Source organism: Aquarana catesbeiana, linkage group LG12 (assembly GCF_042186555.1).
Source record: "Aquarana catesbeiana isolate 2022-GZ linkage group LG12, ASM4218655v1, whole genome shotgun sequence".
NCBI classification, from domain to species: domain Eukaryota; kingdom Metazoa; phylum Chordata; class Amphibia; order Anura; family Ranidae; genus Aquarana; species Aquarana catesbeiana.
This window is the reverse complement of record NC_133335.1, coordinates 26,234,225-26,356,953: the sequence shown is the minus strand read 5'-3', so window position 1 is coordinate 26,356,953 and position 122,729 is coordinate 26,234,225. Positions and strand designations below refer to the sequence as shown.

At 45.0% G+C, this 122,729-nt stretch overlaps 3 protein-coding genes across 11 annotated transcripts in view; 1 reads left to right on the top strand and 2 right to left on the bottom strand.

The window, feature by feature from the left end:
- Positions 1–5,827: 5,827 nt before the first annotated feature.
- LOC141114029 (uncharacterized) lies at positions 5,828–46,000 on the bottom strand. 3 transcript variants are annotated; one of them, XM_073607465.1, is made up of 4 exons: positions 20,702–20,997; positions 10,882–12,040; positions 9,385–10,103; positions 5,828–6,048 (listed from the first exon to the last, which is right to left on the bottom strand). In XM_073607465.1, the coding sequence occupies exons 3-4, from the start codon at positions 10,075–10,077 to the stop codon at positions 5,830–5,832; spliced, it is 912 nt and encodes a 303-aa protein (XP_073463566.1). In that variant the 5' UTR covers positions 10,078–10,103; positions 10,882–12,040; positions 20,702–20,997; the 3' UTR covers positions 5,828–5,829. The 3 variants fall into 3 exon arrangements, with proteins under 3 accessions (XP_073463566.1, XP_073463568.1, XP_073463567.1); XM_073607467.1 differs by lacking the exons at positions 10,882–12,040; positions 20,702–20,997 and adding an exon at positions 45,775–46,000; XM_073607466.1 differs by lacking the exons at positions 10,882–12,040; positions 20,702–20,997 and adding an exon at positions 10,709–10,873.
- Positions 33,723–65,854, top strand: LOC141114028 (baculoviral IAP repeat-containing protein 7-like). 2 transcript variants are annotated; one of them, XM_073607463.1, is made up of 11 exons: positions 33,723–33,884; positions 37,539–37,628; positions 37,859–37,994; positions 45,461–46,013; positions 48,828–48,927; positions 53,915–53,996; positions 54,177–54,219; positions 56,676–56,882; positions 59,244–59,306; positions 59,678–59,890; positions 65,519–65,854. In XM_073607463.1, exons 1-10 carry the CDS (start codon positions 33,817–33,819, stop codon positions 59,875–59,877), a joined length of 1,542 nt encoding a protein of 513 aa, XP_073463564.1. In that variant the 5' UTR covers positions 33,723–33,816; the 3' UTR covers positions 59,878–59,890; positions 65,519–65,854. The 2 variants fall into 2 exon arrangements, with proteins under 2 accessions (XP_073463564.1, XP_073463565.1); XM_073607464.1 differs by lacking the exon at positions 56,676–56,882.
- Positions 65,855–77,824: 11,970 nt separating this feature from the next.
- The window catches only part of NKAIN4 (sodium/potassium transporting ATPase interacting 4), an 80,774-nt gene continuing 35,869 nt past the window's right edge, over positions 77,825–122,729 (bottom strand). The window contains exons 1-8 of one of the 6 annotated variants that reach the window (XM_073607459.1): positions 112,801–112,939; positions 108,743–108,880; positions 103,157–103,237; positions 96,675–96,872; positions 88,389–88,449; positions 83,691–83,775; positions 78,333–78,377; positions 77,825–78,183 (exon numbers count right to left, since the gene is read on the bottom strand). In XM_073607459.1, coding sequence (XP_073463560.1) covers positions 78,335–78,377; positions 83,691–83,775; positions 88,389–88,449; positions 96,675–96,872; positions 103,157–103,237; positions 108,743–108,880 — 606 coding nt within the window. In that variant the 5' untranslated portion in view covers positions 112,801–112,939 and the 3' untranslated portion in view covers positions 77,825–78,183; positions 78,333–78,334. Of the gene's footprint in view, positions 78,184–78,332; positions 78,378–83,690; positions 83,776–88,388; positions 88,450–96,674; positions 96,873–103,156; positions 103,238–108,742; positions 108,881–112,800; positions 112,940–122,729 lie in introns of those variants that run through there. The other 5 variants (XM_073607458.1, XM_073607456.1, XM_073607462.1 and 2 more) reach the window with 5 other exon arrangements.

Here is a 122,729-nt window from a genome sequence, read left to right as displayed (position 1 = left end):
TGTCAGGATGGAGAGCAGTGAGGGGACCAGTATCATGGGCTGCTCAGTCTAAAATGCTGGGCCTATTTTTTTTGTCCCAGTGTGGGCCTGGCAAGGAAGATGAGCAGCAAGCACCGATAGCCTTGGGAGGAGAAGAGCTCTAAAGACCTCCCAGGACATGCTGACTGGGGCCAGAAAATGAGGACGGGTAGAAGGTGCAGGTGGCCAGGGACCACTCTATCTCACACCAAACAGATCCTCTAGAAGAAGCAGAACAGACCCTGCCTGCTGCTGGCCGTCATGGATATCCTACTGGTATGGAAGGTACCGTACCAAGCATCGCACCTACAGACAGGGACTGCGGACTGGGACATGGGGAACAGGAGGGGCTGCAGACAGGGGCAGAGCTAGGGATCTCTCTCTCCCTCACCACCTCTCCCTCGTTCCCACCTCTCTCTCCCCCCTCTCTCTCTCTCCCCCCTCTCCCCCCCCTCTCTCTCTCCCCCCCTCTCTCTCCCCCCTCTCTCTCTCTCCCCCCCTCTCTCCCCCTCTCTCCCCTCCTTTCTCCCCCCTCTCTCCCCCCTCTCTCTCCCCCCTCTCTCTCTCTCTCCCCCCCTCTCTCCCCCCTCTCTCTCCCCCCTCTCTCTCTCTCTCTCTCTCTCTCTCTCTCTCTCTCCCCCCCTCTCTCTCCCCCCTCTCTCTCTCTCCCCCCTCTCTCTCTCTCCCCCCCTCTCTCCCCCCTCTCTCTCTCTCCCCCTCTCTCCCCTCCTTTCTCCCCCCTCTCTCCCCCCTCTCTCTCCCCCCTCTCTCCTCTCTCTCCCCCCCTCTCTCCCCACCTCTCTCTCTCCCCCTCTCTCTCCCCCCTCTCTCTCTCTCCCCCCCTCTCTCTCCCCCTCTCTCCCCTCCTTTCTCCCCCCCCCTCTCTCTCTCTCTCTCTCTCTCTCCCTTCTTCTCTCCCTGCGCTGTGCTGGGATCCCCCCTCTGCTTCCCCCATGGATATAGAATGACTCAGTGACACCCCTCCTCATTCTCCCAAGGCACATGGAAAATTCATAGAGGGGTTGTCACCTTGCTGGGTCCCAGATGTTTTATTGGCTGCACATGTTTGATGGGTGAGGAGGGTGCCCTGAAAGTGATGCCGATGAACTGTGTGCTAGATCCATACATCTTTCTGCAGCCATTCTTATTGCTTGAATTTTTTTCCCATTATGGGCGTGAGTGGGGCCTCATGTCTAAGTTTTGCCTAAAGCCTCACAAAGCCTAGAGCCGCCTCTGGCAATACGTATACTGTATATATGTTGCAGTTTGTAAGTCGTTTACCAAGGTTATGGCTGAAGCAATCAGCAATAGCCCCGGTATTTTTTTTTTTCAGCCGGCAGCTGGCTTTCTCATGAAAGCAGTCTGAGTGGCTCATCTATCTATCTATCATATTTTTTTTTTACTCGTGCTTACCGTGCAGCCGACTGGTCACAGAGGCAAACAAAGACCAGATCGTCTTTGATCGCCTCTATGGCCTTGGAGGACCAGAGTGATGTCAAGATGTTACTTCGGTTTTTTTTTTTGGTTTTTTTTGTAAAGCAAAAGATCAACTTTTTTTTTTTTCAAATCGCATGTCAAATCCGCCCAATGTGAACGTGGGCTTAAAGGTAAAAGAGAGATTTGGTGTCCTTTTTGACCCCAGATCTCTCCATAAAGAGGACCTGTCACCCATTATTTCTATGATATGTTTACATTCCTTGTAATAGGAATAAACGTGATAAAAAGAAATTAAGGGAACGGTGTAAAAATAAAAAAAATTAAAGCATGCCCCCCCTCCCCCATGCTCACGTGCAGAAGTGAACGCATACGTAGATTGCGCGCGCAAATGTAAACCGTGTTCGCACCACATATGTGAGGTATCAACACGAACATTAAAGCGAAAGCAATACTTCTAGCGCTAGATCGCCGCTGTAACTCTAAACAGGTAACCTGTAAAAAAGTTTTCATCGTCGCCTATGGAGATTGTTTAGGACCGTAGTTTGTCTTCATCCCACAAGCATGTGCAATTTTAAAGCATGACATCGGTACCTATTTACTCGCCTTAACATCCCCTTTCATATTTTACAAAAAAATGGATCTATTGTTTTGATTTTTTTTTTTTTCTTATTCATTGGTGTATTTTTTTTTTTTTTTTAAATTGCGTTTAAAAAACCACTGCGCAAATACAGCGTGACCATAAATTGCAACGATTGCCATTTTATTCCCTAGAGCAGTGGTTCTCAGCCTCGGTCCTCAAGTACCCCCAAACGGGCCATGTTTTCAGGTTTTCCGTTACTTTGCACAGCTGCTTTAAATCAATATCTGTTTAACCCCTTCCCAGCCAGTGTCATTAGTACAGTGACAGTTTATATTTTTAGCACTGATCGCTGTATTGTTGTCACTGGTTCCCACAAATTGTCAGCTAGTGTCAAATTGTCTGCCGCAATATCGCAGTCCCGCTATGTCGCTGATCGCCACCATTACTAGTATAAAAATAAATAGAAATTCCAGTATATATCCCATAGTTTGTAGCCGCTATAAATTTCGCACAAACCAATCAATAGACGCTTATTGGGATTTTTTTCTTAACAAAAAATATGGAGCAGAATACATATTGGCCTAAGAGATTTGATTTTTTTACTTTTTTTTTTGGGTGTTTTATAGCAGAAAGTAAAAAATATTAAATGTGTTGTGATACTGCGCGCTGCTAGGGATTATACTATTACTGAAAAGTTATATAAAACATGGAAACTAGCGAAAAGCTCACCTTCCACACCCTCATTAATTGTGTGATCCAACATTTAAAAAATACTGTTTTTTTTTTCAAAATTGTTCTTCTTGGTCTTCTTTTTTTATTTATAGCGCAAAAAATAAAAACCGCAGAGGTATCCAAATATCACCAAAAGAAAGCTCTATTTATGGGGAAAAAAGGACATACGTTTTGTGTACAGTGTTACATGACCGCGCAATTGTCAGTTAAAGTAACGCAGTGCCGTATAGCAAAAAATGGCCTGGTTCTGAAGGGGAGTAAATCTTCCGGAGGTCAAGCTGCTAGCAGGCTTTCAAAAAGCTTCAAAACTTTCTGAAGCCTACTAGCAGCTTGCTTAAAGCGGCAATCAGCACTCCCATTAGTATCTGTGCTAACATTTACAAACTGGAGTTAAAGGGCACTTTATACAAGCTGAAGCTCATGTGAAACAGGTCTGTCAATCATAACATCTCAGTGATGCCAATCAATGCAACACGATCGATTTAATTTGCTGCCCTCGACTCAGTTTATTAAAATCTGATCTAAATTCATTCTATATTATATCAAAAGGGGAGCTATGGCAATTCTACTGTTTGTTGATTCGATCATTTTAACCAAAACTGTACATTGATGAATTGGGAACGTGTATGTCCACCACTAGACACATGGGCATTCAGGACATTCATATACAGTGCATCCGGAAAGTACTCACAGCGCTTCACTTTTTCCACATTTTGTTATGTTACAGCCTTATTCCAAAATGGATTCAATTCATTATTTTCCTCAAAATTCTACAAACAATACCCCATAATGACAACGTGAAAGAAGTTTGTTTGAAATCTTTGCAAATTTATTACTAATAAAAAAATGAAACAAATTCCCATGTACATAAATAAGTATTTACAGCCTTTGCTCAATACTTTGTTGAAGCTCCTTTGGCACCAAATTACAACCTCAAGTCTTTATGAGTATGATGCTATAAGCTTGGCACACCTATTTTTGGGCAGTTTCTCCCATTCTTCTTTGCAGGACCTCTCAAGCTCCATCAGGTTGGATGGGGAGTGTCGGTGCACAGCCATTTTCAGATCTCTCCAGAGATGTTCAATCGGGTTCAAGTCTGGGCTCTGGTTGGGCTACTCTAGGACATTCACAGGGTTGTCCCATAGCCACTCCTTTGTAATGTTGGCTGTGTGATTAGGGTCATTGTCTTGTTGGAAGATGAACCTTCACCCCATTCTAAGGTCCAGACCGCTTTGGAGCAGGTTATCATCAAGGATGTCTCTGTACATTGCTGCATTCATCTTTCCCTCGATCCTGACTAGTCTCCAAGTTTCTGCCGCTGAAAAACATCCCCACAGCATGATGCTGCCACCACCATGCTTCACTGTAGGGATGGTATTGGCCAGGTGATGAGCGGTGCCTGGTTTCCTCCAGACATGACGCTTGTCCTTCAGGCCAAAGAGTTCAATCTTTGTTTCATCAGACCAGAGAATTTTGTTTCTCATGGTCTGAGAGTCCTTCAGGTGCCTTTTGGCAAACTCCAGGTGGGCTGTCATGTGCCTTTTACTGAGTGGGTTCTGTCTGACCACTCTATCACACGCCTGATTGGTGGAGGGCTGCAGAGATGGTTGTTCTTCTGGAAGGTTCTCCTCTCTCCACAGAGAAATGCCGGAGCTCTGTCAGAGTGACCATTGTGTTCTTGGTCACCTCCCTGACTAAGGCCCTTCTCCCCCGATCGCTCAGTTTGGTCAGGCGGCCCGCTCTAGGAAGAGTCCTGGTGGTTCCAAACTTCATCCAATTACAGATGATGGAGGCCACTGTGCTCATTGGGACCTTCAATGCTGCAGAAATGTTTCTGTACCCTTCCCCAGATCTGTGCCTCCATACAATCCTGTCTCAGAGGTCTACAGACAATTCCTTGGACTTCATGGCTTGGTTTGTGCTCTAACTGTGGGACCTTACTTATAGACAGGTGTGCTCCTTTCCAAATCATGTCCAATCAACTGAATTTACCACAGGTGGACTCCAATCAAGTTGTAGAAACATCTCAAGGATGATCAGTGGAAACAGGAGGCACCTGAGCTCAATTTTGAGTGTCATGGCAAAGGCTGTCAATACTTATGTACATGGAATTTTTTTCATTTTTTGTTTTAAACTCTTTGTTATGTATTTTTTTATATAAAAATGTAATAAAATCACAAACGTGTATCATTCCTGAAATATGCATATTCTAAAACAATTATTATAATTTTCATTAAAAATCCTCCAAAATATGCTAAGTCCTCTCACCCCTCTCTATGTCCTCTAAACCCCCCCCCCCCTTCTTCTCCAAAAAAAAAAAAAAAAAAATTTATATATATATATATTTATTTATTTATTTTAATAAATGTACAAAGATTTCAAACAAACTTCTTATTATGGGGTATTGTTTGTAGAATTTTGAGGAAAATTATGAATTTAATCCAATTTTGGAATAAGGCTGCAACATAACAAATTGTGGAAAAAGTGAAGCGCTGATACTTTCCGGATGCACTGTACACAGGACAGCGATCGCTGAACTTGCTACTGATTTTTCAGACTTTTTTCTTTTTACAAATGATGATCCTAAAAAAACCCCCAAAAAAACAAAACAAATCCCCCCCCCCGCTGTCCTATTACCGTTCAAATCATACACTGCCTGCAGAGCAGATCATGTCAAAATTTCCACAGTTGCAGGGAACTGCATGCGATCGTTCAGTTACTGTACAGTTGGAGAGATAGATGTGACACGACCTCCTGGTAGTAAATTCCAATCGCTCAAATGACTTTTTGTAGTTCTAAAGATTCATGCCGCAGTTTTGAGGACCGCAAATCGATATCCGCGGGTGATCTCGGATAACCGACCATCCTGTTCCTGGAAGCAATGCTGGTAAAACGGTCGTTTGACACGGTAAACAATCTAATGTGACAATTTTTATTAAACCTTAAATACCTTAACCTGTATATCGAACAATGACTTTACATACATTGGATTCAGAGAAGGCCTGGGAATCTGAGGGCGGGGTCAGGAAGAAGGGGGAGGGGTCAGGAAGAAGGGGGCGGGGTCAGGAAGAAGGGGGCGGGGTCAGGAAGAAGGGGGCTGGGGCACCGGCCCAGTAACAGTCAGAAATTGCGCAGTCCTTTGTCTCTTCGCTGTGACGCATTGTGTACAGTCCCGGGTTCTTGGCGTCTCCTCTGCCCAATCCTGAGTCTGTGTCACAGCTTGCGGCGGGCGTCCCCCACCCTATCCGCGCTGGATGGCCGCTCCTCTCATTTACGCCGGCCTGTGGGGGGAGACATGAAAGTCAGACGCATAAAAAAATACGATGACGTGGTGTGATTGTGAATCACTTATCAATGTTATTGTTGATTTTATGATCATTATTTCTGTAGCGGACATATTAGTTGTGTATGGAAATTAGAGAAGTTTACCGTCAATTTAGGAAGGGATTCTTTACAGTAAGAGCGGAAGATTCCCTACCATATGAAATAAAAAAAAAAAAAGAATGACTGACGTAAATAAAGAAAATAGATACAACTGAAAAAATGACATTCTTATTAAAAGATAAGTTCACTTTTTTTGTGATTATTGTGGGATGGCACGGAGGGGGGCGGAGACCGATTCCTGCTCTCCAGTTTGTGCACATTTTGCTCATTTACATTCTTGCACTGCGTTAATGCAAGGGTTACCGTGTGTTCTGTTCAAAGCGGTTGTAAGGGCAGAACGGTTTTTTTTTTTTTTACCTTCTACACACCTCCCAACATTTTGAGATGGAAATGAGGGACACCTACTACCAAACGTATGTAGGCATAGGACACGCCCCCCCCTGCCACACCCCCTGAAAAGAGAATTAACCCTAAAAAAAGGTTAATTAAATCCGCAAGTGCTTTTTTTTTACCACTACTATTCCTTTATATTGGCTTTTTATTTATTTTGCCAGATGCAGCAATTTAGAATATAGATGAAAGCTTTAGCACTGGGAACACTTTTTAAAAGATAAAAAGTGCATTTTATATACAGTGGAACCTTGGATTACGAGCATAATCCAAAGCACTCGCATATCAAAGTGAGTTTCCCCATAGAAGTCAATGGAAACGAAGATAATTCGTTCCGCATTGACTTCTATTACATGCAATACCGCATGTGGCCAAAGGTTGGGGGGGCGCCGGAGAGCCCTGGAAATACTTCGGGACAGCTCGGCTGAACTCGGAAAGGCTCAGAAACACTCGGGAACGAAGTGTTTCAGAGTGATTCCGAGTATTTCCGAACGGCTCCAAACCGTTCTGAGTGTCCCCGGTGCCCCCGCACCTCTGGCCAAATGCGGTACTGCACACCACATTAGCTTGAATTCTGCTCGTTTTGCCAGTCAACACTCGCAAACCGAGTCAGTATTTAATAAAAAAAAAAAAAGTTGCGCGTCTTTCAAAACGCTCGTTAACAGCGTTACTCGTAAAAACCAAGGTTCCACTGTATATCTATATAGATCAGACCAAAATGAGGGGCAAATGAAGAGGAAAGAGGGACATTGCTCCAAATCAGGGACAGTCCCTCGAAATCAGGGACAGTTGGGAGCTATGGCAGAGGATCCCTCCCGTTATACTTACCCGAGCTGACCTTGATCCTGTGATGTGCACGAGTTCAGCGTCTGTCTCTGCGCTCTCCCTCCTCACTGGGTAGATTGATCGCAGCGGGAGCCATTGGCTTCCACTCCTGTCAATCAAATCTTAGGTCGAGGGGGCGGGACTGAGCCACGCTGTCAATAGACGCAGACAGGGCCGCTCGGGAGCGAATGCCCCCATATTAAGTGGTTTTCCATAGGGGTACTTGGTGGTGGGGGTTGAGGGGCGTCAGTTCAGTAAGGGACCCATCAAAGCGAGTTATGAGTTTTTTTTATATATTTTTGGGGGATATTTATTATAGTAAAAAATAAGGCTTTTTTTTCAAAATTGTCGCTATTTTTTTGTTTATAGCGCAAAAAATAAAAACCGCAGAGGTGATCAAATGCCACCAAAAGAAAGCTTTATTTGTGGGAAAAAAAAGGACGTCAATTTTGTTTGGGAGCAACGTTGCACGACCGCGCAATTGTCAGTTAATGCAGATTATGGAGGTCAAAGCATGATTTAACCCTTTCGCTGCCACCTATGTAAGACTTACACTGGCAGTAGTACGGCCTACGTACCCCCCCAGCTCCCCCCCTTTAGCCACCTCTTAGCTTTCTGCTGGAAGTTAAATGGGTGGCTGCCATTCTCCCACCTGACCCCACGCCATGTATCCCAAGCTCCGCTGCTCCCCCTGCAGGCTAGGGGTGGTCATGGCGGGTGTTGGGGGGGGGGGGGGAGATCAGTGAACTTCGTCTCTCCGGTGAATGAACCCAAATTTTAGAAAAAGACAACCTTTAGAGCCCCCCCCACGCCCAGGTACAGGCACATTGTAGTGTAATATGTGTCGGGTGAGCCTATGTATGAGGACAATTACACATATTCGGTGTTGTCATGCACGTCATAGTGAGACAATTCTAGGGCCATCATTCACCAATTACACGCAACTGATGACCCATAAGGCCTTTAAAGTGTTGCCTATGGCCAATTGTAAGACTTGACATGTTGGGTATCTATTTACTCATCACATCCTCATCTTTTATATTTTACCAAAAAAACGAGAAATATCTTTTTCTCTTTTTATTATTACAAGTATTTATATGTTGATGACAATATATATTGTACATATTGTAACTAACTTTAGTTTATTTTTATACTAAAAAAAATATGGGTTTGATAAACGGTAATATGGTGTGACGAAAAGAAAAACTTTAACTCTGCCGTTTTATTCTACAGGGTCTGCTTTCATAAAGTCTATAATGTTTGGGGGTTTTAATTAATCCTCAGACCTAAAATGTACATGTGAACAAATGTGCAAAAAAAGAAAGAAAACTGCCCTGGCAGCGAAGGGGTTAAGTCTCAATTGAAGGAAAGTTCGACAAAGATCTGGTTTTTGGAATTGGCAGAAGAAAGAGTAAAGCTATAAATGACACCTTCACATATGGATCTTCTGCTGTATGGTTCAACATGCCCAAAGACATAAATAAGAGCTGTTTTATCTACCAAAGAATTTGTATTTCTATCCAGTCTTACAATTTACACAACCCTGCCACACAGCACAGACCTGCCTAGCAGGGGAGGATACCCAGTGTTGTAGTAGGACTCACATGTCTTGTCCTTCCCTTATCCCCCAGACCAAACAATGAAGAAGAAGCTGATGACTGATGAGCTCATAGCTCTGTCACTCTGCTCTCTCCTCCCATCAGCATGCACCTTACACTGTGGCATAACTGTCTGACTCCATATGCTTCTCCTCCCTTCCCCAGTCTGAGCTATGCTGTACAGGGACTGATGCCAATTCTAATACTTGGACCCCTAAACCCTAACCCTAAGGCTGTATTAATGAATGCAGAGCTGCATTCACTTGTGTCTTTTATATCTGCATGGGGTTTGCATTTAGATATAATCTACGATTTTGTCTCCCAGATCCAGAAATCGGGAATTTTGGTGTTCACTCTTAAAACTTTGCCATGTTCCTGCAGTATCCCCTAAATATTCAATGATATCCCAACAATACTTACCATTGCCTCTATCTTTTTGTTCATCTGTCCCTCCATCTCCTTCTTATCATGGTCCCATTTGTCTTCTCTCTTTTTCATTTTGTCTTCCATCTCCTTTCTTTCCTCTTTCAGCTTGTCTTCCATTTTATTTAATTTACTCACGACCTCTTTTAAGACCTTCTTTCTTTGGTCCTCCTCCTCCCGTTCTTGCTTCAGATGGCCTTCGATCTCATTCAGTTTGCCTTCCACCTTTTTACATTGGTCCTCTGTCTCCTTTAGGGCCTTCTTTTGTTGGACCTCCATCTCCTTGAGATTATTTTCCACTTGGCCCTCAATCTCTTTCAATTTGTCGTCTATCGCCTTTCTTTCATGGTTCCATTTTTTTTCCATCTCCATCCTTTCATTATTGTATTTTTTATCCATCTTGTCTTCCATCTCCTTCTGTTCATTTTTCAGATGGATCTTCATCATTATGAATTTGTCTTCCATCTCCTTCCTTTGGTCTTCCATCTCCTTCCTTTGGTCTTCCATCTCCTTCTTGCCATTTTGCAATTGGTTCATAATCTTCTTCAAGGTTTCCTCCATTTTCCAAATATGCTCGTCCATAAGCCTGCGGTTGTTGTGCACGTGAAGACTGATTTCTATCAATTTGCTCTCCATCTGCTTCTTGTCCTCATTCCATTTTGCTTCCAACTTCTCCATAATGTCTTCCATCGTCTTCAATTTGTAAGTTTTTTTCTCTGAAAAAAGAAAAGTGTGTGAGTGTGGCGCTGTCCCAAAGTTGCAGAAGAAATGTCTGCATATATACAGTTTTATCAAAAGTGTCACGTGTGTATTCCTTTAAGTGAAATATGTATGGCAGTTATTACCACTCCTGTGGGTTAAAGTGACTGGTGATTTAAACATGAGAAGCATAATGAGTGCAATAAATCGCATCCAAGGTGTCTAGTGCTATATTCCCTCAAAAGGAAAAAACAGTATTAGCCACTGCTAAGAGCATGAAGCAGTCTGTGTCTAAACACTAGAAAACACAAAGTTGCAATAAATACATCACACGTGACATGCAAAAAATTCTAAAGTGTCTAGTGCTAAATAAATAAATATTAAAATGTTGTTCTACAAACGTTGCAAATAACAAAGTGACAAGTGCCCTATGAAGAGGTCACTCTGAAAAGTGCTAAACACACGTGCCATGCAAATGGTTCTATGATAGTAAACAGTTCATATGGGTAAGTCCCCGGTGCACTATAAGTGAAAAAAGGCGTCCTTTGTGGGATTCCTCAAAGCATACAACAGGTGTTAATCCAGTGCTGGTGTCTGGCGTTGTGATTGTGCAGAGACTCACCAGCTGTATATCCCCTGCAGTGGTAACGAGTAGTCACAGTATGTGCCACTGTGCAGCAGTACTTGGCAAGACCAGGACCAGGATGATATCATAAGGACATAAGAAGAAAGGATTCCATAGTGTGAAACCGTTTAAAACCACTATTTATTAGGTCAGATAAAAAGGGTACTCACATTGTAATGGGAAAAATGAGCGGTGTACAATGCTTACAAAGATGTTCCTAAGCGTCAGCTTTGCAGGGAGATGTCAGCAAGGCGTTCAGTCAAAGGCCACGCCCTACGTACGTTTCGTCACACGGACTTCTACAGGAGCGTGGTCCCTGCATCGTCTCCCCTATCTTTATATGCTGTGCGGTCCTTAGTGCACCTGTGTTCCAGCGGCCATATTTGGTATGTTTTTGTGTTCCAGCGGCCATGTTTTTGTGTGTCGGTGGCCATTTTCCCTGGGACAATGCAGACCGAAGCCCGCAGCCCCAATGAAGTGATTAAATCCCCGTGGAACAGCCTGATACAGCGCTGGTTTCCTGGTGACACCTTACTAATATATGGGTCCATTGCATGTGTGTCACAGTAGTAACTATTACGTTATTTATGCACAATTCTCCCGCACAGAATATAGGTGTGTAGTAAATGGTTTGCCCTTACTTAGGAAACCTAGACAATAGTAATATAGACAACAGTAATATACTAAACCATATTAAAAATAATAAAATTGTGGTTCTACAAAATTAATGACATCACATATATCCTAGCAATACGATATACAAACAGGCAAATAGTTATATTTAAAATGCTAAAAAATGCTAAAAATGTAAAAAAAATTTTTTATTAATATTTAAAATATTAAAATATTTTTATTAATTTCCTCTGTTACAAGTCTTTTCTCTGTTGGCTTTCGATATTCAGTTTATCTTCCAACTCCTTCTTATCTTTGTTCCATTTCTCTTCTAGCTCCTTCCTCTCATTCTTCCAGGTTTCTTCTTTCTTTTCCATTTTGGATTCAATCGCCTTCAGTTTATTGCTTTGGCGGCGTTCCATCGCCTCCAGTTTCTCTTCCAACCTTTTCGTTGGTTCCCCCATGTCCATCCTAGCAATTCTTAGTTGCTCCATACAATCTATCAATTTGCCCTCCATCTTTTTCATTTTTTTATCCATATAATGCCATTCATTCTTCCTTTTTTTCGTCATATTTCCGCCAATTCTCCCTAATGCCAAATTGCAGATATTCCAGTTCATCCTCTCTCATCTTTCGTTCATTCTTCCTTTCCTCCTTCATTTCCGCCTCCACCCTCAGCCTCTCCTTCTTCCATTGCTCTTCTCTTGCGGATATTTTCTGTAAATACAACAAATAGGAAACAAAAGTTAAGATCCTTCCTTTATAGAACACCGACATGAGTTACAACTTTCATAAAACTATTCTGGATGTTCTGCTGAATGAAAGACTTCAATCCTTCCTGAGTACCGACCCCCAACCATGGGCGAGCGCCAAGTTTAGTAGAATTTAAGTTTGCCGTGAAATTAGCGGTTTTATATTTTGACCAAATATTGACGAAATATAGACAAAATAATCCACGAGGGGAAATATATCAGTCCGACAGCAGCTGACTGACACATCTAATCCTGCGGGAGTAGTCACCATGAAGTCAGACAATTCCTGGAAGTAGCGCTCACGGTTCTTTATAAAGGTGGTACTCTCACACATTGGAGTACCTACCTTACATTATAAAACACAGTGTGAGCGACTATCATCCAATAAGGAGACTTGCATGGAAAGAAGTTAGTGAAAGGGAAGCTAAACCCATGCAGCCAGACTGACAGTCTACAACCAGGAACCCCTGCCATATTGCCAGCTATGATATAGCTGCTAGTGCTTAGGCCTTCTTCCTACTGCTGAGCGTTTATCTACGTCTGAGGCCGATGACATAAGTCGCTCACACCATTTCTGCTGGCTGGACTGTGGGTGTAGAGTGTGACCCCCATCATCATCTAACCCTCATTTCCTGTATAGAGAATGCTCTGACCTGCGGGGACACACTGCTCTGCTGACAGGCAGGGGCGCCATTTACTATTCATATTACTGTTACAATGTCTCCACTATTGTGGCCAAATCACTTCTTTCCATGCAAGTCTACTTATTGGATGATAGTCGCTCACACTGCCTTTATTGCTATAAGGTAGGTACTCCAATGTGTGAGAGTACCTTTATAAAGAAGTATGAGCGTGACTTCCGGGAATTATCTGACTTGTTAAAAATCTGAGAAATCACTTTACATTGAAAGGTGTAAATAAAAGCTGCAGATAGAGAGCAGAGCACACAGAGGTGTCAGTGACAGGTACACTTCATTCAATAAAAAGATGCACATCCACTTACATCAAGGACCGGGAATACCGGCACCAATGGAGCAAAGTCAGCAAATCTCAAGATGCCGCATCATGAAGGTGAAGAGCAGAAAGATACAGAAGCCGCTCCCGACACAGCCTCAGCCAGGCTCCGGTGTTTGTATACAGCCGGCAATAGCAGTATGAACAGGGATCAGAAACAGAGCTGGGAAGCTGCGGGTGAGAGGCATAGCAGGCGGATTGCACAGCTCTGCTTTGCTAACCCTAAGGCTCGGTTCACACTGGGGCGACTTGGGATCCGACTTGTACGCCCTCAAGTCGCCCCAAGTCGCCCCAAGTCGCTTTGTATTTAGATTAACATGGTAGGCAATGGGAGCGTCTTAATTGACACTACTGAAGTCGCTCCGACTTCAGAAAAGGTTCCTGTACTACTTCTATCCAACTTGTAGGCGACTTGTACCCATTCAACTCAATGTAAGTCGCCTGCAAGTCGGATCTCTCTGTAAAGTCAAGCGACTTTGCAGAGAAAACCCCTCCCTCCCCCCCTCCCTCCCAGAGAGGTGATTGGCCACAGGCAAAGTCGCCTGTCATGGAGGCGACTTCAAGTCGCCTCGTAATTTGCCGAAGTCGCGCTGAAGTCGCGCTAAAGTCGCGCTGAAGCCGCGTTGAAGTCGCGGTACAAAGTCGCGCTAAAGTCGTGTTGCCCATGTGTGAACCGACCCTAAGGCACAATTTAGCAGAGCTGTGTAATCCGCTCGTTATGCCTCTCACCCGCAGCTTCCCAGCTCTGTTCCCAATCGCTGTTCATTTTGCTATTGTAAACCGCCCGCTATGCCTCTCACCCGCAGCTTCCCAGCTCTGTTCCCGATCCCTGTTCATACTGCTATTGTCGGCTGTATACAAACACCGGAGCCTGGCTGAGGCTGTGTCGGGAGCGGCTTCTGGATCTTTCTGCTCTTCGTCTTCATGATGCGGCATCTTGAGATTTGCTGACTTTGCTCCATTGGTGCCAGTATTAAGGGGAGGGCTGGCAGCCTTAAGCCTGGGGGGCAAGTCCATTTGAGTGGCCCATTGTACCACCGAATCAGCTCACCATCCATGGCCACCTGGTTTTATAACGGCTATTGATGTTATGAAGCAAGACAAATATGACACAGCATGACCCCGATCTTGGTAAAGAGCCGATGACACGGCTCTTTACCCATGTGATCTGCTGTGTCCAATAACAGCCAATCACATGTAAATGACAGCGTGTGAGGTGAGGAGAGAAGAGCCGATCAGCGGCATCTCCTCGCAGGGGAGATTGTACAGATAATTAGGGCACTGATTACAGTGCAGCCCTAGCAGTGCCCAGCAAGTGATGCCAGTCTGTGCCCATCAGTGACACCAATCAGTGCTGCCTTTCAGTGCCCATCAGTGCTGCCCATCATTGCCCCCAATCAGTGCCACCCATCAATGCCCATCATTAGTGCCCAACTGTACCGCCCATATGTACCACCCATCAGTGCCGCCCCCTATCAGTGCCACCTATTAGTGCCCATCAGTGCTGTCCATCAGTGCCACCTATCAGTGCTGCCAATCAGTGCTCATCAGTGTCGCCAATCAGTGCCCCTATCAGTGCTGCCCATCAGTGCCACCTACCAGTGCCCATCAGTGCCGCCAATCAGTGCCCCTATCAGTGCTGCCCATCAGTGCCACCAATCAGTGCCACCTATTAGTGCCGCCTATCAGTGCTCATCAGTGCCACCTATTAGTGCTGCCTATTAGTGCCCATCAGTGCCACCTATCAGTGCCCTTCAGCGAAGGAGAAAAATGACTTATTTACAAATGAAACTTTTTTTTTCAAAATGTTTTGTCTTTTTTCATTTTTTAGCAAAAAATAAAAACCCAGTGGTGATTAAATACCACCAAAAAGGAAAACTCCATTTGTGTGAAAAAAAAAAGACAAAAATGTATTATGGGTACAGTGTTGCATGACCGCGTAATTGTCATTCAGAGCCCAGGTTCACACTGACAGGGGGAATAAAATTGTGCGAGTTCATCTGAACGATTTCATTCCTGCATGTCAGTCCCAACTTCGGGGGCGATTTCAGAGACACCTGTGCGGGTTCCTGCACAGATGTCTATGGAAATCGCACCTCAAAGTCGCCAAAAAAGTATTACAGAAACTACTTTTAGGAAACGGTGCGGCGCCGCAAGTGCGACGTCACACCAATTCGGACGGTGCCATTGCCGCCGATTTGGCATGCGATCAAATTGCATGCCAAATCGCTCCAATGTGAACCTTGGGCGAAGTCTGAGAGCACTATGAGCTGAAAATGATCGTGGGCAGGAAGGGGGTGAATGTGCCTGACAGGCAAGTGCATAGTTGCAAACATTGGAAAAAAAATTTTAGGGACACTTTTTTTGGCTGTAGGCGGAGTCTTTAATAATTAGGGGGCGGGGCACAGGTGAAAAGTAAAAATGCAGCGCGTGCCGAAAAATGGGCGTGGTTTACGCGAAATAGTGGGAGTGTCTTAAGTGGGTGTGGCTCAAAGGGAGTGCGGTTAGAGTCTGAGATGAATGAGGGATGGAGAGGGAAAGGGGGGAGAGGGATGGAGGGACAGCAGACCCAGATCCTACACAACAATAGAAATATGTGTATTCTAGAAAGTTTAACAACCAGCAGATAAAGATACTCCAGACACCTGGTGTTAGCGCTTCAATCATCCCGGCACCATGGTTGTTATGGTGTCAGGATGATTGAAGCGCATTATTCCGTCCTTGCATCATGTGTCCCAGCAGAGTCCGTCCTTGCATCAGATGTCCCCAGCGGAGTCCCCCTTACATTAGATGTCCCCAGCGGAGCCCCCCTTACATCAGGTGTCCCCAGCGGAGCCCCCCCTTACATCAGATGTCCCCAGCGGAGCCCCCCTTACATCAGATGTCCCCAGCGGAGCCCCCTTACATCAGATGTCCCCAGCGGAGCACCCCCTTACATCAGGTGTCACCAGCAGAGCACCCCCTTACATCAGATGTCCCCAGCAGAGCACCCCCTTACATCAGGTGTCACCAGCAGAGCCCCCCTTACATCAGATGTCCCCAGCGGAGCCCCCCCTTACATCAGGTGTCACCAGCGGAGCCCCCTCTTACATCAGATGTCCCCAGCGGTGCCCCCCTTACATCAGGTGTCACCAGCGGAGCCCCCCCTTACATCAGGTGTCACCAGCGGAGCCCCCCCTTACATCAGGTGTCCTGAGCGGAGCCCCCCTTACATCAGATGTTCCCAGCGGAGCCCCCCCTTACATCAGATGTTCCCAGCGGAGCCCCCCTTTACATCAGATGTCCCCAGTGGAGCCCACCCTTACATCAGATGTCCCCAGTGGAGCCCCCCCTTACATCAGATGTCCCCAGCGGAGCCCCCCCTTACATCAGGTGTCCCCAGCGGTGCCCCCCAACATCAGGTGTCCCCAGCGGTGCCCCCCAACATCAGGTGTCCCCAGCGGTGCCCCCCCTAACATCAGGTGTCTCCAGCGGTGCCCCCTTACATCACATGTTCCCAGCGGAGCCCCCCTTACATCAGATGTCCCCAGCGGAGCCCCCCCTTACATCAGATGTCCCCAGCAGAGCCCCCTCTTACATCAGATGTCCCCAGCGGTGCCCCCCTAACATCAGGTGTCCCCAGCGGTGCCCCCCTAACATCAGGTGTCCCCAGCGGTGCCCCCCCTTACCTTTCCATAGCAGACCGGCAGCGGGGCGAGGCGGAGCGGGGCGCAGGGTGGGCAGCGACGCAGGAGCTTCATCTAGCCGCCCAGTCGTTCCTGGTCTCCTTAAAAATGGCGGCCGGTGGAGACAATGTCTCCGCCGGCCGCGGACCTCTAGCGGCGGCGGCGAATATTCATTAAAAAAACGGATTTCTCGGGACATTTCCCGGGAAACAATAAACTCGGGAAAAGAGTCCAAATTCCGGGAATGTCCCGGGAAATCCGGGACAGTTGGTAAGTATGCAAGTGGTTAAATGATAAGGATGAGGGAGAGGAATTTGAGAAAGAGTAGAATGGAAGAGAGGGAGGAGGGGAGAGTCTGGTCACCGCCAGTAGGAGGTTCACTGGCTCAGTCAGCGTCTTCATGTTGTGACATTGTGATTTGTGACTGAACCACTTCTGGACCGCCCAGCGTCGTTATACGTCGGCACTTTAAGGATGGATATCGTTGTTATGGCAGCAGCTAGCCACCATAACCCCGGTATCCTCCTTTTCAGCGGGCGGTAAGATAAAAGTGGTCTCTGCGGCCGATTCGCCGCGAGATCACTTTTAGCGGTGGCAGGAGAGGGCCCCCACCCCCTCCGACCGCGATCCGGTGCCCTCCGTCACTTACCGGAGCCGTCGGCAGCAGTCGCATCCTTCTCGTGGTTTGACATGGAGACGAGTGAGGAGAAGAAGGCCCCCACTCGTCTCCATGACATTGCAGGGCGGAAGCGACGTCATAACGTCCCTTCCGCCCATAGGTCTTAAAGGGCCATTTTTTTTTTTTCATTTTTTTAAATGACAATTTTTTTTTTTTTAATTGCATTTTAATGTAAATATGAGATCTGAGGTCTTTTTGACCCCAGATCTCATATTTAAGAGGTCCTGTCATGCTTTTTTTCTAATACAAGGGATGTTTACAAAAAAAATAAATTTTAAACGCGCCCCGTCCCGACGAGCTCGCGTGCAGAAGCGAACGCATACCTGAACAGCGCCCACATATGAAAACGGTGTTCAAACCACACATGTGACGTTTCGCCAGGATCAGTAGAGCGAGAGCAATAACTCTAGACCTCCTCTTTAACTCAAAACATGCAACCTGTAGAATTTTTTAAACGCCGCCTATGGAGATTTTTAAGGGTAAAAGTTTGTCGCCATTCCACGAGCGGGCGCAATTTTGAAGCGTGACATGTTGGGTATCAATTTACTCGGCGTAACATTATATTTCACAATATAAAAAAAAAAATTGGGCTAACTTTACTGTTGTCTTATTTTTTAATTCAAAAAAGTTTATTTTTTCCCCCAAGACCGCTTGTAAGACCGCTGCGCAAATATGGCGTGACAGAAATTATTGCAATGACCGCCATTTTATTCTCTAGGGTGTTAGAAAAAAAATGTATAATGTTTGGGGGTTCTAAGTAATTTTCTAGCAAAAAAAAAAAAAAAAAAATTTTAACTTGTAAACAACAAATCTCAGAAAGAGGCTCAGTCCTTAACCACTTCGCGTCAGGAGGGCATCCAGGGACGTCCTTGACTTTGCGGGGCTATATCTGAATGATGGGTGCAGCTACAGACATCATTCAGATATTGGCTTTTTCAGCCTGCGATTCCCTACACCATAAGAACAATCATAGGGGCTGTTCTGCCGCTTGATCATTCTTACGGGTGATGGGAGGGGACGTCCCCCCCCCTCCCGCCGCCCTCCGGTGCTTCTACTGACTCAACGCTTCCATCGGTGAGTTGGATCCGCCAGCCCCGGATGGTGATCATAGAGATTTCCGGTGGATCAGATGGTCGCCGGAGTCTCTATGATCGTTCAGAGGCCGGGCGCGATGTTATGACATCACGCCCGGCCTCTGCATTCAAAAAAAGGCGCCGCCTCGGCTGGGAAGCCGTGGTGGGTTTTTTTTTTTTAGGCTGTCCAGCCTAGAGGTGAGATGTGGGGTCTTATTGACCCCACATCTCACTGTAAAGAGGACCTGTCATGCCATATTCCTATTACAGGGGATGTTTACATTCCTTGTAATAGGAATAAAAGTGATCAAAAAAAATTTTTTTTTAAAGTGTCAAACTAAAAAAATAACAGTCAAATTAACAATAAAAAACAAAAAAAACCCCAAAAAAACCCTTAAAGCGCCCCTGTCCCCGTGAGCTCGCACGCAGAAGCGAACGCATACGTAAGTCCCGCCCACATATGAAAACGGTGTTCAAACCACACATGTGAGGTATCGCCGCGAACGTTAGAGCGAGAGCAATAATTATAGCCCTAGACCTCCTCTATAACTCAAAACATGTAACCAGTAAAAAATTTTTAAAGCGTCGCCTATGGGGATTTTTAAGTACCAAAATTTGGCGCCATTCCACGAGCATGTGCAATTTCGAAGTGTGACATGTTAGGCATCTATTCACTCGGTGTAACTTCATCTTTCACATGATGCAAAAAAATTGGGCTAACTTTAATGTTTTGTTTTTTGTGTTTTTAAAGCATGTTCTAAAAATTGCTGCGCAAATACCGTGCGAGATAAAAAGATGCAACCACGGCGCCATTGTATTCTCTAGGGTCTTTGCTAAAAAAAAATATATAAAATGTTTGGTGGTTCCATGTAATTTTCTAGCAAAAAAAAAAATGAATGAATTTTACATGTAGGAGAGAAATGTCAGAATTGGCCTGGGTGGGAAGCGGTTAAGTGGTTAAAGTTTCCCGCCCTGCACATCCCCTTCACAGCACGCGGGCACGGGCTCTTACTGTTGAGGAGTGTAGGGTGTAGCAAGATGGCGTCGACTCTCCGCCTAGGGTTGCCACCTCATCCCTTTAAACCCGAACACATATTAATTACACAGGTGCTGTGGTTGATTAAGGTGGTAAGTAAACTCACTTGGTGCCTTATCTGCATTTAATTAGCCCCAGAACCTGTGTAATTCAAACATGTTCAGGTTTAAAGGGATGAGGTGGCAACTCTATCTCCGCCGGGTAGCCAAATGTGATGGGTCGCCATATGTGACGCAACAGGGGCTGTGTTTCGTCACATATGGCGACCCATCACATTTGGCTACTCGCTGGAGTGCGCATGCGCGTGACGCCACCATATGACTTTTGCATTTTACACTTATTTATAACAGTAACGTGAGTTTATAGACTGAAATGCGCTACTTAGAACTCCGTGGGAATGTTTAGATGTTTAACTTTAAAAGCAGCGAAAAAATTCAATATCTAAACAGTCACAAAGGAGTTCTAACTACTGTATTTCACTATATAAACTCCCTGTACTGTTAAAAATAAGTGTAAAACGCAAAAAAACTCCGGTGGGTGTAACAACATGTCCGCTTTCCCCCTTCTCACTCTATCCTTACCGTCGAGGAGTGTGGGGTGTAGCAAGATGGCGTTGACCGTCGCGCATGCGCACTCCACCGGGTAGCCAAACGCCATGGGTCGCCATATGTGACGAAAAACAGCTGCACCGAGTGTGGGTGGGCACAAGGTGTAGGCAGAGCAGATCCGTTGCACCCATTGGTTTAGAGGACGGGGGAGGGCGGTGCTCTGTAAGACGTTCCGCACACTCTCAGCCCTGTGACAGGAAAGGTTCCCCCCATCGGATAGTGTCCGCCCTCTAGTGTTAATTGCGCATGCGCCGTCTACAGCTGACGAACAAGCTGTTTATGTTCGGAGACTTTCGGCGTCTCCTTTGTCCTCCGTACTGCGCAAGCGCTGCGCCTGCGTAGTACAGGCCGGGCGGACACTATTCGATGGGGGACAGTGCTCGAGAGTACACTCGCCCCTGCGCAGTATTCCCGGCCTGGATTGTGCATCTTTTTTATTGAATAAAGTGTACCTGTCACTGACACCTCTGACACAGAATAACAGCTAGAATAACACTTCTACGTAATAACATTTATATGCTAACATAAATAAAATAAAATAATATTCTTACCCCCATCAGCTGTTTGTTTTGGGTCTTCATTTGGGAGAACAGCCACTCCTCCAAGGCCTTCATTTTCACCGTCATGGCGCCCTCCTCAATATTCTGTCTTGAGGTCATTGTTGTCATTTCTGAATAATAATCAGAATTAGTAATCCTCGCCTTACTAATTTCTCTTTTCTCGCTAGATATAACGCTCTATGTGTCTCTCAATCCTCAAAAATCCTCGGTGATATCAGATGAGCTCCTCTCACAACACAAACTGCCCATGTGCTCCCCTGTAATAAGGTGCCCTCACTATAACATCCGTTGCCAAGGATATCAACTAGCAGGATTCACATCTCCAAGCTTGTATGCAGTGCAATTAAAGTGCAATGTCAACTCAAATCACAGGGCTGTATCTGGGAGGCGGGTGCCTAATACACCTAATATATATATATATCGTTTGGAAGGGCAGCCCGAGACCTTCGAAATAAGCCCACATCGGCCTCTTTAGTTATAGGCATTTTGGAGAAATGACAGGTTATATGTAATGGGGGGGTGGTTGTTTATGAAAAATGGTAGTTGGCACCGTGCAAGAATTATTATTATTATTATTCACGATTTATATAGCGCCAACAGTTTACGCATCGCTTTACAATGTATAAGGGGGACAACACAATTATGCCCCGTACACACGGTCGGACATTGATCGGACATTCCGACAACAAAATCCTAGGATTTTTTCCGACGGATGTTGGCTCAAACTTGTCTTGCATACACACGGTCACACAAAGTTGTTGGAAAATCCGATCGTTCTGAACGCGGTGACGTAAAACACGTACGTCGGGACTATAAACGGGGCAGTAGCCAATAGCTTTCATCTCTTTATTTATTCTGAGCATGCGTGGCACTTTGTGCGTTGGATTTGTGTACACATGATCGGAAATTCCGACAACGGATTTTGTCGTCAGAAAATTTTATATCCTGCTCTCAAACTTTGTGTGTCGGAAAATCCGATGGAAAATGTGTGATGGAGCCCACACACGGTCGGAATTTCCGACAACAAGGTCCTATCACACATTTTCCATCGGAAAATCCGACCGTGTGTACGGGGCATATCAGTACAGTTCAATACAAAAGGGACAGGAGGGCCCGGCTCGTAGAGCTTACATTCTAAAGGGAGGGGGTGGTGGTACCGTTTATTTATTTATTTTCTCGTCAAAAATATTTTATTAACCACTTAAGGACCAGCCTCGTTTTGGATTTTAGGTGTTTACATGTTTAAAACAGGTTTTTTTTGCTAGGAAATGACTTAGAACCCCCAAACATTATATATGGGTTTTTTTCTAACACCCTAGAGAATAAAATGGCGGTCGTTGCAATACTTTTTTTTGCACCGTATTTGCACACCGCTTTTTTTGGAAAAAAATTCACTTTTTTGAATAAAAAAATAAGGCAACAGTAAAGTTAGCCCAATTTTTTTTTTATATTGTGAAAGATAATGTTACGCCAAGTAAATAGATACCCAACATGTCACGCTTCAAAATTGCGCCCGCTCGTGGAATGGCGACAGACTTTTACCCTCAAAAATCTCCATAGGCTACGTTTGAAAAATTCTACAGGTTGCATGTTTTGCGTTACAGAGGAGGTCTAGGGTTAGAATTATTGCTCTCGCTCACCTGTGTGGTTTCACCACCGTTTTCATTTGCGGGCGCTACTCGTGTATGCTTCGTTCGGGGGGTTTTTTACATTTTTTTTTTTTTTTTTTTTTTTTTTTTTTTTTAGTTTTATTATTTATTTTACATTATTTTATTTTTTTTTACACTGTTTAAAAAAAAAAAAAAAGTGTCACTTTTATTCCTATTACAAGGAATGCAAACATCCCTTGTAATAGTAAAAAAGCATGGCAGGATCTCTTAAATATGAGATTTGGGGTCAAAAAGACCTCAGATCTCATATTTACACTAAAATGCAATAAAAAAAAAAAAGTAATTTAAAAAAAAAAAAAAAAAATGCCTTTAAGAGGCGTGGGCGGAAGTGACGTTTTGACGTCGCTTCCGCCCAGCAGTGTCATGGAGACAAGTGGGCTCCATCTTAGCCTCACTCGTCTCCAGACACAGGACGGATGCGATCTCCTCCGCCGCTACCAACGGCTCCGTTAAGCGGCAGAGGGCACCGGATCACGGCGGGAGGGGCGTCACCAATAAAAGTGATCTTGCAGCGAATCCACCGCAGGGACCACTTTTATCAGAAAGCAAACCGCCGCACGAAAACGAGGATACCGGGGTTATGGCAGCTAGCTGCTGCCATAACAATGGTATCCCCCTTCAAAGTTTGGACGTACATCGTCGTGCGGCGGTCCGGAAGTGGTTAAATAACAAAAAAAAAAATTTAAGTGCAATAAAATGAATACTGTAAATTGTACAATTTGGAGTATTTATATAATAATTATATGTGGTTACAATTGTAGACTTAATCATGAGGTAACGCCTTATGAAAAATCAAAGTAATTAAATAACAATTATGATCAAAACCAATTGTGATGTAGACACTCAAATATTGTGTAATAAACCCCTTCCCGCCGACCGTACGCAGATGTGCGTACTCGGCTTTCCGGGGTTATACCGGGATGATGCCCGCAGCTGCAGGCATCATCCCGGTATCGTTGTTTATAGCCGGCGATCGGCTATCCAGATATAACAAACGATGCAGCTAAAAGCCGCTCGGCTGTTATACCGGAGCAGCGGGAGGGGACGTCCCCCCCTCCCGCCACCTCCCGCCGCTCTTACCGGGCCTCCCGGACGATCCGGAGGCTCGGTGACCAATCCGATGCCTCCGGCGGCTGGGGGCGGGCTGGAACGAAGCTGTGGGTGGCTTTGTTCTAGCCTTCAAATTGTAAACACCGAAGCGACGTCATGACGTCACTTCCCGTTTACTCGGCTGCCAATGGCGCCGGTTTTAAAAAAGTACACAGTATTCAGAATTAGAGGTCGACCGATATATCGGCCGGCCGATATATCGGCCGATATTTGGCGTTTTTTACTTAATCGGCATCGGCCGATTGTGCTGATAAAAAAGGCCGATTATAACTTCAGCCGTGACTTGCAAATGACTTCTGTAATAGAAGTTAATGCAAGTTTCCCTAAGTTATCTGTGGAGAGGATTCTCCCCTCCTCTGGGCAGCCTGCCAAGTCTGATAAGAAGATACATTTGTATCTCTTTCAGGTTCTTTTTATCAATAGACTGAACTAAGTGTGTAGAAGTTTTCAGTTTAACCATTTAAAGACTAAATCTTTTCTGACACTTGTTGCTTACAAGTAAAAATCCTGTATTTTCTGCTAGAAAATCACTTAGAACCCCCAAACATTATATATATATTTTTTAGCAGAGACCCTAGGGAATAAAATGGTGATTGTTGCAATATTTTATGTCACACGGTATTTGCGCAGCGGTCTTTCAAACGCAATTTAAAAAAAAAAAAATACAGTAATGAATTAAAAAAAAAAAAATAAGCAGTAAAGTTAGCCCATTTTTTTTCGTCCAAAAGTTTTGATTACCTGTTTTTGTGTATTTATTATTTAAGATAGTTTTTTTTTTTTTTTTTTTTTTAGTTTTTTTTTCTAAATTGTACATACAAGTGAACTGATTGGAGGTTTGTTTTGTTTAATGTTTAAATGAAAAAAAATTTCTGTATTACTTAAGGCTGCTTTCACACTGGAGCGGGCAGGCGTTGATGGTAAAACGCTGCTAGTTTTAGCGGCACTTTACCGTCATTTTAGAGGCGCTATTCGGCTGCTAGCGGGGCGCTTATAACCCAGCTAGCGGCCGAGGAAGGGGTTAAATGCGCCCCTGAAGCGCCGCTGCCAAAACGCTTTGCAGGCGCTTCGGCAGCGGTGCGCATTCATTTCAATGGGCAGGAGTGGTAGAGGAGCGGTATACGCCGCTCCAAAGATGCCGTTTGCAGGACTTTTTTTTACATCCTGCCAGCGCATCGCCTCAGTGTGAAAGCACTCGGGATATCACACTGAGACTGCAGGGGAGCCATTTTACAGGCACTTTACAGGTGCTATTTTTAGCCTAAAAGCGCCTGAAAAACGCCCCAGTGTGAAAGGGGTCTAACTGTTAGATTTTATGAGATGAAGGGAAAAAAGAAAGGAAAAAAAAAAAATCGGCCAAATATATCGGCCCAAAAAAATCGGCATCACATATCGGCCATCGGCCACCGCGATTTCTAAATATCGGCATCGGCATCGGCCAGAGAAAAACCCATATCGGTCGACCTCTATTCAGAATCGCCGTTTTCGGCGATCTGAATGCTTTGAAGTGTAAAGGAGGGATGGGGGGGGGGTCTTTTAGACCCCCGATCTCCCCATAAAGAGTACCTGTCACCACCTATTACTGTCACAAGGGATGTTTACATTCCTTGTGACAGCAATAAAAGTCATCAAAACATTTTTTTTTTTAAACACAATTTATGAATTTAAAAATAAGTAAGAAAATTTTTTTTTTTTAAAGCGCCCCCGTCCCCGCGAGCTCGCGCAGCAAAGAAAACGCATACGGAAGTCGCGCACGCATATGTAAACGGTGTTCAAATCACACATGTGAGGTATCGTCGCGATTGTCAGAGCGAGAGCAATAATTCTAGCACTAGACCTCCTCTGTAACTCTAACCTGGTAACCGTAAAAAAAAATTAAAGCGTCGCATATGGAAATTCTTAGGTACCGTAGTTTGTCGCCACTCCACGAGTGCGTGCGATTATAAAGCGTGACATGTTTGGTATCCATTTACTCGGCGTAACATCATTTTTCACATTATACAAAAAAATTGGGGTAACTTTACTGTTTGGATTTTTTAAAATTCATGAAAGTGTCCCTTTTCCAAAAATTTGCGTTTAAAACACCGCTGCACAAATACCGCGTGATATAAAATATTGCAACAATCGCCATTTTATTCTCTAGATTCTCTGCTAAAAAAATATATATAATGTTTGGGGGTTCTAAGTAATTTTCTAGCAAAAAATACGGATTTTAACTTGTAAACACCAAATTTCAAAAATAGGCTTAGTCATGAAAGGGTTATGAAAAACGAAGGAAATCTTTATTTATTTATTTTCAATCTGCAGCTGATTTCTGTGCTCAAAATAGCCCCCAATACAAGTAGATGGGGGGGGGCATTATTAAAGTGATACTAAAACCTTTCTATGCTATTCATGTGTGTGAAGTATATACCGTGCCCCCCCCCCCCCCAAAAAAAAAAATAAGACCGGGTCTAATATTAATTTTGGCTACAAAAAAAAAAACACACTAGGGCTTTATTTCAGGGGATGTCTTATTTATGGTATGTACAATAATCTTCATTTATTCACATACAGTCATGTCATCATCTTCTGGAAAAAAAAAAAAAAAAAAATCAAAAATAAATCCTGATCCTTTAGGCCCCTTTCACACGGGGGCGGGGTCGGCGGTGCGCCGCTTTACCGTCGTTTTAGCTGCGATATTTGGCCGCTAGCGGGAGCAGTTTTAACCCCCGCTAGCGGCCGAGAAAGGGTTAAAAACCACCGCAAAGCACTGCTATAGCAGTATAGCCGCGCTGCCCCATTGATTTCAATGGGCAGGAGCGATTTAGGAGCGGTGTATACATCGCTCCTTCATGCCTCCAAAGATGCGGCTTGCAGGAGTTTTTTTCCTGTCCCGCCAGCGCACCGCTCCGGTGTGAGAGCCCTCGGGGCTTTCACATTGGAGACACAGCAGCAGGTCTTTCAGGGCGCTTTGCAGGCGCTATTTTTAGCACTGTAGCGCCTGCAAAGCGCCCCAGTGTGAAAGGGGTCTAAACCCTTTCGCTGCCAGAGCCGTTATTGCGTGTTTTTTTTTTTTTTTTTTTTTTTGCACACGTGTTTAAAAAAAATCATTTTAGGCCTGAAGATTACACAAAACCCACAAATATTATATATTTTCTGGAAGCAGACACCCTAGAGCACAGTTGTAAAACACAAGGCCCGCGGGCCGAATCCGGCCCTCCAGGCCATTTCATGTGGCCCTCACACCTCTCCTGCAGCTGCAGGAGAGCTCCAGTCCTCCTCTGGTCCTCCTCCAGACCCCTACTTTCTGCTTTCAAGCAATGCATCCAGCTTCTTCCCAGCAGCAGCATAAAGAAAGGAGGGTGCACTGTGATGTTAGGGAGAGTGGGGGACTCAACTTCTGATGGTGGGGTGGCTCTTGACATCTAATGTAAGGGGAGGGGATGCGCTGGACATCTAATCTTACAGATACAACCGGCCCTTTTGAGGACAATCATAATGCTGATGCGGCCCACGATGAAATTGAGTTTGACACCCCTGCCCTAGAGAATAAAATAGTGGCAGTTCCAATTTTCTATGTCATGCGATATTGCCACAAAGGTCTAGAAAACGCAAAATTTCAGTAAAAAAAACCCACACTAACGTGAGTTTTAGGGCTAACTAGCGCAATAAATTACCTAAGTTTTTGGTAAAATATAAAAGACGAGTAAATAGATAACCAACATGCCAAACCTTAAGATTTTGCGTCAAACTTCAGTACCCTATATTTTCTATCGGCGACGCCTCAAAAGCCCCCAATAGGTATCAGTTTAGTGTTATGGAGGAGGTCTTGTGTTAGAATGATTGCTCTCACTTTGGTGTGCGCAGTGATATATAACATTTGTATCGTAATCGATGTTTTCACACGTAGGCGCCCCAATGCATGCGTTTTGGTTCGTGCGTGTGTGTATATGTGGGGTGTAGGGGGGGGCTCAACATTTTTTAGAGGTCGAATTTTATGTGCTTGGATGTAACTTTATTTTTTTGCAAAAAAAAAAAAAAAATTTTAAAGGGGTTGTAAAGGTTCGTGTTTTTTCACCTTAATGCATCCTATGCACTAATGCCGCGTACACACGGTCGGACTTTCCGGCATACTTGGTCCGGCGGACCAGAGTGTGCCGGACAATCCGCCCGTGTGTGGGCGGCGGCGGACTTTTCCGGCGGACTTCTTCCCAAAAGCCCGCCGGACCTAGATTTGAAACAAGTTTTAAATCTTTCCGTAGGACTCAGTTTCGGGCGGAAAGTCCGCTCGTGTGTGTGCTGGTCCGACGGAAAGCCCGCTCGTGTGTGTGCTGGTCCGACGGAAAGCCCGCTCGTGTGTAGGCTGGTCCGACGGACCAGATGCGACGCGAGGGCAGGGTATTGCATCTCGCGCTCTCTTCAATAGGAAAAACAAATTTTCCTATTGCGGTGAGCGCGGTGCATGCCAGGCCCTTAGGTCTGGTATGGATTATAAAGGGAACCCCCTACGCCGAAAAAACGGCGTGGGGTCCCCCCTAAAATCCATACCAGACCCCGATCCGAGCACGCAGCCTGGCCGGACAAGGGCCTCTTCCCGACAACCCTGGCCGTTGGTTGTCGGGGTCTGCGGGCGGGGGCTTATCGGAATCTGGGAGCCCCCTTTAATAAGGGGGCCCCCAGATCCCGGCCCCCCACCCTATGTGAATGAGTATGGGGTACATGGTACCCCTACCCATTCACCTAGGGAAAAAGTGTAAGTAATAAAACACACTACACAGGTTTTTAAAATATTTTATTAAACAGCTCCGGGGGGGGGGATCTTCCTCCGGCTTCGGGGGTCTTCTTCCGGCTTCGGGGGTCTTCTTCCGGCTTCGGGGGTCCCTCCGCTTCATCTTCTCCCGGCGTCCGGTTGGTTCTTCTCCGCTCTCTTCTCCCGGTGTTCCTGTTCTTCGGCCGGCTCCTCTGCTGTCTTCAAGTAGCTCTCTTGCCAGCAGAGGTCCGGACTTCTGGGCTTCTGGGCTTCTGGGCTTCTGGGCTTCTCTTCCCCAGATGTTGACACGACGCTCTCTCCTGCTGGACTGCTCTCCGAGGGCTGCGTTGTGACTTATATAGGCGGAGACCCCGCCCCTTTTGATGTCACAGTCCCTGGGCATGCTGGGACTGTGACGTTTTAGGGGGCGTGGTCAACATCACCCAGTGACCACGCCCCCTAAAACATCACAGTCCCAGCATGCCCAGGGACTGTGACATCAAAAGGGGGCGGGGTCTCCACCTATATAAGTCACAACGCAGCCCTCGGAGAGCAGTCCAGCAGGAGAGAGCGTCGTGTCAACATCTGGGGAAGAGAAGCCCAGAAGCCCAGAAGCCCAGAAGCCCAGAAGTCCGGACCTCTGCTGGCAAGAGAGCTACTTGAAGACAGCAGAGGAGCCGGCCGAAGAACAGGAACACCGGGAGAAGAGAGCGGAGAAGAACCAACCGGACGCCGGGAGAAGATGAAGCGGAGGGACCCCCGAAGCCGGAAGAAGACCCCCGAAGCCGGAGGAAGATCCCCCCCCCCGGAGCTGTTTAATAAAATATTTTAAAAACCTGTGTAGTGTGTTTTATTACTTACACTTTTTCCCTAGGTGAATGGGTAGGGGTACCATGTACCCCATACTCATTCACATAGGGTGGGGGGCCGGGATCTGGGGGCCCCCTTATTAAAGGGGGCTCCCAGATTCCGATAAGCCCCCGCCCGCAGACCCCGACAACCAACGGCCAGGGTTGTCGGGAAGAGGCCCTTGTCCTCATCAACATGGGGACAAGGTGCTTTGGGGTGGGGGGGCCCCGCAGGGCGCCCCCCTCCCCCAAAGCACCCACCCCCCATGTTGAGGGCATGCGGCCTGGTACGGTTCAGGAGGGGGGGGGGGCGCTCGCTCGTCCCCACCCCCTTTCCTGACCGGCCAGGCTGCGTGCTCGGATCGGGGTCTGGTATGGATTTTAGGGGGGACCCCACGCCGTTTTTTCGGCGTAGGGGGTTCCCTTTATAATCCATACCAGACCTAAGGGCCCGGCATGCCCCGCGACGGGGCTCGCAAGGTGTCAATCTCGCCGATAAAAGCGGCAAGATTGACATCCTTTTCTAGTCCCGTCGCACCTGAGTCACGTTCAAAATGAACGGACTTGTCCGTGTGTGGGCAAGTCCGTTCATTCTGAAAGTCCGCCGGAACTCCGGCGAAAGTCCGTCGGAAAGACGGGCGGACTTAGCCCGCCGGAAAGTCCGGGTGTGTGTGGGCAAGTCCGTCCGTTTTAAAGTCCGGCGCACCTGGCGGACAAAGTCCGTCGGAAAGTGTGCCGGACCAAGTAGGATAGAAAGTCCGACCGTGTGTACGCGGCATAAGGTGAAAAAACACCTGGCAATGACGGGCTCCTCCCGTTTTACTTACCTAAGCCCGTTTACCTGCTCGGCTCGTCCCCGGCGTCCTCTTCTCCACGGAGTCTCGGCATTGATTGGATAGATCGATAGCAGCGCAGTCATTGGTTCCCGCTGCTATCAATCAAATCCAATGACGTGGGGGGCGGGACGAGACATACATCTTGTGTCTATGGGCGCAGAGTGTATGAGATGGGAGCGCGCCCGCAAAGTAACCTCCTCGGGAGAGAGCTTCCCGAGGGGGTTAGCTATTTCGGGAAAGAGCCGAGAGAGCCGCCGTGGGACCCCAGAACAGGAGGATCGGGGCCACTCTGTGCAAAACGGAGGTAAGTATGACATGTTTGTTATTTTTAAAAAATAAAAAATGAACCTTTACAACCCCTTTAATGACCAGCCCATTTTTTGCGACACGGCACTGCGTCACTTTAACTAACAATTGCACGGTCGTGCGACGCTGTACCCAGATAAAATTGATGTCCTTTTTTGTGGTATTTGATCACCTCTGCGTTTTTTATTTTTTGCGCTAGAAACAAAAAAAAAAACACGACAATTTTGAAAAAAAACAAACAATATTTTTTATTTTCTGCTATAAAACATCCAATAAAAATTTTAAAAAATTTTTAAAAATCCAATTTCTTAATCAATTTAGGCCAATATGTATTCTACTACATATTTTTGGTAAAAAAAAATCCCAAAAAGTGTTTATTGATTGGTTTGCGCAAAAGTCATAGCTACAAATTATGGGATAAATTTATGGCATTTTTTTTTTTTTTTTACTAGTAATGGCGGTGATCAGCGATTTTTAGCAGGACTGCGATATTGCGGCGGACAGATCGGACACCTAACTGACATTTTTTTACACATTTTTGGGAACCAGTGACATTGTTACAGTGATCAGTGCTAAAAATATGCACTGTCACTGTACTAATGACACTGGCAGTGAAGAGGTTAACATTAGGGGCGATCACTGTGGGGGGGGGGGGGGATGGGCTGCCTGGAACAACACACAGAGCAGTCTTCCTGCATAGCAGAAGGACAGCATCTCTGTGATCTCCCCTGTCAGAACGGAGATTTGCCTTGTTTACTATGGCAGATCCCTGTTCTGTCACTACGGGAAGTGATCGCGGGCGGCCGGCGGACATAGGACATGGGCCCCGCATCACCACTGTTCTCCCTCACTGGCCTGTGCTGCCACCACCGCAGGTGACAATCCAAATCTGGTGCCGGGTGACAACAAACCACATCTGGTGACAGGTGACAATCCAAATCTGGTGGCAGGTGACCAACCAAATCTGATGTCTGGTGACAAACCGCATCTGGTGGCAGGTGACAATCCGAATCTGATGTCTGGTGACAAACCACATCTGGTGGCAGGTGACAAACCAAATCTGATGTTTGGTGACAAACTGCATCTGGTGGCAGGTGACAATCCAAATCTGATGTCTGGTGACAAACCAACTCTGGTGGCAGGTGACAATCCAAATCTGATGTCTGGTGACAAACCTTATCTGGCGGCAGGTGACAATCCAAATCTGATGTCTGGTGACAAACCTTATCTGGCGGCAGGTGACAATCCAAATCTGATGTCTGGTGATAAACCACATCTGGCGGCAGGTGACAATCCAATTCTGTTGTCTGGTGATAAACCACATCTGGTGTCAGGTGACAATCCAAATCTGATGTCTGGTGATAAACCACATCTGGCGGCAGGTGACAATCCAATTCTGTTGTCTGGTGACAAACCTTATCTGGTGGGAGGTGACAATCCAAATCTGTTGTCTGGTGACAAACCTGATCTGGTGGGTGGTGACAATCCAAATCTGTTGTCTGGTGACAAACCTGATCTGGTGGGAGGTGACAATCCAAATCTGATGTCTGGTGACAAACCGCATCTGGTGGCAGGTGACAATCCGAATCTGATGTCTGGTGACAAACCACATCTAGTGGCAGGTGACAATCCAAATCTGATGTCTGGTGACAAACCAACTCTGGTGGCAGGTGACAATCCAAATCTGATGTTTGGTGACAAACCACATCTGGCGGCAGGTGACAATCCAAATCTGATGTCTGGTGATAAACCACATCTGGTGGCAGGTGACAATCCAATTCTGTTGTCTGGTGACAAACCTTATCTGGTGGGAGGTGACAATCCAAATCTGTTGTCTGGTGACAAACCTGATCTGGTGGGAGGTGACAATCCAAATCTGATGTTTGGTGACAAACTGCATCTGGTGGCAGGTGACAATCCAAATCTGATGTCTGGTGACAAACCGCATCTGGTGGCAGGTGACAATCCGAATCTGATGTCTGGTGACAAACCACATCTAGTGGCAGGTGACAATCCAAATCTGATGTCTGGTGACAAACCTTATCTGGCGGCAGGTGACAATCCCAATCTGATGTCTGGTGACAAACCACATCTGGTGTCAGGTGACAATCCAAATCTGATGTCTGGTGATAAACCTTATCTGGTGGGAGGTGACAATCCAAATCTGTTGTCTGGTGACAAACCTGATCTGGTGGGAGGTGACAATCCAAATCTGTTGTCTGGTGACAAACCTGATCTGGTGGGAGGTGACAATCCAAATCTGATGTTTGGTGACAAACCTGATCTGATGGGAGGTGACAATCCAATTCTGTTGTCTGGTGACAAACCTTATCTGGTGGGAGGTGACAATCCAAATCTGTTGTCTGGTGACAAACCTGATCTGGTGGGAGGTGACAATCCAAATCTGATGTTTGGTGACAAACCACATCTGGTGGCAGGTGACCAACCAAATCTGATGTCTGGTGACAAACCAACTCTGGTGGCAGGTGACAATCCAAATCTGATGTCTGGTGACAAACCTTATCTGCTGGGAGGTGACAATCCAAATCTGATGTCTGGTGACAAACCACATCTGGTGGCAGGTGAACAACCAAATCTGATGTCTGGTGGCAAACTTGATCTGGTGGTAGGTGACAATCCAAATCTGATGTCTGGTGGCAAACTTGATCTGGTGGTAGGTGACAATCCAAATCTGATGACTGGTGACAAACCACATGTAGTGGCAGGCGTCGTCAGTAATCGCGCCCACTGGCCACACACATCGTGTCTCCCACCGTTCAGCGGGCGCGCGCCTGCTATGGCTCTTAAAGGAGCCGCTGTACATATACAGCGATTCGTGCAGGAGAGCCAACCTACCGCCGTATATGTATGGGATCCGGTCGGGAAGTGGTTAAATACCACCAAAATAATATTCTATTTGTGGGGAAAAAACTTATAAATATTTCATATGGGCACACTGTTGTATGTTGTATGCGCAATTGTCATTCAAAGAGTGACAACGCTGAAAGCTGAAAATTGGCCTGGGCAGGAATGGGGTAAAAGTGCCCAGTAGGCAAGTGGGTAATGCCCTAAAAAACACCCCCAGCCTTCCTCCTTTATATTGCAGTATATGGCTCGTGGTGCATTGACCACTTCTGTATTAGAACAGTGGTGTGCCATTCAAAAGAAATGGCATTGCGCGGCACCGCGGTAACACATTTTGGTTGTATATAAAATGCATTTTTTATCTATCAAAAAGTGTTTCCCAGTGCTAAACCTTTCATCTGATTTCTAAATTGCTGCATTTGTAAGTTTTAAAAGCCAATATAAAGGAATAGTAGTGGTAAAAAAGCACTTCTGGCTTTAACTAATCTTTTTTTTTTTTGAATAATTGTCCTTTAAGGGGGCGTGGCAGGGGGGTGTCCTATTCCTACATAGGTGTCCTTCGTTTCCATCTAAAAAAGTTGGGAGGTATGCAACACTGATCTCGGTAAAGAGCTTCTGACGGAGGCTCTTCACCACATGATCAGCCATGTCCAATCACGACTGATCACAGTGTAAACAGGAAAGTCCGTGTATCAGCAACTGATCGGCTGCTCTCCTGTCAGGGGGGTGTCTGTGCTGATTGATGCCCACCTCAGACCACCAGGGATGCCACCAGGACCACCAGGGATTGCCACCACTGATAACCACCAGGTATGCCAATCTGTGCCCACAAATGGTGCCAGTCAGTGCCCATCACTAATGCCTGCCAGTGCCATCTATAAGTGTCCATCAGTGCCACCCAACAGTATTCATCAGTGCCATCTATCAGTGCCACCCATAAGTAACCATTAGTGCAGCCTTTCAGTGCCATCAGTGCCGCCTATCAGTGCCCATCAATGCCACCTATCAATGCCCATCAGTGCTGCATACCAGTGCCACCTATCGGTGCTGCATATTAGTGCCCATCATCAGTGCCATCTCATCAGTTCCACCTCATTGGTGCCACCTCATCAGTGCCCATCAATGCCACCTATCAACGCCCATCAGTGCTGCATACCAGTGCCACCTATTGGTGCTGCATATTAGTGCCCATCATCAGTGCCACCTCATCAGTTCTACCTCATTTGTGCCACCCCATCAGTGCAGCCTCATCAGTGCCCATCAGTGAAGGAGAAAACATACTTATTTATAACATTTTATAACAGAAACAAAGAAAAAACTTTTTTTTTTTTAAAAAATGTTGGTATTTTTTTATTTGTTGCGCAAAAAATAAAAACCCCAGCAGTGATCAAATACCACCAAAAGAAAGCTCTATTTGTGGGAACAAAATGATAAGAAATGTAGTTTGGGTACAGTGTAGCATGACCGTGCAATTGTCATTCAAAATGCAACAGCGCCAAAAGCTGAAAACTGGCCTGGGCAAGAAGGGGGTAAAAGTGTCTGGTATTGAAGTGGTTAAAGAAAAAGTGGCAACCCTACATGGGGCACGGATTCATGCATCCCATGTGAATGAGGCCTAAGTGGCCTTGGCTAGATGCACTGCTGCCCATGTAAATGTAGACAATGTGCAGGCATGGAATGATCTCGGCCTTCAGTCTGAAGGAGACAGATTTCTTTCACCATCTTGGTTTTTCGGAGGGATGTTGCTCAGCAGTTTGATGGTTAATGTGATCAGCCGTTCTCCTCCAGCTGGAAGGCTTCTCTATAAAGCCATGTGACCTGCTGGACTTTCTTTTCATGGTGGTGGCCTCAGAGGTAGGTGGTTTTGGAAGACTGTGAGCTTTGCTGAGCGTTGCAATCATCTTGGGGTGTGTGTTAAAGCCTCCCGTTTCTCTCTTTTCTGGGAGAGCAGACTGACTTCTACTGATCAATAAGTTGAGCAGGTTTTTATTTATTTGGACCTTTTTAAGACCCCTTTCACACTGGAGCGCTTTGCAGGCGCTATAGCGTTAAAAATAGCGCCTGCAAACCGCCCTAAAACAGCTGATCCATTCACTCCAGTGCGAAGGCCCAAAGGCTTCCACACTGCGCCGCTTTACCGCTGACGCCGGTGGCCAGCTGAAAAAAGTTTTTTTTAAAAGTCAGCAGCTACAAACACTGTAGCTGCTGACTTTTAATAAGCACACTTACCTGTCCCTGGTGCCCGCGATGTCGGCCACCCAAGGCCGACCCGTCCTTCGGCTCCCAGCGCTGCCATTCGAACTAAGGGAAACAGGCAGTGGAGGCTTGCGGCTTCACTGCCCGTTTCCTACTGTGCATGCGCGAGTTGCGCAGTGCTTTGTGAATGGGGCATGCTGTGTTTTTCTCAGAACACACCGCGCCCCATTCTCCAGAAGACTGAAGATCACCGCGGTGTAGGAAGTGGCAGATTAGGCCGATCTGCCTACCAACAGCCATTTCTGGTAAGTTAACATTTTTTTTTTTTTTTTTTCATTTCTCCAGATTTTTAGGAACATTTTGATGTAATTTTTTTTTTGTTTTTTTTTTTTTGGGGCGGCCCTCCACTTTAAGGTGCTTTGGAAAGGGCTGCCCATTCATTTCAATGGGCAGGGGTGTTGTTGGAGCGCTTTTTACAGTGCCCCAAAGATGCTGCTGGCAGGGCTTTTCGCCATCAGGTATCTGTGGCTCAGATGTGTAAGGCTGCTACCTGGTCTTCAGTACATACGTTCACAAATTTTTATTACTGGATGTTCGAGCCGGTGAGGATTTGGCTTTCAGCCGCAGTGTACTGGGTCTGCCGTATAAGGTCTGATGGGTATTGTTTGGCAGGGTGTCTCCCTCCCCTCAAGGCTATTGCTCTGGGACGTCCCAGCAGGTAATGAATATTAGCCTAACTCTGTGTCCCGTGATGTATGATAAAGAAAATAGGATTTTTACATCATACTTACCTGTAAAATCCTTTTCTTTTTAGTACATCATGGGACACAGAGATCCCTCCCCTCTATTTTTATTAATTTTTTTTTTTAATTTTAAAAAAAAAAATTTTAATTTTATTTTGAGGATTTAGTGCTTGCTACAAAACTAAAGTGCTTCCTGTATGGGAGGGGTTATATAGGGGATCACTTCCTGTTCTGAAGACCTTTTGGTCTACCAGTGTCCATTCACCTAATGAAGTATAATTGAATATTAGCCTGACTCTGTGTCCCATGATGTACTCAAAGAAAAGGATTTTACAGGTAAGTATGATGAAAAAATCCTATTTTTTTTTTTCCTTGTATAGCCTCACCCAGAGTGCGCCACCCTTTGCCTGATGCTCCGTAGTCTTCTGTTGGCTTATGGAAAAAATGTTTGCCTAGCTGCTGTTCTTATCCCTTCTCTTTAATCTAATCGTAGCTTCTAATGGCACTTGCTATGGGAAGTCATTGGCTCATGTGGACCAGGATCAGCATGATGGCCAAGTAATTGGCTTTTTCAGATTAGCAGTGATTGTATTTTGTCTTGACTATTTTTCAAATATTTTAGAGGACTCCTGTTTCTCTGTGAGGCCGGGTCCATGTGGGTCATCACTATGTATGAAGTAGATGGAGACTACATCTGATTGTGGATGGCGATGCAAAGTGCTCCTTGGTGGGCGTGGACCCCCTCCTTGGTGGGCGTGGACCCCCTCCTTGGTGGGCGTGGACCCCCTCCTTGGTGGGCGTGGACCCCCTCCTTGGTGGGCGTGGACCCCCTCCTTGGTGGGCGTGGACCCCCTCCTTGGTGGGCGTGGACCCCCTCCTTGGTGGGCGTGGACCCCCTCCTTGGTGGGCGTGGACCCCCTCCTTGGTGGGCGTGGACCCCCTCCTTGGTGGGCGTGGACCCCCTCCTTGGTGGAAATTCCTCCTATATTTTCCAAATGACAGGTCGTCAGGAGCAATCTTCTCATTGGGCCTACAGAACAGCAAAACCTGAATGTGGCTTCACCACCACCCAAAACTAGATTTGGCAAGAGATGTACTTTAGAGATGGCAGGAGCAATTAAATATTGCAGCCTCGGGCCACTCCACTCTGTTGCTCTGACATGCAGTAGGCCATCCATGTAAAGCCCAATATTCCTATATATGATCAACAAGCCATGTGGACCTCACTTGAAAATAAGGGTGAGCCCCCCTGCAATCCCATCATGGCAGGAGGCTGAAGCAGTTGAGAATTTTGTAAATGTAACAGATAAAATACACAAGGTGGTCTCCCCATCTGAGATTTACACAGCTCTGCCACACAGTACATCTGTGATGGGGAGAAACGTTTTCTGAGCTGCAGTAAAGTAACATGTATAGGTCTTGTCCCTCCCCCAGCCCGTGACTGGACAGTGAATGAAGAAGCCGCACAGTGACTTAATCTCCTCTGTCATTAGATCTCCTAATATAAGCTTTTCTCCCTCTACAGTCTGAGCCCTGCTGTACAGAACACTACAAGAGGTAGATACGCGATATTCAAGTTCTTACCACCTGGTACTCCGTCCCTGTCACTCTGCAGGTGAGTGCTCAGTTTTAGTGGATGGGTGGTACCTGTATGATGTAGCGTATTTGGGTGAGTGATGTATCATATGTAGGTGGGTGATTCTGCCTCCCTGAAAAATGTACCCCCAGGTGGATTATGACCCTCCCCTTTAAAGTGGTACTCAGGTGGGTGATGCCCCTTCCCTATGTAATGTGGTCAGGTGCACCATGCCCCATGTGATGACTAGGCTCCCATGTCTCTTCCAGTTGGTGGTCTTCTCCCTCAGCTATGATCCGCTGGAGTATCAGCATGAACACAACCATGGTCGGGGAAGGGGCCTTCAGCATGGACACCCTGGAAACCAGAGGACATGATTGCATGCAGTGGGAGATCAGCTGGCCGGTGAGTCTGCAGGGCATGTATAGTGGTATGGACAGGTGACTCCTCCCCTTCAGTGGTTCATTTAGGTGACTCCATCTTATAGTGGTGCAGACAGATGTGACTCATGACCCCTCACCTTCCGTAATATGGACAGGTGTGACCCCCTCCTGACGTAGTGGTATAGACAGGTCTGACCCCCCCCCCTGACGTAGTGGTATGGACAGGTGTGACCCCCCCGACGTAATGGTATGGACGGGTATAGTCCGCATTCACATTTGGCGTTCCCTGGATGTGACCAGTTGCACAGGTAATGGACGTTCTGCAGTGATTTGGAAGGCACTGCAAATGCGCATAGCGATTGTGGTGCCATTAACCACTTCTGGACCGCCCATTGTATAGCTACATTATTACCCTTGTTGTATATTGTGGTTACGGCAGCAGCTAGCTTTTTTTTTTTTTTTTTTTTTTTTTTTTTTTTTTTTTTTTTTTTTTAAAATATAGCAGGCGATCCTCTTTCAGATAAAAGTGGTCCTGGCAGCAGGCTTGCCACGGTATCGCTTTTATGGGCAGCGGGAGAGGTGCACCAAAAGATCCCTTGTTAGTACACCCCCTACACTTAACAGGTACAGTGGAACCTTTTATTACGAGCATATTCTGTTCCAGGAGAATGCTTGTAATCCAAAGCACTTGCATATCAAAGCGAGTTTCCCCATAGAAGTCAATGGAAACAAAGATAATTCGTTCCACATTGACTTCTATTGCATGCGGCCAGAGGGGGGTGCTGGAGAGACTTGAAAATACTCGAAGACCGCTCGGCTGCACTCGGAAACCCTCAAAGGCTCGGGAACGGAGTGTTTCTGAGTGTCACCGGCGCCCCGCCCCCCACCTCTGGCCAAATGCGGTACTGCACACCGCAGAGGCTTGAATCCTGCTCGTTTTGCGAGACAACACTCGCAAACAGTTTTTTTTTTTTTTTTAAATGCTCGTTTTGCAAAACACTTTAACGGCGTTACTTGCAATCCGAGGTTCCGTTGTATTACATTTGTGAAATTCCTTACCATTGAAGAGGAAAGACTAATTGAATTTTCAGGAAGTCAGCTCTGTAATTCAAAAAATGCTGCATGTATTCTGCCAAGGAGGAGCTGTTGGAACAGTGATTGCATCATATCCTCTTCTTTCTCTACTCCAGGGATATGCAATTAGTGGACCTCCAGCTGTTGCAAAACTACAAGTCCCATCATGCCTCTAAGTGTCATGCTCGTGGCTGTCAGTCTTGCTATGCCTCATGGGACTTGTAGTTCTGCAACAGCCGAAGGTCCGCTAATTGTATATCCCTGCTCTACACTATAATCAAACTACACTTCCCATCATGCTTTGATAACTGCACTGAATGTGGGAGGTACACTAGGCCCGTAGATGTTAAATGTGAACAAGCCCACTTCAACATAAATCGCGCCCCTCATTCTGCAAGCAGCACACCACACTACTCAGTTGCACACCGCAGGATAGGTAGGTTACAGCCTTATAAATGCAAAGCATGTTTGTGCTTTCCCCCTCCAGCCACAGCAGGAGATCAGTAATTACATAAAGTGAGGGAAATACTTAACTGTAGACACATCCCATAATTTTATTTTCTACACACCAGTGGCGGCTGGTGCTCAAAATTTTTTTTTTTTGGGCAGGGGTGCGCAGACAAACTGAAATTCTGAAACCTCATCAATTGCAGCCTCACTGTGCTCCATCAAACACTGCAGCTGTGCCCCCCCCTCTGCTGTCTGCCCGGCCCCGGTGGTGGGGTAGGCATGCGGGTGACGAGCAGTGGGACCTTGCAGCGGGTCAGACAGCTCCTGTGTCCTCCGTGCGTCTCCTCCTGATAGGCGTCAAATTGTAGCGCCTGTCCTTTCGGCCAATCAGGGGACGAGTAACAGGACCCGCGCACCTGATTGGCTGAGAGGCGGTTCAGTGTTCGGAAAGCGAATATTCATTCGCTTTTCTAACACACCTGGGTGGGCTCGTTGCGCAAAGCTTTGCGCCATGAGTCTACTTTTTTTAAGTCTGACTCTAATCAGGTGCTTCAAAAATACGTAACATCCCACCTCTTAGAGTGGCATTGTGATTGACAGCACACGGGTCCAATGCCAGTCCGGGTGGCGGGACGTTTCGGCAATCAGTGTTTCAAATACAAGATCTGTCACAGGCCGAGATCTCCGCTCTGTCACCCGGCTGACTAGTAATGATCCCTGCTCTGCAGTGAGAGATGCCGGGCGGATTGGGGACGGTGACTGACGTGCTGGCAGGGAGCGGAGGAGGAGGACACCACCTCCATGGGTGGTACAGACTGGGGACTGAGACCCCCCTCCGCCCAGTACAGCAAGTGGGGACAGAAATGGAAGTCCCTGCTTGCTTTTTGAGAACTTCAAGTGGGAAGTGACAAGACCACTGGCTGGGAGTACAGGAGGAATGGCAGTCAGTGGTCTTACAAACAGGATATCACTGGGCAGTAACTTGTTTTTTTTTTTTTTTTTTTTCTTCAAAATCATCGGGCTATTGCAGAGGAACTACAGAGCTCAGAATAACATGGATGGCCTAGTCAGTGAAGGGAGATCAGCAAGGACATGGTAAAGTTTTTTTTGTTTTTTTTTGTTTTTTTTTTTCTTCCCCCTGAGTTCTGTTTTAAACAGTTTGTAAACCCTTGTGGTATTTCACCTTGATGCATTATGGTGAAAAACTTGTAGTGCAGCCGCCTCCCCAGAGCCCCCCTTTTACTTACCTGAACCTGATCATTCCATCGACTGGGAGCACAGCAGCTCCAGCCGGTGTCTCGGGTTCTCATTGGATAAATTGACAGCAGCGCAGCCATTGGCTCCCACTCGTGTCAATCCAATCCAGTGACACGGGAGACGGGGGGGAGCTTTCTGTCTGTCAATGGACACAGCAGCAGAACTGGGGAGCGTGCCTGCATGGGTGTCCCCTCAGAATGCTGGTCTCTGTGGGGGCACTCTATGTGGGGAGAAGCCAGGAGCGCCGCTGGGGGACCCCGGTAGAGGATTGGGGCCCCTCTGTGCAAAACCCTTGCACAAGGGAGATAAGTATGACAGACATTCCAACCAGCAAAAAACTAATTTCAGGGAGGTCACGCTCTGTGCCAACAACCCCCCCCTCCCATTCATAGTAAAATACTATAATAAAATAATACTTTAAAGATAATTAATATAATGCCATAATAAAATTAATACTTTAAAAGATAAGGTTGTGTCACACTGTGCCCATCTGCAGCCTCACTGCCCATACCACCAATCTCATTGCACACAATGTATTGTAGCAGTGTTGCACTACCCACATCTACCACTATACCTCTCTACTACCCACATCTACCACTATACCTCTCTACTACCCACATCTACCACTATACCTCCGTATACTACCCCCATTTACAACTATACCTCCGTATACTACCCCCATTTACAACTATACCTCCGTATACTACCCCCGTTTACAACTATACCTCCGCATACTACCCCCGTTTACAACTATACCTCCGCATACTACCCCCGTTTACAACTATACCTCCGCATACTACCCCCGTTTACAACTATACCTCCGCATACTACCCCCGTTTACAACTATACCTCCGCATACTACCCCCGTTTACAACTATACCTCCGCATACTACCCCCGTTTACAACTATACCTCCGCATACTACCCCCGTTTACAACTATACCTCCGCATACTACCCCCGTTTACAACTATACCTCCGCATACTACCCCCGTTTACAACTATACCTCCGCATACTACCCCCGTTTACAACTATACCTCCGCATACTACCCCCGTTTACCACTATACCTCCGCATACTACCCCCGTTTACCACTATACCACCTATACTACCCACAACCTCCCGACTATACATTACTACACCCTATACTGTACCCTCCTGCCCCCTGTACTGTGTACAGTCATACATATATACAGGCCACTGATAGGCTGGGAGAGGCATTTTTGATGGGGGGGCAGGGTGTACAGTGGGGGGAAAGTTTCAAAAAGGAGTGGGAGCAGTGTGTACAGGGAAAGATTCAGTGTACACAGAGGGCAAGTGTATATGGGGTGGGGGGACAACTGTGTGTGTGTGTGGTACATTTTATTTGGGATAATTCCCTGGTTGTGTGTGTTTTTTGTTTCTAATGCAACTCAAAAGCCACGCACAATATGTAGCATCATTTATCCACACCCACTCCGTGCCACCATGCGCATAGCGTGCCACAGGTCACTATCTCCCTGGTAGGGGCCCCAGTGGATTATTTTTCCCAGGGGCCCATGATGTTAAGATGACCCTGATGCACACCACTACTCACCTCCCATCCCCCACACTGCTGACCTCTGTACACTGTGTACATTCACACCACCAGGACGATTGAAGAAATTCATCCAATGGCTGGGCACACTCTCACTAATCTAATAATAAAACCGTAGTGAGTCATATATATTATATATTATCAATCCATGTATACACCCAGAGCCCACACAGGTGGGTACAAATATTCATTCAGACACGGCTCCTGTGAATTAGGGAGACGGGTAGCAGTGGAACTACAAGCACCAGAGCACACACGTCGCACACGAGCCAGGAGTATAAATACATGACGTCACATGTCCCGCCCCCCTGTACCTTTCTCCTCCACACCACCAACCCGAGAGCGGCTCAGCGACTTCCGGGTACAGGGGCAAAGCCAATGCCTCCCGCTCACTTGCCCTCCAACCAGCGATCAGGCTGCGCCTCTGGTCTGACTTTGGGCCAATGCAGCGCTTTCTACTGCTTGGTTACCGTCGCTAGGTTTCTGGCGGATGGAGGCCTGTTTAAGTCAATATTAGTTTTTCTATCATAGCTGTGACATGGTGTCCTGTATGATGGGCAGCTGTTATAGTCCATATCCTGTGGTGCCCGGCCCTGCTCCAGACTGAGTGACAGTGCGGGCTCAGCCGGGAGATCGTGCCACACTTGCGGGTGTCTGTAAGCCCCCGCCGTCAAATGCGGGAGTATTCCGCGAGTCGTAGGGGGACTTGAGATGTCCGATAACATGTTTGATATTTAAAGACAAACCTTTACAACCCCCTTTTTTAAGGGCCTTTTTACATTTATACACACGCAAAAAAATTACCTTTTTTCCTACAAGTCTAAATGTGAGATCTGACCAAAGATTTCTCCATAAAGAGGACCTGTCATGCTTATTTCTATGACGAGGGATGTTTACGTTCCTTGTAACAGGAATAAAAGTGACCCAAAATGTTTAAAGGGACAGTGTAAAAGTTCACAACGAGTCTTAAAGTATTTTACTGAAAGGGCAGTTGATTTTAGTAAACTACCAACAGAGGTAGTAAGACAGTCAACAGTAAATGGCTTCCAACATGCCTGGGATAAACAGATCATTCTTCGTATTCTTCGTATTCTTCGTATTCTTCGTATTCTTCGTATTCTTCGTATTCTTCGTATTCTTCGTATTCTTCGTATTCTTCGTATTCTTCGTATTCTTCGTATTCTTCGTATTCTTCGTATTCTTCGTATTCTTCGTATTCTTCGTATTCTTCGTATTCTTCGTATTCTTCGTATTCTTCGTATTCTTCGTATTCTCAGTGCTTTACAATATCTGACAACCAGGTTAATGGGGGGTGGGGGAGCGAATAATGGACTGTGGTTTTTTTGTTTTTTTTTTTTGTTTTTTTTTTAGTACTGTAGTTTGTTGCCATGCCATGAGCATGCACAATATTGAAGCATGACATGTTGGGTATCTATTTACTCGGCATAACATCTTTCACATACAAAAAAAATTGGGCTAACTTTACTTTAGTTTTTAACTGCTTTCTGACCAGCCGCCATCATGGCAGGTCGGCACGATCCATCATAGCTATACGTTGGTTAGTGGGATAGCAGGCGTGCGTGGTGCTGATGCTCGTGGCCGCCGGTCGCGATGACCGCCGGCCACAAGCGATCGCGAGCAGGAGGGACAGAACACACAAGTGTGTGTGTGTGAAATCCATGTTTTGTTCTGTGAGGTGTGACAGATTGTGTGTTCCTATTAGCTAGGAACCATGATCCGTCCCTTCCTCTCGTCCGTCCCCTCCCCCTTCAGTTAGAATCACCTCCCAGGAAACAGGTAACCCCTTGATCGCCCCCTAGTTGTTAACCCCTTTTCTGCCAGTGACATTTTTACAGTAATCAATGCATTTTTATAGCACTGATCGCTGTATAAATGCCAATGGTCCCAAAAATGTGTCAAATTGTCCCGTGTCTGCCATAATGTCGCAGTCATGATAAAAATCGCAGATCGCTGCCATTACTAGTAATAAAATAATAAAAATGCTATAAATCTATCTTTTAGATGCTATAACTTTTGCGCAAACCAAACAATATACACTTATTGTGATTTTTTTTTTTTTTTTTTTTTTTTTTTTTTTATGGGATATTACAGCAAGAAGTACAAAATATTGTGTTTGGTTTTTTTTTTTTTTTTTTTTTCCCCAAAATTGTCACGTTTTTGTTTATAGTGCAAAAAATAAAAACTGCAGAGGCGATCAAATGCCACCAAAAATCTCTTTGTGGGGGGGGGAAGAAACTTAAATTTTGTTTGGGTGCAACATCGCACGACAGCGCAATTGTCAGTTAAAGCGACGCAGTGCGGAATCACAAAAATGGCCCGGTCATTCTGCAGCCAAATCTTCCGGGACTGAAGTGGTTAATTTATGAAAGTGTGTTTTTCCAAACGTTGCGTTTTTAAAACACCGCTGCGCAAATAGTGCAACGTATTGCAATGACCGTCATTTTATTCTTTAGGGTCTCTGCTAAAAAATATATTTGGGGGTTCTAAGTAATTTTCTAGCAGAAAATGCTATTTTAAACAAATGTTACAAATAGGCATGGTCTTCAAGTGGTTAATGGCACCCCAAATGCAATTAGCAGACTTGTGTTTTGTCATGTGACAAGGCTGCATGTTTTAAAAGGTTCTGAGCCTCTGATTGTCACACATGGCAGCCCATTCAAGTGAACACAGAGCATTGAGCATGACCTGGAGGGAGGGGGAGGGGAGGCTGGAGGGAGATGGAGGGGGAGTTTCAGGACTGGGTACAGTCACTCTACAGCTCTCCCCCTCTGCTCCAAATCGGGATGCTTTGCAGGAATATAGAACTGATCCCCCGGCAGAGCTGCTGGAGAGAGAAACCCGGCAGAGCTTCAGGGGATCCATAGGTGTCACTAGGCGGTACAGCTGGCTATCCTCTCCTGCAGGTGACAGAGCTTGGGCCCAGGACAGGAGGGCTGGCTGTACTGCCCTATCAGAGGCTCTGCTTGTATGGACAGGTGTGACTGCCCCCCCCCCCCTCCCCCTGTGTACTTGTACAGACAGGTGTCACGCTGTCTGTCCCCCCCCCTCCCCCGGTATGATGCTGCCTGTCCCCCCTCCCCCTCCCCGGTATAACGCTGCCTGTTCTCTTCCAGAACATCCTCCGCCCCTCTGCTCCGGTGACTCTGGGCAGCCTGAGTGGTCAGCGCTCCGCCATGGACTCGGCACGGGAGGTGTTGGGCTCCTGGGGGCCCCCCGGTGCGGTCAAGTCTGGGATGGAGAGGGAGGCGAGCCGGCTGCGGACATTCCGGGACTGGCCGGGCTCTGTGTCCCCCAGTCTCCTGGCCCGGGCCGGCTTCTTCTACCTGGGCACCGGGGACCGGGTGCAGTGCTTCTCCTGCGGTGGGATCCTCCGGAGCTGGGAGCCCGGGGACCAGGCTGATACCGAGCACCACAAATACTTCCCTACCTGTCCCTTCCTCCGGGGGACCGAGCCCAGCAACGTCCCCATCACCCAGCAACCGGATCTACCGGACGGACACATCCTCAGCCAGATCCACCGACTGCCTGGGGAACAGGAGAACGATGACCCCGCTGTCTACCCCGAGCTGCTGGACATGACCAACCGCATGGGGACCTTCCGCAACTGGCCGCAACACACTGGGCTCAGCCCCGAACAACTGGCTGCTGCTGGATTCTTCTATACTGGTATGTACTGGGATCATACCCCAGTCCACACTATAAGGGGGTTCTTCTATATTGGTGTGTACTGGGATCACTCATACCCCACTATGGGGGGATTCTTCTATATTGGTATGTACTGGGGGGGACTGAGTTCACTCCAACCCCACTATAGGGGGATTCTTCTATACTGGGAATCACTTAACCCCACTAACAGGGGATTCATCTGTACTGGGAGGAACTGGGATCATACCCCACCATAGGGGGCTTTATCTATACTGGGATCATTCATACTCCACTATGGGGGGGGGGAATTCATCTATACTGGTGTGTACTGGGAGCACTTATACCCCACTATAGGGGGATTCTTCTATATTGATATGTACTGGGGGACTGGGATCACTCCAGCCCCACTATAGGGGGATTCTTCTATACTGGTATGTACTGGGAGGAACTGGGATCATAGTTCACCATAGGGTGCTTCATCTATACTGGTAAATACTGGGCTCACTCTTGCTGTACTATAAAGGGATTCATCTATCCTGGGAGGAACTGGGATCGCTCATACCCCACCATAGGAAATTCTTCTATACTGGAATGTACTAGGAGGATTGGGAGCAGTCCTACCCCACCATAGGGAAATCTTGTGTACTGGTAAGTAATATGGGAGGGGGGTCTGGGATCACTCCTACCTCACCGTAGGGGATTCTTCTACACTGGTATGTACTGTGGGGTGGGGGAAATCAATCATACTTCATGTAGATTGTAGGAGAGGGACTTTCTGCAACATAGCAGTCTGCCCCAAGCAACTGGCTGCAGCTGGGTTCTTCTATACTGGGATTATTCGCTCCTCCAAAGATGGCTGAACCAATGCCACTTGTTACCCCCAGGATAGTAATGTATCTCACTGAGTTGAAGTCTTCTATACTGGGATGTACTAGGGGTTACTCACATGTAGTGATAACCATGTCATGCATGACCCCCAGGATGGGGGTCATGTCACCAGAGAAGTCTCTGATGACCCATGATGGGGACGTTTCGGAATGTGATTTTATGTTTCATCCTCTAAGATTGTTTTGGGTTATGGCTCACTTTAATGATGATGTATCCAGTTAGTCACTGATGGTTCATAGACTCCTATGTGTAGCTGAGGTCCCTGTCCCTGATGGCCCTTATAATTGCCTGATTGCAACCTTAAGTCATTGATGGTTCAGAAACTCTTAACGGAAATCTTACAATTCAGAAAGGTCACTAATGGGAGCAATATTGTAGCCAAATAAGTCCTTGATGGCTGAGACTAGTGTTATTCTAATGGTATGCCAATGATGGCAATATATTAGCCATGCCCTTGATGGCTCACACCTATAATAGCTATGTTGTAGCCCCTGACTTACTGGTGATGGCAGGTTCCTTGTTATGTTGTAACCCCTGAGTTCCTGATGGTATGTCCTCTGTCCTTTAAATTTGTACTCCACAAAATTGCCATCTACAAATCAGTCCCTGTGGTTGCAGGACCACATAATAATGTATATAAACCATCCATTCAGTATAATGTACAATGCGTAGAGAAGAGCTATATTGAGTGTACAGCAGCAGAGGTCACGGGGGGAGGGGGTAGATGCATTAAGCATAACATTGTGACTGGTGCACCCATTCAATATTAGAATCTAATCCTATTACTGTGAAGAGTCATGCTGGCCTTTGTGGTTCAGGTGACCTCTGGCATGCAGTTGGTGAATGGTTCTCTATGGGGCATGTGATGTCAGGTGAGGATGGAACAGTCCTATGCTCTGTAGGTCGGAGGTCAGCTGACTCCTCTGTCCTCATGTCCCTGTTGGGAAGACCCCAGAACAGGAAGTTATTATAGGACCTAACCTGATCACAATGGTCTGACACAATGGCTCTTCTGTTGTGACAACAATGACAGGCGTTTCCTGGAGCTGTAAGCTTCTACGGGCAACCTTTTCTTTGGTTTTAATGCATGTTACCTTTTCTAGATATGTAATTGCATTGATGTCCTTACAATGCTATCTTATGGCCATATGAATTTTTCATTGATTTAAAGCACTGATGCATTGTTTCGAAATTACATATAATTCAGAAGAATACAGATCCTATAGAGCAGTGGTCATCAACCCTGTCCTCAGGGCCCACTAACAGGCCAGGTTTTATGTATTACCTTGGGGAGATGCAGACTAGAATACTGCAATCACTGAGCAGCAAATGATATCACCTGTGATGTATTTCAGTTATCTTGCAAACCTGACCTGTTAGTGGGCCCTGAGGACAGGGTTGATGACCACAGCTATAGAGAAATCTGGCAGTTTAAATCTTTGTAAAAACCACAAGATATGTGAGTCTTCTGTCTTGTGTACCTTTTTTAGGCTTTGATGTTCTAGGACAGAGGCATAATTTATGGTGCGTAGGCTTTGGGTCCTAGGACAAGGATAATTTCCATTGCTTTGGGTCTGACCTAGGACAGAGGGATAAAGCACCATGCTTTGACCTTTTGGGATTTATGACAGAAGGTAATACCCTAAGCTTTGACCTTTTTTGGGTTCTTTGAGAGAGGGCTGATGCTTTACGCTTTGACCCTTTTGGTTTCAGTGAGGCATAATGCCTCAAGCTTTGACCTTTTGGGTTCTGAGAGAGGAATAATTCTCCATGCTGTTTGGGGGGGGGGGGGGTGTAGTGATGCCTCAAGCTTTGACCATTTTTGGGTTCTATGAGAGATGCCCCAAGTTTTGATATTTTTAGGTTCTTAGGTTCTGTGAGGAGGCTAATGCCCCAGCTTTAACCTTTCAGTTTTATCAGAGGATAATGTCTTGTGCTTTGTTCTAGGGCAGAGGGATAATGTCCGGTGCTTCCACTGTGATGGGGAACTGAGGAACTGGGAAAGGGGAGATGATCCCTGGAGGGAACATGCCAAATGGTTTCCAAGGTGAGTTTGATCACATCGCAACATAGTAAACCTGATCAACTATGAACATTCCAAAGTTTCAGGAAAAGTAGCCTACAACTTAACCAGACCTTTCTGAAAACTCAGCTACCCCAAATCTGTAGAGAACTAGTGTGCATTCAGTTCTAGTAAAGAACCCTTTCCTTGGGTCGTAAAGTCCAGTTAAACTGTGTTTTGGTCAGTAGGGGGAAGGGTGGTCGGCATGCTTGCTGGGATTATGGTAAGATCTTTTGACTTGGTTAATTTCCCTCACTTTGTAGGTGACAATGGTTTCAGGGTGTGAGGGAACATCTGCAATGGCAACACCAGTCTACATTTTGGTAGAATAGGTGAAGGTCAGCTTTTTATTGGTGTTTGGTTAAAATTGCCCCCCGCCCCCATTTTTGTGATCCCATTTTCAGTAGGACAGGCTTTGAAGGAGAATCTACTGGGAGTTTCAGTCAGCAGTCAACCTGAAAGATGTTTGCACCCCAATCAATTCAAAGCAATGTTTTGGCAGGGCATACTTTATAATTGATCTTCAGGAAAATTTAACAGACCTTTTGTAGGTTAAATGCTCATTTGTCGTTGATACCATTAAATGGCAGTTTTTACCTGTACTCCCCCAGCAGCCATGTCCTCTTCCCTCAAACACTTTGGTTTGTGGGTATGTAGATGGGATGCAGCGTAGTGAAGCAAGAATTCAGTCAGGTGCTGTGAAGAACACTCTGTGGAAGCGCTGCCCAACAGGGTGCGCTCACTGCTTCCAGGAATGTGAAGAGCAGGTATCAGCCGCCAGACTGACAGCGTCTGAGCACAAGACAGCCAGGCTACATTCTGCTCTCAATGGGATGAAGTCCAAGGAGGTGCATCCCTATGCTTGCCTGCCTAGTCAGGAACCTTTCCCTTATCACTAGTATGGTTCTTAACAGGCAGGGTACCTGTCCCTACTCTACCAACTTGCAAAAAAGAGCGCCAAGCCTGGGAGCCAGGGCCTATGCCACACCCAATATGGCTGACAGGGTCACATGGGGTGACAGCATCCCATCGGATAGGTTCGCCAGTGACCTAGGAAACGGTAGAGGAACAGTGTTCCTCTTGACCTCCCCAACAGTGCCACTGCAGAAGAGCGCCACCTGCATTATACAGTAGACTGCACCTGCCTACTGGTAGACCCATGCCATCCTCACAATGCAGGACTACAACTTGTGCATTGTATGAGAGTGCAACCATTCCCCTGAAGTTGGAATAAAAAACTGCGCTTGGAAAAAATTAAATACAATGATGAGAATGAAACTGAAAAATAGAAATAAAAATAAAGAGCTGTGGTTATAAGTGAGGCACACCAGTACAAATATAAAAACAGAAAAAAACGAGCTAGAAAGTGTTAAAAACAATAGTGAGAGTGTATAGTCCAATATAAAAAAAAGTCCAATAATCATAAGTGAGTGACGTGGAAATTCCTCAGTGTTGTACTGTTGAAAGATAATTCAAATGTGACACATCTATGTGGTGTAATGCTTACCAGAAAGTAAGCCAAAATCAGACGAGTTGCTTAAACCCAGCCCGGGCCTTTAGAGAGCGATCCCAATGAGACAGGATAGGTCACACTCGTGCCGCATATTCAGGTCCACATAGGGTTACCCAAAAAATATATGGCAAAAACATAGCGTAATACTGATACCATAACAAAACTCAAAAAGAAAGAGGTGCAACACTCAACAAACCCAAATCATATATAATCATATAAACATCCAGTGTCTACAATACACACAGGAGTGTTAAGTGAGTGACATGCAAACATGCAATAAAGTATGTGCACTTTAGATATAAAAAATGTATGTGAACCTCCAAAAGAATCTGCTTACCAGATGTCAAGGGCAAGTGAGCATACAACTATCACCCAGATAGAGGGGCATGGAAAAATCCCACCAGGTGCAACAAGCCACATATAAACTGCTTACCAGATGACAAACTAATGTGCACAAACTCCACACGGTTGAGAACTTGACACCATGAGATGTGACAAAAGATCTATCTTAATAGCGAACCTTTTAAAATACCTGCTTACCAGATGACCGATTAGTATAAACACAAGCCGAAATCCTGACAGAAAACAGCGTGAATACGTCCTGGCAATCTTGTCACGGGCTCAGCAGTGCATATAGTATGAAAAAAGCAGCCAATAGTGTGATACCATATAAAACTAAAAATGTATTTAAATGAAATTGCACTTACAATAAAACAAAAGGATAAAGCGATGCCGGCACTCAAACAAACTCCCGTCCACAACAGGGCGACGTGGTGACGTCAGTACGTCCCTGCCAGATGCGTTTCGTCATAGGTTGACGTTTTCAATGGGGGAACGGGCAGCGTGCTGAGCCACCACATTATATGCGCACACCAAGCCTCGTTCTGGGTCCAGTCAGGTGAAACACAGAATGCCATCTTTGATGTGGGCATTAGCGATATATCTTGAGGAATGGAGCCAGATTAGCGACCAAAATGCCACCAGACTCCTAAACCTCTACAAATAAAAACCAGGCACACATGGACTTCGAGTGACTGGCATTTCAAGCTTATAATTTGAAATCCTCTCTTTAAAAACTCAAACCTGGTAATAAAATAAATCTCTAAATGACAATGTACAGGTAGTCAGATACTATACTGATTCTAAGCATGGACATTGCTCATATAGAAATAGAGGTAACATGAATTCACAGGTTAAGGAACAGATGTAAGACCTATCCAAATTACCCCAACATTATGTCTCCACATAGATAGTAGTAACATCAAAATAAGAATAAAAATAAAAATGAATCATAAATATTAGAAATCAATTAGAAATCAATACTAATAAAAAAAAATAAAAATAAATTTAAGCATAGATACTCTTTAAATGTAAGAGAAAATATATCCCACATTGGTTGTGGGTCACGTCACTGCTCACATAACATAACCAGACCAACATTCACTAGTACAGAAAGGTGACCCCAGGTACAAAAAATGTGAAAACCAATATAGGGCTAATCAGTCCCCCATCAAAGGCTTGGCAGGAAAGATAATTTCATATTTCTCAAAAGTTTTATCTATGAGGGATGTAATCTAAAAATAAGAGTTTATGGTTAATCACATACTAAGGCCTAACTAAAAAGATATAGCCTCATCAAAGACCATGTATATGAGGGAAAAATTCTGAAAATTAACTATATAATTAGATATTCCGAATTCTGATATTTATTATTCAACCCTTCAGGGTACCCCAATCAGCACCAATATTCAGGAATTGTCGATGAAAGCATTGACCTCCACATCTATGTTCAATCCATGGGGCGTGTAACTTTTGACCCTATGGATCCAAGACATTTCCAATTTGGAAATCTCTCGCACCATGGAACTCCCCCGCCAGTGGGGTTTGTAGCGGTCAATCCCTAAAAATAGGGTATTGGAGGGATCTCTGTGTACCAGACGATAATGTTTGGAGACCGAATGGTTCTTAAAGCCTGTTAGAATATTGGTGATATGCTCATTGAGCCTCACTTGGAGGGGGCGTTTGGTCCGCCCACATATTGCAAGCCACAAGGGCATTGCAACATGTAGACCACTCCAAAAGTGGAACAGGTAATAAATGGGGTGATGTGAGGAGTTCGACCAGTCCTTGTAGAAACGAAAGACTGGGTCCTCCTAATCGAACGAGTTGAAACAACAAACCCGACACTTATTACATTTGTAGAATCCAGTTAGTTGGTCAAAAAAGGTGGTCCTATTTAAAGGCGGATCCAATACCCCAGGGGCCAACCTGTTCTTAAAAGGAGCCCCTTTAAAAACAATTTTAGGTTTAGGTGGTAAGGCTTCCTTCAGAACTCGATCATTGATAACAATATGCCAATGTTTGGAAACTAGTTTTATCTCCTTGTGTTGAAGGGAATAAGTGGTAATAAAGGGTACTCCTAAATTATGGTCAAAACTTCTTGTCTGAGGTTTGTCTCTCAGCAAGAGTTCCCTATCCATCTCTTGTACATCCTTTAGAACAGGTAACAAATTCTCCCTGGTATATCCTTTTTCAAGGAACCTCTCAGTGAGAATGTTACTCTGTGATAGGAATTTCTCAGGGTTCGAACAATTCCTGCGTACTCTCGTATACTGACTTTTAGGTATTGCATTAAGCCAGGGTCTATAGTGGCAGCTTTCTAATGAGATGTAGGAATTCCTATCACTCTCCTTAAAAAAGGTAGATGTAGACAAGATTCCCCCCTCTATAGTCAAAGTGAGATCTAAAAAGTGGATCTGGGTCTGACTCCTCTCAAAGTTCAGATGGATTCCACGATTGTTTATGTTGAGAGAGGACATAAACTGTTGAAGCTCTGGGCCATCTCCATCCCATAGGAGGAGGATGTCATCTATGTACCTAGCCCACAGGACTAGGTGAAGTTGCTTCTCTGCAGGTGTCTGGTTACGACAGCCTCATATTACTGAAGAGAAGCTTTGGGGGACTAGCAGCATGGAGAGAAGGAAGCTTGCAGGTGTTGCAATACAAAAGTGCTTTTCAATGCTTTTCAATGGCACCTTAGACTATGGCTGCTTAACATTTGCCCCCCCCAGCTGTTGCAGAACTAAAAGTCCCATCATGCCTCTGTCTTTGGGAGCTGTGTTTGTAATTGTCAGCCTTGCAATGCCTCATGGGACTTGTAGTTTTGAAACAGCTGGAGGGCCACAGGTTGAGCACCCATGCCTTAGACCAAAATTGACTTATAATTTTTGCGCTGCAGGGGAACACCATGGGGGTTTTCTCCAAGGGTTCTGCTTTAAACCTCTTCTAGAAGCATGAGGGCCCTTGTAATCCTAAAGTGTGTGTGTGTGTGTGTGTGTGTGTGTGTAAACTTTCCAATGTTTACTCAAAAGTGATAACTTTGAACTAAATTAGTGTATGGACACTTAATATGCTTACATGGTGGCCAGATTTTAGGTAACTTGACAACTTTTATTGTAGGTGTGAATTTCTTGTGCAGTCCATGGGACCTGCGTATGTTCGTAGCGTGCAAGAGGCTATAGGTGGTAGTCCAGAGAGTTCGGTGAGTAACCTATGTACTCATGCGTTGTAACCTGGCTTAATAAACCGCTAAACAGTCCTGATTTGCAAACTACATAGTATTTGCTGGGGCATGTAAGTTGGGACTGTTCAGTCACCTGATTGGTTATTATGGTTTGGCTTCCGTGCATTTCCAGTTCTCATTATCCCAACTTTTTTACAGCCTGAATTCCTGAGGACGTCTGAGAGCCCCAGCGCACCCAGTGGTAAGTGCCAGCTTGCTTTGTGCTTTCAAAGGTCAACTGTTTCAAGGCCAGAGCTACGTGCTATGAGAACCTACTTTTTTGGGGTTTTTTTTTTTTTTTCTGTTTTGTGTTGACTCTTGAAACTAGTGCAACTTCAACTTCAATCACAAATCTTTGATTTAGTTGAGGACTCATGTACTGTGATGGGCCTAGTATGAGAACTGTCAATTTGGGCAGCTAATCAAACATTAACTTATCACTTAAGCTACAGAAATGGCTGTTAAGGGTATGACTTGACCTTTTTCAAGTGATAACTTTCCTGGAAACAAGGAAAATTAGGCTTTATATTGTGGCTCTCAAAACTTGGCACAGGGAACTGGCTTTCAGATCGCTAAGTTGTAGATATTAATGTATATTTTGGTATGGTCACCACATAGTGGCACTGAGGACAGCACAATTTTTCTACTCTTTACTACAGGTTGTAGATATGTTCTGCTACCTTGTCCAGTGGGTTGGCTTTCTTGGTCAGTGCACACAAAGCTTGTCTTACAGCTGGACCTAGATTCCTGACTCTGCCATTCAGCAGCAGCCATGGAGAGGTCTCCTGAGCATTCATGGTAATTTTCTGGATATAAGATAGAAGGCACATAAGATGTCTCTGGTGTGGACGTGTCCTGGTAGGCACCAAAACATTGGACAAGGTTTTTGAACTTTTGATCAGTTAGTGGTATCTTCTCCAAAACTGGCCAGATCGGACAACCAGGGGTTTTAACTGGGTTTTCAAGCCTCTAGGTCGGGGTCTCAATTTTCTAAAGGCCAGTTTACTGTCCTTGACTCTGAGGGGGCCAGACTGGCCAGTGAGTAGAAAATACACCCCAGCATCAGTGGGAGCAGTAGTTCCCCATAGTTGGTGTCGGAGGGAGCAGTAGTACCCCATCGGCTGGATAAAGGCAAGTAAAGAGCCACATCTGGCCCTGGGCTGCAGTTTGGAGACCACTGCTCTAGGGGCTCTGCAGCAGATGGTTGAGTAGATGGATCCTGCACTCCCAAGGTTCTGATGTTTTATGAAAGTGGTGTGATGAACCCTACATTCTTTACCCAATTACACTATTGGTTTTCCATTTAAGTAATTGTGAACCCCAGCTGGGATGACCTTTGTCTTCAAATGCACTGTGTATCAGACTATTGCTGAGGATTTTGTGAAAAATTGCTTTTTCAGATTTTTTCTTTTACATCTTAATGCCATTTATCTTCTGCAGCCACTGTTTGTGTACACAAGCAAAGGCTGCATGGCGTTACTCAGGATGGGTAGAATGGCTGCTTGTCTTTAACTGGAAGTGTTCATAACAGCAATGGCATGGATGCATACCTCTTAAATTTTTGGGAATGAGGGACACCGATTGGCAAAAGTATGTAGGTATAGGACACGCCCCATGTCACGCCCCTTTTTAAAAGCATTTTACAAAAAGATTGGTTAAACACAGAAGTGCTTCTTTGCCTCTACTATGTTGGCTCTTGGAATTGACAAATGCAGCAATTTTAGAAATTTGGATAAAAGGTTTTGCACAGTAAAACACTTTTTGATAAGTAGTGCATTTAATATGCACCTAAATAGATCGGACCAAATTGAGGGACAAATGAGAAGGAAAGAGGGACTTTCTTCCAAATGAGGGACAGTCCCTTGTAATCAGGGACAGTTAAGAGCTATGCGGATGCACAACTGGGAGATGGGGACAGGGCTTGCTGGAAGGGTCTAAAGCAAGGTCCTTCATAGCAGGATTACAAAGACAGGAAATGACTGCTTTATCACATTGCATTAATACGCGGAGTAAGATTTGTGACTGGGAGGCTGTGGGAGATTGATGCTCTAAGGGGTCATTGGTGATTAAAGCCCAACTCCAGGCAAACTGCTAGAAATGTGCATATGGGAGCAATTTTAGTTGCCCAAGGGGTTTGTATTTCAGACCATCCAGTCCTGAAGATTACCCTTCCAGATAGGGCTGTGCTGTGTGGCAGTTTTTTTTTTTTCTGCAGATCTTGTCCCCCCCCCCCCCCCCCCTCCCATGATAGCACATTGATGAGCTCACCTGTCACTCTGCTCTTTCCTCCTTTCGGCATGCTCCAGCAGACTGGCTTGTGCTGCTCCCTCCCCTTTCTGAGCTTTGCTGTACTGGGGCAAGAAGCTGTACACAAGGTTAAATTCTGGTATTTGCACAGCTCACAAATTTAGATAACTTTATACTATTTGAGATCTGCTGTGAGTTCAGCTTTAATAGTTGGGCCTCACCAAGGTTACAGCATCACTTGACCATAGCTCTTCCTAGAAGCTTAAACCTTCCTTGCCGGAACAGTGAGGTGGGTTCTACCCTCTCCTAAATGTATTAGTTATCATTAAACTACAAGCCTGCCTTAATTTGACTGCTGCTGAAGGAATTTGACGTGACCATATTAACCCCTGGCCTGCTGGTCCCTTGCAGATTCTCCGGGACACTGGCAGGACTTCCTCCAGTTGTCCATAGTACAGGACGCCCTGCGGATGGGCTTTGATGAGAGCCTGGTGGCCAGTGTGGTGCAGAGCCGATTCCTAATGGTTGGGGCCCCTCACAGCTGCTTGTCTGAGTTGGTCTCTGAACTGGTCGATGAAACAGTGCTGGCAGAAGAGGAGAGTGTGCCACAGACCTCAGGTACATACATAGCCTGAGCGTAAACCTACATTGTACAATGTGACTGTAAAATCTTGGATTTTTTAAAACTATGTAATGAGGACCTACCTAAACTATTGTATGTAATCAGGCAGGCCCTTCTACTACATACGTTTTTAGATGAAATTAGATTGTACAGCCAGATTTTCAACATTTGTGGTGAGCTTTGGGTATTTAAACTTCACTCCAGGCAAATGCCTTTAATTGAGCTGTATTACCTATCAAGATTGGCATTTCTATACATAATGTGTGCAGCTCTGCCACAAAGTGCAGCCTGGTCAGTCAGGGCAGTAGAGCTGATTGGTTTCTGCTTTGGCAGCTCTGGTCCACCCCAAAGCCTTTGCAAGGAGATGCACCGCAGTGGTGAGCTCATCTGTCATTCGGCTCTCCCCTCCAATCACCATGTCCTTTGCATATGAGCACTGTAGCACAACTGACTGGCTTTGTGCTGCTTCTTCCTCTAGTGATGAGCTTTGCTGTACAGGGAACAAGAGGCCTACACAGGTTAGATTCTGCTACTTGCACTGCTTGCATTAAAAGTATTAATACAGCATTGATAAATCTATTGAGCTTCATCAGGGTTTTTTTTTTTTTTTTAAATACTTGCCTGGAGTTCATCTTGGAGAATCTGTCATGAGAAAGTTAATGTCCTTCTGAAGATGCTGGGACCCTGGCTGCCATGGTGATTCTCTGGTTTCCCCACTGAATGACCAGGCATGCAGCCTCTAGTCAAGCGTTCAAATCTAGGTACGTGTTCCATGGCTTTCCTCCAAGACCGATCAGCAGGAAAGCCAGGCATCCAATATCTTATAATAAACATGGTGTAGCGCTAAAAGAAATAACAATGAACTGCGATATCTTTGTCTCAAGTTATATACATTGGATAAGTGAACTAATGAAAAGTCCAATATTCCTTGAGGTGGGATTAAATAATGAAAATTCTGAAAATATGTCCATCTCCTGCTAAATGGTGAATCCTCAATTGAACAAGGACAGCACAAACAGTGTGCAAATAACTATGTAGAAAAATACTGTCAAAAGGAATAAAGATGGGTACTCTTACCGGATATGGTGGACCCACTTACCGTGCAGTAGTGGGTCAATCGAGCTTGTGTGGGCCAAGTGCCACAAGGTATGGATTGGCAGGGAAGCAATCACTCCAAGCAGGGCGGTTCCACTCCTCATCTGTGGTCCAGCCAGAGATCCCAAATCTTTGTGACTCTCGAACGCGATATAGAACTTCCACTCAATGGGTGAGTCTTAACAATGGAGACCAAAAAACTTTTTTTGGTCATGCTCTAGGCCACATGTTGATTGCAGTTGATCATGAAGGGCAAGGATTTGGAGTCACACATGAGTTTCAAGCAATGAAGGATAAAATGAAAGAAAACCAAAGTGAATAAAACTCTCCCGTTTGGTCTCCGTTGTTATTGAGATGGCTCACCCATTGGGTGGAAGTTCTATATTGTGTTGGAGAGTCACAAAGATTCGGGATCTCTGGCTGGATCATCACGGATGAGGAGTGGAACCACCCTGCTTGGAGTGATTGCTTCCCTGCCAATCCTAACCTTGTGGCACTTGGCCCACACAAGCTCGCTTGACCTACTACTGTACAGTAAGTGGGTCCACCATATCTGGTAAGAGTACCCATCTTTATTCCTTTTGACAGAGGATTTTTCTACATCCACAACTGCAGTTATTTGCACACTGTGCTGTCCTTGTTCAATTGAGGATTCGCCATTAAGCATGAGGACATATTTTCTGAATTTTAATTAATTTAGTCCCACCTTAAGGAATATTGGACTTTTCATTAGTTCACTTATCTTTGTCTCAAGTTGTATACATTGGATATCGCAGTTCATTGTGTTTTTTCCTTTTAGTGCTACACTATGTTTATAAATCCTTTGGACTTTGAGCTGCTTTATGTTCTGACATTATTTAGGTTTAGTGCAGTAATTTCACTAAATTCTCTTATCCAATATCTTTAGAATGTTAATGGGTAAATGCCAACTTCATTTAAATCAACTAGATTTTTAGACAATCTAAGGTGGTTTTTTTTTTTTTTTTTTTTTTTTTTTAAATGGCAATAGTTCTGAAAACCTTCATAATTAGACTTGGCTTCCCATCTCTGGCTTCAAAACTATGGAAGTTAACTAGGTCTGTAATTGCTGCTTTGTCTAGTATGGAAGGCCAAGGTTCTCCACAGGCTAGTAGGTTGCTTTAATTTCTACTACTGCAATGTTGGAAGTTCCTTCATTAATCTAAATGTCTTCCTCAGGTTTGGTGCAGCGTTCAAATGTGTTTTTGTTCAGATCTGTATGATGAATGCTCTTCTCTTTCCAGAACCTACCCACACTTCAGAAAGTCCTGCACAAAGATCTGCAATCCAGCCCCCCAAACAACCAGGTAATCTTGAAATATTAATCAAAATGTTGTGGCATGATCTAACTCGTGTTTCTCATCTCCAGTCCTCAAGGTACCCCAACAGGTCATGTTGTCAGGCTTTCCATTTTGCACAGGTGATTTGATAAGTTTCACTGCCTTAGTAATTACCACAGCTGTTTCATCTGAGGGGAAATCCTGAAAACATGACCTGTTGGGGCGCCTTGAGGACTGGAGTTGAGAAATGCTGATCTAACTCATGGGTCAGGGACTTTGAAGTAAAAGCAAGACATGCCAAAGCCTGGAATTGCGTGTTTTGTTTGGGCACAAGTATTGGAGGTTGGATGAGGTGAATCCTTAAATGGATTGGTTTTGATACAATTTGCTCCCTTCAGAAACGACACTCACTACAGAGGAACAGCTGCGACGGCTCAAGGAGGAAAGGATGTGTAAAGTCTGTATGGACAAAGACTCGTCAATGGTCTTCGTACCTTGTGGACACCTGGTGGTGTGTATGGACTGCGCCCCTAATCTCAGACATTGTCCTATTTGTCGGGCAACCATCAGAGGCAGTATGCGGGCCTTCATGTCTTGAGCTGGCAGGGCAGGTGAGTAAGCTTGTCTTTGCTGACTCTAAGCTCCACTATCCCGTTAAACCAAAAACCTGACCAGATGCCTTCCATCACTTAAATATTCCTGACTGGGTGCTTGGCTTGAGTAGACCAACATTACTTGTTTGTAGCTGGTTCTCTTTAGAACAAAAGTAGGTGCTGTGTACTCGGTGTAGCAGGGTTCATTTTGGTGTCCCACTCCCCAGGATGGATCTGATAAGCCAGCTGTACAAAAAGCTGCAGTTGGCAGTTATTCTAATGCTGGTTCCAGGGCTTGAGTGAAAGCGTTAAGCTCAGTGGATGATATGCCCCTATAGGAATTGGCCAGCTACAAACTAGCTTTGAAGTGGCCTTACTGTAAGAGGTAGGTCAGATGTAGCAAACGGCATCTATGGTGAACCCTGCTTTAAAATCCTGATGTACATGGCACACCAGGGCCTGCCAACTATGTAGCTGGGGGACCTGCCTGTTTGTGCGCACAAATTTATGAACACAAGAAAACTTGGTCTGAAAGGTCAGACGTGTCTGCAATTCTCTGCCTGTAGGTTAGCTTTGAAAACAACGTGTCCACAAATGGTGAAATGCAGAGATAAGACCCTAGAGCAGTTATCCTGCCACAGAATTTGCATTACCCTACCACATGCATGCAGCACACATGGTTGGACCCCAGTCTTTATCTCTCCAAGAGGGCTTGTAAGAGGCTGATAAGTCAAATTTTAGGTACTTTTACTAGTTGCGTTTGCAAAATGATCTAGTAATGGAGTTGCATGCTACAGCTGAGTTTTGGCTAACGCCCTACAAGCTTTAGTCACATTTACTTACCAGTAATGAAGTGTCCATATTATGCAGGCGGCTGGATCCTTGAAATATTTACTGCAGTGATGCCTGCTCTTCCTGGCTCTGAACTTTCAGAGGTACAATAGTAGTTTTGAGTCTTTGGGCAGAACGGCTTTATAAAAGGTCTGACAGGGACCCACCCCCTTCTCCACGATTACGTTTTTTCATTTACCCACTGAATGTAACACAATCTCTGGGGGAAATGAATGATCCACTCCCCCACTTACATTGTTACATGCAGTGTAAACTATATACAGGTTCTGTGGCTAAAGTAAAACTATAGGCAAAACTTCATTTTGGATAGAGTAAGACGGGGGGAGGGGGTTTATAGTTTGTCAGTTTGCCATCTGTGTCCCATTGGGAAGATTGCCCTTTACTTCCTGTCCACTAACCAAACAGGTGGTGAGAGTAAATGCCTACAAATGAAGGGAATCACTTGGGGTAACCAGAACTAGTGTCCACATTGGCAGATTAAAGTGGTTCTAAAGCAGAAGGTTTTTTTTTTTATCTTAATACATTCTATGCGACAGCCCCCTCCAATACTTACCTGAGCCCATCTCCATCCAGCGGTCTTGCACAAGAGAATTGGCAATCTGGGACTCTCCCTGATTGGCTGAGACACAGCTGGGCGTCGTTGGCTCCTGCTGCTGTCAAAATCAGTAAGCCAAGAGGGAGGAGTCAAGCTGTGGCTCTGTCTGAATGATCACAGCAGCGGCTCGGGTGCCCCCATGGCAAGCTTCTTGCTGTGGGGTCACTTGGCAGTAGGGAAGGGGCCAGGAGTGCCAGCGGGGGACCCGAGAAGTGGAGGATCCGAGCTGCTTTGTGCAAAACCATTAGGCAAGTATAACACTTATGGTGTTTTCTTTGCTAAAAACAAAAAACCTCACAGTAACCCTGTTTTCTGGGGACATCCCGAAATTTGTGATCTACTTTCACTTGCCATGACCGTAAACAAAACAGAGGGTGGATTTCCCAAACTGGGGACACGGACCATAAAAACCTGATGGGTGTTATAATTACTCTCCACTCTAGCCAAAATTTAAAGCTGTTGCCGGTCTACTGTGAAAGTCAGCAGCTACAAAAAACTAACTGCTGACTTAAAAAAAAAAAAAAAAAAAAAAAAGCCACTAGTCTGTCCCACAATCCAGCAGTGTGCTCTCCCCAGCTGGTTTTACCTGCTGTCTTCCCTCGGCACTGGCATCTTGGCTGTGGGCACCCGGCTGTAACAGGTTGCAGCTCTACAGCTGAGTGCCCTCTGTGCCTGCTAGAGTAGTGCTGCGCATTTGTGAATGGTCCCGCAGTCTTCTGTCACATTTCCCAGAGGACTGTGGAGGGGGGGGGGGGGGGGGGGGGGAGAACTACTGCTTCAGATTGCCTAGGCGATTGGAGTGGGTGACTGTCAATCGGATACCTGTTCTGCTCCCCCACCTCCTCAAAGTGACAATTCTTTGTGGGACGAGTCCTTTAAAGTGCAACTCCCCCCTTTTGGGTGGAGAGCCGCTTAAAAGCAAATTTTTTTTTTTTTTTATGTATTGTTTGAACGCATCCAGTGCTGCAGTGATAGAGGACCAGGCACCCCACACATTTCTGCAGGATCCAACTACCTGCTCAACATGGGACATCACTAGTACAGCATGTGTATTACTAAAGCTGTAGGAAACAGTTTTTTCGCTAAGATTTAGCTTTATATGCACCTGGAGCTTTACTTCAATGTAGAACACAGCTGGAATGCCATTTAACAATGGAAGCAGAGGCTACTATCATGGACAGCCTGAAAAAATGCTAGTTGTCTGGCTGTCTTTGGTGTTCAAATTTTATGTCCAACTCAAATATTTGCAGATTGGGAAAGTCTAACTCGGGCAAGTTTAAAAATAAATATGGACCCTCAGCCGATAATAAGCAGATAAGGCCACTCAAAAGGTCTCTAAGACACTGTGGGGTAGGTGTGTGATGTACATTCAGAGGGGGTGTTGCATGGCACACTTCAAAGTATAGCATTTCATACCAGTGTGCAGATGTTGCCACATCTGGCCTGAGAGGTCAGCAGGGCTTGAGCATCTAGAACAGGGATATGCAATTAGTAGACCTCCAGCTGTTGCAAAACTACAAAGCCCATCATGCCTCTGGGTGTCATGCTTGTGACTGGTCAGTCTTGCTGTGCCTCATGGGACTTGTAGTTCTGCAATGGCTGGAGGTCCACTAATTGCATATCCCTGATCTAGAACTTCCCACCAGGAGATCAGAAGATCCTGCACATCACATGAAACCGAGTCTGAGCACTTAGTAAAAAGCGTGTGTTGGTCTATGATCTGCATAATTCCAACTCGGGGACTTGGCACTGAAGATATTAGACTAAAATAGACATGGAAGTGGTCGTCCATACCATCCTCATAACTTAAATCTTGTGGCCCTGTAGCAATGCCCCTAGTACTTTTAGAGGGAGAGTCCACCAAAAGGCTTTCAGTACACACGATTAAACCACTGCCTGCGGAGATCTCCGCTGAGCTGGCAATCAAGATCTGCACAAGTTTTGGCTTAATTGAGTTACCAGTTTGGGTAGCAAATGATAATTTATAGAACTGGCTCCCTGTTGAGTAAACTATACATGAAGCATGTAGTAGCAATCGGTCTCGGAGTGCAATGATCTGTCCACCTCTCCAGGCAGGACTAGAATTACAGCTGGCATTGGGAGGGCCTATAAACTAAGCCGGGGATCTCCCAACTTGGCCAGATAAACCTACAAAAGTGCAGAGCTCTGAACAATGGAGTGTCCTGAAAGTCAGCATGGAGTCCACAACAGGGTGCTCTGGCTGCAATGTCCTCCCGACAAAACACAAACGGCAGAATACAATAAAAGAACAAGCACACCAAATCCTTATGAAAACAGTTTATTGGTACAGGTTAACCACGTCAGCCCCGGAAGGATTTACCCCCTTCCTGACCTGAGCACTTTTTGCGATACGGCACTGCGACGCTTTAACTGACAATTGCGCGGTTGTGTGACGCTGCACAAAAACAAAATTGATGTCCTCTTTTTTCCCACAAATGGAGCTTTCTTTTGGTGGTATTTGATCGCCTCTGCGGCTTTTATTTTTTGTGCTATAAACAGAAAAAACGACAAATTTGAAGAAAATATTTAACTTTTGCTATAGTAAATATCCCAAAAAAGCGTAAAACAAATTTCTTCTTCAGTTTAGGCCGATATGTACTTTACATTATTTTTGGTAAAAAAAAAATCGCAATAAGCATATATTGATTGGTTTGCACAAAAGTTATAGTGTCTACTAAATAGGGGATAGATTTATGGCATTTTTATTTTTTAGTAATGGGGCGATCTGTGAATTTTTTTTTTTTTTTTTTTTTTTTATTGTGATTGTGGCGGACACATCGGACACTTTTGACACTATTTTGGGACCATTGGCATTTTTATAGCGATCAGTGCTATAAAAAATCACTGATTACTGTGTAAATGATACTGGCAGGTAAGGGGTTAACTGTGTTCCCTCTGTGTTCTAACTGTAGGGGGGATGGGCTCACTAGAACATGAGATCACTGCTCCTGATCACTGGGAGCAGTAGATCCCGGTCATGTTGCTAGGAAGAACAGGGAAATGCCTTGTTTACATAGGCATCTCCCCGTTCTGCCTCTCCGTGTCACGATTGTGGGCCACCGGCGGACATTGTCACATGCCCAATAGCCTGCGATTTAAAGGGGCCGTATAGGTACGCTCATTTGCACAGCCGTGCCATTGTGCCAACTTACATAGTCATGCGCTGTTCAGAAAGCGGTTCAAGAGTACAAGGGATAATGCATTTCGGCAAACAGCCTTGGTCACAGCTCAAACCTTAAAATGAGAATCGCTCTCTCTATCGCTCTCTCTATCGCTCTCTCTATCGCTCTCTCTATCGCTCTCTCTATCGCTCTCTCTATCGCTCTCTCTATCGCTCTCTCTATCGCTCTCTCTATCGCTCTCTCTATCGCTCTCTCTATCGCTCTCTCTATCGCTCTCTCTATCGCTCTCTCTATCGCTCTCTCTATCGCTCTCTCTATCGCTCTCTCTATCGCTCTCTCTATCGCTCTCTCTATCGCTCTCTCTATCGCTCTCTCTATCGCTCTCTCTATCGCTCTCTCTATCGCTCTCTCTATCGCTCTCTCTATCGCTCTCTCTATCGCTCTCTCTATCGCTCTCTCATCTCCCAACCAAGGGGACTCTACCCACCACACAGGCAATCAACCAATAGTACCTATCAATAGTTTTATGTATGTTTGCTATGCTGTTTTTCTCTAGTGGTGTTTCTCTAACCAGGCGGTCTAACAGAATATTTTCTATCAGCATGATGGGTACTATTGGTTGCCTGTGTGGTGGATGGAGTCACCTTTGTGTGTGTGTGTGTGTGTGTGTGTGTATATAGTTTGATTCTCATTTTAATGTTTGAGCTGTGACCAAGGTGGTTTGCCGAAACATGTTAGTCCTTGTACTCTTTTAACCTGTACCAATAAATCATTATCGTAAGGATTTGGAATGCCGGCTTTTTTGCTGGTCAGATGCAGCCCTTTGTTGCCTTTTTTATCTGGCCCTTGGGGTACTAGTCCTCCCACTGCCACCCAACAATGGGGCACTATTCCTCTTGCTCCTGCAGCCATGTTTATTCTCACTGATGCTGGGCATGGGACATTTTCTACTCCCACTGGCCACAATCTGCCTGCACCCCTAAAGCCTGAAGGACCATAAACTGGCCCTTTGCTCTAAGCTGTAAGACTAACTTTCCTTATGTGTTTATCACTCAGGTTCGGCCTTGTTTTCACCATCCCTGGATAAATCAAGCATGGTCACCCCACCTGAATCCAATCATTGAACAATGAGCTGTTCTCTTGAAGCACCCAGTTCCTGTAGATGGGCATCTCTGTACAGGACTACAAAAGACCAAGGCAATCTTTTCTGTCCATATTGGAATGGGAGTGTGATCTTTTTATACTTATATATAATTTTTTTTTTTCCTAGTGCGGTCTTTTGCAGTCCTGTGCCTTCATTTTATTTAATGACAATGGCCTCCTGTGGCCAACTTATATTTATGATGTGACATTCAGCTAATTTATGATGTGTTATTCAATAAAGTATTTTTGGTTACAAAATGTTATCTGTAATGTGCTGTTGGCCTCAAAACTAAAATGGCTTTAACATGTAGCAGAGGGCTATGCTGTACGAATTGTAAAGATGTTCCTAGTGATCAGTCCTTCATTTCATAAAAATGTAACTTCAGCCTAATTCCTCTAGTATATGGATGGCGCTGGTTCCACTGATTTCCTCTTCTGTATGGCAGAGTGATGTGATATTGTCAGAACAGGTCATGGGAACTCGGGTTTAGCATGCCTCCTGTTGGGGATATGTCCTTTTAAGTAGAGCTCCACTCAAAAGGGGAAACTCCGCTTATCCTCCTCCCTCCTCCTTTTGACAGGTACCCACTCCCAAGTTTGGCCCCCTCCTCCTTCCCCCGCAGTTAGCCCATTCAGAGCGCAGCGTGATGCGCGCATTCGTAGTGGGAATCGGCTGTGAAGCTGCGGGGCTTCACTGCCATTTTTCCCTTAACGGCGATTGTGGCGGTAGCACCCACCAGCCGTTTGAAAATTCTGCTCGGGTGAAGACACTGCTGGATTCCTGTCCTTTTTTTTTTTTTTTTTTTTTTTTTTTTTTTTTTTTTTGCTGGAGCTCTTCTTTAAACTTCAGTCTCTGGAACAGGATGGTAGAGGAGACAGGTGACAATAAAAAAACATTAGCAGGGGTTCCAACTTTTGTTTTACTGGAGTAGTTCCCCACTCTTGGCTAGAGTTCACTGCAATAGCATGCTTATACTTGTACCCATATATGACCACTAGATGGCAGTATTGTCAAGCAGTCCTAGTTTAGGCTTCAACCAGGGACAACACCTGCTGCAGTCTGGAATGTCCTCATTCACTCATCTGCTTTTGCTTTTCCACCTTTCCCTCACATTAAAGCAAAACTTTTTTTTTTTTTTTTTTTAAGCTGTTTTATAAGATGCATTTCTCATATAGAGCTTGGAACATCCACATTTCCAAGAGATACACATTGTTAATAAAAATAGATTTGACTTGCTTGAATGGCTCGGCCTCTCCTATTGCTATGTTAGTGTTTTCCAGACCCTCTGTTCTTTGTAACAGGTACATGGACTGTTAAAAGCATTGTTGGTTTGTGTTTTTTTTGTTTTCCCCAAGCTTAGACTAAAAAGTATCCAACTTTTTTTCTCTATGCGCAACTTTAATTCATAGGTGGACCCTGCTTTTGTCTTGGGTACTACCAACAGCAAAATTCTCTGCTTTAATTCTGGACTTGTCCCCCTGGGTGCTCCCATCCACCTTATGTCCCAGATCTGTCGGTAAACCTCTCCATAGTGTAGAACAGGTTATCTGAACCTTTATTACCTTGGAAGAATCCTTGCTGAAAAGTCTGAGATCTCTGGGAACCTCTGAAATGTCCGTCTACAGCTCATGAAACATTGGTGTGAGCTGTTGGAATAATAATTTTTAGAAGTGTCAAATGGAATTGATAAAAAAACAACAAAACAAAAAAAAACACGCTTAATGTGAAACGTGTGCTTGCTTTTTCTGCACAGATGGTCAATTCTGAGTCCAATCTGGGTTAAAGGGGTTGATTTACTGAAACTGGAGAGTGTAAAATCTAGTGCAGCTGTGCATGGTAGCCAATCAATTTTCTAACTTCAGCTTGTTCAATTAAAGGGGGTTGTAAGCCCTCGGGTTTTTCACTTTAATGCATTCTGTGCATTAAGGTGAAAAACCTCCAGTGGTGTAGGTGCCCCCCTTTTACTTACCTGAACCCGGTCTTTCCAGCGACGAGGACGAGCACAGCAGCTCCAGCCGGTGTCTCGGGTCCTCATTGGACAGATTGGTAGCAGCGCAGCCATTGGCTCCCGCTGTCAATCAAATCCAATGTTGTGGGAGCTGGGGGGGTGGGGCCGAGTCCTGCCTGTGTCAATTAAGGCAGCAGGACACGGGAGGGTGCCCCGAGGGAGATCGGCTCTCAAACAGGGTACTCGAGAAGAGGAGGAGCCAGGAGCACTTCTGAGGGACCCCAGAAGAAGAGGATCGGGGCCACTCTGTGCTAAACCAACTGCACAAAGGTAAGTATGACATGTCTGGTTTGTTTGTTTTTTTACGAACCTTTAGATATCCTTTAAGCTTTGATATAAAAAAAAACAAAAAAATGGAAGCTGGTTTCTATGCACAGCTGCACCAGATTTTGCACTCCCCAGTTGTATTAAATTAACCCCAAAGTGTACAGGGGGGCAGCAGGGCATGTAGCATGGGGCTACACCAGACCCTCCTCCCCTCTGTCCATCCCAGGTAATGTCACATACAAGCACATGGGATGGAAAGTGTACTATAGCTACCCTGTTTCCCAGAAAATAAGACCTAGCGTGATTGTCGGTGATGGCTGCAATATAAGCCCTACCCCCCAAATAAGCCCTACCCTGAAAATAAGACCTACAAGGACTTTAACTAGGGCTTATTTGGGGGGTAGGGCTTATATTGCAGCCATCACCAACAATCACGCTAGGTCTTATCTTCAGGGAAACTGGGTAGTACTCACAGCTGCTTCCCTGCCTTGCTCTGCATGTGTTGGCAGAGTGGATGTGATCTACCCCTCAGCTACCTGTGACTGACAGGATGGTGACAGAAACCTCTGTATAGAATGTAAAATGCAGTAAGGATGGTGCGAGTCCCTCATAATGGGCACAGCAGATGTCTAGTCTTAAGTTGGAGCTGAGGCATTGCCTGTAGATTCCCAATGAGATGAGACTAGTGGAGTGAGTCTTCAAAATGCAATAAGCACTCGATTGGTTTTGGGTGGTGTGAGGCTTTTTCAATAGCCTACAGTACACAATGGCTTTGCTTTCATGCACTGGTATATGTTTGGTATTCCTGACATGAATATGCAAAATGGAAAATTTGGAGAAGTGATTTTAAATGACAAATGATTCTCCAGAACACAGCTGACTTATCTAAACCTATTGTGATGCCACCAAACCCAATAGCGTTGCTCAATTTGCCACCAGTTTTTTTTTTTTTGCAAACTTTGAACCCAAGTTTGGACACAATTGCAGTCAATGGTGTTTAGGTGGCCTGTACATGTACTCTTGTAACTAAAGCAGATTCTGTCTGTGGTCATCAGAATTTACTGCTAGATGTCAACCATTTGGCAACTGGTATTCCTAGTGACTAGGTTACTGTGGCCAGGAATGTCTTTCAGTGACGGGAGTGAGGCTTGGATGGGTCATCATAGATTAGATCAGTGGGTGATTGGACTCGGTTATATTTATAATTGCCCTGCCCAACTTTTATTTTTTTTTTTGGGGGGGGGGGTACATGGAGGGTAGAGGAAGTGGCCTTTGTCTCCACATTGAGGTGAGTGTGCTTTGAAGGGGAAGATATCGCTGCCCTACTCTTCAAGGTACCACAGAGTTAAAAGGCCTATTACCCGGTATGGTACTGGAAGTAGTGACCCCCCCCACAATCTGTCATTCACTAGTACTTGGCACAAGTTCTGGTGACAACCAGCGTTTCCTCACTTTGATGGGACTTCCTGTTTTGGCTATGGCACAGGAAGTGAAGGAAAACTTCTCCAATGGGAGATTGCAAAGTAAACCTGATGGTGGTATCGGTAAAACCTTAGTTATGACACCCTTTTTTAAGACTGAGTACAAGTATTGATACTGAAGTACATACTGAAGAGAGACTATGCCTTCAGAAGTTGCCTAATTAAAGTCCACTTGTGTGTAATTTTAGTCTCGGTATAAATACAGCTGTGCTGTGAAGCCCTCAGAGGTTTGTTAGAGAATCTTGGCAAACAAATGGCATCATGAAGGCCAAGGAACACACCAGACAGGTCAGGGATAATGTTGTGGAGAAGTGTAAAGCAGGATTAGGTTATATAAAAAAAAAAAAAAAAAAAAAAAAAAAACCCCAAGCTTTGAACATCTCACAGAGCACTGTTCAATCCATCATCTGAAAATGGGAAGAGTATGGCACAACTGCAAACCTACCAAGACATGGCCGTCCACCTAAACTGACAGGCCGGGCAAGGAGAGTATTCATTAGAGAAGCAGCCAGGAGGTCCATGGTAACTCTGGAGGAGCTGCAGAGATCCACAGCTCAGGTGGGAGAATCTGTCCAAAGGACAACTATTAGTCGTACACTCCACAAATCTGCCCTTTATGGAAGAGTGGCAAGAAGAAAGACATTGTTGAAAGAAAGCCATTGGAAGTCCTGTTTGCAGTTTGTGAGAAGCCATGTGGGGGACACAGCAAACATGTGGAAGAAGGTGTTCTGGTCAGATGAGACTTAAATTCAACTTTTTGGCCTAAAAGCAAAACACTATGTGTGGTGGAAAACTAAGCCTCGATTCACACAGGGGCAACACGACTTCAGCGTGACTTTGCAAGGTGGCTTCAATGTGACGTCAAGTCGCCTCCAGGACAGGCGACTTTGGCTGTCGCCAATCACAGAATAATCAGGGAGGGAGGAGTTTGCCTGGGTAAACTAATTTCTTTTCCTGTAAAGTCGCTTCAATATTGATGGAGATCTGACTTGGAGGCGACTTCCATTGAATTCTATGGGTACAGGTCGCCTAGAAGTCGGATTGAAGTAGTACAGGAACCTTTTCTGAAGTCGGAGCAACTTCAGTAGTGTAAATTAAGACGCTCCCATTGACTATAATGCAAATCTCTAAGTAAAGCGACTTGAGGGCTTACAAGTCGGATCCCAAGTCATTGTAGTGTGAACCGACCCTCAGGCACCTTCAAGGCAACTTTGAGGCATCTTCAGGAAATCCCTGGGTAATCTTCCTGTGATGTCAGATCCAAATCACATCAATTAAGATAAGGATCTGATTTGGAGGCAACTTCCATTGAAATCTATGGGTACAAGTCAGCTAGAAGTCGCCTTGAAGTAGTACAGGAACTTTTTCTGAAGTAGTGTGCATTAAGACAGCTCTCATTCACTTCAATAGAATTTCTTATGTCCAGCGACTTGGGGCGACTTGAGGTCTGACAAGTCAGATCCCAAGTCGCTGTAGTGTGAACCGGCACTAACACTGCACATCACCCTGAACACACCATCCCCACAGTGAAACATGGTGGTGGCAGCATCATGCTGTGGGGATGCTTTTCTTCAAAAGAGACAGGGAAGCTGGTCGATGAAGTTGATGGGAAGGATGGAGCCAAATACAGGGCAATTTAAGAAGAAAACCTGTTAGTCTGTAAAAGACTTGAGACTGGGGTGGAGGTTCAGCAGGACAACTACCCTAAACATACAGCCAGAGCTACAATGGAATGGTTTAGAGCAGGGATATGCAATTAGTGGACCTCCAGCTGTTGCAAAACTACAGACCCCATCATGCCTCTGCCTCTGGGTGTCATGCTTGTGGCTATCAGAGTCTTGCTATGCCTCATGCCTGGGACTTGTAGTTCTGCAACAGCTGGAGGTCCGCTAATTGCATATCCCTGGTTTAGACGATCAAAGCATATTCATGTGTTAGGATGATAAGTGATAGGGGGCGCTAGAGAACTAGAATCCTCAAGTTGATTAAATATCAATTCAAAATAATGGTGATACATTTGTTAATCAATTTTTCAAAGTCCATTAGTTATCTGTTGTGCTGTGGATCTTATCCGTAACATAGTCACCAAGGCAAATCTTGTGAATAACACCCGATGGAGATGTGAGTGAATTGCCTACTCGCCAAATGGACATGACCGCTTTAATTAAAAAAAGGTCGCAACAGGCTGTTTTGTATATATCTGTGAGTTTTTTTCGATCTGTCACTGGAAACCTTCACGATTCTCCTTCCCACCTTGGGTATACCATTATGAAATAAACATGAAACGGGACCATAGCGTAATAACGTTTACTAAAAGCAATAATATAAAAACAATGGCACACTGGCTGCTCACATTGTATGGTGCCTTGTCCCGGCACTAGGGATAATGGCAGAAAACCATCAGGTGGTGAACCCCGCAACTGCCCAGCCTCTGCTTGCATGTGTGTGTGTGTATATACATATATACATATATATATATATATATATATAAATATCAGTAAAATATATATAAAATTTTTGTTACATTTCTTTGATATCAACTCAAGGATTCTAGTCCTCTAGCGCCCCCCCATCACCCTAACATTCAAAAGTCAGCAACTGCACTTTTCAGGGGAGCAGCTCCAACACAAAATGACCCAATTTAGCACTTTTAAATTCTTAGCGCGAGGTTCCTTACACAGTTCATGTGTTAGAGTGGCCCAGTCACAGTCCAGACCTAAATCCAATTGAGAATCTGTGGCAAGACTTGGAAATTGCTGTTCACAGACGCTCTCCATCCAATCTGACAGAGCTTGTGATATTTTGCCAAGAACAACTCTACCAGCTTTGCACATCTAGAGAGACATCCCCCCCAAAAAAATGACAGCTGTAATTTGGGGGACATCAGCTTTTAGGGGTCCAAGTGCCTTCCGAAAAGAGATTCACCACGCACCCAGCCTTATGTAAACGAGCCTGAAAGGTGGCCGTACATGTATTGATTTGTGATCGATTTAGGTATGGGCGCTTGTGAAGCACATTATTGATCAGAAGACCAAACAAAGCAACACCTGCAATATTGATTAAAAATCCCCATCAGAAAGTATTTATTAAAAACGGTCATTTAATCGATCTGTATTACAGTTTTTGACACACGGATATTTATTTGGTTGAAGACAGAATCAATCAATAAAATTCCGCCAATCGACTTGCCAACGTTGAAGGCTTACTAAATCGAGCAAGCGGATGGTCTGTGGTTTATGGTTATTTTAGTTGCACTGAATAAATATATTGATACATATTTGAAAAACTCCTAATGCATCAATTCATATAATAAAGGGAAGTCCAATCGATAAGACAATATACGAATATGATATGGGGATTGACTGGCTGTGTCCTTCCTTTGAGACAATGTATAGGAAGTCTATCATTCGATTTTTTTTTTTTAATTTTTTTTTTCATCCTGTATGAAAACCGCCTTTATATTTTACAAGTCTATGAGATTGCAATGTGTGTGGTGAGCTTTTTGGTGGCCATATACTAATGATCGTTTTCTTTGTCCAATAGATCAACCCCATTTAAAATGATCTGATCTATAGTTGACAACCTATTCGATCGATAGGACACACATGGAGAAGTGGATTTAAGATAATAGGTGAAAGATATGATTGCAAGTAATTGATATTCACACCTGCATGTTCACCATGCAATCTCGTATTCGTATCGATTAAAAACGCAATAACCTGTTTCACACGGGGTTCAGCTTGTATAAGAGCAGTGTGAACAGCATTTGCAGAGCTTTCGGCAAGCTTTGAAGCTTTTTAGGGTACCATTCAGCTCCAGTTTCTAAATGCTGATTGCCTCTTTAAGCAAGCTGCTAGCAGGCTTTCAAAAAGCTAAAACGAAATCTGAAGCCTACTAGCAGCTTGCCACTTGCCAACCGCAATACGTATACTGTATATATGTTGCAGTTTGTAAGTCGTTTACCAAGGTTATGGCTGAAGCAATCCGCAATAGCCCCGGTATTTTTTTTTTTTCAGCCAGCAGCTGGCTTTCTCATGAAAGCAGTCTGAATGGCTCATCAGCCGCTGGATCGCTTTCAGAAGCGGCAGAAGGACGTCACCCTCCCGATTTTTTTATTTATTTATTTTTTTAAAATTTTTTTATTTTCTTTCGTGCTTACCGTGCAGCCGACTGGTCACAGATGCGAACAAAGACCAGATCGTCTTTGATCGCCTCTATGGCCTTGAAAGACCGGAGTGACGTCAAGACGTCACTTCCCATCCAGGGTGGAAGTAAACAATTTTTTTTTTTGTAAAGCAAAAGATCAACTTTTTTTTTTCAAATCACATGTAAAATCCACCCAATGTGAACGTGGGCTTAAAGGTAAAAGAGAGATTTGGTGTCCTTTTTGACCCCAGATCTCTCCATAAAGAGGACCTGTCACCCATTATTTCTATGATATGTTTACATTCCTTGTAATAGGAATAAAAGTGATAAAAAAAATAAAAAAATGAAGGTAACAGTGTAAAAAAAATTAAAGCATGCCCCCCCTCCCCCATGCTCACGTGCAGAAGTGAACGCATACATAGATTGCGCGCGCAAATGTAAACCGTGTTCGCACCACACATGTGAGGTATCAACACGAACATTAAAGCGAAAGCAATAATTCTAGCGCTAGATCGCCGCTGTAACTCTAAACGGGTAACCCGTAAAAAAGTTTAAATCATCGCCTATGGAGATTGTTTAGGACCGTAGTTTGTCTTCATCCCACAAGCATGTGCAATTTTAAAGCATGACATCGGTATCTATTTACTCGCCGTAACATCCCCTTTCGTACTTTACAAAAAAATGGATCTATTGTTTTGATTTTTTTTAATTGCGTTTGAAAAACCACTGCACAAATACAGTGTGACATAAAAAATTGCAACGATTGCCATATTCCCTAGAGCAGTGGTTCTCAACCTTGGTCCTCAAGTACCCCCAAACGGGCCATGTTTTCAGGTTTTCCGTTACTTTGCACAGCTGCTTTAAATCGATATCTATGTTTAACCCCTTCCCAGCCAGTATCATTAGTACAGTGACAGTCTATATTTTTAGCACTGATCGCTGTATTGCTGTCACTGGTTCCCACAAAGCGTCTGCTAGCGTCAAATTGTCTGCCGCAATATCGCAGTCCCGCTATGTCGCTGATCGCCACCATTACTAGTATAAAAAAAATACATAAATAAATAGAAATTCCAGTATATATCCCATAGTTTGTAGCCGCTATAAATTTCGCACAAACCAATCAATAGACGCTTATTGGGATTTTTTTCTTACCAAAAAATATGGAGCAGAATACATATCGGCCTAAATTTATGAAGAGATTTGATTTTTTTACATTTTTTTTTTTTTTTGGGGTGTTTTATAGCAGAAAGTAAAAAATATTAAATGTGTTGTGATACTGCGCGCTGCTAGGGATTATACTATTACTGAAAAATTATATAAAAAAATGGAAACTAGCGAATAGCTCACACCTTCCACACCCTCATTAATTGTGTGATCCAACATTTAAAAAATATTTTTTTTTTTTTTCAACATTGTCGGTCTTTTGTTTATTGATAGCGCAAAAAATAAAAACCGCAGAGGTATCCAAATACCACCAAAAGAAAGCTCTATTTATGGGGAAAAAAGGACATACGTTTTATTTGTGTACAGTGTTACATGACCGCGTAATTGCCAGTTAAAATAACACAGCGCTGTATAGTAAAAAATGGCCTGGTCGTGAAGGGGGGTAAATCTTCCAGAGGTCAAGCTGCTAGCAGGCTTTCAAAATGCTTCAAAACTTTCTGAAGCCTGCTAGCAGCTTGCTTAAAGCGGCAATCAGCACTCCCATTAGTATCTGTGCTCAGCATTTACAAACTGGAGTTAAAGGGCACTTTATACAAGCTGAAGCTCATGTGAAACAGGTCTGTCAATCATAACATCTCAGTGATGCCAATCAATGCAACACGATCGATTTAATTTGCTGCCCTCGACTCAGTTTATTAAAATCTGATCTAAATTAATTCTATATTAAATCAAAAGGGGAGCTATGTCAATTCTACTGTTTGTTGATTCGATCATTTTAACCAAAACTGTACATTGGGAGCGTGTATGTCCACCACTAGACACATGGGCATTCAGGACATTCATATACAGTGCATCTGGAAAGTACTCACAGCGCTTCACTTTTTCCACATTTTGTTATGTTACAGCCTTATTCCAAAATGGATTAAATTCATTATTTTCCGCAAAATTCTAAAAGCAATACCCCATAATGACAACGTGAAAGAAGTTTGTTTGAAATCTTTGCAAATTTATTACTAATAAAAAAATGAAACAAATTCCCATGTACATAAATAAGTATTTACAGCCTTTGCTCAATACTTTGGTGAAGCTCCTTTGGCACCAATTACAGCCTCAAGTCTTTTTGAGTATGATGCTACAAGCTTGACACACCTATTTTTGGGCAGTTTCTCTCATTCTTCTTTGCAGGACCTCTCAAGCTCCATCAGGTTGGATGGGGAGTGTCGGTGCACAGCCATTTTCAGATCTCTCCAGAGATGTTCAATCGGGTTCAAGTCTGGGCTCTGGTTGGGCCACTCAAGGTCATTCAGAGAGTTGTCCCATAGCCACTCCTTTGTTATCTTGGCTGTGTGATTAGGGTCGTTGTCCTGTTGGAAGATGAACCTTCGCCCCAGTCTGAGGTCTACAGCGCTCTGGAGCAGGTTTTCATCAAGGATGTCTCTGTACATTGCTGCATTCATCTTTCCCTCAATCCTGACTAGTCTCCAAGTTTCTGCCACTGAAAAACATCCCCACAGCATGATGCTACCACCACCATGCTTCACTGTAGGGATGGTACTGGCCAGGTGATGAGCGGTGCCTGGTTTCCTCCAGACATGACGCTTGACGTTCAGGCCAAAGAGTTCAATCTTTGTTTCATCAGACCAGAGAATTTTGTTTCTCATGGTCTGAAAGTCCTTCAGGTTCCTTTTGACAAACTCCAGGCGGGCTGTCATGTGCCTTTTACTGAGGAGTGGCTTCCGTCTGACCACTCTACCATACACGCCTGATTGGTGGAGTGCTGCAGAGATGGTTGTTCTTCTGGAAGGTTCTCCTCTCTCCACAGAGAAATGCCGGAGCTCTGTCAGAGTGACCATCGGGTTCTAGGTCCTTCTCCCCCAATCCCTCAGTTTGGTCGGGCGGCCCTCTCTAGTAAGGGGTCTGGTGGTTCCAAACTTCATCCAATTACAGATGATGTGCTCATTGGGACCTTCAATGCTGCAGAATTTTTCCTGTACCCTTCCCCAGATCTGGGCTTCCATACAATCCTGTCTCAGAGGTCTACAGACAATTCCTTGGACTTCATGGCTTCATTTGTGCTCTGACATGCACCGTTAACTGTGCAACCTTATATAGATGGGTGTGTGCCTTTCCAAATCATGTTCAATCAACTGAAGTTACCACAGGTGGACTCCAATCAAGTTGTAGAAACATCTCAAGGATGATCAGTGGAAACAGGAGGCACCTGAGCTCAATTTTGAGTGTCATGGCAAAGGCTGTGATACTTATGTACATGGGAATTTTTTTTCATTTTTTGTTTAACTCTTTTTTATTACATTTTTATATAAAAAATATATAACATAATCACAAACATGTGTATCATTCCTAGAATTTGCATATTATAAAACATTTTAAAAATCCTCCAAAAGATGTTCAAATTTCTTCGATTCTCACCCCTCTTTACGTCCTCCAACAACCACCCCCCTTCTTCTCCAAAAAAAAAAAAAATATATATTTTTAATTAATTTGCAAAGATTTCAAACAAACTTCTTTCACGTTGTCATTATGGGGTAATGTTTGTAGAATTTTGAGGAAAATTATGAATTTAATCCAATTTTGGAATAAGGCCGTAACATAACAAACTGTGGAAAAAGTGAAGCGCTGTGAATACTTTCCGGATGCACTGTACACAGGACAGCGATCACTGAACTTGCCACTGATTTTTCAGACTTTTTTCTTTTTACAAATGATGATCCTAAAAAAACAAAAAAACAAAAAACAAAAAACAAACAAAAAAAAAAACAAAAACAAAACCCCCACTGTCCTATTACCGTTCGAATCATACACTGCCTGCAGATCATGTCAAAATTTCCACAGTTGCAGGGAACTGCATGCGATCGTTCAGTTACTGTACAGTTGGAGAGATAGATGTGACACGACCTCCTGGTAGTAAATTCCAATCGCTCAAATGACTTTTTCTAGTTCTAAAGATTCATGCCGCAGTTTTGAGGACCGCAAATCGATATCCGCGGGTGATCTCGGATAACCGACCATCCTGTTCCCGGAAGCAATGCTGGTAAAACGGTCGTTTGACACGGTAAACAATCTAATGTGACAATTTTTATTAAACCTTTAAAAAAAGAAAGGTAAAAAAAAAAAAAAAAACCTTGTATGAACGGGCTGCGCCACCCCCAGGACGATGGGCGCACACTACCTCTGGGGGGGGGGTGCTGTATATCGAACAATGACTTTACATACATTGGATTCAGAGAAGGCCTGGGAATCTGAGGGCGGGGCCATGAAGAAGGGGGCGGGGTCAGGAAGAAGGGGGTGGGATCAGCTAGAAGGGGGCGGGGGCACCGGCCCAGTAACAGTCAGAAATTGCGCAGTCCTTTGTCTCTTCGCTGTGACGCATTGTGTACAGTCCCGGGTTCTTGGCGTCTCCTCTGCCCAATCCTGAGTCTGTGTCACAGCTTGCGGCGGGCGTCCCCCACCCTATCCGCGCTGGATGGCAGCTCCTCTCATTTACGCCGGCCTGTGGGGGGAGACATGAAAGTCAGACGCATAAAAAAAATACGATGACGTGGTGTGATTGTGAATCACTTATCAATGTTATTGTTGATTTTATGATCATTATTTCTGTAGCGGACATATTAGTTGTGTATGGAAATTAGAGAAGTTTACCGTCAATTTAGGAAGGGATTCTTTACAGTAAGAGCGGAAGATTCCCTACCAAATGAAATAAAAAAAAAAAAAAAAAGAATGACTGACGTAAATAAAGAAAATAGATACAACTGAAAAAATGACATTCTTATTAAAAGATAAGTTCACTTTTTTTGTGATTATTGTGGGATGGCACGGAGGGGGCGGAGACTGATTCCCACTCTCCAGCTTGTGCACATTTTGCTCATTTACATTCTTGCACTGCGTTAATGCAAGGGTTACCGTGTGTTCTGTTCAAAGCGGTTGTAAGGGCAGAACATTTTTTTTTTTTTATACCTTCTACACACCTCCCAACATTTTGAGATGGAAATGAGGGACACCTACTACCAAACGTATGTAGGCATAGGACACGCCCCCCCTGCCACACCCCCTTAAAGGAGAATTAACCCTAAAAAAAGGTTAATTAAATCCGCAAGGGCTTTTTTTTTTCACCACTACTATTCCTTTATATTGGCTTTTAAAATTTCCAGATGCAGCAATTTAGAATTTAGACGAAAGGTTTAGCACTGGGAAACACTTTTTGAAAGATCAAAAAAGCATTTTATATACAGTGGAGCCTTGGATTACGAGCATAATCCGTTCCAGGAGAATGCTTGTAATCCAAAGCACTCGCATATCAAAGCGAAAGTTCCCCCATAGAAGTCAATGGAAACCTAAGATAATTCCTCCCGCGTTGACTTCTATTACATGCAATACCACACGTGGCCAGAGGTGGGGGGGGCGCCAGAGAGCCTCAGAAATACTCTGGGACAGCTCGGCTGAACTCGGAAAGGCTCGGAAACACTCGGGAACTATTTCCAAGTGATTCCGAGTATTTCCGAACGGCTCCAAACCGTTCTGAGTGTCCCCGGTGCCCCCTTGCACCTCTGGCCAAATGTGGTACTGCACACCCCATTGGCTTGAATTCTGCTTGTTTTGCCAGACAACACTCGCAAACCGAGTCAGAATTAGAAAAAAAAAAAGTTGCTCGTCTTTCAAAACGCTCGTTAACAGCATTACTCGCAAACCAAGGTTCCACTGTATATCTATATAGATCAGACCAAAATGAAGGGCAAATGAGGAGGAAAGAGGGACATTGCTCCAAATCAGGGACAGTTGGGAGCTATGGCAGAGGATCCCCCCCCCCGTTATACTTACCCGAGCCAATCTCGATCCTGTGATGTGCACGAGTTCAGCGTCTGTCTCTGCGCTCTCCCTCCTCACTGGGTAGATTGATGGCAGCGGGAGCCATTGGCTTCCACTCCTGTCAATCAAATCCTAGGTCGAGGGGGCGGAGCTGAGCCACACTGTCAATAGACGCAGACAAGGCCGTTTGGGAGCGAGCCTGTGTGAGATCCCCCATATAAAGCGGTTTTCTATGGGGGTACTTGGTGGGGGGGGAGGGGCTGGGAGCGATACACAGGTGTCCTAGTCCGCCAGTGGTAGCAAATCAGGGCCACTGGAGGTGCTCACAGGGCTAGAGGAGAAGTTCCGGGACCCCTGAGGATATAGGGCGGAAGTGATTTTAGCCGGGGGGGGGGGGGGACCGCTTCTACATCTCCTCCCAGCCCTGTGAGCACCTCTATGTACTGTGAGTTCTAACATTTACTAAACTGCCCACTAGATGGCGCTTTAATCCCTTTATCTAAGGGGAAATCGCATGCAATTCTTTGGAGTGCGCTTTGCGCCCATTCATTTTGTATTGGAGCAAATCTCACCTCAAAGTATTGGTTTCGGGAACATTTGGGCGAGTACTGATACCAAATGCTTGGTATGCTCCTAGGCCTGTGATGGTGAACCTTGGCACCCCAGGTGTTTTGGAACTACATTTCCCATGATGCTCATGCACTCTGCAGTGTAGATGAGCATCATGGGAAATGTAGTTCCAAAACATCTGGGGTGCCGAGGTTCACCATCACTGGCCTAGTAGGTAGGGCTTGTTCTCAGTAACAGTTGTGGGGATGTAAAACCCTGAGGTTAAGCTGCACTTTTACCGCCCCCATCCCCCCCAATCGCTCTCTCTTGAGCTGAAGATGCAGCGGCTGGGGGTGTACACAAGCCTGCACTGCATGCCGCTTCCGGAGCGTGACCCATTTACGTGAATGGGGCCTCTCTGCATGAGCCCCACAATGCACTCAGTTGGCAATCGCTATTGCCGGGTCGAAGGGGATAAAGCAGGTGGCAAGCAGCCAATACAAAACCTCCTTACCAAGTGTCAAAAGCTCTTTGAAAAGCAATCCAAATGCGTGTTCTATGCAACCCTAAGGTTCCTCCAGAGGTGGTGGGGGAGGGGGGTCCCTTGAGCTGTGGCAATCTAAGCTCTCATCTGGTGGTGCCTGCATAGTTCCAGAGTCAACGGCGTGATTGTAAAAGTGACGTTCTGACCCCCAGTGTAAGGGGGGGAATTGTTCTCACTGTTCACCACCAATGTAGGGAGCATTGTCCCATGAACCCCCCAATGGACTTACCTTACCGGGGGTTCCCCGAGATCTGAAAAATGAGTTCAAGGCTTCCTCTGTGTTTAGGTTAAGAAAGGCGGCCTTAGTGCATTGGAGTGCCATTTAAAATGAATGGCAACGCATGTAATGTGCGCCGCCGCAAGCTGTTATCGCTTGTATTCCTGCAACGTGTTCGATGCAAACGGGGCCGGTTCACACCACATACAGTCCAGTGCATCAGAAACGCATGGAAAGTAAGTTATATGGTTTTCAATGGCATAGTTCATATCAGTGCATTCCAGAAAAAAAAAAGTATGCTGCATTTTTCCTGCACAGAACTGTAGTGAAACACTGTAAAAATGCACCGGCCCCCAGTACAGTGGAAAAAAAATGAAAGAAAATAACTAAATAAATCATCTGAAATGCATCAAAAACTGCATGCAGAAACGCATCGGGAACAGATCTGGAATGCATTTTTTGTAATGTGAACAGCTTTACACGTTCCAGTGCGTTTAGGTGCATTTTACTGCGTTCCAATATAGTACAGAAAAAATGCGGCACGTTCTACTTTTGTTTCTGGAACTGACTGCATTGGTGTGAACTATATGCCATTGGAAAGTCGGACCAAAGTCGTGCAGGGAGTACTTTTGAAGTTGATGAAGTCGCACAGATATGAACGGTACTCATTGGAAATCATGGGGTACAACTTGACATGTGACTTTGCAGTCCCGAGTCACAGGACAAGTCGCAGAGGTGTGAAGGGGGCCTTCCTTTCTTTTTGTTCAGATTCGTTAATCTAGTTATTTCGTTTTGTCAAATTCGGGTTGATTCCCTCAGTTCGTATTCGGATGTCTTCTTTCAAATCTTTGATTTTTTTTCAATTCAAAATGTTTGAATCAATAAATTTCTAATCGGCCGACTCGAAAATTTTATATATTTTTTTTTTTCGATTCGAATGCGGCAAAGTGAACAAACAAAAGAAAAAATCTTCATTCAATGATTACAATGACTCTTTAACCACTTGCCTCCCGGGAACTTTCACCCCCTTCCTGCCCAGGCCAATTTTCAGCTCTGTCACACTTTGAAGGACAATTGCGCGGTCATGTAACACTGTACTCACATGAAATATTTATATTTATATTTTTTTTTTTACACAAATAGAGCTTTCTTTTTGTAGGATTTAATCACTGCTGGGTTTCTATTTTTTGCTAAAAAAAAAAAAAAAAAAAAAAAAAAAAAAAAAAAAGACCAAAAAGTTTGAAAAACAAAACAAAAAGCAGTTTCATAGTTTGTTTGTTATTTTTTTTCTTCATTGATGTGCGCTGATGAGGCAGCACTGATAGGTGGCACTGATAGGCATTGAGAGGTGGCACTGGTGGGTAGCACTGAAGGGCACTGGTAGTCGGCACTGGTAGGCGACACTGATAGGTGGCACTGATGGGCACTGGTAGGCGACACTGATAGGTGGCACTGATGGGCACTGGTAGGCGACACTGATAGGTGGCACTGATGGGCACTGGTAGGCGACACTGATAGGTGGCACTGATGGGCACTGGTAGGCGACACTGATAGGTGGCACTGATGGGCACTGGTAGGCGACACTGATAGGTGGCATGTACCTAGAGGAAGGATGTATTGGAAACAGAGCGAGTACAAAGAAGGGCAACAAAGCTAATAAAGGGTCTGGAGGATATTAGTTATGAGGAAGGGTCACAAGCACTGAACTTATTCTCTCTGGAGAAGAGACTCTTGAGAGGGGATATGATTTCAATATACAAATATCATACTGGTGACCCCACAATAGGGAGAAAACTTTTTCGCGAAAGGGAGTTTAACAAGACTCGTGGCCACTCATTACAATTAGAAGAAAAGAGGTTTAACGTTAAACTGCGTAGAGGGTTCTTTACTGTAAGAGCGGTAAGGATGTGGAATTCCCTTCCACAGGCGGTGGTCTCAGCGGGGAGCATCGATAATTTCAAGAAACTATTAGATAATCACCTGAACGACCACAACATACAGGGATATATAATGTAATACTGACACATAATCACACACATAGGTTGGACTTGATGGACTTGTGTCTTATTTCAACCTCACCTACTATGTAACTATGAGGCACTGATGGGCACTGGTTGGCAGCACAGATGGGCACTGATAGGCGACATTTTTTGTCTTATTTTTCCTTTAAATATTAAAACATAAACCCCAAGTGTTGATTAAATATCACCTAAAGAAAGCTCTACCTGATAAAAAAAATAATATAAAACTTGTTTAGATACAGCGTTGCATGATGGAGTCATTGTCAGTCAAACTATCACAGCACTGTAAAGCAGCCTGGTAATGAAGGGGGAGGACAGGCTGCTACTCCAGTGGTTACAGCAGATTATGGATCAAGTCAAAGTGTGCTGGAGCTTCACCCAGAAATGTTACATTGGGGTAGATTTACTAAAGGCAAATAGACTGTGTACTCTGCAAAGTGCGGTTGCTCCAGAGCTTAGTAAGTGAGGGAAATCTCTGATGACTTCCATCATCCAATCATGTGCAAGCAAAAATATATATATTTTTTTCCCTTGCATGTGATTGGGTACTCTTTGCAAAGTGAAGCTTCCCCTCATTTACTAAGCTTTGGAGCAACTGCAAAGTGCACAGTCTATTTGCCTTTAGTAAACCAACCCCAATGTATGTATCTCTTCTTACACATACGCTGAACATTGGCTCAGAGCTGACCCAGCTCTACAGGTGACAGGTGCACCACAGCAGCCAATGGCATGCCTGCATCCCTCAGAATCTAACAACAAAAAGGTATGATTGGTTATAGTAAACTCCAGTTGGGCATGGATCTGATTGGCTGGTGTCTCGGCAGAGACAGGACAGGCCGCAGAGTGCCGTCTTTTATACTTACAAATAACTCTGCTTGAACAGCGGGTGATTGGACTTTTCATTGACATGGTAGAGGGGGAATGGATCAAATCCACCAATGAAATCAACTGAAAGAAACAAAATCCCAAAATAAAAGCAACAAAAACAATGAGAAGGCATGCAGGGTGAGGGAGGGGGAGGAGCAGAGACACGGGAGGAATGGATGACAGACAATACAGATCACACCGGGGGGGGGGGGGGGGATGAAGGTTCAATGACCCCAAATGAAAAAAATGGTTCTTAGATTCACCCTTCTGGGAAGCAGCCACCCCTGTACAGAACACCAGCTGTGATATCGGCCATTATAGGCTATGGGAGGGGGGAGCGCCGGGCCATGACCTTGTGTCTGTAGGACCCCCCCAGTCTGCAGGACCCCCTCCCATCAATGCTCAGTGGTGGTTAGCACTTCTACCTCGTAGAACCCGAGTGTTGGGTTCACAACCAAAGCCAAGACACTGCAGTTCGCATGTGTTTCCTCCAACACTCCAAAGACATGCTGGTAGGTTAAATTGCCCTCATATGTGTGATAGGGACCTTCGATTGTAAGCTCTTGAGGGCAGGGCCTGATGTACACTATATTACCAAAAGTATTGGGACGCCTGCCTTTACACGCACGTGAACTTTAATGTCCTCCCAGTCCGTAGGGTTCAATATTGAGTTGGCCCACCCTCTGCAGCTATAACAGATTCAACTCTTCTGGGAAGACTGTCCACAAGGTTTAGGACTGTGTCTATGGGAATGTTTGACCATTCTTCCAGAAAAGCATTTGTGAGGTCAGGCACTGATGTTGGACGACAAGGCCTGGCTTGCAGTCTCCACTCTAATTCATCCCAAAGGTGTTCTATCAGGTTGAGGTCAGGACTCTGTGCAGGCCAGTCAAGTTCTTCCACCCCAAACTCGCTCATCCATGTCTTTATGGACCTTGCTTTGTGCACTGGTGCTCAGTCATGTTGGAACAGGAAGGGGTCATCACCAAACTGTTCCCGCAAAGTTGGGACCATGAAATTGTCCAAAATGTCTTGGTATGCTGACGCCTTAAAAGTTCCCTTCACTGGAACTAAGGGACCAAGTCCAACCCCTGAAAAACAACCCCACACCATAATCCCCCCTCCACCAAATGATTTGGACCAGTGCACAAAGCAAGGTCCATACAGACATGGATGAGCGAGTTTGGGGTGGAGGAACTTGACTGACCTGCACAGAGTCCTGACCTCAACCCAATAGAACACCTTTGGGATGAATTAGAGCGGAGACTGCAAGCCAGGCCTTCTCGTCCAACATCAGTGCCTGACCTCACAAATGCGCTTCTGGAAGAATGGTCAAACATTCCCATAGACACAGGCCTAAACCTTGTGGACAACCTTCCCAGGAGAGTTGAATCTGTTATAGCTGCAGAGGGTGGGCCAACCCAATATTGAACCCTACAGACTGGGATGTCATTAAAGTTCATGTGTGTGTAAAGGCAGGCGTCCCAATACTTTTGGTAATATAGTGTGTATGTAGAGCGCGGTGTACATTGTTGGTGTTATATAAATACCTGTGATGGATATGAGATCACAGTGTCGGGTTTACACCAAAAATCTTTTGTTCCTGAGTTTTTTTCCAATTAATTCTCCCCCCCCCCCTTTGTCTTATATTGATTGTGTCCCTTTAATTGCTTCCCCTGTAATCCGCTCCTCTGTGAATTCCTATGCGGCTCCCTCCAGTGCTGCCTCTCCGCCCCTTTCCCCACACTGACTGATTGTCCCCACAATCTGGGATAATCAAGGGACACGTGATGGCAACTAATAAAGAGCCCCGGAGCCAGGAAATAACGAGGACAAATCCGGGACCTCCGAATCATCACCTCCATCCATAGAGATTCTCCTTCCTAGAAATATCAGGGGGGGCTCTACTAATGAGTCCCCCTCCCCCACATCCCCCGCTCTTCATCATTCATATCTGACAGTGACAGAGAGCTGATGTGTACATTGTACGATCGGCCACACACCTAACAATCTCATATCTCCTATAGACCACCAATCATTGGACCGTACTACAGGAAGGATGGATACTTAGTTGCTGGTGAATGGAAAGGTCCCCCATATATGGATTGATTTTCATCAATTTATACAGGCAAAAGATATATTGATTTATGGTGGCCATATATGTATCGATTTCTGATCAATTTATGGTGGCCATACACTTATTGATTTGTGATCGATTTAAATATAGTAGCCATACATGTATTGATTTCTGATCAGTTTACAGTGGCCATACACATATTGATTTTTGGTGGTCATAGATGTACCAATTTCCGATCAATTTATAGCGACCATTCACATATTGGTTTATGGTGGCCATACAAGTATTGATTTCTGATCAATTTATACTGACGAAAGACATATTGATTTATGGTGGTCATACATGTACCAATTTCCGATCAATTTCTGATCAATTAATAGCGGTCATTCACATATTGATTTACGGTGGCCATATATGTATCGATTTCTGATCAATTTATGGTGGCCATACACGTATTGATTTGTGATCGATTTACATATGGTAGCCATACATGTATTGATTTCTGATCAGTTTATAGGGCCATACACATATTGGTTTTTGGTGGTCATACATGTACCAATTTCTGATCAATTAATAGTGGTCATTCACATATTTGTTTATGGTGGCCATACATGTATTAATTTCCGATCAATTTATAGCGGCCATTCACATATTGGTTTATGGGGGCCATACATGTATCGATTTCTGATCAATTTATACTGACGAAAGACATATTGATTTATGGGGGCCATATATGTATCGATTTCTGATCAATTTATGGTGGCCATACACGTATTGATTTGTGATCGATTTACATATGGTAGCCATACATGTATTGATTTCTGATCAGTTTATAGGGCCATTCACATATTTTGTTTATGGTGGCCATACATGTATTAATTTCCAATCAATTTATAGCGGCCATTCACATATTGGTTTATGGTGGCCATAGAAGTATTGATTTGTGATCAATTTTTAGTGGCGACACACATATTGATATATGGTGGCAATACATGTATGGCCACCATAAATTGATCAGAAAACGATCAGAAAACGATCATAATTTAATCATCAATTTAAAGTGACCATACTCATATTTATTTGTGATCGATTTACATATACTGGCCATACATGTATTGATTTGCGATCGATCTAGCTTCAAGTGATCACAAGCAAGCGATTCGTCCTCTATTAAAATTTCAGACAATGCCACACATACAGCACTGACCGAAAATATGATCTATCAGAAAAGATCATTTCTTCGATCTGAATTATGATCGGTAGTCTGACACACACAGATATTTATCTAATGGATCAGAAACGATCAATAAAATTCAGCCAATGAATGTGCTATACACGTATCGATTTATGGTGGCCCTGCATGTATTGATATTTGATCAATTTATAGTGGCGACACGCATATCGATATATGGTGGCCATACATGTATGGCCACCATAAATTGATCAGAAATCGATACATGAATGGCCACCATAAATCATAATTTAATCATCAATTTAAAGTGACCATACTCATATTTATTTGTGATCAATTTACATATAGTGGCCATAAATGTATTGATTTGCGATCAATCTAGCTTCAAGTGATCACAAGCAAGCGATTGGTCCTCAGTTAAAATTTCAGACAATGCCACACATACAGTGCTGACTGAAAATATGATCTAACAGAAAAGATCATTTCTTCGATCTGAATTATGATCGGTAGTCTGACACACACAGATATTTATCTAATGGATCAGAAACGATCAATAAAATTCAGCCAATGAATGTGCTAGTGTCAGGACGGATGGACGGCTCAGTAGACGCATCGAACGGTCTGTGGGTTTATGATTCTTGCTCAGCTGGATCTTTTTAGTCGCACCGAATAATCAATTAAAGGATTGTGTTGATCGTATGATCAGAAACAATCTACATCATTCTGGCAGCTAATTGACTTTCCAGCAAATAATATCGACATCTTCCTAAATCCATCCAATGGAGGGTGAAGGGGGAGGGGTTTATTTTGGGGCCATCGGGTCCGATGGAGGATCTGCAGTTTATGATTCCTGTTCAATGTGATCGTTTTCAGTCACTATGGGGCTGTTTTCCTAAAACGAGAGAAAGAAACTAACCCCTCCCCATCAGACAGCTGTCAAATGTTTGATGTCCCCCCCCCCCCCACTTTATATCACCCTTACACCCCCCCCCCCCCCCCCCCCCCCCGTCCATCCCCCAAGTAGAGACACTCCCGGCCTCCTTTAGCCTAAAATGACCACAACAAGCCGCAGATAAAAATCTGACATTCGGGGTCTGTACAGGTCCGGGGGCTTCTACATTAATAAACATCAATGGCATTTCTATCTCTTCCAGTATCCTTTATATTCTGTCTACCACTCCAAAGAGGAAATGGCTCGATGTATAATGGTGGCCACACACACTACAACCTGATTGTACAATCTCCTTCACACTTACCAAAACTGTGTCCTATCGGGACAACCCTGACCAATCCATTCAACTGCTATCCAATCAGACCGACCCTCACATTACAGAGTTGTTGGCAGGTCTAAAGGAGATGGTACAGTCAGATTGTATAGTGTATGGCGAGTGTTTGTGGCCAGGACTATAGAGCGGTTATACTCACAGCTGTCCTCCTCTTCTGTGAACACGCTGGTCACATAACAGGCGTACACAAAGCCAAAGAGCTGGAAAAGAATCAGTGCAGGGGATCAGACAATGATCATCTACATCCTGAATAACAATAATAATAATATCCTGTACAATAATATAAAATAATATGTATAATATCCTGTATAAAAATGAATAAATAATCATATTCATATAAAAATATATAATGATAATAGTAATAATAACATGTATAATATCCTATAGATAAAGATATAATAATAAAGGGGCAGCACAGTGGTGTAGTGGTAGCACTCTCGCCTAGCAGTAAGAAGGGTCACTGGTTCGAATCCCAACCACGACACTACCTGCCTGGAGTTTGCATGTTCTCCCTGTGCCTGCGTGGGTTTCCTCCGGGTGCTCCGGTTTCCTCCCACACTCCAAAGACATGCTGGTAGGTTAATCAGATCCTGTCTAAATTGTCCCTAGTATGTATGAATGTGTGTTGGGGACCTTAGATTGTAAGCTCCTTGAGGGTAGGGACTGATGTGAATGTACAATGTATATGTAAAGCACTGCGTAAATTGACGGCGCTATATAAGTACCTGAAATAAATAAATAAATAATAATAATTAATCACAATAATATGTATAAAAATATATAAATACTAATATTATGCATAATATACTGAATAAAAATATATAATGATAATATCCATAAAATCCTGGATTATAATAATATGTATAATATCCTGTATAAAAATATATAATTATAATAATAATATTATGTATAATGTCCTGTATAAAAACAATAATAATAACATGTATGATATCCTATATAAAAAATATGTAGTAATTAATAATAATAGTAATAATAACATGTATAATATCCTGTAGATAAAGATATAATAATAATATTTAATAACAATAACATGTATAAAAATATATAAATACTAATATTATGTATAATATCCTGAATAAAAATATATAATCATAATATTATCCATAAAATCCTGGATTATAATAATAATAGTAATACTTATAATATCCTCTATAAAAATATATAATCATAATAATAATAATAACATGTATGATATCTTATATAAAAGTATATAATAATAACAACACATATTATATCCTATATAAAAATATGTAATAATTAAGAATAATAATAGTAATAATAACATGTATAATATCCTGTATAAAGATATAATAATAATCTTATTAGTATAATATTTAATAACAATAACATATAAAAATAAATAATAACCATAATTAAAAAAAATAATATTATGTATACTATCCTGTATTGAATATATAATAATAATAATAACACGTATAATATCCTGAATAAAGATGTAATAATAATAATATTTAATAATAACATGTATAAAAATATAGAATAATAATAATAATCTTATTATTATAATATTTAAGAAAAATTACATATATAATATCCTATGAAAAAATATGTAATAATAACTTGTTTACTATCCTGAATAATAATAATAATAATTATTATTATTATTATTATATCCTGCATAAAAATATATATATTATATATTATCCTGTATAATAATATTATGATCAGCCCCTCTTACCTTGTGACTTGCTACAAACTTACAATGTACAGTAAATACAGTGGGGGAGGGGGGGGAGACTAAAGAAATGCTTCTTCTTGCCTGCAGCAGACTCATGACATCATTACTAGCTGTAGGTTGGGTTCACACTTGTGCATGCGATTCGCATTGCTGTGCAGACCACATGCGATGTCTGTGTGATACGAATTCAGCCTTACAAACTGCATGGCTGAAATCGCATTCGCACCAAAATGGTGCAGGACCCTTTATTTTTTTTTGGTCCTCCCTGGAATCGGATCATACGAGTGTTCACACCCAATGCGATCCGATTCCAGCACCATTTGACAGTTCTCACTGTGAACCGATCTGGGGGGTGTCACTAACTTAACAGTGACACCCGCAGCGGTTCACAGATCTCAGTGTGAACCATCCATGATTCGGGTGCGATGCGGGGACCGGCAGCAGTGTGACCCAGGACTGATTGATAAAAGGTGAAGCTTTTTTGGAGACATTACATTGCTGCTGTATAATGTGACATGTCGTTGTGGAGCTGTAAAAATGACGGCGGGGAACACTTTAAGCCTTAGGCCATCAAAGGAATCATATATACAAATCTACTTGTGAATTAAGTTCTAGGACAAAGGGCCAAAAAGCGCCCCCCTCCTCATGATCTATGAACTACCTCATCTGTATAGATTGCGGGTCCTACCCTTTTTTTGCACCCCCTCCTACTGAAGCGCCCAAGGCATCTGCCTCTCCTGCCCCCCCCCCCCCTTGTATGAATTACAATAATATGGAGGACAGCAGGCGTCCCCGGCACTCAGCTGCTTGTCATGGATGATGTGTGAAGTATGCACAGCTGGATGGGAGGGTGGCCGGGGATTGGCTGAGGAATGTTCGGTATCGGGGGGGACCCCCCTGCGCGGTCTCAGCAGGGACATAAAAAGGTCACACGCTGCAGGAATGGTGCGCATGGCGGAACGCAGAGAGGGGTTCGTACCGAAGCGTGAACGGAACATTCCCCCAACATTCTACATCTTAACTTCTAAAAATAATCATCGTCATCCTTCAGGGCAAAACATTCCCAGCTGCTCCTCCAAATACCGACAAGTGCAAGAAATCTCCAAGTGTGCGCAATATGTAACTGACATCACGGCTATGAGACCTCATGAGGCTCTTAAAGGGACAGTCCACCTAAAAAATTATATTTTAGCTATAAGAGGCGTCTAGTAGGCAGAGTCAGCTCCTGGATATTACTAAGAACCCCCAAACATTATGTATATTTTTTTATTTTATATTCTTTTAAACAGAGACTCTAGAGTAGCAGTCTCCAAACTGCGGCCCGGGGGCCAGATGTGGCCCCTTGCTTGCCTTTATCTGGCCCTTGGGGCACCAGCCCCCCTACTGACACCATTAATGGTGCACTGTTCTTATTATTGATATCACCAATGGGGCGCTATTCCTCCTATTAACATTAATGATGGGGCACTGATGCCGGGGCATTTTGTACTCCCACTGACCACAATATGGCCCCCTAAAGACTAAAGGACAGTAAACTGGCCCTTTGCTTAGAAAGTTTGGGGACCCCCTGTTATAGAGAATAAAATGGTGGTCGTTCTTTTAATTGTCTCTGATCACCTCTATCATCTAGGGCAGTGATGGTGAACCTTGGCACCCCAGATGTTTTAGAACTACATTTCCCATGATGCTCATCCACTCTGCAGTGTAGTTGGGCATCATGGGAAAGGTTCACCATCACTCATCTAGGAGGACCAGAGTGACATCAAGACGTCATTTGTAGGGTGGAAGTAAACCATTTTTTTTTAAAGCATCAGATAAATGTATTTTTTTTTTTTTTTTTTTTTTTTTATCTTTTGTTTTCTAAGAGATAACAGGTCTTCTTTATGGAGAGATCTGTGGTCTATAGGATCCCAAATCTCTCCTCTACCTTTTGAAAGCAAAAAAAAAAAAAAAACGATCTGATGCTTAAAAAAAAAAAATAGTTTACTTCCACCCTAGAAGTGACGTGATGATGTCACTCCGGTCCTCCTAGATCATAGAGGTGATCAGAGACAATCTGGTCTCTCTTCACCTCTATGGCCAGCCGCGTGAACTGTCAGACCGTTTTCCCAGGCGAGAGAACGGTAAGCCCGAGAACAGGGCCCGGGACAAGGGGTGGGCAGGAGGGTGCGGCTGCCCTGGGAACTGTGGTATCATATGAGAATCGGGGGGCATCGCAAGGAGATTAGGGGGGGGGGGGATTTGTGTTGAGAGGGGGGAATTTGAGGGGAGGGGGGGCAGCAAAAGGTAAGAGTTGTTCTAGGAGGGAAAACTTGGGGAGGCGTGCTAGTAGTGGTGATTTTGGGGGAGAGGAGAGGTGGGGAAGAGGATTTGTGCAAGAAAAGGTAATATGGTGGCAGGGGGGATTTGTGCTAGGAGGGGGAAACATTTTTGGGAGGGGGATTTGTGCTAGTAGGGATGATTGGGGGGCATTTGTGCTAGGAGGACACATTGTACTTGGATGGGGGATTGGGAAGGGGAATTTGTGCTTGGAGGGGGAATTTGGAGGGGGGGGGGGGGGGATTTGTGCTCAGAAGAGAAATTTGAGGGGTAGAGGATTTGTGCTAAAAAAAGAGGAGCATATGTGAAATGAGAGGATATGAGCTGAAAATGTAGATTAGCACTCAATTTTTTGGGGGGCAGGGGATCTTTGCTGACACATAATGCTAAAACATCTTGGTGGGGGGGGGGGGGCTCAATTTTGGATGTTCTCCCTGGGCACTAGGTGACCTTGTCCTGGCACTGCCCGAGAAACACTGGCGAGCTGCGGGAGGGTGGAACCCCCTCCCACTGCTTCTAAAAGCAATCCAGCAGCTAATCCGTCGCTCGGATTGCTTTTACGAAAAAGAGAATCGCTGGCTGAACAAAAAAAATATATATACCAGGGTTATGGCTGATAGCTTTGGCCACAACCCCGGTGAACCACTTCAAAGCCGCAATGTATATATACGTATTGCGGTCTTGAAGTGGATATAAAATAAATATAAACTCATCAGGAATGGGAGCCCCTCATAATGGGCACAGCGGGTTTACAGGCCCAGGACTCAGGGGGTCTCACCAATGGAGTCCCTGAGAAATGGAAGAGACTGTCAGGGAGTTATGTATAAGAAGCGCACTTGCCCTTTAAGATTTTTGCATTTGATTGGCTAAGCCTAACATATTTACATACATAACTAGATAATCAATAAAGGGAATCCACAATGATTTTCTTTTTTTGTTCCCTTTATGTTTACAGTCTACGTTTTAAATGGGTGTTTTAGTCCCATTTATCACACAATGTTTGCCTTAATAGGAACATTTCATGCGTGACAAAGGAATCTCAGAGTGTCATGGGTAATCCAAAAGCATAGGTTGCTTTTTGGAGTCTCTGTACATCAGAGCTCAACCTGAGAGAGGAAGATGCAGCACAAAGAGCCAATCATTTGTGCTGCAGTGCTCATATGCTGACAAGGAGCATGCTGATTGGAGGAGAGAGCAAAGTGACAGAGAGATGAGCTTATCAGTCTGCTGCTTCTCTTTTCACTGTCCAGTCACAGGCTGGGGGGACAAGACCTGTAAGTGTTACTGAACTGCAGCAAAACTTAGGTCGCTTGCCCTGCCAGACAGAGCTGTGCTGTGTGGCAGAGCTGTGTAAATCTCAGGACAGGATGGACATAACTACAAATCCTTTGGCAGGTAAACCATACATGTTTTACGTATCCTTAAAGTGAACACAATGGGGTCGATAAATGAATACATTGTATTCTGCAACATTACACATTTACTTGACTTAAAATAAAGAAAATGTGTTTTAAATGTTATTTTTTAAAATTTTAGTCCTTAAAAAAAAAGGAAATATCTCGAAAACTTCATTCCCTCTAAGCCTTCACTTGCACAGCATGTCTTATCCTGATAATGTGTCTGTGTATTCCGTGCCAACCTCCTTCTACAAAGCAGCGGATGAAGATTTATCTGGAATGGGCCCATTAGAGAGCGGCCTTCACACACTCTTTTGTTCTTTGTCTGTCAATCATTCCGCTGAATTATTTAGAGACTAATGACCCAGAATTATGTCTGCCAGGTTCTGGCCCCTCCCTGGGGCTCCCGCGCCTTTGTGTGGCTCCCAAATTCCTCCCACAGCCTCATCTGGTGGTGGAGGGGGGGGGGGGGGACCAGGCAGAGAGCAGAGCAAGGCGCTGTAAGCTGCCGACCAATCAGAAATCATCACACACCGGAAAAGGGAGAGGGGGTTACTGCACATTGCTGTGGCTGGGCCACCTAAAACTGATATTCCATTGTTTGGTGGAGGCTGGAGAGTTAAACCATCGGACAGTCTCTTCTATCTCATAGGGACTCTATTGATGAGATCCCTGTGCTGAGTTCCTGGGTCTGTACACCTGCTGTGCCCATTATGAGGGGTTCCCACCATCCCTGTGCTGAGTTCCCAGGTCTGTACACCTGCTGTGCCCATTATGAGGGGTTCCCACCATCCCTGTGCTGAGTTCCTGGGTCTGTACACCCGCTGTGCCCATTATGAGGGGTTCCCACCATCCCTGTGCTGAGTTCCCGGGTCTGTACACCTGATGTGTCCATTATGAGGGGTTCCCACCATCCCTGTGCTGAGTTCCCAGGTCTGTACACCTGCTGTGCCTATTATAAGGGGTTCCACCATCCCTGTGCTGAGTTCCCGGGTCTGTACACCTGCTGTGTCCATTATGAGGGGTTCCCACCATCCCTGTGCTGAGTTCCCAGGTCTGTACACCTGCTGTGCCCATTATTATGGTTCCCACCATCCCTGTGCTGAGTTCCCAGGTCTGTACACCTGCTGTGCCCATTATGAGGGGTTCCCACCATCCCTGTGCTGAGTTCCCGGGTCTGTACACCTGCTGTGCCCATTATGAGGGGTTAATTTTGTTTATTGAAAAAATCTTACAAACAACAACTTATATACAATAAAACCATAATAAATAAATAAAACATATTTACAAAATAATTGAATATGATAATACAAAACAAGCACATTATAAATGGTACAAACCAAATTGCGCACAACACAATCCCTACGGGAGAGCCAGACTAAGGAACATCACCGTCACCATGCATGTAGCCTTTTATCAAAAATATATATCATCTTGAAAATCTAGGGGAGTGAATCAAGAATACAAAGAAAAAGCCGCACACCCCGAGATCAACAGGCAGCAGCTACAGAGTCCTGATATTCCTCCACGCCCTTATCCAGGCCTCCTGCTGCCACCTGCCTTTCTCAAGACCCCGAATCTTCCCAACCTCACCCAGAATGTCCTGCATCACCACTTCCACAGGGAGGATTTTACCCCGTAAGGATACCTGACACCGTGCACTCCACGTGAAATAACGGACTACTAGACTAACTAAAAAAGAGTGTTTCCAAATCATAATCCCGACGAGTCTGGAATGCCCCATACACCCACTCTGCATAACTCATCTGGGGGAGGAAGGGTATGCTCAGAGCCCTCCCCACCCTCTTGTACACCTCTATATTAAAAGGTAATTGAAGTAGAAAGTGATCCATGGACTCCACCACTCCTCCACACTCCACTCTCGGGCAGCCCCGATCACTCATGGAAAGAAACTTCAAGTTGCCCTTCACATATAGTTTTCCATGAAAGGCAAGCCAAGCCTGATCCCTAAACTTCATTGGGATCCTCTCCACATTAATCAATCGCAAACCCACCCCCAAAACCAGACTTGGGCAATCCCTCAGGTCCAGTGGCTCGCAAAAAGCAGAGCTCATGATCCGCTTCTCAAGAAGTTTCCTTGGAAGAGATCTGACTTCTGCTGTTACTTGCCACTGCTGAAGCATTTTCAAACACGGGGCAACATAAGCCGGGAGCTGTTCATGCTTGACCCTCAGGCTTTTCACTGGCCCACCATCCTCCCAGTCTCGCAGAAAGGGCCTAAACCAGGACTGGAGAATACCAACCCACCCAGGCGGTCTCTCTGCCAACATGTTACCAAGATTATACTTCACAAACATCAGAGAGAAAAAGACTACAGGGTTGACCATCCCTAGACCACCCTCCCGCCTAGGAAGGTAAGTCACATTCCTTTTGACAAGGTTTATTCTGTTCCCCCATAACAGCTGGAAGAAACAACTATAGATCCTGGTATAGAGAGAAACTGGCAAAATGCAAAATGAGGGGTTCCCACCATCCCTGTGCTGAGTTCCCAGGTCTGTACACCTGCTGTGCTCATTATGAGGGGTTCCCACCATCCCTGTGCTGAGTTCCCAGGTCTGTACACCTGGTGTGCCCATTATGAGGAGCTCCTACCATTGTTGTGCTGAGTTCCCAGGTCTGTACACCTGCTGTGCTCATTATGAGGGGTTCCCACCATCCCTGTGCTGAGTTCCCGGGTCTGTACACCTACTGTGCCCATTATGAGGAGCTCCTACCATTGTTGTGCTGAGTTCCCGGGTTTGTTCACCTGATGTGCCCATTATGAGGGGTTTCCACCATCCCTGTGCTGAGTTCCCAGGTCTGTACGCCTGATGTGCCCATTATAAGGGATGAGGGAGGACTCAGGAACTGGATTTTTAGGGATATTGTTCATATGGGGGTCGGGGTACAGCTAGCTTTCAGCAAAGACTTCTGGTAGCCCCACATGCTTCATGTGCACGGCTCTAGAGAACATTAAGCTTGGACTTACCGCCAGCAGGATCTGGGTGGCGCTGTGTAACACTTCGATGTACTGGTACTCTATGGAACATCCCACCACCGATACGTAAGAGTGGCTCTCCAGGCCAGCCATGCCAGCTACAGGGGCCTCCTTCCTGACACAGCCAGGTCCATGTTCACTCCACCACGACTGGTGCTGAGACACGCGGAAGGTCAGAAAGTCGCTGTCCTGTGTGTGGGGAAACACAACCACCATGTATCAACGCAAAGATTAACAACCTTATAAACTCTTAGCTGAAGGCCACTGTTCTCATTGATGGTGGGGGAGGAGCCAGGGTTGGATGGAATTACATTGTGAGCGATGGCTAATCGTGTCTGGGAGCTGAGCAGTTATAGGAAATAGGCAATTTCCTGTGGCAAACCCAAACATGAAAGTGTATGTAAACCCTGAATGACATCTAGTTTGTCTTATAAACAATTGCCTTTTTTATTCTCCCTTACATTTAATTGCAGCTGATCTCCTGCAGCCTATTTGCAGTCACTTCCTGACTCCGGTGATGGCATTTCTCAGGGTGGGTTTCCTGATGGGGTCACCAGTGGACCATGCCTGTTCAATGTGTGTTGGCACAGCTGCTTGTAGCCAGTATTAAAGCTGAACTTCAGGCTGGAAAAAAAATTGCTTACAGTGGGCCCCCCCATACTGCCTCATTGGGTCTACAGGGTGTGGGAATAAGAGGACAAACTTACCTTATCCTGGATCCAGCAGGATTCCTCCATCCATGGTCCAGTGCTGCTGATTCTGTAAGGCGCTCTCAGCTATGGACGCATTCTTGCCTCCACCACATTCAATGCAGGAATAATAGACCTGCACTGTACATGATGAGGCAGAGGGGCCACCCACAGCCTGGAGCACCAGGGAGAATATTACAAGACTTGCAATGTGAAAACATTGGGGATCTTGGCTGGAATGGGGAATCAGGGTAAGTAATATATCCTTTTCCTCTACCCCCTAAAAATGCCAGCTATAGGGGCTTCCTTCTTGGCACAGCTCACCACCCTGGAATTAGGGTAAGTCAGTTTTTAAGGCAGGGCAAAAGGGGCAGCTGCCCTGGGCCCTGTCATTGTTGTGGGGCCCAAAGCAGCTGCCTCATACTTGCCAACTATCCTGGTTTAAATTTCCTCGTCCCTTGAGGTTTTAGTCCCATGCTGTGTCCCAATATCTCAGTGTGAAGTGCTACTACTAATGCTGCCCAGCTCTGCCCTTTTGTTGTGTACAGATGACTCACCTGCAGACCCTGTGTTTACATGTAAATTACTGGCATTCATATGTAAATAGCGGCAGCATTCATATGTAAATAGCGGTGGCCGGCGGCATTGATATGTATATCATGCCCCCCTGAGTTCATATCCACAGTAATCTCTAGCAGCCAATCAACAAGCAGAAATCATGTGCTGTAACCTCTAGCAACTAATTAGTGAGCCGTAATGTGTGCTGTAACCTCTAGTAACCAGTCATGAGTGGTAATGATACACTGTAACCTCTGGCAACCAATCGCAATAGCTGCCTGATCTGATTCAGTAAACTGATTTTGAGTCTAGCTGCTATTTATTGTATGTCTCAGAGCAGGTGGAGAGTGAAACTGCATGGGGGGGGGGGGGGCAAGAAAAGTTTTGCCCAGGGTCCAATCAATATTAAAGACGGCCTTGGGGTAAGTAATATATCCTTTTCCTCTACCATTCAAAATGCCAGCTATAGGGGCTTCCTTCTTGGAAGAACTCACCACCCTGGAATCAGAGTAGGTAATATATTATTTTCCTCTATACTTCAAAATGCCAGCAATAGGGGCTTCCTTCTTGGCACAGCTCACCACCCTGGAATCAGGGTAAGTAATATAGCCTTTTCCTCTACCCCCTAAAAATGCCAGCTATACTGGCCTCCTTCTTGGCTCAACTCACCACCCAGGAATCAGGGTAAGTAATATATCCTTTTCCTCTACCCCTAGAAATGCCAGCTATAGGGGCCTCCTTCTTGGCACAGCTCACCACCCTGGAATCAGGGTAAGTAATATAGCCTTTCCCTCTACCCCTAGAAATAACAAGCAGCACAGAAGGGACCCCACTGCAAGGGAATTCTTTTTTACAGTCTCAGATTTCCACCTTTCAGGCTCGATTCACATCTATGCATGTTGCTTTTGAGCGTTTCTGCAGTGCTTTTTACGGTGCTTGCCGCGTTTTTGCCACGTTTTTGTCGCGTTTTGCGTTTTTAAAAATTTTTTTTTATACTGTATACTGAAAGGAAAAAAAAAACGCAAAACGCGGCACAAACGCGGTACTTGCGTTTTTGGATGCGGGTCCATTGAATTCTATTACATGCAAAACGCTGCATTTCGCATGAAAAAAAGTCCCCGACCCTTTCCAAAAACGCAGAGGCACAAAAATGCATTGATGTGAACATGTTCCATAGGAACCCATGTTAAAAAAATTCCCATGCATTTCTGCAAAATGCATCAAAAAACGCATTAGTGTGAATAGAGCCTAAGATAGATTCTGATGACAACACAGGAGACAATTGGGAGACTGAGGCAGAGCGTTGCCACCCTATAACAGGAAGTGCCTGTGTAAGAACCATCATGGCAGGATCACCAAGGATTATGTTAATGAAAGCTGCAGATTAAAAAAAATAAATAAAAAATATAGAAAACAACATTAAACTGTTAAAGCAGTAGTAAAGTCTCTATGACAATATAAAATAATGTGCCCCCCCTGTAGGCACTAGTATGCACTGATACTAGTACATCTAGTACATTATGACAAATTTACCTACAAACAGAGCCCTCCAGCTATGCGCTGTCAGAGCTCTCCCCGATCCCCGGCGCTTCCATCTTCATCCGTCCTACGTTCCGGGTTTTGCATCTCCGGGCACTTGACTGGCCGGGCGGATGTGACGTCACTCCTGCGCATTCACGCGCGAGCCACATCGTAAATGTGATCTGAGCCGCGCATGTGTGGCTCAGATCACATTAACCGCTGACAGGCGGTGGGGGGGACGTTTATGACAGAAGACATCTCTAGGGTCTCTTCGGTTATAAAGAGCCTGTCTGCAGATTTGAAAGACTCCGAGTGTACTACCACTTCACAGCTTCTATGAGATTATGATTTACAGCTTTGTTATAGAATAGAATGTCATTTCAAGTGACAAAACAGATAGACAAGGGGGGTTATTTACGAAAGGGAAATCCACTTTGCACTACAAGTGCACTTGGAAGTGCAGTCGCTGTAGATCTGAGGGGGACATGCAAGGAAGATAAAAAACAGCATTTTAGCTGGCACATGATTGGATGATAAAATCAGCAGAGCTTCCCCTCATTTCAGATCTACCCCTCAGGTTTACAGCGACTGCACTTCCAAGTGCACTTTCAGTGCAAAGTGGATTTGCCTTTCCCCCAATGAGTGAGGAATGCTGGCAGATGCCCCCCGCCCCCTCCCCCCCCTGCTGGAGGAGGCGGGATACAGCTTTGTATGTCATATACATGTACATAGAACAGGTGATGACATGTATGTGTTGGGTCTGATATGAACTCTGCAATAGGGGACTATCCATCTAATTATCGCTCAGCACGGCATGCTCATTAATCCTCCATTCATTCATAATTGATAGAGGAAAATCACACAATTGTGTCATGCCTTACATAATTCTGCTTCCATTTATAGTCCACAAAGATCTCTAGATAAACAATAGGAAGGGTAGGAACCTGAATGACACTTATGTGGTCTATTTATAAGAACATTTGCATAGCTTTTGTCCAACAAAACTGATTGACATTTGTTCTGTGCAAGTTGACCGGTTACTGTGAGATTGGGGGAAAATCCAATGTGGGTATTTTCTCGTCTGGTCAAATGCTCTTAGGCTTTTTTTTAGGTTACCGTAGTAGATTAGATTCTCTTCTGGTTGAACGTTTTTAGACCATTGTTTAGGCTATTCTCTATTCTGGTTGAATGCTTTTAGGCTTTTTTTTTTAGGTTAGTTTCTCTTCTGGTTGAACGTTTTTAGACCATTGTTTAGGCTATTCTCTATTCTGGTTGAATGCTCTTAGGCTTTTTTTTTTTTTAGGTTAGTTGGTTAGTTTCTCTTCTGTTTGAACGTTTTTAGACCATTGTTTAGGCTATTCTCTATTCTGGTTGAATGCTCTTAGACCTGGTTCACCCAGGGGCGACCTGTCAGGCGACTTAGCCGCCTGACAAGTAGCGATCCATTCTGTACAATGGAACCGTTCGAATAGGAGCAACTCAAGTCGCTCCGACTTAGAAAAAGGTTCCTGTACTACTTTGGGGCGACTTCAGAGCGGCTTGCATTGACTTCTATACAGAAGACGTTTTACAAGCCGCCCTGAAGTCACGCTGTACGGGGTGGCTTCAGAATCGGGCGACTTTGAAGCCACCCCTGTGTGAACCGGCACTAAAGCTTTTGTTTTAGAATATTTTCTCTTCACAGCTATAGACGTTGCAAACATTCTTTCCATCAACCACGGGTTGAAGGGAGCCGCTAGCAATAATTGCATCTAATATCCAGTAGGCTGGTTGACATTCAGCCTGCCCATTCATGGTTCAAAGCACGAACCGGCCCAGATTCAAACCGTCTATGGCCAGCATTAGGCCATTGTTTGACTATTTTCATTTCCGTTTGAATGTTCTTAGGCTATTGTTTCGGCTCATTACTTTTCTGGTCGAAGGTTTTTTAGGCTATTTTTTTCTTTCTGGTTGAAGGCTCTTAGGCTACCATTTTAGACAATTTTCTCTTCTGGTTGAATGTTCTTAGGCTATTGTTTTAGGTTAGTTTCTCTTCTTGTCCAAAGTTTTTAAGCTATTGTTTTATACCATTTTCTTTTCTGGTTTAATGTTCTTAGGCTTCTGTTTAGGGTAGTTTCTCTTCTGGTTGAATGCTAGAGCCTAGTACACATGTTTAGAAAATCATACAAAAAATACCGCTTTCAAAGCGATCGTATGATAATCTGAACTCTTCATTTTCGGTATGAGACTAGCATGCAAATAAAAATGGATGATCAATCGTCTGATAATCTCATTGTGTGTACTAGGCTTTAGGCTATTGTTTTTGACTATTTTCTTTTCTGATTGAATGTTCTTAGGCTATTGCTTTAGGTTAGTTTCTCTTCTGATCGAATGCTCTTAGGCTATTGCTTTAGGTTAGTTTCTCTTCTGCTTGAATGTTCTTAGGCTATTGTTTTAGACTATTTTCTTTTCTGGTTAAATGTTCTTAGGCTATTGTTTTATTCTATTTTCTTTTCTGGTTGAATGTTCCTAGGCTATTGCTTTAGGTTAGTTTCTCTTCTGGTTAAATGCTCTTAGGCTATTGTTTTAGGCTATTTTCTTTTCTGGTTGAATGTTCTTAGGCTATTGCTTTAGATTCATTTCTCTTCTGGTTGAATGTTCTTAGGCTATTGTTTAGGTTAGTTTCTATTCTGGCCAAAATGTTCTTTGGCTATTGTTTTAGATTATTTTCTCTGCCATGTCAAATGTTCTTAAGCAGCCTATTGATAATGCAGTTTTATTTCCTTCCACCACTGGTGGAAGAAGAAAGGATAATTTCTCGATTCCCCCATCAACACTGACTGACTCCCCCCCACTTGCGCTATTGTGTTCTGTTGGCAGAACACAATGGTGACTGCTGGCAGCTATAGCCGCCAGCAGTGATCAAATGAAAGAAATCTGACAGGCTGGTTGTACTAAAGTCAATCAATGGTCCCTGCTGAACCGGCCAAGATTCAATCCATCTATGACTGGCTTTAAGCTATTGATGAGGCTATTTTCTTTTCTGCTTGAATGTTCTTAGAATATTGGTATAGGCTAGTTGCTCTTCTTGTTCAATATTCTTAGGCTAAGAACATTCGTCCAGATTAGAAAGTAACCTAAAACAAAAGGCTAACAACATTCGTCCACATTAGAAAGTATCCTAAAAGTATTCAACCAGAATAGAAAGTATTCTAAAACAATAGAACAACAAGAGTATTCGACTAGGTGAGGAAATACCCTAAAAACAGCAGTTTAATTCACACAGAATAAACGCACATGTAATTTCGTTTGACAAACAGGTATAAAACTTTTTTTATAAATAGACCCCTTAAAGTTGAACTCCAACGAAAATTTTTTTTCTGATTTTTGGTAGACTGTTGAAGAGTTGGAACCCCTGTCAGGTTTTATCAGGGGAAATCTACACATAGGCCATGACTTCTGCTCTGGGTCAAAGCCGCCTCACGCCCCCCCCCCAACATCCAACAATCCAGTGCCAGTGTCACTACTGAAAAATGGGGCTCTCGTACTGGATTATTATTATTAATTGTTGGGGGTCACAGCTCCAGGGGGAGCAGAAGACATGGCTCGTGTCATGTGCTCCTGGTAAAATGATTTGCAGGGTGATAATGGCTCCTGCAGTATTTAGTATTAGATTGATCTTCACTGTAGTGTCTAATACATAACCCCCCCCCCCGGGGGTCTTACCTTGGACAGATCGCCCACTTCCAGGTAGAAGCAGATAAGGAATACATTCCAGGTCACCCACACAGCAGCCCAGATGGCGTACTAGAAGGAACAGAGAGGAGAGAAGAGATTAGCCAGCGTCAGATAGTAACTGACACCCTACCTAATATTTTTAGGCAAAGAGACCCTGTAATCAGTTTTACAAATTTTGGGCAGAGACAGTTACCTAGCACAGCCCCCTCCCTCCTCGCACGTCATAGCTCGAGGGTGTCTAATTACTTCTGTGCTGGCCCAGCTCCTCTGCCCCTCCCCGCTCTACATAACCTTTTATGTAGCAGCTTGGAGGGGGGGAGCAAAAGAGGAATACTATAAAGTGACACCTCTGAGTCTGCTGGGGCTGCTGACATCACTTCAAGTCTGAACACGCCTGAGCTCAGCCTAACTGGCAGGGAGGCAGGCCATCTGCAGGAAAAAAAAGAGGCCCGACAACGCTCCTGCCCCCGAGGTGCATACCACTTCTTTACAAGACATTAGGTATCTGCAGAGGAGTCGAGTGCCTCTTCCCCAAACCAAGCTGGAGCTCAGCCTAATAGCCCAGTAATAGCAGAAAAGGAGGCGGGCCATCTCCAGGAAAGAAGAGGCCTGACACCCCTCCCACCCCCAAGGTGCACATCACTTCATTATGAGGGATTAGGTATCCCCAGAGGAGCCGAGTGCCCCTTCCCCAATCCACACCAGAGCTCAGCCTAACTGACCAATAATAGCAGAAAGGGAGGCGGGCCATCTCCAGGAAAGGAGAGGCCTGATACCCCTCCTCCCTCCCCCAAGGTGCACACCACTTCATTACAAGGCATTAGGTATCTGGAGAGTAGCAGAGCGCCTCTTTCCCAAACCACACTGGAGCTCAGCCTGACTGGCCAGTAATAGCAGACATGGAGGTGGGCCATCTCAAGGAAAGAAGAGGCCTGAAAACCCTCCCCTACCGCCCCTGAGGTGCACACCACTTCATTACGAAGGATTAGGTATCCCCAGAGGAGCCAAGTGCCTCTTCCCCAATCCACATCAGAGCCCAGCCTAATTTTCCAGTAATAGCAGACAGGGAGGTGGGCCATCTCCAGGAGAGAAGAGGCCTAATAACCCTCCCCTCCAGCCCCGAGGTGCACGCCACTTCATTACCAGGGATTAGGAATCCCCAGAGGAGCCGAGTGACTTTTCCGCAATCCACTCTTGAGCTCAGCTTGATTGCCCAGTAATAGCAGACAGGGAGGCGGGCCATCTCCAGGAAAGAAGAGGCTTGACACCCCTTCTCCCACCCCCGAGGTGCACGCCAGTTCATTATGAGGCAATAGGTATCTGGAGAGTAGCAGAGCGCCTCTTTCCCAATCCACACTGGAGCTCAGCCTGACTCACCAGTAATAGCAGACAGGGAGGTGGGCCATCTCTAGGAAACAAAAGAGGCCTGAAAACCCTCCCCTCCCGCCCCCGAGGTGCATGCCACTTCATTACAAGGGATTAGGTATCCTCAGAGGAGCTAAGTGCCTCTTCCCCACTCTACACCAGAGCTCAGCCTAACTGACCAATAATAGCAGAAAGGGAGGCGGGCCATCTCCAGGAAAGAAGAGGCCTGACACCCCTCCCACCCCCGAAGTGCACATAACTTCACTACGAGGGATTAGGTATCCCCAGAGAAGCCGAGTGCCTCTTCCCCAATCCACGCCAGAGCCCAGCCTAATTTTCCAGTAATACCAGACAGGGAGGTGGGCCATCTCCAGGAGAGAAGAGGCCTGAAAACCCTCCCCTCCCGCCCCCAAGGTACACGCCACTTCATTACAAGGGATTAGGTATCCCCAGAGGAGCCGAGTGACTCTTCCCCAATCCACGCTTGAGCTCAGCCTAATTGCCCAGTAATAGCAGACAGGGAGGCGGGCCATCTCCAGGAAAGAAGAGGCTTGACACCCCTCCTCCCACCCCCGAGGTGCACACCACTTCATTATGAGGCATTAGGTATCTGGAGAGTAGCAGTGCGCCTCTTTCCCAATCCATACTGGAGCTCAGCCTGACTCGCCAGTAATAGCAGACAGGGAGGTGGGCCATCTCTAGGAAACAAAAGAGGCCTGAAAACCCTCCCCTTCCGCCCCCGAGGTGCATGCCACTTCATTACGAGGGATTAGGTATCCTCAGAGGAGCTAAGTGCCTCTTCCCCAATCAACACCAGAGCTCAGCCTAACTGACCAATAATAGCAGAAAGGGAGGCGGGCCATCTCCAGGAAAGAAGAGGCCTGACACCCCTCCCACCCCCGAGGTGCACATAACTTCATTACGAGGGATTAGGTATCTCCAGAGGAGCCGAGTGCCTCTTCCCCAATCCACACCAGAGCCCAGCCTAATTTTCCAGTAACAGCAGACAGGGAGATGGGCCATCTCCAGGAAAGAAGAGGCCTGACACCCCTCCCCTCCGGCCCCCCCAGGTACACTCCAATTCATTAAGAGGAAGGTATTTGTTAGGTATCCGCAGAGTAGCCGAGCGCCTCTTTCCCAATCCGTATTCTAAAAATAAAACAAAAGTGCCAGGCTGATTCCTTTTTAATCCTCTTTTATTAGCGGCAGCATGGAAAAATACATAATTGCTCTGTTCCTGACAAAAGCTGCTTTAGCGGCTCAGAGGAATACTTAATGGAATAAAATGAACAGATTTGACTAGATCTCGGTGTCAGGCCCCCCCTGCTCGCGTGCCGAAATTTGCAAATAAACAATGTATTATGTATTAGAGGACTTGTTTTTCTTGGAATGGTGATTGTATTAGGAGGTGACTCATACATAATTCAATTTATTCACTGCATAAAAGGCCACCCAAAAGGAACTCAGGTTCAGATGAGTTTCATATAACTCCTGTGTGGGGACCACAGGGATATAGTATAACATGTTTCTTTATTTTGAAATGAAAATGTTGCCCTTAGAATCACTTTAAAGCGGAGTTCCACCAATTTAAAAGTCAGCAGCTACAAAAAGTGTAGCTGCTGACTTTTAATAATCAGACACTCACCTGTCCCAGCGATGCGGGTGCACGAAGCCGCGCTCCTCTCTGCGGTGCCGGAATTCTAACTGTGGGCGCCCGGCTGTGGCTTCACAGCCGGGCGCACACTGTGCAAGCATGAGCCACTGTGATTGGCCGGGCAATCTTCTGGGACCTGTGACGTGATTTTGCACGGAGGGAGGGGGGGGAGAGGTGAACTTCCTTCGGGGGCCGCTGCGCCAGGGGAGGAAGTGGGAGCTGGGTGCCTGTAAAAACAGGGTACCCCCCCCCCCCCCAAAAAAAATGACATGCCAAATGTGGCATGCCAGGGGATCACCAATACTTAAAGCCGAAGTTCCATATTTGGGTGGAACTCCGCTTTAAATTTTTCCTGAAACATTTCCTGTTTTCAGGAAACTATGTACAGCACCCTACCGGTCCCATACCTCCCAACTGTCCCTGATTTGGAGGGACTGTCCCTGATTTGGAGCAATGTCCCTCATTCCTTCTCATTTGTCCCTCATTTTGGTCTGATCTATATAGCTGTATATAAAATGCACTTTTTATCTATCAAAAAGTGATTCCCAGTGCTAAACCTTTCATCCAATTTCTAAACTGCTGCATTTGTACATTTCAGAAGCCAATATAAAGGAATCGTAGTGGTAATTAAAAGCACTTGTGGGTTTAACCAATCATTTTTTTTCTACAATTCTCCTTTAAGGGGGCGTGACAGGGAGGGGGTGTCCTATGCCTACATACTTTTGCTATTGGGGCGTCCCCCATGCCAATTTTAGAAAGTTGGGAGGTGTGCGGTCCCTCCCACCAGCCATGATCATTGCCTGCATTGCATGGAGAAGCAAAGCGACCCAGTGATGTCATCAAAGGATCTCTACGCTTCCCTATGCAATTCAGGCAGATCATGGCTGGTGGGAGGGCCTGGCAGAATGCTGTAAATAGATTCCTGAAAACAGGTTTGTAATGAAAAACGAAAAGTTTTCTATGTAAAAATGTTCTTAGCATGTTGAGGAAGTGGTAAAAAAAAGAAGGAAAAATAAAAGCAGATTCAATTTCATCTCACTGAACTGAAAACTGCTATTTCGGTTGTAGATGTAGGCTGGCTGTTTGAATCGCTGCAAGATTTAAAGTGAACTCAATTTAAAACTTTTGAAACTAAATGTCCTGGCTAGGAACAAACACCAGGACATGCTGATATACGTCCTAACTTTGAAGAGGGATATCTTTGTTATGGCAGCAGCTAGCTGCCATAACCCCGGTATCCTCTTCTTCGGCCGGCGGTCCAGTTTCCGATAATACTGGTCTCTGCGGCGGATTCACCGCAATATCACATTTATCGGCAGCAGGAGAGGCCTCCCCCCCTCCCGTCGTGCTCAGGTGCCCTCCACCGGTTACCAGAGCCGTCGGCAGCGGAGGCGATCGGATGCTTGTCCTTCCTGGGTATGCAGGACGGAAGCGACGCTTTTTTTTTTTAATTTTTTTTTTTTTATTGCATTTAAGTGTAAATATGAGATATGAGGTCTATTTGACCAAAGATCTCATATTTAAGAGGTCCTGTCGTGCTTTTTTTCTATTACAAGGGATGTTTACATCCCTTGTAATAGGAATAAAAGTGACACAATTTTTTTAAATAAAAAGAACAGTGTAAAAATAAAAAATAAAAGGTAAAATAAATAAGAAAAAAAAAAAATGTTTTTAAACGTGCCCCATCCCGCCAAGCTCGCGTGCAGAAGCAAACGCATACGTGAGTAGCGCCCGCATATGAAAACGGTGTTCAAATCACACATGTGAGGTATCGCCGCGATCGGTAGAGCGAGAGCAATAATTCTAGCCCTAGACCTCTTCTGTAAACTCAAAACATGCAACCTGTAGAATTTTTTAAATGTCGTCTATGGAGATTTTTAAGGGTAAAGTCGCCATTCCACAAGCGGGCGCAATTTTTGTAGCATGACATGTTGGGTATCAATTTACTCGGCGTAAATCACGGAGGCTCAGCATCACATGTAGATGTAACCCCCAGCTCCATTATCTTTCACAATATAAAAAAAAATTGGGCTAACTTTACTGTTGTCCTATTTTTTAATTCAAAAAAGTGTATTTTTTTCCAAAAAAAGTGCGCTTGTAAGAACGCTGCACAAATACGGTGTGGCAGAAAGTATTGTAACGACCGCCATTTTATTCTCTAAGGTGTTAGAAAAAAAAAAAAAGTATCATGTTTGGGGGTTCTAAGTAATTTTCTAGCAAAAAAAAACAAAACTGTTTTTAACTTGTAAACAACAAATCTCAGAAAGAGGCTCGGTCCTTACGTGGTTAAGGAGGGCGTGGCGGGGGCGTGTCCTATGCCTACATACTTTTGCTAATAGGTGTCCCTCATTCCCATCTCAGAAAGTTGGGAGGTGTGGCCAAGGTTCACTTTGTAAAGGGAACACAACCCTGTCTGTCCTGCAGCAGGATAAACTGCTAAACCAATAATGTCTTCTTCATTTCCCAGAATCCTTTGTCACTGTACACACGGAGCTGGTGACGCTCTGTCTGTGCCTCTCTCTTGTAATACCCAAAGCGCTCCACCAATGACTTACCGCGGTGACGTAGCGCGGCCTGTACTGTAAAGTGCCGAACAGGCCTAATATGATAGCGATGATGTGTAGAAAATTGGCCAAAATTGGAGCCCATTGATAGCCCAAGAAGTCAAAGACTTGGCGCTCTAGTGCTGCCATCTGTACAGAGAGAAGAAAGAAAAGGAAAGTCGGTGTTTAGGAAGTAGAACATTGATGAGTTGAATAAATGAGCATTTTTAATGTGTACTACAGTGCCTTGAAAAAAGTATTCATACCCCTTGAAGTTTTCCACATTTTGTCATGTTACAACCAAAAACGTAAATGTCTTTTGTTGGGATTTTATGTGATAGACCAACACAAAGTGGCACATAATTGTGAAGTGGAAGGAAAATGATAAATGGTCATCAACATTTTTTTACAAAGAAATATGTGAAAAGTGTGGCGTACAGTCATTACTTTGTAGAACCCCCCCACCACTGCCCTCCAGTACTTCTCCTGGCTCCCCCGTGCGATCAGAGAGCCAGGGAATAAATCGGTCGGTGGTGGCCCTTTATCATAGAGCTGACCGTGGACCAGATGGTCCACGGCCAGCTCTATGACCCTCGGAGGCCACATGCGAGGTCATGACGTCACTTCTGCTTTTCGGCAGATGTAAACACTGCCATTTTTTTCGCTGGAAAGCCTGAGATTAATTTTTTTTTTTTTTATCTAAGGCTTTCCAGCATAGAGGAAAGATATGAGGACTTATAGACCCCAGATCTCTCCATTATGAGGAGCGGTCATGCCCTATTCCAGTTACAGGCGGTCCCCTAGTTACAAACATCCGACTTACAAACGACTCCTACTTACAAACAGAAGGAGACAACAGGAAGTGAGAGGAAATCTACCCCTAGGAAGGGAAATTCACCCCTGTAACATTTATTATGGGAAAAAGGTACCTCCACTGATGCTTTATCACCAAGGCTTCTTTCCACAACAACCCAAAATCTTCATAATCCAATTGTCAATGGGACAGAAAGTGAGGTGAAATCTTCTGAACAGGGGCACACACAGCAAAACAAACATTACAGGGGTGATAACCCTTCCCTATGCTATCCAAAATCGAAAAATCGTTTTTTTTGGCTGGAGCTACACATAAAAAACGTACCTGTTCCGACTTACAAACAGATTTAACTTAAGAACAAACCTACAGACCCTATCTTGTTTGTAACCCGGGGGACTGCCTGTACAAGGGATGTTTACATTCCTTGTAATAGAAATAAAAGTGATAACAAAAAAAAAAAAAAAAATCAAAAGGGAAAGTGTAAGTATAAAAAAAGAACACATATATGTAAACGGCATTCAAATCACACATGTGAGGTATCACCGTGAATGTTAGAGGGAGAGCAATAATTCTAGCGGAAGACCTCCTCTGTAAGCAAATACCGTGTGACATAAAAAAAAGCAATGACTGCCATTTTATTCCCTAGGGTCTCTGCTAAAAAATATATATATAATGTTTTGTGGTTCTGAGTAATTTTCTAGCAAAAAAAATGATGATTTTTACATGTAGGAGAGGAATGCCAGAAAAGGCCTGGGTTGGAAGTGGTTAAAGCGTTTGTTAACCCAAAAAATAAAAATAAAAAAAGGATCCTGCTTCTTTAAAGCATGTTATATGACACAGTGCTTGTCCTGTGTCATTTGGCCCCCTGTAACACCTAAAAAACCTGGCTGATCCTGACAGTTTCTCCTCACCCCTCCGTAAACTGACCACGGTGTATCATGGCTGCTGAGACCAGACGCCGTGGTCAGTTTATGCGCCTCCGTCATCAGCAGCTTGCTATCTGCTCTCTCTGTTCCCGTGTCCTCCTCCCCCCTCCCCTCTCTGTCTGTGTGTGAGCCGCCCCTCCCGCTACTCTCATAACACTAACCTGTATACACCATCAGCACTGCCTCCTATTGCAGTGTCCCCCTGTGTGAATGATTTATAAATATAAATGGTGTAAATACTTAATTTAAGAGCCGAGATTGCGATCACATGACGAGCCAGCTCTCTCCTCCTCCTCTCCTCCTCCCCTCCAGACTGACATCAGCAGAGGAATCTCAGCCCCGTCCGCTGCATCTCTCAGAGGAGGAGAGGAGAAAGCTGGCCAGTCTTGTGATCGCAATCTCGGCAGTGAAATTAGGTATTTGCAGCATTTATGAATTATTATTTATGAATGAATTTATGAATTTATAAATCACACACAGAGGGGGATAGTACTAGCAGTGCTGATGGTGTATACACGTTAGAGTGGCTTAACAACCACTTTAAGCCCTTCCTCACTACACTGGAGCCACCAAAAGCCAGTCATTCATAACAGCAGCTGGCGATATTGGCTATTGCAGTGTGACATTCATTTACAAATCCTATCCTAATGACAGATTTGCTTTACGCTGGGGTCACACTTATGCGAATCGGATGCAGTTCTACCGCATCCAATTTGCATGACAGGAGAGTGTGACTGGCTCTCAATGGTCCTGTGCGTCTTTGGCCCCGTTTCAGGTCCAAATTCAGGCAAAAATTCTGGAATTAATTCAGACCTGAAACGGTGACACACTGGACCCCCTGCTGTGCCCCGCGCCGCACATACGGGGAGATTTATTCAAACTGGAGCACTCAGAATCTGGTGCTGCTGTGTAAGGTAACCAATCAGCTTCTATCTTCAGCTTGTTCAATTAAGCTTTGACAATAAAACCTGGAAGCTGATTGGTTTCTATGCAGAGCTGCACCAGATTTTTCATGCTACAGCTTTAGTAAATCTGCCCCATAGTGTGAACCCAGCCTTAAAGTGTTCACCTTTTTCAGAAAAAAAAAATATGAAAGGGTTAACTTAACACCAGGTTCTGGTAGCCGTCCCATGATGATGTGCATGCGCTGCGACTCGCCATCGGGAGCTGGATGTCTTCTCTGGGTTCCTGCAGCCACCACCTTTATGATGCGCATGCATGCAACATGGCATGTCATTATGGGGCCAGATGCAACAGCTGGCTCCCTGATGATGCCCCTGCATGCACCCTACAGTACTTCAAGTCCTCCTGGGATGTGTCACGTGGGCATCCCAGGAGGGCAAAAAATTTGTGGTAAGAATCGAGAAGTGGTGGGAATGTTCCCCGAAAAAAGGTATTTAAATATTAAGAATAATAAATATCTGGTTGTTGGAGAAGAGGTAGGTAAGGGTGGAACGGCTGAGGGTGAAGGTTAGCCAATAATGAATATCATAAGGTCGAAACTTTCTGCAATATTCGTTCTAATTATAATTATTATTATTGTGTAGGCGTACAGCTCTCACAATCTTCTCAACTACTAAACACTATAATTTGATCCCGTTGGTCACATTTAGTAGCTGGGAGATTTTATTAGCACGAGCTTCGGAAAACGACAAGGTGTCAACTTTTGCCTCTATAGGAAAATTCTGGCATAAGCTCTGCAGGCATTAATTGGCTTAATCAACCTTTTTGGTGGACAATGTGTTCTTCTGCAGACCTATTCTTTAGAGCTGATGGAGGGATGAGCGTAGAAGGAAAGGGGACAGAGGGGGTTGGGTGGTAGAAAGGACAGTTGGGAGCCATGTCGAAATGTTATTGGTTCCTGGGGGTTAATGTACTGTCGCTCTTCGCGCCGTCTGCCTGAACAGGCCCATAAAGGTGTGAAATTGTTTGTGTGCCGGAGGTGCCTGGGGACACGTCGGTTGTCCTCATTATCGAGTTTACCCTTGCTCAGCACCGAGGGGCCTTTGGCCACTGTACAGCAATTACAGTCAGCGCAGCAATGCTCCTGGGAGCTGGCTTGCCATCCAGGCCTCTCCTCCAGCATGATGGATATCCCTGTCCACTTTCTTTGTGAGGAATCCATCATCCTGTCTCCGTGGCCACTGCTCCGGATACCAAGCGGATTCATCACGTGGCCCTTTCTAACATGCATTCTCTTTGCGACAACCCTCCAGGGTCACCCCGGTGAAGATGAGACAGGCTTGGCACTGCCAACGATGTTTGCTATAGATCTGATTTGCATGCAAATGATCCTGGAGGGGAGCGCGAGAGAGGGAAGAGACTCCTACCTGTGCGCTTTTCTGCACACGCCGCAGCCTACCTGCCACCTCATCGTGTTTGTTTTAATTGGTTTACCCCCCGCTGGGGTTGCTATGGCGACCTTCCTTGGGGTCCTGCAATTTGTGATTCATTTCCCGGCATCCATTGCATGCAAGCAAAGGTCACTGTGAAGGATGCCTAAAGTCAATTTTGCATTTAACCCCTTACCGAGCAACAGTATGGCTGCATCTCTGCAAGAATTCCAAGTGCTTGGGTAGGGGGTACCTGTTTCAGTAGGCTCCAGCGAGGCAATTAAATTGCTCTGTAACACATTTTAATCTTCTAAACAAGTTAATAATGCAATTACTGGACCTCCGCTTGGGGTACGTCTCATTTATTCTTTCCTTGCGTGGCTCATAGGAATTGGCCAATGCCCTCTAGCACTTCTTTTAGGATTCTCGCAATGTACAAATAAAGTGGCAAGCACCCCAACCTATAACTGGCCTTTGCTACAAGGTGCACATGGAAGGGCAATGCACATTACAAACAAAAGATTTCCCAGCACACTTACCAGCCACCCTGCAAAACAACCAAATTGGACCTGTTTAACAGTTTTCGTTAAAAACAGAGGGTTTTGTTTGCACATGTTTCAAATATATGCGTAAGCCACAGTGCCCACACCAAGGGACCTCTGTATATACTGCAGTCCTAACTCTAAATTTCCAGGGCCTCCACATATAGGAGCACATATACTGATGCCCATGTGTCTAGGGATGACTGGAAACCTTTTCCTGGGGGCCAAACATAACCAACTGGCCCCTTTCGTGGTAGGAACAGATTTTGGTGGGCTAAAGAAAGAATACCACACAAAGTATGATATGGTGCCACAGTGATTGGTGGGCATGGTAAAAGGTTGGCATGGTTTACTGTGACACATCTTGCTGTCTTTCTACATGTCTTGGAGACTCCGGCAGGTAAACCTAGCTGGGTTAATGTAGCTCCTGGCTAAGGGGTTTTGAGTTTTCCCACTCGTCCTGCTGCATTTTTTATCCTACAGTATATAAGAACGTTATTGGCTAGCTAAGAGAGACAGAGCCACTTGTAATGACATTTCTCAAGAAATGGCCAACCAGCTTTCTGGAGTTGGCAAATGCCCTCAGTGCTAGGCGGTACCTGTTTCAACAGGCTCCAGCAAGGCATATAAATGAGAGAGAGAGAGAGAGAGAGAGAGAGAGAGAGAGAGAGAGAGAGAGAGATCTGTAATGGCATTGCCCAGGAATTGGCCAACCAACACTGCTTTCAGGAGTTGCCAAATGCCCACTGTGCTAGATTAGAGTCTTGACTTCCTTAAAGGTCCAGTCCACTCAAAAGTGATATTCTAGCTAAGGGTCTGGATGGCTGGGTGACTCAGACTATTACATGTCTTGGAGACTCCAGCATTGAGATTTTTGTGTCCATGTGGCTCAGGAGTTTTGGATGTTCCCACTCCCCCTGCTGCATACTCTATTATTATATTTAATAAAGTTACGGTCCAGCTGGGCGAGTGGAGGCCTTCGTAATGGTATTGCCCAGGAACTGGCCAACCAGCACTGCTTTCAAGATCCAGGCAATACCCACAGTGCTAGATGAGAGCCTTGGCTAACTTAATGGTCCAGTCCACTCACAAGAGATATTGCAGTTATAGGTTAAGTCTGGGATGTCATTTGTAAGCCTCTTATGTTATGGACTCTAGCAGTGAGATCCCCAAGTCCTTGTAGCTCTGAAGTTCTAGGTGTCCCCACTCTTCCTGCTGCATCTTCCATCCTATACATCAGTGGTTCTCAACCTTTCTAATGCCGTGACCCCTTGATAAAATTCCCCAAGTTGTGGGGACCCCTAACATTAAAATTATTTTCATAGCTTGGGTTGCCAGCACCCAAGGCAAGACAAGTAATTTGCACCCCTAACCCACAGACATTTAGTGCTCCCCGAGTCCCTTCCACTTGTATAGTATTAAAACCTCTTATGGTACATTTTTCTTTCCCTTTTATCTCTCTATCCTAATTTCTTGTTCCCCCCCCCCCATCCCTCTTTCTTGTTCTCCTATTCTTTGTCTCCCTTTTTCTTTGTTCCTCCCCCTCTTTTTCTCTCCCTTCCATGTATTCTCTATGTTTATTCCTTGGTGGGGGGAATGGGATGAGTGGCAGTGCTGGGGGGAGTTCTGATCAAACAACTTAGGTGCTCTTGATCAAGGTCATCTGCGGATCTGAGAACTGTAGTGGGGACTTTTAATGGCAACTATAATAACAGGTAGTGTTACTCACTGTCTCCAGCTCTGTAGTGTCTCGTAGCAGTGACACCTATGCAGAAATCAGGAAATAGGGTCTCCTCCAGCCCCTCCCACTTCACATTCCTCACCAGTCAGCTGACCTCTAGTCTCTGCCCCCCCCCACCCATGCCGTGAACTGAATGGGTGGGTGCAAAGAGGCTGAGTGGGCGGCCGCGGGCTCTAGGAACAGCCCAGCGGGGTGGCCACAGGCTCCAGAGAGAACTGCTGGGCAGCCGTGAAAAGGCTGGCAGAGTGGTGCGGGCTATAGGAACAGCCCAGGATTTGGTGACCCCTGGAAAATCGTCATTCGACCCCCGAGGGGGTCCCGACCCCCAGGTTGAGAACCACTGCTATACATTGAAATACAAGTCCAACAAGGGTAAGGTATGTATAGTCCAGGGGACTCATTAGGTGACTTATCTCTCCATCGTCTATCCTTTCAGAGCCCTGACCTTTATAATTGACCCTGGCCTGTGTTTATCCATTAGGGATATTGAATTGCAAGCTCCACTTGGCAGGGGATGTTTTGCATGGCTCAATGTTTCCTCTACAGACCTGCAAAATATATTACGCCATATAAATAAAAAATAGTGATAGTAAAATGTCTCAGGCATACAAAGCTCATGTTTCTCCTCCCGCAAGTAAGGTCACCTCTCCGAGACAGGGAGAGGAGGTGTAAAAAATTATCCCAGGATGCAGTGCGGGTCAACTTTTCATGTAGGGTCATGGTCTGGATGACGAGTCAGCAGTAAATGCAGTAAAAGCTATAAAGGAATTAATACAGTCTGAGAGCAGTCATATTTCACAGCCAGGAGAAGGGGGCTTACCAAGACATATATCTTCCATACAGACTCAGTTATTCACTGTGTGCCTACATAACTAAGGGAAAACCATGCTAAGAACATAATTGTATTATATTAACCACCTAACAAATCCAAATCCAACCTCAGAAAAACAACCCTTTGTCTAGAATGAACCCCCATAGTTTAAGGCTCTAGTATTCATAAACATGTAGCAGAATTAATAAACAAAGGAGCTATGGGTGGCCACTCCTCCTCCCCTGCATGACCTGTGTGTGGCCACTCCTCCCCTGCATGACCTGTGTGTGGCCACTCCTCCCCTGCATGACCTGTGTGTGGCCACTCCTCCTCTCCCTGCATGACCTGTGTGTGGCCACTCCTCCCCTGCATGACCTGTGTGTGGCCACTCCTCCTCTCCCTGCATGACCTGGGTGTGGCCCAATCCTCCTCCCCCTGCATGGCCACTCTTCCTCTGGGTGGTCACCACTCCCCTGCATAACCTGTGTGTGTTCACTCCTCCCCTGTGGGACCTATGTGCAGCCACTCCCCCTAAAGTAACTGTGTGTATCCACTCCTCCCCTGCATGACCTGTATGTGTCCACTCCTCCCCTGCGGGACCTGTGTGTGTCCATTCCTCCCCTGCGGGACCTGTGTGTGTCCACTCCTCCCCTATGGAACCTGTGTGTGTCCACTCCCCCTGTGGGACCTGTAAGTGTCTACTCCTCCCCTGAGGGACCTGTGTGTGTCCACTCCCCCCTGCAGGACCTGTGTGTGTCTACTCCTCCCCTGAGGGACCTGGGTGTGTCAACTCCCCCCTGCGGGACCTGGGTGTGTCCACTCCTCCCCTGCGGGACCTGGGTGTGTCCACTCCTCCCCTGCGGGACCTGGGTGTGTCCACTCCTCCCCTGCGGGACCTGGGTGTGTCCACTCCTCCTCCTCTGCTCTTGTAGAAGCCAGAACCAAGAAAACAAAATGATCCGACAGCTTTCAGAAGAGCAATCAATGTGCCAGTGGGAGCTCCCTGCTGAACGTAACACTATCATCTGTTTCAGAAAACTGTATCTTGCTGTGTATTGCAATAAAAGCTCAGCACTCCCATATTTAGCTGGTGTGCAGCATGCAGGAGTCAATAAACCGCACAAACAATCTATGTAGATGTTAAAGCTGAGCTCTTGGGCCGATATTAAAATGACCATTTAATCCTGTTTACTCCTGAGGGGCAGGCGTCAGCTAAACATTAGACGTTATTTTGTCACAAAATCATCAATTCTTCTAATTTTAAGGTGTCTGCATGGAGAGAAATTACAGAATAAATAAAACTGGGGAAAAAACCATTGCAATTTCATTGAAAGGGATCAGAAATGGAAAGGGATCAGAAATTTGCATCGAGTTAAACAGATGACTTGCTGCCTTGCCTGCAGGGACTTTACAGCTTGTGCAATTTGTGGTGGAAATCAACTGATAAATGCCATGTGTATGGCCAGCTTCAGAGTTCGAGTGTTTTTATCTTTATTATAAACGTCCATAAGAACAAACTAACACGCTTCAGGTCTTAAGGGCTCCTTCATCAGTGGTTACATTCAGTAACTTTCACCTTTCACGACCCCAATGACTGATATGTAGCAGGAGGTCATTCACAAGTCTGGAACCCGAGTCTACGATCATTGATAATCCACCAAGTAGTTCCCATGCTCAGTTGGCTGGGTGGGTCAGAAATGAAGTGTTGACAGCTGTAGTGGCGATCCAAATGTTCAGGGGAACTCTTTAAGGCCTCGTCTACACTTGCATTGCTGAAGAGAATTTGACAGGTGGTAAGGAGGTGTTGTATCTCCTCCTCACTGCCTGTTTAAACCCCCTCATTTCTAGACTACCGTACCACAACCACATGGAATTGCACGTGGATGGAACAATGTTGCATTTAAATAGGTCACGTCAAGGAGTATCGTTTCCTCCACGGATGTGAAGCAATGAATCACTGCTGCTGCATGTGTAGAACTCCAACTTGGGAGAAGGAGTGCCTTTCCAGCTAAAAGGGGATTAGTGGAGCCCCTGAACTGTAACAATACAGCTGGACTGGGCTGTACACATGCCATGGCCATAATGCTTTGCTTAACTGGAGGTGCAAAGTTTGACAGGCGCCACCACCTGTCAAACTCGCCTATTGAGTGCAATGTGACCACACCATAACCGTGAGCCAAAAAGCTTAGCTCACAGTTGCGGCACTGTCTCGCAATGTAAAAATTGACATTCGGCAACTTAAATGAAGTAGTGCCCCTCTGAAAAGCGATCCACTGCAGATATGAAAAAAGCCTAATGGATTACCAGTGATCCAGGGCCGGCCCTACCACGGGGCCCAGTGGGTCCATTGGACCCAGGCAGCACTTTGAGAGGGGCAGCAAATTAAACCATGGCCGCCTCTCCTTCTCTTCTCTCTGCCCCTCAGCAAATTGACAGCCAAGATTTTTTTTTCCAGCAGTTTTGCGTGTCATGATACCTGCCCCCCAAGCTGCTCCGCCTGCCTGCCTCTAGCCCACCCGGATAATGCCTTAGCCTGTCCATATTCTACTCTAGCCTTTCCATATACTACCCTAGCCTGTACCTATACTACCCTAGCCTGCCCCTATACTACCCCAGCCTGCCCCTATACTACCCTAGCCTGTCTATATACTACCCCAGCCTGCCCCTATACTGCCCTATCCCATCCCTTGGAATTGAACATAATGGTATGCCATTTAATTTTGCATATAGACAAGTTGCTGTTGCATGTAAATCTGACTTCCTGATAAATGTAATTTTAGTTAATTATCATGCTTTAAAATAATGGATGTGGGGGCCTTTTGGTGGGTTGGTTTTTTTTTTTGGGAGGGGGGGCAGCATTTCATTCTTGGACCCAGGCAGCACAATGTCTTGGGCCAGCCCTGCATTGACCTCCTGCTACATTTCAGTCACTGGTGTTCTGAGAAGGTGAAACTTACTCATCATAATAACCCCTGAGAACGTGCAGTTCTCCCCGATGAGGGAGGCCCTAAGAACCGAAGTGCGCTGGTTTGTTCTTATGGATTTTTATGATAAAAATAAAAAACATATAAACCCTAAAGCTGGCCATACACGTGGCAATCCTGTCAAATTCCACCAAGAATCGCACATCGCAAGTCGTATCCAGAAACTGAGCAATCTACCACCCCGCAAGAGTTGACTGTGAAGTTGAACGCGGACAACAAATTGAAAGATTCAGTATAGTTTACTGAAAGGTCGAATCGAAGAACAGGAAGAAATGATAGCAATTTTGTCAAAAGCGAACAAAATCTTCCAATGGGTTAAACAGAGGTGGGAGGACTTGCTGCTTTGCCTTTGCAGCGACTGTGAGGTTTTAGCGCAGCGGACAGATGTCGCTGCAGACACGGGGAGGTGGTGTGTATATGGAGGCCCACAAAACAATTCCCCGCGGTACAACAAAGCATCCAAACCGGCTCATTGTCTGCGCACATTTCCATCCTGGAGCTGTAAAAGCCCGGGGGGAATCCTCTGTCATGCAAGACCGTTAGACAAAGCCGCGGCACGTGCTGAGCGCCAGACTGAGCCGGGTAATTAAAGAGCATCTGCAACGAGGCCCCAAATAACCCCATCCGGCAGTCTGCAATATGGGGCTTTCAATGCATGCAGGCCTCAAGCAAGCGAGATGACATAGCTGCATAGGATGACATCATTGTGCGTTTTGCATGTATATTGTTGTTTTTATGTGCCCATGTTTCCTATCCATAGGGGGGTAGGACAACAGTTGCCCCTTATCTTCCCTCTGCTTCGCCTCATCCTGTTTGCAAAGATGCTCATTATCCGTTGGAATTCTGTCTTTCTGATTTTTCTTTTTTTTGACCGCCTGCCTTTTTACAACCAGCAGTTCTTTAGTTGAACAAGCCGCCTGCCAAGGGCAGGAAGATCTATATGAACAGCCAGTATTTCAGAACAAATAACTTTCTAACAGATAAGGGAAGTAGGGTGAAAAAGATTCCCTTTAAGCCGGCTGGGTTTGCAACGAGACAACATCAAACAGATGACGACATCAAACTTGACCTGTAATGAATCGTTTCAAATGATGTGAAAGCTACCTGCACCTTACATCCCTCCGTCCGACACCCCTGGCCCATGCAGAGATCTCTACAAATCCTATTACATAAGGCTTAGCGCTGACAAATGAGAACAACCGTATTACGATGGAAAATTAAAACTCATTAAAGATGTATCGGTCTTCAGGTTCCCTGACCTTCCGTGCCCCGCATTCCGATGGACACAAAGACTCTCTCTCTCTGCGAGGAGAAGAACCGTTTCCAAAAAGGCAAAGATGGCAGCCGCAGGAACTGGTCTGCTATGCCATTCTATTCTTTCAGGTTTAATGAATTGTCATTTTTCAGATTTTTTTTTCCTGCACATGGAGGGCACCGGTCTGCAGAATAATTCAAAAGGGAGGATGGCTGTATGTATTCGAACTGCAGAGAGTCTTGAGGCTCCTCTCTGCTATCCCCAGAGCACCAATCACCCTGTTCTCTGCAGTCAAACTTGTGATCTGCCACTGGATTTAACCACAAGCGGCCAGTGGCACCCAGACAAGAGAAACTTAAATTGGCCCCATTATGTCTTTGCATGTGCGATAGGGACCTTAGATTGCGTCTTGAGGGCTTTACATGTGAGATAGGGACCTTAGATTGCTCCTTGAGGGCTTTGCATGCGCGATAGGGACCTTAGATTGCGCCTTGAGGGCTTTGCATGTGAGAAAGGGGCCTTATATTGCTCATTGAGGGCTTTGCATGTGAGATAGGGACCTTAGATTGCGCCTTGAGGGCTTTGCATGTGAGATAGGGACCTTAGATTGCTCCTTAAGGGCTTTGCATGTGAGATAGGGAGCTTAGATTGCATCTTGAGGGCTTTGCATGTGCGATAGGGAACTTAGATTGCGCCTTGAGGGCTTTGCATGTGAGATAGGGACCTTAGATGTCTCCTTGAGCGCTTTGCATGTGCGATAGCGACCTTAGATTGCTTGAGGGTTTTAGATGGGGACCTTAGATTGCTCCTTGAGGGCTTTGCATGTGCGATAGGGACCTTAGATTGCTCCTTGAGGGCTTTGCATGACCGATAGGGACCTTAGATTGCGCCTTGAGGGCTTTGCATGTGAGATAGGGACCTTAGATTGCTCCTTGAGGGCTTTGCATGTGAGATAGGGAGCTTAGATTGCGCCTTGAGGGCTTTGTATGTGCGATAGGGACCTTGGATGTCTCCTTGAGGGCTTTGCATGTGCGATAGGGACCTCAGATTGCTCGAGGGCTTTAGATATGGACCTTAGATTGCTCCTTGAGGGCTTTCCATGCGAGATAGGGACCTTAGTTTGCTCCTTTAGGGCTTTGCATGTGGGAAAGGGACCTTAGATTGCTCCTTGAGGGCTTTGCATGTGCGAAAGGGACCTTAGATTGCTCCTTGAGGGCTTTGCATGTGCGAAAGGGACCTTAGATTGCTCCTTGAGGGCTTTGCATGTGCGATAGGGACCTTAGATTGCGCCTTGCGGGTTTTGCATGTGAGATAGGGACCTTAGATGTCTCCTTGAGGGCTTTGAATGTGCGATAGGGACCTTAGATTGCTCCTTGAAGGCTTTGTATGTGCGATAGGGACCTTAGTTTGCTCCTTGAGGGCTTTCCATGTGCGATAGGGACCTTAGATTGCTCCTTGAGGGCTTTGCATGTGCGATAGGGACCATAGATTGAACCTTGAGGGCTTTGCATGTGAGATAGGGACCACAGATTGCCCCCTGGGGGCAGGGACTGATGTGAATGTGCAATATGTAAAGCACTGCTTAAATTCTCAGCACCATTTAAATCCTTGTAATAAATTATGCAGCGATCACTCAAGAATTTGTCCACCGCACTTTTTTTATACAACCAAAACTGTCAGGAGCAAACAGTTCCCATGATGAAAACAACGAGATTGTAATTTTGACCTCATGAATAAGCCCAGGTGACAGGATTCTAAAAATATAAAGTGACAACAGGCGGCTGGCCAGACAGACGGGGTTACATCATCCAGCAAATGGACCAAACATCCCCTGCTGGGCCATCAATCCTAACAAACAAAAAAAAAAAGTTCAGAGGACAAAGTTAAGGATGTAATAGCACCCAAATCTGAATCAATTCTCTCATTTCATGAAGGAAAGGGACTCCCGAATGATCCGACAGAAAGGACGGGCCAAGTACAGATTTGACTTTCCCAAATGACATGATAGCAAGGACGAGCCGAGTTAAGACGTATTTCCCAAGTGTCACCACAAAGAGGACAGACCGAGTACAGATGTATATCTAAAAAATGTGATAGGGCTGCTGCAATCTGACAAATAATACATCCAATAATATACATAAATCCAATAATATACAATAAACGCACGTGCTGAATAAACATACGATCCAATAGTAAATGTATAAAAGTTGACTGCAACAAAAAATCTTCTTATTATAGAATGTGTTTCAAATTACACTGTGAGAAAAAAGTGCTTCTCAAGTAAAAAATGTAAATAAATCCAATATTGATGTGCAATAAACGCATGTGCTGAAAAAACTGAAAAGTCCAATATCAAATATATATGAAAGTTAATTGGAACACAACATCTTCTTATATAGAGTGTGCTTCAAATTCCACTGTGAGGAAAAAAGTGCTTCTCAGATAAACCAACAATCTGTGACTAGTGCTCCCTTCACCAGGTGAAATGGCTGCTCACCTCCCTCTCAGACCCTGAAAGGGTCAAACTCGCTCACAACTAATGATAATTCCCATCAGGAAAAAGGCTCCACACTGATCTTTAAATGGTTCCCAC

Coding starts and splice junctions, on each gene's coding strand:
- LOC141114029 (XM_073607467.1), bottom strand. CDS start 10,077: ATGGAAGACATTATGGAGAAGTTGGAAGCAAAATGGAATGAGGACAAG. Junction 6,049..9,384: donor ACAAAAAGATAGAGGCAATG/GTAAGTATTGTT, acceptor CTCCCCCCACAG/GCCGGCGTAAATGAGAGGAG.
- LOC141114028 (XM_073607463.1), top strand. CDS start 33,817: ATGCCCACCTCAGACCACCAGGGATGCCACCAGGACCACCAGGGATTG. Junction 46,014..48,827: donor TGCTGGATTCTTCTATACTG/GTATGTACTGGG, acceptor GCTTTGTTCTAG/GGCAGAGGGATAATGTCCGG. Junction 48,928..53,914: donor CATGCCAAATGGTTTCCAAG/GTGAGTTTGATC, acceptor CTTTTATTGTAG/GTGTGAATTTCTTGTGCAGT.